General features: G+C 49.8%; 4 protein-coding genes and 4 long non-coding RNA genes across 11 annotated transcripts; 5 read left to right on the top strand and 3 right to left on the bottom strand.

The window, feature by feature from the left end:
- Positions 1 to 1,095: 1,095 nt before the first annotated feature.
- Positions 1,096 to 2,956, bottom strand: LOC130529206 (uncharacterized). The gene is made up of 2 exons (XR_008951506.1): positions 2,820 to 2,956; positions 1,096 to 1,487 (listed from the first exon to the last, which is right to left on the bottom strand). It is a non-coding gene; the product is annotated as an uncharacterized LOC130529206 (long non-coding RNA).
- An 18,162-nt stretch (positions 2,957 to 21,118) lies between these two features.
- Positions 21,119 to 24,097, top strand: LOC130529208 (uncharacterized). Its single transcript, XR_008951508.1, has 2 exons — positions 21,119 to 23,154; positions 23,323 to 24,097. It is a non-coding gene; the product is annotated as an uncharacterized LOC130529208 (long non-coding RNA).
- Positions 24,098 to 25,854: 1,757 nt separating this feature from the next.
- On the top strand, positions 25,855 to 38,974 carry LOC130529207 (uncharacterized). Its single transcript, XR_008951507.1, has 3 exons — positions 25,855 to 26,208; positions 30,814 to 30,958; positions 37,030 to 38,974. It is a non-coding gene; the product is annotated as an uncharacterized LOC130529207 (long non-coding RNA).
- A 7,359-nt stretch (positions 38,975 to 46,333) lies between these two features.
- Positions 46,334 to 51,602, top strand: LOC130528779 (uncharacterized). Its single transcript, XR_008951403.1, has 3 exons — positions 46,334 to 46,768; positions 47,969 to 48,109; positions 51,257 to 51,602. It is a non-coding gene; the product is annotated as an uncharacterized LOC130528779 (long non-coding RNA).
- A 10,894-nt stretch (positions 51,603 to 62,496) lies between these two features.
- On the bottom strand, positions 62,497 to 86,313 carry midn (midnolin). The gene is made up of 8 exons (XM_057037960.1): positions 85,822 to 86,313; positions 84,059 to 84,287; positions 82,635 to 82,722; positions 82,429 to 82,491; positions 74,187 to 74,732; positions 73,192 to 73,315; positions 71,754 to 72,077; positions 62,497 to 65,979 (listed from the first exon to the last, which is right to left on the bottom strand). The coding sequence occupies exons 1-8, from the start codon at positions 85,895 to 85,897 to the stop codon at positions 65,717 to 65,719; spliced, it is 1,713 nt and encodes a 570-aa protein (XP_056893940.1). The 5' UTR covers positions 85,898 to 86,313; the 3' UTR covers positions 62,497 to 65,716.
- Positions 86,314 to 100,887: 14,574 nt separating this feature from the next.
- atp5f1d (ATP synthase F1 subunit delta) lies at positions 100,888 to 105,741 on the bottom strand. Of its 2 annotated transcripts, none has more exons than XM_057038038.1 (6): positions 105,725 to 105,741; positions 104,885 to 105,111; positions 104,106 to 104,259; positions 103,651 to 103,739; positions 101,526 to 101,655; positions 100,888 to 100,998 (listed from the first exon to the last, which is right to left on the bottom strand). In XM_057038038.1, exons 2-5 carry the CDS (start codon positions 104,999 to 105,001, stop codon positions 101,533 to 101,535), a joined length of 483 nt encoding a protein of 160 aa, XP_056894018.1. In that variant the 5' UTR covers positions 105,002 to 105,111; positions 105,725 to 105,741; the 3' UTR covers positions 100,888 to 100,998; positions 101,526 to 101,532. The 2 variants fall into 2 exon arrangements, with proteins under 2 accessions (XP_056894018.1, XP_056894017.1); XM_057038037.1 differs by having other exon boundaries at positions 100,888 to 101,020.
- On the top strand, positions 105,664 to 116,975 carry cbarpb (CACN subunit beta associated regulatory protein b). Of its 3 annotated transcripts, none has more exons than XM_057038034.1 (11): positions 105,664 to 105,884; positions 106,582 to 106,848; positions 107,687 to 107,759; positions 108,249 to 108,382; positions 109,895 to 109,956; positions 110,035 to 110,197; positions 110,286 to 110,457; positions 110,838 to 110,984; positions 111,171 to 111,396; positions 111,853 to 112,042; positions 112,807 to 116,975. In XM_057038034.1, exons 3-11 carry the CDS (start codon positions 107,712 to 107,714, stop codon positions 114,281 to 114,283), a joined length of 2,619 nt encoding a protein of 872 aa, XP_056894014.1. In that variant the 5' UTR covers positions 105,664 to 105,884; positions 106,582 to 106,848; positions 107,687 to 107,711; the 3' UTR covers positions 114,284 to 116,975. The 3 variants fall into 3 exon arrangements, with proteins under 3 accessions (XP_056894014.1, XP_056894015.1, XP_056894016.1); XM_057038035.1 differs by having other exon boundaries at positions 105,878 to 106,186; XM_057038036.1 differs by lacking the exons at positions 105,664 to 105,884; positions 106,582 to 106,848 and adding an exon at positions 107,038 to 107,104.
- Positions 116,976 to 128,458: 11,483 nt separating this feature from the next.
- Positions 128,459 to 132,182, top strand: fstl3 (follistatin-like 3 (secreted glycoprotein)). Its single transcript, XM_057038882.1, has 5 exons — positions 128,459 to 128,693; positions 128,992 to 129,174; positions 130,485 to 130,700; positions 130,768 to 130,995; positions 131,073 to 132,182. The coding sequence occupies exons 1-5, from the start codon at positions 128,624 to 128,626 to the stop codon at positions 131,123 to 131,125; spliced, it is 750 nt and encodes a 249-aa protein (XP_056894862.1). The 5' UTR covers positions 128,459 to 128,623; the 3' UTR covers positions 131,126 to 132,182.
- Positions 132,183 to 140,263: the final 8,081 nt, after the last annotated feature.

Consider the following 140,263-nt stretch of genomic DNA (forward strand, 5'->3'; position numbering starts at 1 on the left):
GAGGGTTTAACATCCTGCAAGAGGTCCCACTGACCGATCCAAAGACCCTCATTTGCACACATCCAGTGTTGTGGTTGGTACGAGGCAAAGCCCCCTCTGCCATTCTGGGATCCCGAATCCCTATTGAACTTCCCACCCACTCACCCCAGGAATGTGGAGAGTGGGAGGGAACAGGGGCTGTAAGAGTCAAAAATGTAGGGGGGGGGCACAGAGAGGAGGGGGGCCAAAAGAGAAAAGAACCCGGAAAAACAAGCTGAGGAAAGACTGACTAGAACAGATGTTTGAAGCGCAGCAGCAGTAATTGTCCCTCGTGATGAGACTGTTTGTGTAGTAATCAGATAAGGCAGGGATGGGGACTGGAATGCCCGGACAAGGCCAGCGTTGACGCATCGTGCGGGTCCACAGTGCGGAGGAGGCCATTTAAGGCGGGGGGAGTGTGGTTTTCCACCGTGTCTCTCACTGAACAGGTGAGGGTTGACATTTATAAGAGGAGCCCAAAGATGACGGATGGAAAAGGATCCGGGGCCTGATTGCTTTCTCCGCTATCTCTCCGATTACTCGTACGTGTGCACGTGGCGCTTTGTTCTCAACCCCACATCTCCACGTCCCGGGGCCCTCAGGCGCTCGCTTGATTCTTGTCAACAACTTGCCTCGCTCCGACTCCTTTCTCTCCTCCTGCAGGCTTTCGCGGCGGGCCCGATGAAAGCAGGTGCCTCGCTACGCCTCTCATTGAATTAGGAATTCCAGAGCGCAAAGTGGCGGCATTGTTGATGAAAGGTTAGCGCTGTTTCTGAATCTCCCCCGGATGAAAAGGCTCTCTCTCCGGTGGTTGAGCAGGGGAAAAAAGTCATGACATTTTGGTTGCATCAGCTGTATATCTAAAGTGTCTGCAGCGAAATGCCAAAACGATCAAAGCCGAACAGGGATAATACGCGCAGAGAGCACCTAGTCCCGCTTTGTTATGGTGTTTATCTGCCCACAGACCTCATAGTCACACTCTCATATCTGGTTATTACGCCCCCCTGGCGATAATTCTGTCAATATCCTTCATTTAACGATAAACACTTAAACGGTGAAAGGAATTTCCATTCGGGATTAGATTTGGTGGTTTAATTAGTGTCTGTTCAAGGGCAGAAATGGAGACTTGGAAGCTCAGTGGGTGGAACATGAAAAGATTTCACAAGAGGAGGCAGGTGGTGCTGACACACAGCATTAAAGCTCTAGCTCTACCCCAGCATCAGCCTCTGCCTCTCGCTTTTCTTGGTTTGGTTTTGGTTTTTTTTATCCCGCTGCCTTTCACGCTGAGCCTCGTGACACATGACAGATGTGAAGGGACGTCTTCACCTTTAAGCCCAGGCTGGAGAAGGCTGATGGACAAAGACGCTCTTTCAAATGCGCCGCAGAGCCGCCGCGTCTGCGTCCGACCTTCGCCGCCGCTGCTCCGTGTTCGGGTCGGCTGCGTGCACGTCCCAACCTCGCGGGGTGGACTGTAATAAAGAGCAGATGTGCTATCAGGAGACTTTGTTTATCGCCGTCCTGCTGCTGTTCTGGCAAGACTGACGGGAGCTCTTCGTGCTTACGCCATGACAGACACAATGGCGAGGTTGTTATAAAGACCTTCAAAGGACAAAGGTGTCAAAAGTGCCATTTTGACTGTGTCTATTCAGAGTGTGTGTGTGTGTGGGGGGGGGGGGGGTAACACAACCAGAACGTATGTATTTGCTTTCATGTGAAATCAATGGGCCCAGACAGATGGCGAGCTGTTTCCTCACTATTTACTCCTTGACTCTGACAAATGTCCTCGCCGCCCCTCCAAGGCTGATGCTGCAGGTAAGCAAAAAGCCCATCTCTCTGTTCCAGCACCAAACAGATGGCAGATCTTCACAGTGCCGCCCTTTTCCCTTTCCCCCTCCACTCCTTGCTGTTCTCCACCAAAGCACAAAACATGCAAAGGGAGGCGACACATCGCAGCTTGACTGAACCATCTTTTGTACGTCTTCGCTCTTGTTCGCATTGGAATTTTTATCCAGACTGAACAGTTAAGGCCAAGCAACGAACAAGGAAGTGGAACTGGAGAATTCCCAAACCACCTCCATGAGAACAAAATGACATCATTCTTTGCCCTGAGAGCAAGAACAAATTTCTCCAAATGAAGCTCTATCACCCCCCTTGTGGCAGACTCCAGTATTTGGGTGCACCCCTCCTCTCCCTGTTGCCCTCTCACAGCTCCTTAAAGCTTTCATACTGTCCTCATGTCTTCCATTTCCCGTGTCTCCTGTCACGTGTTTCCTGTCAGTTCGGTGTCAATTGGTTCTTTGACAAAAACGACAGTTGCGCGGAGGCTCGGAAACCATTGACGACGTCACCGGGCTTTATCGACCTCCGTCTCATGCAATAAGCGGCGCGTCACGCATCAATATTTAACTCGATGGTTTTAATAAACTACTCATCAGATGACACCTCCATGGTCTCAGTTGTCAGAGACGGTCTCGGGAGCCAATTAAATTCGTTGTGCTCTCAAGAAACGCCAGACTTTTACTCATACGGTACGATGTGGTGAGTCATCCTAACAGACAGACAGACAGACAGACAGACAGACAGACAGACAGACAGACAGACAGACAGACAGACAGACAGACAGACAGACAGACAGACAGACGCATCGTGACAAACGCTTGATGGCAGTTGTGCCTGAATGAGCGTCTGGGAGGGTGAACCTGACTTGGCTGGAGATGAAATCAGCGGATGAATTCATTATTAATCCCCTCTAAAGAGCGCTGAGCACGGCTCCTCTGTGGCTCGCGGAAAGTCAAACAAACCACTTCAAGACGTCTCGCCGCTCTTCTGAGGCCCGCCCACTCCGACGCCCTTCTCCCCGGACTCTCATTAACGGGGATCGCTTTTGCTGGATTGGGTCTCGGCTGGCGCGTCGCTGTTTGTCGTAGTCCTGCTCTGGAGGCCGGGACGAGCCGCGCTGGAATCACCTCCAGGTCCGCGGAGCCTTGCACGTGTGCTGGGGGAGGTCTTTTATGGAGGCTGGGGCACCTCTGCAGGCTCCGGTGTACGAGGTGCCTCGCACTTGCTCAGGAGCAGCGTTCATGTCAAGATTCACATTTGTTTCCGGAGGAGGGATGGCGGGTGAAAGCCGGAGTGGAGCAGAGGTCGTGGGTGTAGTGGTGGTAGCAGTGCAGGGGCGTAGCAGAGCGCAGAGTTCCTGATTCCACAGCCCTGAGCTCACCGCTGTGGCGTCTCTGCCGCCAGCCACTCCTTTTTCTTCTTCACACCATTTCACCCCCTCCACTCCCCCCCCCCCTCCCCGCTACCGCCGCCATCGCCGCGTCTCTCCATCTGAGGTGTTAACTCCTTGTTGGGCAGTTCCACAGCCGCTGGCATCCGCGATGACTTTCACAGAAGCCTTGGAAGAGGAGGGTGCGCTGCCGTGAGTCCTTACTGGAAGTGAAGGCGTGTGTGCTGGTAAGGTCGACGTGATTCACCGCACAAACGTTTTCTTTTCTGTCTTTCTCTTTTTTTTTAAAAATCCATTTGCAACACCGTACCATCTGCATGGCAATTTACTGTGACCTGGCAGGATGGAGAAGTCCTCACCCACACACAGAGCAGGATCAATCAGCGAGGGGAGGAGCGGCACACAATGAAACAGAGCAGACAGAAGGAGTCCATAATTGGTGGACAAACTAAGCCATGGATGACTGTATGAGCAAATAAAGCAAGAGCACTTTAGAGATAAATCACACCACACACCCTCATGGTGAAGAGCAACGACGCACAACTGCAAATAATAAACGTTGAATTGAATCCAAGTTGCCCTTTACACCTTCATCTGGCTACTTCCCCAACATGTAGGATGAATCAATATAATGTTTTTATATAGATATTTTTGGGTTAAATCAAACTAATTTTCCATTAAGAAATGTTATAAAATTATTATCCGACCCCCAGGATCTGACCTTATGACGGATGTTTGTGCAAAAATGCCCACAACGACTGAATATACATCAAGTCTGACACAAAATGAATGAATGTGTATCAATAAATCAGACTGGTTTGGTACAGTTGAACAAACTGAGCTGCAGAACGACACACTAAGGGTCTTTTTCTTCACCTCGATTGTGGTTTGTTGCAATTTTCCTAAAAAATGTTCAACTTTGCTAACATTCTTTAGCCCCCCGGCGCACTTCCTGCTGGATGGACTGAAAAAGTAAAAGATCTACAGCCCAATTCTCAGACTGTAGGAGTTGTTCTTGAACCCAGATTGCGTTCAAAAATGTTTGTTTGTTTGTTTGAGCCACATGTCCGTGATCCAACTCATTCAAAAGAGTGCTGTTGGATGACCAAGGTTCCACATCTCTACCATAATAAGGTCCCAAATAACTCAAAACATTTTGAAAACATGATAGCATGTACTCTCCACTGTAATCCACAGGATCTGGACAATGAGCTAGATAGCATTGCGGCTAGCGCAGGAATCCAGCGATGATCGTGCTGGAAGTCAAGGAGAAGGTAGGAAGTCATCCCAAAATGAGATCACGCAGTCTTACTTCAGCTGGCGTCACAGACGGGAGTGGCTGGAATTACATTCTATTGTCACACTGTCAGGTGCACTTGTAATAAAGATTGTAATAACATTCAGATATGGACAGTGATAGACGGGGAGGAGGAGCAGGGGTTGAGCAATACTGCACCTGGAACATACTGGGTAGGGCACAGGAGGCGCATGTGATCATTCAGCACTTCTGTTTTCACGCCACAAACAAGTACGTGCGCGTGTGCGTGTGCGTGTGTGTGTGTGTGTGTGTGTGTGTGTGTGTGAGTGTGTGAGACATGACATTTTAGGGTGTTTATTGTCTCACAGTAGACCACGCACAGGTGACGTGTCCACGCCCGATGACCTTCTGATGGATCAACTGTTAACATTGCCTCTCCCTTCACATGTCTCCCTCCCCCCCAGCCCCACCGCTGCCCTTTCTTTTGCCCCCCCCCCACCCACACACACACACACACACACACACATCACCACCACCAGTGCAACCTCATTCCCTCCATCCTCTCTCGCTCTCATTCTCTCTGTACTGTTTGATATAATAAACGTGGCTCACGTGGCTGCGTATTGTCCTCGGGCTATAAATAGCTGCACTTGGCTGCCTTTAGTTTTCAATAAATCTGGGCCGGGCCTTCCCCGCGCTGGCTCCTCCAGATCAGGTGGTGCGATGAAGGACGCTCTCACAGATAGACGGCTCTTGACTTTCCTCCGTAACCTCTGCTGGCATAATGTGCTCTAATGTGTTTGAGTTGCATTTGAACTTTAAACTCTCTGCGTGTCCCGGACGCCACGATGAAAATAAATAAATAAAGGCCAACCTTTGGAGAGCACGCGGGCTGCACAAGTGTAATTAGCTGGGGCAAAGTCAAGGGGTCCTACAATGTACAGCTATCCGTGCGGGGGGATGTAACCGAGTAAATGTACTCGAGTACTGTACTTGTCTTTAATAGTGACCTTAGAAGAGTCCAGTCAAACTTTTGCCTGATCTTTTCCCCTCAGGATTACAGTTTTAGAGTGTACAGAAACTGAATCCAAATAGCCTTTTAGCAGGTTACACACAGAGAAATGATTCATTCTATCGTTCATTATGAGAACTTGTTTCCATGTGTTCCTATTTTCATGTGTGGGACACTCATCGGTGAACTCTGGTGCATGCTGTCGTCTCCACGCCGAAGATGTCAGCGTAAACACGGTTAGTCAGCTCCAAAGAATGCACGAGGCACGCAGAAAAGCCCTGGGGACAGGGTCTAAAGGAAGAGGGCTGGGGTGAAGAAAGGAAGTGAGGGGGCGGAGGGGGTGTAACACGCAGCAAGAAGGTGGGTGAAGAGAAAAGGGGTGAAAAAGGAGCACTGGTTGTTGCTGCATGGGGACTGACATCAGTGTTTGCATTCTAGGTTCTGCAGAAAGGAGCCGGGTCGACAGATGAAGCTAAATCTTATTTAATTTGTTTTATGTAAACATAGCTGGTGAGAAGAGCGGGTTGGAGAGTCTGAGGGCAGACGTGGAGGGTGAGAAAATGCCAAAAGGGAAGAAGAAGATGAAAATGCAAGGAGACAACATCAGAACAGGCATTAGAGGCAGCAAAAAACAAGAGGAAAACAGGGCTGAAGACCAAGGAACAGGCCAGGGAGGATGTCAAGGGAGGAAGGAGAAGAGGGGGAGGAGTGGGAGCGAGAGCCGTGGTAAGATAGAAAAAGAAAGGGAGGGTCCGCGGAGGGCAGAGGAGGGCATAGATCACTCATTCAGCCTTTGGGTGGCGTGAGGAAGGAAAAGCCGTGAGCAACTTCAAAGGCCCGCAGAGGCCTCCAGAGAAAGAGGAGTCAGAGTTCCGTAATCCAGAGAGAGGTTAGAGGCCCGCTGCTCCGGTTCCTGGTGCTGCTGAAACCAATTTAACAAGCGGGCCCCCAGAGACCCCAGAGAGGGGCCAGGTCGTAACCAGAGGAGCTGCCAGTGACAAAGTGCAGCAGATCGAAGGCAGAGGAAGAGCGAACACAGTCGACGGGGCATTTCTAAGTGTTCCCTGACTTCCTGATTTGTTCTATATGAATGTTTTAACTAAGGGCTGAAAGCCTGCGAGTTCATAAATATTCATCCAAACACAGATTGTCTCCCTCCAGGAATGGAGGCAGGTTATTAATAATGCAATCTGTGTGTCGGCTTCTTCCTCCGCAACAAATATGTCAAACATGAAAAAGTTACTCCAGTTGAGCCTCCACAGACAGGAGCGTTTGCATGCGGCTAACAGTTAGCTCCTGTACAAACATGATCACAACACACCCGACACAGAAGGGAGGAAATAAACATGTCTGCAGTCCCAATGCTCCCAATACTGTGTCTGCAAAAGGGAAAAATGGTGTTTTACAGTATTTCAATATGAAATCCATTAGTTATTAAAGTAACATTCAGGGAATAAACCTAGTGGAACAACCTGAAATTCAGTCACCTTCACATAAATTTGGTCCTTTTCCCATTCAGAGGGGGAAAGAAGCAGGGAATGTGCTCTTTAAAGGCACTCTTGAGCAGCCAGTAACGATCAGCTCTGTGCTTGCTGATGTTTCACATTGACGTGAAACACGTTTTACGACGGCCTGTTCTGAATTCCTCCTCTGCCGACACATATGGAACTACTGAACCCGCTCCCAACCACCCAAACGACAGAAATCCATAAAGCGGGAGCGGACGCTTTGAAAGCAGACACTCCTGCCACGGTGCCGCCGGAGGCCTCCGAGGCACGGCGAGGACGTCGGCGGAGCGCCGAGATTGCGTGGGCGTCGAGGGAGGACGCATATGTTCCGTACATTTAATGACACGCTTGGCTCCTGCGTCTGCGTGACGGGAAGCCGCGGAGAATGACTCATCAGGAATGATCGGAGCTCACGGCGCCGCACCGCTACCTGAGACCGATAGAACATGATGTAAGCAGACTAGAGATTGGCCACACCATTCTGGGACAATATAACAGGACAAAAGTGGATAAATGAGCTGACTCACGTGGTTACAGGAAAATCTGCTGCATGGAGCCTTCAAGGAGATGTGGCGGGGGGGGAAACAGAGATTATTGCCCAGGTAGGCAGCAGCGAGTCTGTGGGTGTCTGAGTTTGTGGAACAGGAACAGAGGAAGGACAATTAAAAGCTGCAGGGAACTGCTCGGAGCCAAGTGAGAATGTAGGTGTGCCTGTAAGTGTGAAGCAGTGTTTACTGTACACCAGCGTCAGCGTGAAGATGTGTGCGGTGGCGGGTGTGTGCGCGTGGGCTCTCTGGCCCCGCCGTGCCGCGTAGGCTTCAGGTGTTGGTTTGATTACGAGAGTGCGAAGAACTTCTGTCAGATGTGCACGCGCCGATGTCACGTGATCACACGCAGGCGGACGCGCAGACGCTGGGCTCCAGCTGTTCCTGCAAATGAGGTTTCACAGAAGACGAAAAGCGTCCTGTTGTTCTCGGATTAACAGAGATAAATCCAAACCCAGCTCTTTGTTTCTACGCTCCTATTATATTGACACGGTAACGGCCATCGCTGCTCCACCCTAAGAATGACCAGATAACCAGTGAAGCAACCAAGTTGTTGTTTTTTTAGATTTGACTTACTGTACTAGGCAGTAACATCTGTCGTCTCAACAAAGATGGAGTTTCAGTGTGTATCTGAGTCATTATTTTATTTGCATTATATTGTGTAATGACAGGAATGAGTCATCTGCATATACTGGCATTAACTTCCATATGGAGCCTACGTGCTTATTAGTATGATTTTCCAAATGTTGCATGTTCTTCTTGGATCTGAACCGCTTTGTGTCGGTTCAAAACTATGTAATTACAGTACCAGATAATATTTGTTTGAGATAAATGCTAGAGCCCTAACTTTTCCTTGAAAGACGGTCCTTCAAAAAATTCCAAGTTTGCCGGGTTCTTCGTAAAGTGGATTTTGACCGGCAGAGATGACCTCAGCGCTGCCAGAGAACCAATCAGCTGAGTCTCACAGCGAGTTCCTCCCGCGGACGGAATCAATAGGGATCCAATGACCTCATTTCAGCGATGCACACGCGGCACAAAAGCCGGGCTGGAGGTGAAAATAAAGTGTTTACCCTGGGAAAAAGAAATACTTAAAAAAATGATCACGCTGATAGATGGAGCATAATGAGCATTCCCCTGGTGGAGATTAAGGTGGACATAATAGATCCCACACTCACCCATTCTACCTTAACACAGGGAAGTCGGCTCCTCTTTGAAACACCCAGACACCCAAAGGTCTTGGGTGACCTAGTTAGTGAGTCCCAGTGGTGGTTTTATACTTCTTTTGACAGCCTCGGCTCACATGTGCGCTCTGTTTTTAGCTGCTTCACATCCTATCTGAGTCACAGCGCCGCTCACTTTGCTCGCTATCTCTGGCCTCCACCTCCCACTCCCGCATTATCCGTCCAGTTTCACTTGTGCAGGTGACAGGGAGGGGGGGGGGGGGGGGGGGTGTCTGCGCTTCTCAGTCACGGCCTTCGCATTTGGGTGTGGGCACATGTGCATGTGATACTAAGAAACGTCCTTCCAGGTAGATCCCCAATATCTCAAGGCTTCAGGTGGGTGGGTGTGTGTGTGTGTGTGTGAACTGCTGCGGTGGTCTTAAATGTCACTGCTGAGGGAGCGTGCACATAGAGAGAACACCAGATCACACATTAAAGTGTGATCACTCCTCCATGCTAAGTGCTGCCACCACGTGATTGACTTCTTAAATAAATCAGAGACGCACATTCCGTCTTTGCGAGGACTTCTTACATAATAGATTAGTCAGCTCGCTAACCCTAATCATGCCCACAAACCCTCACTTTTACTCTACCCAATTCAACTTCAACCTTAAAACCAAGTCTTGACTCCCCTCAAACAGTTCTTTGAAGTTAGGGGGCCAACCAGTGTGGGCTCACTTTGCTAGCCGAATGTAGCAAGTACAAGGATACACACGCTGCTCACTCACACACTCACACCACCGACGGCATCTTCGTTGGGGAAAACACGTGCTCACCGTGCAAAGGAAACGCAGAACATGACAGATTAAACTCCCCCAAACATACAATAATATGCATATGCATCTATTGTCTATATAAAGTTAGTTAGCCAACAAAGTACTCTTGGTATTAGCCTTTTTTTAGAGTTGCTTTTATTTGTAATTATTAGCATGTTGCTAGGCAATGACCAGTCGTGATGGGGCTTTTGTATCCCTTATGTTTACTTGGTTTCCAAGGATACGGTTACCTGTTCTCACTGCAGACACACAGATATTTCCCTGGCATGGTTTATTTTAATGAACGGATTCAGGTTAATGGGGAAGAGATCAAATGTGCGCTGCCCAAACGCCGTCAGGAGTCGTCGCAATGGTCTTTAAGGAACGTGGTGCTGGTGGACCGGCAGGAATACAGGTGAAAGTGTGAGTGGGCTGAGACGGCTGTCATTCGTGGGCTGTGATGAATGATGGGTAGCGGCGGCGGGGGCTGCGGCGGTGATGGCGGTGGCGATGGCGCGTGGGGGGGGGGGCATCATCCCAGAGCTTGTCGTGACTCCCGTCCTGACCTGAGCTCAGGTCAGGATGAGTGGGAGGAAAAGAGGAAGAAGGGAGGACAGATAAACAAAGAGCAATGGCCCCGTGCGGAGGAAAGGAGCAGGGAATGGATGGAAATGACGGGGGGGGGGGGGGGCACAGGCCGGCCTGTTTGGATTGTTCTCAGCGGTGACACCGAGGACACGGCAGGAAGGGTGGGTGGGTGTCAGAGTGGAAAGGGAGCATCATCTTTGTCATCGCTCTTTCACGCTCTCGCTCCTCTTTTTTCCCTCCTTCCACCTCCCTCCTTCCACGCCTCTGTCCTGCTGTTTCTGGCTCCTCGTGGGAGTGCGGCGAAGGCAAATAAACAGGCGAGATTGTTTATCCCTGCCGGTGGGGAATAGCGGCGCGTTATTAACCTTGCATTACCTTGCCCTGGGTTACCTCAACCCACTAATTTATTACAGAGAACATAGCGTAATGATTCCTTCTGCTCAGGTTGTGTCAAAAGAGCAGAACCTCCTCCGTCGCAAACACACATACACGCGCGCTCATCTTTCTATCGTTGCGGGGACGTCGTTCACCGCTGCCTGACAGTAACTGTCCCAACTAACCTGTTCACTCAACCAACTCAACCTTAAAACCATGTCTTCTGAAGTTGTGGTAGTCGGTGTGTACTGTAGCTAGGACAAGAACACACCCATGCACGCGTACACTCAAACATGTCTGTGCTCGCATGGCGAGATGTACGTGCTGCTTGGTCCATAAGGGAACACAAAAGGCAGAAACACGCTGCCAGATGTGCCACCCACACGTGGAGACACGAGGCCGCGCGGTTTGTTCCGAACAATCACAGGAACCGAGCGCGTGCTGCTTCTTGATCTGCCGGCAGAGAAGAGAAAGTGGGGATGCTCGGCAGCTTACCTTTGTCTGTCACCATGAAAACGTCTCCTCTTTGACTCCTCATCTAAAGACGGAGGAGGAGCCGACGGCCTTGCTCAGGTTTTCCCCTGCAGCTCCGTTTCCCAAAGTTAAAGCGCTGGTATTTAACCGAAAATGACACAGATTATGACTCAATATCAGGGTAAACTGAACCAGTCAGGCGCCGCCGTGTTAACTTTTCATTATTGAAGTTATTTAATGAATATCGTCTTAATGAGACGTCGTTATTATTAAACACCTTATTAATGCCTGGGCGTTTCCATGGCGCTCGCGGCACAGGTTGAGATTTCCCACATGTCGCTCGACTCTACCTGAAGTTTCGCTGCGTCCTCGTGGACAGAGGAAAAAACACACACACACACACACACACTGTCAAAATGGTGGGACTAAACTGATGGTACAAGTTTTTCGCATCTCCTCCTCCTCTTCCTCCTCCTCTTCCTCCTCCTGCTCCTCTGTCCCAACCAATTAACCCTGCGGATCAAGTCTTTCTAAAAACACCCCCCCCCCCCCCAGCCCACACAGCCGTGCTGCAAACTCCTGGATTTCTAATTGGAGTGGGGACAAATCTGACGAGCCAACCGTGCAACCGTGGCGTTGCTAAAGCGGAGGGAGCTGTCAGAGTTTAGCATCCGTTTTCACAGTCGCCCTCAGCGGGTTAACTGGGAGCGGCGGCGTAGAACCAAGGGCTGGCGTTCTGAAGACACACTGAAAGATGTGGCAGCGAGCGGGGATACTGCGGTGTGTCTGACATTCTGAACACACACACACACACATGCACACACACACCTTGGGTGGGTACCTGGCCCTCTCCAGATAGCTTCATACGGAGGTGATAATTAGCTCATGCTGGATGCTGCTTGAACCGCCTCGTGTTCAAAAGCATGAGCAGCCTGTTTGTCTCATAATGGCACAATGTGCTCGGAAGTGTGTATGTGTGGGTGTGTACGTGTGTGTACGTGTGTGTGTATACGTGTGCATTTTTTTCTTAAATCCCCACTGAGATTTACACCTCCCTCCACATGGTGTCTCTTCTCTGACCTAGTGTGGATGTGTGGAGGCTGCAGCAGTGCCCCAGTCTCAGGGTGGTGTGTTGTGTGTGTGTGTGTGTGTGTGTGTGTGTGTGTGGTGTGTGTGTGTGTGTGTTCGGGGGGTGGGGTGGGGGGGGGTGATGTCCACCCTGCTAAAATGCTCACAGAAGCGCAGCAGATATGGGGAGCAAAACAAAGAGGCACACTGCCACAGAAGATGCACCTTACCTTTCCTTTCCTTTCCGTTCCTTTCTGTTCCTTTCCTTTCCTTTCCTTTCCTTTCCTTTCCTTTCCTTTCCTTTCCTTCCTTTCCTTTCTTTCCTTTCCTTTCTTTCCTTTCCTTTCTTTCCTTTCCTTTTCTGTTTCCTTTTCCTTTCCTTTCCGTTCCTTTCCTTTCCTTCCTTTCCTTTCTTTCCTTTCCTTTCCTTTCTTTCCTTTCCTTCCTTTCCTTTCCTTTCCTTCCTTTCCTTTCCTTCCTTTCCTTTCCTTTCCTTTCCGTTCCTTTCCTTTCCTTTCCGTTCCTTTCCTTTCCTTTCCTTCCTTTCCTTTTTCCTTTTTTTCCTTTCCTTTCCTTTCCTTTCCTTTCCTTTCCTTTCCTTTTTTCCTTTCCTTTCCGTTCCTTTCCTTTCCTTTCTTTCCTTTCCTTTCCTTTCCTTTTCCTTTCCTTTCCTTTCCTTTCCTTTCCTTTCCTTTCCTTTCCTTTCCTTTCCTTTCCTACCTTGTGATGATGTGAAGAGCCATTGATTTTTGCTTGATATTGTCTCAGAAAGCCTGTTTTCTCTGAGAAATATGTTGCTGAAATATTAATGTCATCATTCAATTTTGATGCCTTCCTCTCGTTCCTGATGGAGTGAGTGAGGCCCTGCATAGCTCCACCTCCCCCTCCCACCCACACCACACCCACACACACACACCACACACACACACACACACACACACCACACACACACACACACAGACACAGACTGTCTGTCTTTCACCTTGTGGCACTCCCTCTGTCCTCTTTGGCCTGTGTGGGAGTGTGTGTGTGCATGTGTGTGTGTGTTTTTTGCTGGTAAAATAGGAGGGGATAGAGAGATAGAGAGGGAGAATTAGATCATGTAATGAGAGCTGCTGGCTGTGTGACTAAATTGGCTAATTATAGCTAACACCATTACACACTGTCCATCTGGGGCCTGGCCTGTCCTCCCTCCGCTCTCTTGACAACGGCTGAGTTCGGCCATGTAAAGGCCTCCCCGTCTCCTGACGGAGCGCTCCCTCTTGGGAATAAAAGCACCGCACACCAGAGATGACACAGGGAGACGAACTGGGATGATAAATGTGTTTTACAGGTTCAAGCATCCCACCAACATCTGGCTAGTCAAGCTTGCATTTTGATGTCAGCTGAATGAATCCTGACATTCCAGTTGTTGAAACAGACGCATATGCAATTCAACTCCATTTTTATATTCTTTAATAGCCTCCCAAGCCTCTCCACAGCTGTATCTGGGTCCACAGCTGCTTTGGTTGCAGGCCAGTACCAGGCAGCCTGTGCTCCAGCACCTCTCCTGACCTGGCACCTGCTGGAAACCATGTGTGTCCAAGAATGTTGGGACTGGGCAGATGCTCTGAAGGGGGTGAGGACGGGCGGTTGTTGGAGAAATAGAAGAGCTCAAGTACAAGGGCAAAAGTTACTTTGTGTCTTTGTTTGCCCTCTAGCTTTGTTCATATAAATGAATCCAAGGACCATTGTCATTAGCATGGATTTATTTTATCTGCTGCTTGTCTGGTGCGTTAGCTTAGATTGCTACGGGTTGACATAGGCTTGCTTTGTCATTGTTGGGTGCACAGGAGGGACGTGGCTGTGCGACGGTAACATGCAGCATATAGTGGTCCAGAACATGTCTACAGGAGAACATAACAGGAAACTCTAACACATGATGAAATGTCTTAATAAATGTGTTGCTATGAGAGACAGACAGACAGAGACAGACATTGTTGCTTGCCCAAGACCAGTCAATGGACGCCATTGTAGCCATGCTAACGCCGCGACACTGTCTGGTCACCCCCCCCCCGCCCCCCCTCCAACAGAAGTGAACGACATGCATTTTAATTCCCACTTAAAATGGCAAAAACGTGTAGAAAAGCATCCGGAACCCAGCTGAAACCACGGCGACAACACCTCCACGGCCGAGACACGAAGACTTCCGGTCAAACATGGGCTGAGTCAAACAGAAGCGGGGCCCCACCATCATACAGGGGACCATTATCCTCATGCGGCTGCAGCTGCTGCGGGTTATCGTGCACGGACGTGCCAGTCACGCACATCAAAAGGCTGGATGTTAAAAAATGGTCTGTTCTCTCCGACCGGTTCTAGATTTGTCTCGGGAGTAATTGAACCCAACATATTTGATGAGTGTATCAGACTGGTAAAAATTTTCCATCTGTCTTGTTGATTCGGAGGATCTCACAAACAAAAACAAAAAAAAATCACAAGAAATTACACCTTAAAATACACCACACGGAGACGCCGATGATGAAAATTTGATTTTCCGAGTGAGTTTCTAAACATTGACTGAGACACAGATGCCGCAGTTAAAGGTTGATATTATTCTAGATTTCACGCGGAGCTTGTTTTGATGATTGTAGCGCCTGTTCCTCTGGTAGATGGGAGCACTGGTTTAGCGTTAGCATTGGGCGGATGGCGGAGAGAGTAGACGAGAGTGGAGAAGCAAAGGGAAACTGAGAGAAAAGACAAAATAAAAGAGAGAGGATAATGGCCAAGGAGTAACAGTGCAAGGCTTCCAGGCAGAGATGAAATATTTGCAATTCCACCGGGGCCCTGGGCTGCAGGCTCTCACTCCATTTGTATGGAAATGAGTTTGTCTTTCTTTTCCAAGCACAGAGGAGACCTAAGAAAGGGCGAGAGGAGCAGAAATAGAGGGAAGGCGAGGAAACCTGACTGACTGCTGATGATTCTGTGATTCCCTCTAGTGCCGTTGCTCGTCTGGAGCTGCTTGGTTATAAATCTCCCTTTTTATGACAGTTATAGTGTGTCTCTCACTGAGGCAGGAGGCTTGTTGTGAAGCCATTTGTCTGTTATTGATGACCCCCAACCCCCCCCCCCTCACTCTCAGTGCTCAGTGCCATCCTCCAGTCCAGGCCCACAGCTGGGACCCTTCTGATCCTGGTCCTGGACCTGCTCTCTGCCAGGTAATTGGCAGATGTTGTGGAGGACCTCTGTTTGGTTGGTTCCAGCCGCTCCAGCATGTGTACACACCACGCCGTGCATGTATGCATGGCCAGCTGCTCGTGTCGCATCCTTTCTTTCTCCCCTATCTTCCCCCTCTTTCTCCCCCCTCTCTTTCCCTCTCTTTCCCTCTCTTTCCCCCTCTTTCTCCCTCTCCTTTCCCTCTCTTTCCCCCTCTCTTTCCCCCTCTCTTCCCGCCTCGTCTTCCCCCTCTCTCTCCCCCCTTTCCCTCTCTTTCTCCCTCTCCTTCCCCCTCTCTTCCTCTCTTTCCCCCTCTTTCTCCCCCTCTTTCCCCCTCTCTTTCCCCCTCCTTCACCTCTCTTTCCCTCTCTTCTTTTCCCCCTCTCGTTCCCTCTCTGTTCCTCTCTTTCCCCCTCTCTTCCCCTCTCTTCTCACCTCCGCTTTCCCTCTCTTTCCCCTCTCTTTCCCCGCTCTCCCCTCGCTTCCCCTCTCTTTCCCCCTCTTTCGCCCTCTCCCTTCCCCCTCTCTTTCCCCCTCTCTTCCCCTCGCTCTCCCTCTCTTTGCGTTCCCCCTCTCCTTCCCCCTCTCTTCCCCTCTCTTCCCTCGCTTTCCTCTCTTCTTCCCCCTCCTTCCCCCGCCTTTCCCCCTTCCCCCTCTCTTCCCCCTCTCCTTTCCCCCTCTCTCTTTCCCTCTCTTTCCCCCTCTCTTTCCCTCGTCTTCCCCCTCTCTTTCCCCCTCTCTTCCCCTCTCTTTCCCTCTCTTCCCCTCTCTTTTCCTCCCCCTCTCCCCTCCCCTGAGCCACAGCCTCCAGCCACCCGTCTGCAGGAGTCTGAGTCATGCCTCGGCTCTCGTGAGATGGGCCCTGCTGCCGGCGAAACCACAGACATGAGATATGAGGAATGGGAAATGAGAGCGCAAACAGACACACACGCTCACGTGTGCAAACACTCACGCACACACGCCCACACGGATAACACACACAGGGTTTTATTCACTGATCAGGACTATTCTGGGATGAATGGGACACAATGACGGCAAAGCAGCAGCGACGTTTCAGACGACTGGACCTCACTTTGACTGATAAACCATATGGCCTTTTTTATAGCTACAAAGTCAGAAACATATGTGCTAATATAGTGTAAAAGGCTGTGCTTGTAAGGGCTGTGAAAATAATCCCGTTCCCACAAAACGTGCAATGAAGCGCGCACGAAAGCGCTAAAATTGCACAGAAATAAAAACAAAAGGCGGCCACAGCTGCAGCGCCAATGCTTATGATAATCACCAGCCAAAGAAAACTGTCCTGATTTGCATATATTTCTTCCAGATATGCTGAATAATTATGGAGGAATTTACATGACATTAATTAGGCATTTAAAACGTGCATGTTTAGCAGTGGGATGAGGTCAGGTGACCCCCCCCTCTGTCGCCTTTTTGGACTTTTCTTTTTTAATAATTCCACACATGCTTATGTATGTGGAAACAGGCGTTCTCTTTGTGACCCAGCCTCATCCCACACGTGTTCAAAATCCAGAGGTTCAGGCGTCGGAATAAAGCTGGGAATCGTCAAGGGAAACGCGGATTGAAGTGGCCGCTTTTTGTTTGTTTCTTAAGCAGGCTAATATCAGAAGAGGCGGCGAGCGGGGAGGATTTCGGCCCATAAATCCGCCACCACACCCAGCATCAACTCGTTGGAGAGCGAGGAAGCTTTTCCAGCTGGAGATCAAAGAGTTTCACCTTCCTGATTAGAATGCGGGTCGGCTCAACTTTAGATGCCGCGGCGCTGCTCCGGGCTGGCGTAAGAGGATTACACATCTGACTTGTTCAACTGTACACACGAGGAAACGCACAACACGTGAGGACAAACTCTAGAGACACCCGGAGCTTCCAAAGCTTCAGGGTTTTGTTTGGTAGGCCGCACGTTTCCCCATCACCTTTGTTTCCATCCGTCTCATTTCCTGTTAACTGACACCGGAGGTGCTGGTGTGTCCCTAACACACACACACGGACACACACACACACACACACCATTCACTCCAACACTCACACCGAAGAGCACGTTAGAGTCTCCAAAACAGCCTTTATGGAATGTTTGGGGAATGTGGGAAACCAGAGTACCTGAAGAGACGCTGGGGCAAATTCAAACTCCAAAACCTGAGGGGGAAACAAACTCCCAACTTCTTGCTTATTTTGAGTTCATCTCTGATAAACTTTCATCTCCTCAGATCAGTAGTTCACTTCAATTTTCCAACCTTGTCATTGGTTGTGGGTCAGACATTCCTAGCAGCCCTGCACCCCGTGCCCTGCTCCTCCCACCCTCCCCCTGCCTAAAGGCCCGAGGCGATGGTCAAGAGCTATTGATCCCAGGAGGTGGCAGTTCACACGGGGGCAGTGCTGCCGCAGTTCAAAGGTCAAAGCAGAGTGGGTCAAGTGAGATTGAATGTGGCCGATCCGTTGCCAGGAGCTATGAGGGTCAGCACCACCCAGTTCATTCCGTGACCCCCGGCGGTCAATAGAGCGTCACCCACGTCTGCAGAAGTCTGATTCATCATCATGTTTTTTAATTCCCGGCCTGCACATATTATTCCCTAGAAGATGAGGAGCGGCTGGATATGTTACTCCCCGGGATTGATTTAGGTCGGCGATCATCTTGACCCTCCGGCAGGGGGTGAGCCGGGACCAGGCGCTGGTCAATAGTGACCAATGGCTGCTGCTTTGCTGTTGTTTTCAGCTGCAGCTTCATAGATCTGCATGAATAGTCAGTTTCCCTCACGCGTGTGGCCTTCCTACCCGCAGCAGAACAGCCAGAAGACCACAACGCTTTTATTTCCTGCTGCTCGGTGGTTCAGTCGCGGTCCGACAGTCCGAGACGCTACAACGGGGGAGTCTCGGGTAACAGCTGATGTTCTCAGAAGACAAAAGGTCTGTTGGCTCGAGGTGTTGGCTGTGCTCAGTCCCAACATTTGGGATATTTGGTAAATTTAAGTGAGTCTTGAGACGTGTTTTGACTTTACTGAGCTGAGGCCCACTTGTGCCCCTCCAGCCTCTCGTGTTGTTGGACGTGGACCGTGACGTCCGTCCACTTCTCCTTCCTTTGAGCTGTACTGGAAACAAAGCTAGTTGGAATTAAACAAAGGCTGCGAGCGTCCACACGGCCACGCCCCTCAAACATTCTGGGGAATCTGTAAAGTTTTAGCCTCCCTACAAAAGTACCCCCCCCCCCCACCCCCCAATAATTCTAGTGGAAATGAGCCAAGGTTTTCCTGAATTCCCGGTAAGCCATAAAAGTTCCGACCTCGTCCCAGCCCTTTCGGCGTTGTCGTTCACTACTGCAGGTCACCCATTGTTGGAATTAGACGCCCTCGTTTTTTTTTTGGAATACTCCGATTGTCCTGCGGGCGCGCTAGCACACCCAAACACACACCTACAGACTCTACACACACACATGCGGAACAGTTAGGGATGCTCAAGGCTGTTAGCTTTGGCACCACAGAGCAGAGAAAGGAAAAGAGAGTGGAAGCACGAGGAGGGAATGTGGGAGGGTGTATTTGTGAACCGAGGAAAAACAAAGACATATCTACAGAAACGAGGTTACAACAGTTTGTATACACAGATATTGAAAAACAACAAACTGGATAAAGGAAATGCTGGGCCGCTGGTTTTCTTTGGGTGGGGGGGGTTATTTTATTGTTATCTCTACTCTCAGACGCAGCAGAATGAAAACAAGCTTTCCTCCTTAATATTAATCAACATGCAAACCGGTGCGGACGCCTTTTCCCCCTCCACCATTCTTATTTTTAAATCGTCCTTCATTTACAGTTCTGCCCCCCCACCCCCATCCCCACCCCCCTTTCTCTTTCCGCTTCTCCAGCTCTGCCTGTCACTGTGCGCCGTGTGTAGGCAGCATTGTGATAGGAATAGATGTTCCCCCCTAAGCGAGACCTGCAAGTGCCATTTGAAAAAAGAAAAAAAAAGAATCTGCTTAATGGAGAACAGTAGGTAAGGAGTGGGCAGCTCCTACTTTTTCGCTCTTCTCTTCTCTCTCTCCTCTGCTCCCACTGTCTGTCATTCGCTCCACATCTCTGTCTTCTGCTCTCTGCCTCCCTCTTTCCTCATTTTGCTCCCCTCGACGTGCCCTCGCTTTACACCCCCCCCCCCCCCCCCGTCTCTGACTTCAGCTTCCTCCTCTTCAGCTCGTCTTCCTCCTCTCCAAATGTTTCTCTCTGTGGTGGCACCCCCCTCCATTCCTTATCTTCCCACCACCTCTTCTTCACCTGCCACACTCTCTCTCTCTCTCTCTCTCTCTCTGGCCTCTCTCTCCCTCCGTGTATCTGTGTGTGCCTATCTCGCACTCTCCACCCCCTCTCTTTGCTATATTTTTCTTTCACTTTTCTTTCTTTTATCTGGGCGCACATTCCTCTCCTCCCACACTTGAAATTCTCACTAAATGATTCCAAGTGTCTGGCCCCGTGCCTCCCTGAGCAGGCAGCACAGCCACCACAAGCACACACACACAAACACACACACACATGCACGCAGCTACACCCACGGTGAGATGATGCACACAATCGGGCAGAAATATTCCAAGTAATAAGGAAGAAGGGGGACAGCGAGGAAGATGAAAGACGCACCGAGAGGAGGAGGAGTGCTCTTCATCCCGCTCGTTTATTTTTATAAATCCGCTCATTCTCCATTCATCTCGATAGCAACGATAGGCAGCATCTCCTGATGCTGCGTCCCAGATAAGTGAGCCGGTCCTCTGAAAGCGTTACGTCATGCACAGAGAATGACGCTGGTGGAGAACATGTGCTAAATCGTATTTGCTGTGAGAGGGCCGCCTCTATGCAGTCAGCATAATAAAAAAATAGCCAAACAAGACGGAGAAACATTTTAAACAGAAGCTGTAGGAGTGTGTCCACCTGTTAGGTGCTGGAAACAGACAAAGAACCAGTACCAGGCAGCCAAAGCAAACAGCTGTGACTTGGGCCCAGTGTTTGTTGTCAGTCCTTCTGTATCTGCCTAATGTCTCTTGTGAATATAAACTTAAACGTAATCTTTATTGGTGTATATTACTGCTGTCAAAGATGTAAAGGTTTAATCAGATTAATCACAGGGCTGCTGTGGATTCATTTAGACTCGTCGAGATTAATACCTACTCATTATTATGTTTCAGTTTGTTGAGGCATAAGACTCGTTAAAGAAGGCGCTTATCACGTGTTTTATTTAAATAAACAGGGCTCGGGCTATTTCATCCAGAGGCCAATGTGTTGCTCAGAGTTGTCCAGTAGATTCAATTTGGTCCTCAGACAAACTGTATTGGAGAACCCGCCCTTGCAGTGAATCGTGCACGGGCTGCACACACATAAATTGCATTAAAACGGCCTTTTGACAGCCTTTTTATGAGTCGCATCACCGCGGGCTCCTACTGCATTTTCAACTCTACCCTGAAGTACAGGATCAGTCCTCTAAAATGTGTTGCTAAAAGCTCCGCTTGCTCCTCTGCTCCAGCCATGCAAATGCTAAGGTATGACTAATAAATAGAAAAAGTACTGTGCAGAAAAATGGGGCTTTACTCTATGTTGCAGCTGTTATTTGCTTTTAATCTAGAGGAAACTGCATTAGCATTGAGGTCAACAGCTAGTTTCGGTGGGCCTAGGCTGTGTTAGCTAACGACAACCAGGTGAACAACTGAATTAGTCACTTCATGCAGGCAGATCCTGCTAGCCATCGCTAACATGTCACTGCGACACCAGCAAAGACGCCATTTAGAAGCAGGAAACCGTAAGGGGGGAGGTGGGGGGGTGGGGGGGTGATGGTGTGTTTCCAACTTCATGGTCTAAAATTGTACCTAGTGTATCATTAAACCTGTAACTGCTCCATCTACAGAGAGCAGCAGGAAGGACGAGTTGTTCTGTTGTAACATGGCAACAGCTTCCTCCGAGTCGAGCAAAAGCTGCTAGAGTGTGATACACTTTCGTGGCCATTTATAAGAGTCAGCTAATGGCAAATAAAACGGAACCAGGTGGGTGGGTTGGAAAGGTGGATGTGTTTGCGAACGATGGTGAATTTGAACTTATTTTGCTATCAATTCTTTTCCCCGGCTTGCATCACACCGATTCCCTCCAGAACGCCGCTTTTGTTGCATGTTTCTGTATTCTTTGAGGCATCAATAATTCAGGCATGAAGTCGGGGATGAATTATTCACACGCTGATGTAAGTTATAAACACGCTGTGCCCCCGTTCTGGGCCCCTACCCTACTTTTGAATGCACTTAAAGCTAAGAGAGGCCCACAAAGTCAGCTCATATTTAAGCCGTCCTCCCACCCTCGTCCTTCTCCCGACTCGATTCCAACCTCTCCGTGTTTGCCTCCCTGTCAGCCGTCCTGTTTCCACTCTTCACACACGTTCGGCTCCCCTTTCAGTCTTTCTTGTCACCTAGATTACATGCATGTAGAGCGAGGCGCTTCTGTTTGAAAGAGACAACACAGGGACAAGGATAAGTAGTGGTGGCTGAAAAGGGGATTTTGCCGCCGATCCTCTCAGCTCACAATGCAAGCCAACAATCCTACAAACTAATCCCATCGCCGCGGAAAACTCGAGGTGTAAAAACATTGGGGGGAGCCAGGCAGGAAGGCACGCAGGCAGCAGCAGCAACACAAAACAAATCTGTCAACTCACTTCATCTCTCTCCTTTTCCCCCGAGTTTATTGCTCACGCCGTTCCTTCGCTCTTTTCCTTTCTCTGCTCCTCATTGAGACAGTTGCCAGTCTGAGTCAGGCTCGTACTGTATTATTTAGCCTCTGGCTCTATTTAGACACACACTGCCTCCTTAACAACTGTTCACATTAATCATTTGATTCAGCATGACGCTAATTAGGATTCGTCAATACAGTTAATCTGCTCGTCCTGCCCTCCTGCGGATTGGAATATCTGGGATTTTGTTGACATGGCAGGACCTGCAGCGTCCCGAGGATCAGGGCCAGCTGATGTGGAGCGGCGAGGACAGATCCAGGGTCCGATCACATAACGGGACAGGCGACGCGGGCTCGACATCAGATTTGACGGCTTTAGAATATGAACGTTCTGAGCATGAACGGGCCCGTTTTTCCAGGTTCTTCTGCCCACGACGTTGCTCTACTAGAAGAGTCGCAGACACTGTTCAAGTATTTTCTGTTTTTTTTTTGTTTTTTTAAGGAAAACCCATTGTAAATGATCCATTCTTAGAGGAACCAGTCCGGTGAGATGTCATTTGTTCCAAATCAATCTTACATTCTGGTGAAGGCTACAGACATTTCTTCATTTACCAGCCAAATGAGAAAAACATCTGTCCCGACATTGGAGCAGATAAAGCTGCGCGTAAACTCGGACGTCTGTCCAACAGGCTCTTCGTACGCTACCTTAATAACTCAGCGGGCCTACTTTTCTGTTTAGGCTAGAATTTCAATGTCTGCCATTAATTTGCGTTCTATTTACGTTCTAATTTATGTTCTTTTCTCACGTGATCTCAGGGAATCAGGCAAATTTATTTGCACAAGAACATGTGTGTCGTCCTCTTTATTGCTCCACACAAAGCAAATACTGCGTAAGATAAATGGCTTTAGAGCGCTGCGGCAATAAACAGAAGGGCAGCGTTTACATTTCCAGTCCATGCTGGGACCAGCTGAAGGTAAATAACAAAACGGTGTTATGTTGTGCTGATGATGAGGTGGTTTATGTTTGATATTAGGGCCGACATTTCAAAGAGGACTGTTTCCTGAGCGTGTCCTGGAGCTCTATGCTGGTTGGCATGGAAGTGGACCCAGAGTTCCTCTAGTCACCATCTGGAGCGTTACCTCCTTCGTCAGGGTCCAGCAGTATGAAAGCAGCCTGCAGCAGAAAGGTCCTGATCTCCCAGATCAACAGCTGCTTCAACAAGGTGCCTTCCTGCGGGTCCATGAATCAGGGCTCAGTTTCACTTTAACTTGAAAGTGTGGCGCCGGAGCACGGATGAACAAATGAGTTGATAACTGTATAAACGAGTTCACGCGGAGCTGCTGAAATGTGAGAGCTTCTGTCCGCGTGTCTTTGTGTCTTTGTCCTTCAGAGGAGCGGTTTGGAGCTGGCTCCATCCGCAGACGCACACATCTCCAGGGAGTGGGCCGAGGTGTGACGGAGCCAGACATTAAACAGAAGCTGGGCCAGGTTAGAGGGGCCAGGCGTGGGAGACGGGAGAGAGCGTGTGGGATAGAGCCCTGTGTAGGCACCAACTTAACCCCCTCCCCCTCATCTCCGGTCCTATCTGCTCACCCACGCGCTCCTCTCCATCCCCACTCCCCCTCGCGCCTCTATTTTCTCTTCCATTGTATTCTGCAGCCCTCTGCCCACACTGCAAGCTCCACGCCCAGACGGAGCACAAGAGCCTGCGTGTTTTGCTCAGAAGTGACAGACAAGAATTTCGCCGCGGTTCTCCCGCCGACTGGCGGCGTTTCCATTCCTCGCTCGGGACGACTCGGGGCGCTCCGTGCAGCTCCAAACAAACATGGGCCAACATATACAGAGGGCGGGGAGCTAATCAGTCCCATACCGGCGTTTCAGTCAACACACGGTCAGACGTGAGCAGACGAAGGCCTGTCCACGTCACGCTAGCATGACAGGAGGACGGAACTGGAGAGACCGGTTTAAAAACACCTAAAGGACTCAATACTTACAAAAGATAGGGGAAACATGGAGGATGGTAGAGCTAAAGTGACATTTATACATGTTTTAGAGGTCTGGGTTGTATTAAAGTACTAATAAACTGTACTTGTGGAAGCAGGAGTGGTTGTATTGACGCTAAGCTGATTAACAGAATAGAAGCTGCAATAAAACGTGTCCACTGACGACCCGTTTGAAGTGTATTTGCGAGGCGAGATCGCGTTTCTGTCCTGCAGCGGAACCCCGGCGCGTCCATCAGCGAGGACAGAGGAAATTAAAAAGGGCAAAGTCTTTACACGTGGGTAATTGTCTATCGTTCCAGGCGGTGGAAAAGAGGAAAACAAGTGCCTGTGTGAAAAGCACAGCAGGACGAGGTTAAAAACAGATGAAACCGAATGAAACTTTAATACCCTCCTGCTCCGCTGACGGACTCTTTCCCCCCAGAAGGCTTTAAATCTGGTCTTCTTTCCTCCCTCTCTGTGAGCTGCGGATCCGTTTAAAGCCGCTCTGAAGTGAAGGTCATGCAGAAAGTGCTTGCGCCATGAGTTAAAGGCCTGTGGTTGGTGTGGTCAGCAGTTACGCCTCCTCATCCAAACCAAACACAAAGGCCAGCGAGCGCTCTTCACAGACGGGGACAGTACCTCTCTTCTTTTGCTGCGCCGCCGCTTTTTCAACGCAACCTTCACCTCAAAAGCGCTTTGTTCAGGTCTGCTCTCCGCTTTCACTCCTCCCGTCACACGGTCTTCTCAAGTCCTTCATGTGAGCGCCCAGGAACACAGTTTAATTTGAACCCTATGAGACTTCAGATCAGCGTGTGAGCGGGACGTGATCTTGTTTGTGGTACCGCTTATTCTTATCAGGGTCACTGGGTTTGCTTCATTTTCACACTGCACGACTGACAGTGAACCATATTGATAACCGCCTGCACCTCCAAACCTGCCCACAAGACACCGTCCAACTGTTGTTGTGCTGTCATACTTCCTCTCTTTGTCTCACGTCCTGCGTTTGACCCACTTCCTCTATTTTGGCTCGCTGAGGAGTCGGTTTGTATCCGCACTGCTAGCGAACCGCGCTAGGATTCACTTGAGTGAAGCGAGACAAACACTCAAAGGGAGACCTGAGCTCACGTGTTCGGTCCGTATAGACTGTCTGCACTCGGGAAACAAACTGGGGTCTGGTTCAAGTGGACCAAACAGCAATCAGCTGGTTATTGGACGGCGGGAGGAAACTGGAGGGTAGAAAATGAGGTCGAAAATGAGGTTGTTGCTTACGAACTCCAGTGGGTATTTAAGTTAAATAATCTTTTGTGAGTAATTACACTGTGAATCGTGTTTTCCACAGTGATCCAATCATGCGATGTCCAGAACAAACTGAGACGTGAGCAGTTAAAGGACCCGGAGCCGCAGTTTGGTCGCGCTTACTGTCGAAGCAGGAGAGCAAATGTTTGTCTCTATCGCTCCAGATGATGTGGGCACGTGTTCCCAGCGTCCCATGCAGGTCTGCCGCTCACGTGTGGCCACGCCGAGGTCCCCCCTCCCCCACCCCCAGGCTGGGCCGATAGCTGTTCAGGTTGTCTGGTTGGAACACATGCGTGAAAGGGTTTGTGCCTCCCATACAGCCAGCGGCGCTACATATCGCTACGAAGTGGCCACAGTATTCCAGGAGGACCCTCAATCTGATGTGTGTGTGTGTGTTTGAGGCGCTGTGACACTCTGATCCCAGTGAGGACCTCCAGGAGAGCCTGCAGCAGGTCCGGCAGCTAAATTCGAAAAAAACCCTTGAATCTTTCCAAGTTGACAGACAGGAAGAGAGCTCCGGCAGCGCCCCTGCTCGCCCTGGCTTATCTTTGTCTCCACAGTTGGGAGACAGCAGGTGAGCTGTCAGTGTGCACTACCCCCCCCCACCCCCCCCCCCACACACACACACACACACTGCCACCGCCACGTTCCTGAGAACACGCACCTTCGAAGATAAAACACGGCCTGTGCGGCACGCAACTGCGTCAGTGTGTCACTGACGTCACGGTGGAGCTCGCACCTCCCCTGAAGCGTGCACGTCCCCACCCAAACACAGAGGAGAATAGGGCCTTGTCCCATTTTTCCCCCCTTCCGTCTGTCTGAGAGACGAATGATGGAGTGGAAACATAAACAGCAAAATCAAGCGTAAGGAGAGGGGATGAGAAAACTGTCGGAGGAGGGAGCATAACTCACTTTGTTATGACACAAAACAACAGGCCGGGAGAAGAGAAAACATACAAAACTCAGGAATGAGAGACAGGAACATGTTCAAATGAAAGGTAAACAACGCCTGACAGCTACAATAACATCCACAGCAGTTCTTGACCGTACGTACACTCCTCCAGCAAGAGCCTGCAATATCAATTTATGTTAGCAAAACGCGATGTTCCGAGGTGGAGAAGGAAACGGTGTTTCCTCGGAAAAGAGAATGATAGAAAGTTTGACAGCCGAGGAGACATATTTGCTCAGCAACTTGTGAAAGTTATATAAAAGACTATCATGTTTCTATCGCGAATGCATTTAGGATTATTTTTTAGCTCCCCCCCCAACTTCTTCTGCGTTTCTGGGTTAGCAGCTTGCTAAATTTAGCTAGCTACAGGCGCATATACCTTATATGTAGCGTTTGCTGGCGCAAATGCCGTGTTTGATTTTTAGCCAGGAGGAGAATGTAAATAACCTGTTTTCTTTTAAAAATATTGCTTTAACACTGACACACATGCCGAGTGGGGGACAAGTTCTGTTGATGTTTTGCTCTGAGTTATGACTGTAAGCAGGCCACGCAGTAATGGAGAGGGCCGGTTTCGCTGGACAGGGATCAAATTTGTCCACTCAGACTTGAGCTATGGGTGACAGCTGGGCCTCCCACAATGCTCCAGTGAACAGACAGCACCCTGATGTTTCCCACCAGCGCAGGGCCGACCCTCCGTTTGGCCCGTTCAGTCTGCCCAGCAACAATTAGTGCTTCAAATATATGCCGCCCCGCGTCCTTTACCATGCGTCGCAACATCTCCGTATCGATCGGGACGGGAAATCAATGTTGTTCGGGGAGTGACGGCCAGAGTTTATAGAGTTGTCAGTGCGTCAGTACTGCAGGGGCGGCGAGGTGGCGCACAATGGGTCTGTGGATGGTTTGTTTAAGACTCGAGGCCTGTGGGTGTTGACACAGCTGCCTGGGGAGCAGAAGCGGGACGGTCGAGAATTTTGGCTAAAACAGCTCGAAGAGTCAGGGTCAGGGGTAATGACAGCAGCCTGGAATGACAATGGGCGGCAAAAGGGGCGAGCGGACGTGTTCGGTACGCCCTGAATACGGCTTTGGTTCCTAAAAATACAGCACCCCTGTTTGTGTTTACTGTCCTGATGAGGGCCTGCTTTAATCGTTACCACCAGCTATTCTAAGGTGACCCCTGACCCTCTCATCAGCAAACTGAGTTGGTGTGTGTGTGTGTGTGTGTGTGTGTGTGTGTGTGTTGTTTGTCCTTATTTGGATTCAAAAGAGAGAAAGACTTAACTCTACTTATCCCGTGTTGCCTTAACCCCGCAGCCAACGACCTTTGTGTGTTCTCTCATCTCTGCACTTCCTGTCTCACACAAAATAAATCTTCCCAGAAGACGTTTCAGACATTTCATGTGACCATAAGTATGAAAGACTCTGGGGGCCGTTTCTTTACTTTTAAATAGAAAACCCTGCGTGTCTTACGTAAACGCTAGCACGCAGCAGTCCGCCGGCGTCTTGTTTTGAAGGGGACACTGTGTCTTTTGTTACACAGCGGCTCTTTGTTGCGGCCGGTCCCACTTCCACGTGTGCTCAGGGTGGACCGGCCCGCGATAACTCTCCCGCCACGCACCCGACGATGAAAACGCAGCCTTGTGCTCGCAGGCGTGTGTTCCCCTCCAGCAGGAGGAAGCCCGGTCGGACCTAAAGTCTCTGCAAGATGGAGAACGCGCCCGCTAACGCGTAAAGGTCGGAGCGTGTTTGTGCTGTGGTATTCCTGTAATTGCCCTGTCATTAAACAGACATAAATGCTCTGACTGAGTCATAAATTGTGTTAGCGTAGGTCTGTTGGTAGCAGGTTTAGCTGGGTAAACACCAACTATTAAAGACTTAATATGCCGTTAAACAGGCATGAATGCTGCTTAAGCCCCCATAAGTCACAATATTTTGCAGACGCATTAGGCTGAAGGAATCCACAGTACAGACAGATAATAATAGCTTTTCCTCTTAGTACCTCTAGTGTGTATTTACCTTATATCCTGATACGTCTGTGCACGGATTTATGCCATGTTTATGAGGCGGTTTTGACTTTGCTGTGCGAGGCACCCTCGCAGTGATCCGCTCATTGACTTTATCAGCCTATTTTCTTCTGATGCAGGAACTATTTTCTCCTGTTTACATGCTGATATGACAGTGGAGGCATTTTCGACAGTTTGCTAATCACTCGTCGATACCGTTGCCAATGCCGCAATACCAAGACACCTGGGTAATTAGCTTTAGCTTCAGCAAATGACAGCCGGTGCACAAAACCCCACGGTGCAGTCTGGGGCTTTGATTATCACCCGGCAGCACGCACCCTCGAGGGGTGATGGAGTGTTACTGAGCAGTGGTTCATTTTCATCAACCGGTATCGACATTAAATATATGAAAATAGCTACGCTCGTATAGGACTGGAATTATAGCTCTCAGTCAAATTAGTCTCTGGAAAATAATGCAATTATTTAGCACTTCGGCGGGCCACGGAGCGGGATGGGGTGGGGGGGGGGGGGGGGGGGGGCGGCACGCTCCAGCTGACATGATTTCATGCAGAAAATGTATTCAACTGTCAATATTATTTAGATCTGAGCGGGTGAGCACTGAATCTTAACAGAAGGGGGAGCAGGGGGTCACGGAGTCACGCTCATAATTTTCCATCTTCACTTCTCGGAGTATTCTTTGACCACAATCTGTTAAGCAGGTCACTACGAGCGCCTGTTTTCACTGGCGTAATGTTACGAAGATCAGGCGTATTCCGAGCCTGAATGATTCCAGTCCAGCACTTCTAGGTTGGGCTATTATTAAAAAGCCCCCATTCAGATATCCAAAACTAGCACGGCTGCCTGCAAATTCCAGTAGGGACTAAAACACTTCTGCTGAGGTCTGGAGGTCTCCCTCCATCCCATCGGGAGAAGCTGATAGCGCCATATCATCCCGATAGGCCACTGCACTCTCAGAGTGCTGGGTAATCTTTAAAAGTAGAATGGGTGGCTGAGCATTTAGCTGTCAGGCTCTCCCACCGCGGAACCAGCTGTCCAGATACAGGAGGTTGACCTGCTCGCTGCTTTCAAGAGGAAGCTGAATATCTTCCTTTTTGAGAAAGCTCACAGTCAGTAATTCTACACCTGCAGTCATAATTGGAGCTAAGCTAATGCTAACTGTCCTCTCTTCCACTGTTTGATGCTGTTAACCACATTTTCTTGTGTAGTTTCTATCTACAGCTATTTCTGACTCCTTCCTCTCCTCTTTCTGTCCATCCTCCTGCCCTATCTTCCCTTCTCCTCCTGTCCTACCTGGCTGGAGGGTCCCCTTCCCTGTCTTAAAAGATTCCTCCCCTTCCACTATTGAGATTCTGGGGTTCTGTAAAGCACCGAAACACAATCTAGATGGTAAGAGACGCCGTGTAAATAACATTAACGCTGCAGTTCAACATTTTTCCACTGTCTAACGGAGGCAGAAGTGCTGCTGTGTGATTTTTTAACGCGCCTCTTCATTGTGATTCTCATGACAACTCGGGGATGGTCCCAAGAATCAAGCCTCTCCCATCCCAGCATTTCATCTGGCTGTGCCACTCCTGTCATCCCACCCGAGATAAGACCTCTGCCGACTCTCCCCGCTCCCCCCGACTGCGTTTGAACCCACGCCCGTGCCGATATGAGAAAGGGGAAGAAAAAAAGCTCTTTCCACCAGGGCGAGACCACAAGTCCTGGAAGGTTTTCAAGTTCAATAAAAGACGCTGTCGGATCGCAGTTCACAGAGAAACACCCGACAAAACAATGGATTCCATCTTTCATTTGCATGTTTGAGCTCGGAGCGTTAAAACCCACAAAGGCAGATTTGCATCCTCTCTACAGTCATTTGCAAGTGATCCAGGAACGACCAGGGCGCCCGCTGTGAGCATGTCAGCCTGCTGTCAACAGCGCGGCTCCTCTCACAGAACATGTGCAGACGTATTTATGAGACACTTTTACGGCTGACGTCAGAGAAAAATCGAACGTGTTAGCCGACCACAATAGAGCCGCTGGTGGGGGGGGGGGCACTGACCATTTGAGCTGCTCTCTGCACGTTCACAGGCTTTGAGGTGAAGCAGGAAGAATGTGATGGAACGACACAATAGAAATATGGCTGCTGCTGCTGCTGCTGCTGAGAGCCAGGACTGAGCTGTGTTCGCTCACCTTCGCTAAGAGGCGCGCTAACATTAACATCGATTAACACAGAAAATATGCTGAAATGGGAGTTTTGCTGCTGGCAACTCAGATGCGTCTTCCCTCCCGTGCTGGTGCGCTGCTGTGAGGACAATAGAGGCATATTTGAGCACTAGCGAGGATTACCTGTGCTGTTTGTTTTAACCTGGAGAGGCCCCAGATGGGGGGCAGAATTTATTAAATCTGACCTTATCTTTGAAAATATTGTCTCGAAGCATTTATACGACTGTTTATTTTCATCCTGGAGTCGCCCTCACTTACTTCTGCGATATTCACTATGAAACAGAGAGCAGAGCGCGTGTCACCTACCTCAATGGAAGAGAATTTCAGTACAATTCTTTAAAATCTCAACATTCTTTGAAAATAGTTCCCTGTGCTTGAAGAAGCCAAATAATCCCAGAGCACTAAACTCCAAATCATCTCCCAAACAGCTGGATTTGACTGTCTCGACGCTGAAGGAGAGGCTTCCAAACTTTAACCACATGTTTCCGATGATAAAGGCTGAACTCCAGTCTGGCTTTGATGGATGGCGACCTTCACCGGCCCAGCGTGATGAAGGGCCCCCACATCGGTCAGGTTTGATATATTGAGTCCTGAACAAGCCGGTTCAGCCACATCGTGACGGACGCTCATGTCTTCTCTGACTATTTTACCCTTCCAAAATGTTTTAAAAATGAAGTGTACCATGTGGACCGGTGAAAACGACCCTCCGAAGATGATCTGCTGTCCGCATTTTGAGTTCCAGACTGACGTCTTCCCATTTAAAAGAGATTTCTCCTAAACTCCAGGTTTAGGAGAAATCTCTTTTAATCAGGTGTTCAAATGCTACAAGCGACGTTCATCTCCATCCTTTCACAAGTGTAGCGATGCTTGATTGCTCAGGTCTGCCTCCAAATAAAGTCCTCAAGGCATGAGGGTTGGATTGCTCCTTCATAAATGCAAGTACGTGTTTTTGGCGTATCTATAAATTCATTTGACGTCGACGACAGTGAAACTGATCTTGTAACATGTTCCAGGCTTAATAATTGTCAACAGTTGTTGAGTACAGCCAAAGCGGGGCGACAATAGAGACGCAAACAAAGTAAACAGTGTTTACCTGTTATTATTGTGTAATTTCTGAATATGATAGACGATGATGGAGTTGTCTGTTTTGGTACCTACGTGTGTGTGTGCATGCACGCACACGCACGTGCGCGTGCCCTCGGGCTCTGACGGTGTTCTCACAATTATATTTGATTAGCGGTGTGTCGTCCTGTGTTGCACTGGGAGGGGTGCAGCGTAAAGAGGAAGCGTCTGCAGATGAGACGCTGCTGAAAGAATAAACAGGTCGAGCCCTCAGGCTGATGTGATATGAGCGGGAGCACACACACACACACACACACACACAACCTGTTAGACACATAAAGCACATACCTGACGGGGGCAGATGATGACGGCTTCTCTGTTGACACTTCAAACCTAGAGTCTGCGTTTAAAATAAGTGATATAACTAATTAAAGACTGCAATTCTTTCATAAATTATTAGGAAAAGGGATAATATAATAATATAAAGTGATAATCAGCAGCGTTGGTCAGGGTTGTTGTTGAAGGACCTTTGGATTGGATTTTGATTGTTCAGATTGGATTTCTTTTTCTTTCGTGCTTCTGAACATGTCAGATACATCACAGTCCATCACCTTCTGGTTAAAATGATCATCAGAAGATTAAACTCAGCATTTTGAAGCAGCTGTAGTCTGAGCTACAGGCTACGGTCACCCGATGGTGGCGCTGTCACAGTTGCTGTAATTACTTTCACCGCCACAAGGGGGCTTTTGGCGCTGCAGGTAAATGCACGTCTGAAGGTGACCTGATTTGGAGTTGCAGAGTTTATTGATCATGTTGGAGCCAGTTGATAAGGAAGCTGACTCTGATTGGCCGGTCAGGTTTAGGAAGTCAGACCAGAGAAACAGAACCATGTCAGGCAGCAGGAAACGCACATGTGACACTCACACAGGATGTTTACGGTAACTAAACCTGGGGACGCCATGTGAGTGGTCTCTGTAGATTTCTGGATTAACGGCTCACCAACTGCGCCCGATGGGGGACGACAGCCGACACGAATTGTCGTACGACCTGAACACCTCAAAAGTCGCGCGGGCGGCGGTTTGAAGGGTAAACAACCATACCAGCCGGCGGTGGTAACGCATCCATTTGTTGTTTGCCAGCCTCCAATAAAACTCACCCTTTGTCTTCATAACCGATTTCATGTGTCCCGCCCCCTCTTTTTGATCGGCTGTTGGCCACACCTGTTTGCCGTTGGGTTGGTAATCGGCCCACAGCGCCCAACCGGGTCGAGAGTACGACTGAGCTCGGGTCAGGTCTGCTCCCACCACAGGTCCCCACCTACTACAGACCGGTGCAGACTGTTGCCCAACCGGGAATTGTGGGTAAAACCTGGCGTGTCTTTCAGCGTGGCCTTCATCATTTAGGAAGGCAGCCTACAGATGGTGTAAACATTTGTTTGACGTTGCTGGTGTCTCTACTGCATTACAACAAACGGGCCGGGTGACTTTTGGTTTTTAAAATTTCCCGCACTTCTTTACATCGAGTCCCCACATCTTCTCTCCCTCTCCAGCTTTTTTCTGCTGTAGTTTCTTTTACCGCTTTCCTTCGCACTGTTTCCCTCTCTCATTCTTCCACCCACACTAATCCTTTTTTATTCAAGACATACTGTATAATAGAACACAATATGCAGGACCTTGGCTCTCAGAGTGCTTCTGAGGGCCTCCTCATTGGCTCGGTCTCAGGGGAGTCCATTGGCTGCACCAGCCACCGTCTCTTATCCACCTCAGGCCATTGTGGGTGCTGACAGAGGCTGCGGCCGGGCTCCATTGGCCCGGGGGCTGGAAAAACAGCGTGAATGTCAGAAGAATTAGTTGCTTTGCCGTCGCCCACGGATACCAGGGATGACAATGGGTGGGAGAGGAGTGAGGACAGTGGTTACGGTAGCTGTAGCGCATAAGCCCGACGAATCCACTCCGGTCTCGGCTCTCCTCTCCCTCTCCGTCTGCATTTCTTTTCTCTTGCCAACTCATTTCTTACTTACTTGTCCTCACCTCCCCCTCCCCTCGCTCCCTCCATCCCTTGCTCTCTTTCTGTATCACTGTCTCGCCCACCTCGCCTCTGCCCGCAAGCAGTTTGGAGCAGATTATAGCCCTGCCACCCCCACTTGTCCATATACACAAACATTCACTCCGGCACTGACGCACTCACACACACACACACACACACACACACACACACACACACACAAATAAATAAATAAATTCACTCAAACGCACTTGGAGACTTTGTGTATCTCTGCCACCTACGGTGCCACTACATCATCATCCCGCTCAGCCGCGTTCAGGCATGAACTTGTTTAGAACATCCTCTGCAGTCCAAATGTGGTCAGACGTGTGACAAAATGCCCCCGTGAGCCAAATAACACGCACCCATTATCACTGCAACCCAAACAGACACCTCCACTGACAGTTAAGGTTAAGGAAAGTGATATCAGGGTGAACCGCAATGTGCCCGGTGATTAGATGTCCAACAGAATCAAGCTGTTCCCGTAATCACATGTTTTCCGTGTGTAGTGGCGAGGCAAAAACCGTAATTACAGTGCGACCCGTGGACTGTTGTGTAATTGCGGCTGGACAGCCCATCAGAGAGAAATGTCGGGGGGTTTTTTAATATATATTTTTTTTCGACACATCTTCTGCAAACATCAGATCAAATCTTTTCCATCGACATGCTCACCTGATGGAAATCATGCTTTTGACCTCCAGGGGGCATTTCTTTAAGAACACCGTGGCAGGGAAAAGTCGATATCAGGGCCGAGGATTTCTGTCCTGTCTCCGCAGCCCAATAACGGCGCTCTCTTAATATACGAGGTCAGTGGAGCCCATCGCAGCAGTTTAAGGACATGAGGATTAACTCTGGGCAATCTGGAAAGGAAGAAAAAAATAGACTTTGTGTGCGTTTCATTATGTTTTAACGTTAGCTTTCAGATCTGTGTCTTTGTGAAGGCATCCGTGTGTTCCTCTTTGTTCTGCCTGCCATTCCGGGCCCTGTGATGCCAGCGTTCCTGCTGCCCGCTGCACAGCTGAATGGGGACTGCGTGGGCCTGACCTGCGATCTCAATACCCGCCACACACGAAAACTCACAACCCCGGCAACTGTTTTAGCCTGCCAGTAAATGTGTGTGTGTGTGTGTGTGTGTGTGTGTGTGTGTGTGTGTGTGTGTGTGTGTATCTGCAGGATAAATACAAGTCCTCGCTGCTTCTTTTCCCGTTCTTTTCCTCTGCCTTATCATTAGTGTTTCGACATCCTCCTCAGGGGACACTGAAGGCTGCGCCTGTCCCTATGACAACCTCACCGCTGCTGTCAATCACCAAGGCGACCTCATACTCTTTTGCATTGTACATGGTTCCTGTTTCCGGTGCAGTGACTCACAGCAGCACACACACACACACACAGGCACACACACACAGGCACACGCTTTGTTAGAGCCGCCTGAGTGTGAGGAGCTGTAATGGTCAGCACGGCTGCAGAAGTTTTCATGTTCTCCCAGTATCTGTGTGGGTTTTCTCCAGTTTCCTCCCACAGTGCAAGAACATGAACATTAGGTCGGAGACACTAAATTGCTCCTCGGTGTGAGTGTGTGCGTCTGTGTGTGAGTTAGAGAATGGTGTGTGGACTGGTGATGTGTCCAGAGTGTGTTCCTGCCTCTTACCTGCGTGACCGGCGTCACTGCTGGATGGATTCTGCATTAATAACATAACAATAACTGGTGTATTAACGCGTGAATGAATGGAAATTTTAAGGCAAAAGGAAAGAAAAAACAACTTTATAAGCATGCTTGTTGTTGCAGTTAATGCAGTGAAGATGCGCAGCCTCCCAAACTCCACAGCGTCGGTAATGAGTGCCCTGAGTGCTCTCTACTACACCTAACTGATTCAGTAATTGCTTTTCCTCCTCTGCATTTATCATCATCTGCCCAGCCTGTCATGTCAGCCGGGCAGAACCCGGCGGTGGCGAGCAGACTGAGGTGTCGGACAGTGACGCCAAGGTGGTTCAGCATCTGCCTGGAGGTATCGGTCGGCTGCCCCGGGCGCTCTGACGTGGGCTGAGAGAGATGCGGTAGTTGTTATGAGCTCTGCCCAGTCATCGTCATACAGTGTTAAAATAACACTATCATTAAACATCACAACATGTTTTTTACCCTTATCCTTATAAAGGCAGTACAATATGTTTAACTGTTGCTGCTGGTTGAACGCATGAAATCCAATAATAATCTCTGGTTACTGAGGAAGATCACATTGAATCGACTCGCCAAACATGAGCTAATTGGTGTGTGAGCATATAGGTGTATATGTGCTAGCTGGATGGTTATAAAAGGTATTAATAGGACGGGGAGGGCGGCTGGGTACACTGGAGCAACACTGCTGTTAGACAAGCATCATGAACTCTAAAAGAAAATGCAAACACCTTTTATGACCATTTTTATTCCAGGATTTGTAATTGAAAATGGGTAAGAATAAATAAAAGACAACATTCTGGAGCTTCTCTGCACGGTGGTGCTGATCTGAATTGACTAGTGCTTATTTGGAATAACAATATTCCCACATGTATGTAAAAAGTCGGCCCAAAAGCTTGAAACCAATAGCCTGCTTGTATGTGTGTGTTGCATACTGTATGTGGGGGAGGGCATGCTGCTGCTGCTAGTGTGGATTTGATGCTGATGAGGTCTGTAATGGGAGAGAACAGGGAGCGTGAGGGGAATAGATTGGGACTTCATTGGCGAGCTGACTCTCCCTGTGCGCTGCAGTGTGCTCGCCTATTTATTCCCCATTTCAATGAGGCTTTGCTTTGACCTTTCTGCATCCAGCAGCAGTAAAATCACATTGCCACCAGAGAGCTACACATCAGCGTCTGAGCAGCCCCTGTATGATTTCCTCATTTATTTTCTTCCTCCCATCATTCCCAGTAGAAAAACAGGCCCGAGCTGCAGCACTTCATCCAGGAGGAGGAGGAGGAGGAGGTGGAGGAGGAGGAGGGAGACTGAAATGAATTGTACCTTTGCTATTATGTAAATGATCACATGCTCCAAGTATGCAAATCCGGGGAATGCAGAAAAATGGGATGCAGTGAGAAGAGGAGGATGATTAAGAGAAGTCATCAATTCACATTCAGTCTCGGGGATCATCCCTGCACACACAGATGCTTTATACACCGCAGAGACATGTGACAATAAATAATTCAAGCAAACACATATATTCTCTGTGTCACATGAAAAGCTTACATAAAACACACATTCCCATTCATTTTTGCGCTTTCAGAAGATGAATTTACATGATCCTCGGTTTATAATTGGGATTGGGTTGTGACATGAAAAGAAATTTAGCGTTGCATTTTTTTGTTGTTGTTAATAACTGACAGTTTGTTTTCATTCAGCATATAGATTGGTTGCTTTTATATGCTTTATAAACCAGTTATTTTAAATCTAATCTTTTTGTTACGTCTAAAACTGCATGTCCCCTGAGACAACGTTATTAGCTGTTAGCATATGAGCCCCCATAGAACTGTGCACCTTTGCCTGATCGTTGTCACTGCTGTGTTTACAGGGTCGCAGGCGAGCAGACCAAATGAAAAATGATGGAAACCTGCGCTGGTTTTGATTCGGATCAGCCGATACTTTGCAGCATCGCCGACGATCTGAAGCAAAGGAAAGCCAATGTTCCCCCAGATGGCGACACAACAAGGATAACCCACATTACCCAGTATGGCAACCAAAGAGATGAAACATTTCAGCCAAACAGCAGATGGAAAACGCTCCCTCTGTCTCCCTCATCCTCTTTCCTCCCACCTCTCCTCCCCTTTTTCCTAAGCCCTCACACACGCCGGCACACACAAACACACACTCCCCAGTGCCACTGTCGTGGTCCTGCCGACCCCCTCCCTACAAATCCATCCTCCCAAGTGGTTCTGAGGAACAGGCAGAAATAGAAAGGGGTCAAGCAAATAAGGCACGATAAAAAGATGCCGAAAATAAAAGTATCCTTGTATGAAGAAGACGTACACTTAAAGGTCTTAAAATAGCTGGCCAAACAAAGGCATGAATAAACAAGAATGAGTGTGCGAGCGGGTTTATTATTTATTTTCCTCAAGAGGAAGCCCCTCTTCTCTCGCAGAGACTCCCTGGTTGCTAGGTTACAACACTTGTGGCTGCCATCTACGGGTCTGAAGGTGCTTTTTACATCTGCAGCGTGCGTGCAGCCCCCTTCTTTTTATCCATCATTTGAAATTTAAAAGAGAGCAGAGAAGGAAGCACATGCATCAGTCATCAGCATGTGTATGTGTGTGTTTGTCGGGGGGGGGGGGGGCATCATAAAGATGTGCTGCCTGGGCAGAGACGGGCTCGTGCATCACACAATGACTCCTAATTATCTCAATGAACAGCCACAGCAGATGGCGCAGAATGGGAATGAAAATTTTCAAATTGCGCTTGTTTGTTCGTGTGCACCTATTATTTAATGTGGATATCAATGCCAATTAGAGCTGTTATCTGTGTCTGAGGCACCGAACAAGCACGCCATATCATCCATATAAACACACACACACACACACACACACACACACACACACACACACACACACTGCTGGTCTGACTTTCTGGAGCAAAATAGCCCTTCCCTCCTCACTTAATGTCACAGTTCAGCCTCTGATATGGCTGTTTCCGACAGCATCAGTCCTCAAGTACAGTGAGAAGTGTCTCATCAGTGTGGTTAAAGGTCAGCGTGCTGCACTGATGGATTGTCTGCCAAGTACCATATTGAATATGAATGAACACGGTAACCGCTATTACGCACAGGTCATCTCCAAGCACGTTTATCAAAGCGTCGCCCTGTGCAAATATTTCCCATCTCACGCGTTCCTTCTGTAAAAATGTCTTTATGGTGGAGGGGGGGAAATAAAGAAGTCAGATCAGAGTGCTGCAGCAGAGTTTGATGTGTTCGGTTTTTAAATCAAGGAAGTCACTCAAGGCAACGTTTCAAATCTGTCTTCCCACATCAAAAAGCCAGCGTGTCAGATTTTCCGACGTTGCGCAGTCATGTGACCACGTGTTATTAGTCATGAGGAGTAGCGAAACCCCGCACCAGTCCCATACGACGTTTATAGCTGAGCTAAACGTCTCAAACAACCGCTATCCTGTCCTGCATGAGGCGTGACAGTCAGTGCTGCGCTGCACAAAACCATGTGCAGATAACTAACAGTAAGAAGATGCAGGGTTGGTAAAGAATACCGGTGCACAAACCCAAAAACACACACCCTCGCCAATTAGAGACTCAAGTTCAAACAGATGTACACCACAGGGCAGAGCCCATATTTCAGCAGGGAGGGAGGGTCAAAGTTGAAGCCCCAAGGACATGCTCTTTCCTCTCCCTCCCTGAGTTAGAGAGGGCGGACCCCGTTTACTGGACACCAAGTCTGCCTGGGCTCCCTCTGGACTGAAGGGAGTTGGCTGGCGTTTGGAACGCGAGCAGTCAAGTTGATTTAAAGCACCTAAAGCTCGGGCAGAGCGGGCCCGGCTCCACGTTTCTGCAGTTCCTGTCTTTCATTCGTCCTGCAGTAAAAAGATCACAGTCCTTGTTTCAGTGTTTTCGGGAGGCTGTTATTGTGTCCTCGAGGTGATTTATAGGCTAACCTTCTGTGCCCGGGGCTCCATTCATGGGTTTGTTCTTCCCTTTTTAATTGCGGGCTTCTTAACAGCAACCTTTTGGGAAAAAAAAGTAAAATCTTAAAACGGAGAGAAAAGGCATGATGAGACATCTACTCCTTGCACGTTTCCTAAGAACCTCTAAGATTGGGTAATGACTCTAATGACTCCTCATTATAAATTCAGGTTTACACAAAACATTTCCAGGAGTTTTATTAACAGGAATGTTTGCTCAGTTAAATAAATTCATGGTAATTTACGTGGTTTGCCTTTGCACCGCACCTCAAAGTTCTGGAGAAATCTGGGAGTGGTGCAACGGTTGGGCCCACTGTTCCAACAGCTTCTTAGAATCTTCTTAGCTCCACCACCCAGGTGAGGGAGATTCAGAACGCTGCAAATGTGTTCCACCAATCAGCCTTCCTCAGCACATAGCCCTGCCCCCAAGAATTCCAGGGAATCTGAAAAGTCCTACCCTACCTACAGGGTAATATCGGTTGATCGGGCAGTTAGGGGAAGGTGCTACGGCCTCGATTGTAGACACGGAGAGGGTTTGGCAGCGACCACACAAGCCGTGAACCACCAGACTGATGAATAAATCTCAGCGAGAGAGAGAAAAATTCTCGTAACGCCTGTTTTTAATTGAGGAATGCTGGCGTGCCTCCCAAAGGCGCACTACAGGGCGGCGTTGGTGTCATCCCGTGTGAATAAGCAAAGCCGTTCTAGTGAGGTCTCTGGTGGCGTCGCTGCCTCTCACACAGGAGGCCTGAAATGAGCGGTGGTTAATGCACAATCAATCAATATCGCCTATCTTTGTACGTGATATCAGCACCTTTTCGGCATATTTTGGTGAGACTTGATGGTTCTCGAGGCCACCGTAGTCTGAGACCCGCTGCGGAGAAGATGAAATGTGTTATAGGGAAGTGAAAGGGAATCAGGTGGGCTTGAGCTGCGCCAGGTCCTCTATTAACCTGCCCTTCCAGAGGACAGGCTCATAAACAAGAGCATGGTGGAAGGAGGGCCCCGGGGGGCCAAGACAGGGGGACGTGAGTGGAGGCCTTCACGAGGGGTGTAGAGTGTCGGTACAAAGAGGAGGGGGCATATTGAGGACAACACTTGTCCCTTCAAAGGGAAAAGGAGAGCGGATTGATCCGGGTGATCCCTCTGATGTCGAGGATGTGAACACAAAAAGGGAGTAACGCACAAAGACGGTCCAGATGACAAGCTGTCATATTCTTTTAAGTCGCCACGGCGGCAGAATGGGTGGATCTATCATCTCAGCCCCTGGCCAGGACTTTTTAGGGCCTACAAGAATCAGTCAAGCAAATCTGTGATTGATTTCAGCGGAGTGGAAATGGCAGCACGGTCGTTCGGAACCTTCAGTTGTTAATGGAACGCGTCCATTTCTGCCCCTCTAATATGTCAGCGCGCGCGTGCGCTCATACATACACACACGCCTTTTCTTGAGCACGCGGCGTAGCCTCGAGGGAGCGGGTTAATATGGGGCACGGACAAAGAAACTAGACGTTTCAGACGACATGGTTTCGACTTGACTGACAACGGCGAAAACACGGGGAATAAACAGAGGCGTAAACGCAGCCGAGGCTGCCGAATACTAACCCGGCCTTTTGTTTCTGCTGTAGCACTTCTGCAGATAAATTGAACAAACACAGACGAGGCCAAAAAAACAAAACAAGAGGGAAAAAAAAAATAATGGAATGAGCGGTTCCAGCGAGCCAGCCAGGAGGGAAATGGAGCCACTGATGGAGATGAGGATCAAAATGGAAAACAAAGGTCCTCTCCTCTCCTCTCGCCCCCACAGCCTCCTGAGCGCAGCTGTCTGCGAGGCTGGGCTGTTTTCACTGACAGGCTGTGAGAGCCATGAAACAGGCGGGCACCAGGGACCCGGGCCACCTCGACAACACGCGCCCCCACAATCTGCTGCTCGCAGCACACCCCAGCCCTCTCCCTGCCTCCACACTAACAATCTCCTTCACCATTTCAAATATTTCATCCCTCCGGCTCCTCTCTCTCTTCCCCTCCTGCACATTTTTATAAGTCTCGCCTCTATCGTGTTTTTTTCTCTTTCTAATACTCCCCCCCACTTCTCTCTGCCCTCCAGTGGCCCTCTCATCCTGTCACATCTGCATGTTTTTTGCCGCTTGGTTGTCATGTTATTTTTGTTTTTTGGCCCCCATTCACACATCATTTCTCCCAAACCAAATTGAGGAGGAGGGTAAGAAAGAAGGGAAAAAAAAGTCAGGGGGTGCACCAGAGGAGAGGAAAGCAGGCGAGTATGGGAAAAAAATAAGTGAGGAGGGGGCGAGGCGAGGCGAGTAAAGCGACAACAAACAACTTCTTATTTTGACGGCGCGACTGCACGACTGTCTGGGATTTAATAAGCACGTATTTGGCGGGAGGAGCCCACTTGTTTTCTTTTAGATGCCGCTCGGCTTCTCCAGGTTTTCAGCTCCAGACAGGCTGAGGCCAAGAGGAAGAGCCCCCCCCCGCTCTCTCTGATTATTGGTGCCACCTCTGCTGCTTGCTCAGTGTTGAACTTGGAGGGGCTGGGTCAGGAAAAAGGCCCGGAGGCTGAGGCAGTGATGGTTCCACGCACCCCCGAGAAGCCCCGAAGGGGATCGGCCTCTCCGCAGTGAATAAACAGCCCTCTGCATGGAGCATCATCTTCATGTGTCACAGACCCTCAAGGGCATCAGCATGCCCCCCTCCCCACCACATGTACAGCTCTCTGTCCCTTTCTCTTAGGTTAAAACCTCCCCACCCCCACAAATGCACTGGATCAAAGTGGATGAAAATGTGATCTTTGTAATCCCAACTTTTCTTTTTGTTCCCAGAGAGAAACAACAGGGGACACTGGGATCTGTCCCCAACAGGGGACACTGGGATCTGTCAGTCCTCCCAGGAGAGCAACTCACAGCAGCATCTACTACGGTGTGGGGGGGCAGGAGATGGAAAGAAAAGAGGAACACCCCCACTGTGCAAATACCCGAGTCGTGAGTAAACCAGAGTGGCTAAGTAGTAAAGTCGTCCTCTTGTAATGAGTCCTGATGTGCACTTTCATACCTCTGTGTTTCTCAGGGGTTCGTTCTCCCTCAGCGACTTTGTCAAAACTCAGAATCCACCAGCCGTAGCGGTGTGAAAATGAGTTCCAAGGTCGTGGTTTTCTCACGGAGTCCACGAGCGGCGTGACTTTCACCCGACGTAGCTAGCGCATCTGATTAGCTCGCTGCTCTGTCCACCCACACAGGTGGTGCACGAGCCACGCACATGCCGCACGTTTCGAGCCCATGCTTTCAACGCTGCCGCCCCTCGTTCCCAGAGGCCGCAGCACCTCCTCCCTCTTTCCTCTCCTCCTTCTCGCAGGCCTGTCATCGCCTGGCTCTCGCCGCTCGGCGCTGTGGGACTGACCCACTTCTTACATCGGTGGGCCCGGCTTGAAGACCCCACCCCCCAAGAGAGCTGGCGTGTGCACACAAACATCGGATCAGGGCGTACATGAGTGCACACTCGGATGCTGCTATCAATGGCCGTGTTGGTAGCACCGCTCGTCCGCGATCACCGCGGATACGGGGAACAGGCAGACATTTTTATTCAAAGCCTGTCACATCAACCTCCCAACCAACCTACTCACGCCGACAGTTTCACTGAAAAGATATCCGTCCCTCCATGACAAGCTTTGTGTCTGTGTTCCACTGAAACTTCACAACACAACCCTCACTTTGTAATCTACCACTACCAAATCTATCTGCAGTCACATGACCTGAACATGTGACTGATTCATGTGACAGACGACATCATTGTTAGTCTTTCACAGCAGTCCCCATGTGAGGTTAAACACATAAAGTCTTGCCTTGTTTTCGGCTGGCAGGACTACAAGTTTGACACCAACAATCCTAATTGTCACAATGGAAAACAATCCGGTGGGATTTTAGAGGTTGTCGGGGAGATGTGGCTAAAAACGGTCGATCACGGCTGCTGAACCAGCGTGATGATGCTAGCACTATGTTATGGAGGAAAGAACGGTCTGTGTGTAAAATCATCAGCTAATTTTGTCTAAACAGAGAGTAACAACAGTCACTGTGTGAACAATTATCCGATTGGTCGAGTCAGGGCTCACGTTGTTGGGGGGTGTCAAACTGTGCCGGGAAATTGAAAAATGACTCAGGTTGTCTCATGTTTGTCTACCTCTGAACGATACGTTCATCGTTCCCGAGGTTCACAACCAGACCCAATGCTGTAACTTTGTCGGCCTGACAAATTTGTGGGAAAACGTGTGTAGTCTGATCCCAGGATTAGATACGAGTCCCCCCCCCCCCCGCGTGCTTTTGGTCGCGAGCGTTTCGCATCTGCGACGGTTGTGTCGGAGGACGGTCCTGCGAAATCTGCTGACCATCGTTAGCGTGTGGATCCAATTAGCCAGCATCTGTCTATCATTTTGATTTTAAAGAATGGTCATTAAGACGAGCCCTTTTAACACCCCCTGCCATCACCACGACTACACAGGAGGACAACGCACTCGTGCCCAATGACCGTTTTCAACCCCTCAGAGGAGCAGTGTGACCATCAGGACGTCAATCAAGACAACAGTGAGTATTTCCTGTTTACAGCCAGACCGCCGCGCCGACGTTGTCCTCCACGGCCAGAAATGCTGCTTCTACAGCTTCTAAACGTGCGGACTGAAGGAAGAGGCAGCACATCATGCAAGCACGAGCTCAGAGGAACACAAAGGTAACGATCCAGGGTCAGAGCATCACAAGGCGACACCTGGGGCTGTTGATCTCAATCATCACAAAGAATAAACAGGGATGCAGGCGCACGGAACCCAAACCATCCCAGCTGACCCCGCTAACACTGACCTGAACTCAACATTAAGGCCACGTCCTCCCCCTCAAACAGTCCTTTAAGATGGAGGAAACCCTGTCCTCACTTCCCAAAGATGTCCTCACTTTTCTAGGGAGTCTCAAAACACACACACACACGCACCCCTGATGTCTGAGGGGGTCTCAGTGAAAACGCTACCTGACGCTTTACGGAATAAAAACCTCCACTTTTTTCCCAGCAGGACATAATTAGAAAGGGAATCGAGATGTTCCTGCTCAAACGCGTGTTGTGGACAAATAGATTGACACTTCTGGGGAGACGGAGAACCACGAGGTTAGCTAAAACAATAAATGCCTTCTGCTAATTATGTGTGTATTATTTTCAGTGGCCACTGTGTGAGTGTGATGACATTTCAGCTCTGTGTTTTACGGTCAAAGGATGAGCTAATTAATATGGTAATTTAGCTTCAGTGCCTCCAGAGACAGCCACACCCCCTCATTAGCAGCCACAAGGACATGGTTGTGTGTGTGTGTGTGTTGTGTGTGTGTGTGTGTGTGTGTGGTGTGTGTGTGTGTGTGTGTGTGTGTGTGTGTGTCTTGCAGCCTTGGAGACTCAGAACAAGTGATTTATGTCAGAAACAAGGAAAATCTGTAATGCCTTTTCTTTTTTGTCTCTCATAAACAAGCCCATCATTAAACTTTAATGCTAAGTGTGTGTCATGCTACACACACACACACACACACTGTTATGATGCAATTCCAAGTTTTGCTTGAGAACATAATGGTATTGGATACAGCAGTTTTCAGCCACTGGTCCGCGTGGGCTCGACGAGCTTCTCGGCGCCTCCCTGACGCCTTTCTCCATTAAAGCAGCTCAGACTGAAATTCACTGCAGCTTGAACAATTTTAGAAACATTTCACAACACGCTGGACGTGTAAAAGGAAGCCCGCACCTGCCGTTAGGCGTCATTAGACGGCAGAACGAGCAGACTAAACATTTTACTTCCTTTAAAATGTCAAACACCTGTACGTTTTTCCCTCTGCGAGTCATTTCACACATGGCATCAGCCAAACAGGCGGAGCCTCTGAGGGGCTTCCTGCCTCGGCCTCGCACGGATGGTCGGGATGGTGCCAGCTTGGACTCTGTGGCTCACTAATGCAAAGGGATGGGGGGGCATTAGTGATCTAATGAGGCATGGGAATGTTTGCAGGTATGTGCTGAAGCCACAGTTAAATGCCGACGGTCCGCTCTGATCTCGAGGATCACGAGGGCCCCCTCTCCTGGTCTCCAGGCAGCATTCAGTCACTTCGCCACAGCGACAGCCTCAGAAGAAGAAGCGTGTCTTCTTGTCGGTGTAGGAAGAGCGTGACAGCGGGGAGAGTCTCCCTGGGATGTTGCCGTTATTTGTAAAATAGAAGCACCGACGGCCTTTGAACCCCCGAAGGCCCCCCAGTTGTAATCCACCGAATCATTCTTGGTGCCCTTCCTGTTCCTGTTATTTATGAGCCGTCCGTTCCAAAGCCGACCCCCCCTTCTTGTTTATCATCATTGATTCAGCATCATAGGAGGGAGCACCTTAACCTGCGCCTCACTGGCCATTTTAATGAGTCTGTGCGAGGGTGCTCTTCCACCACCCTCCCCATTACTCCTCCTCACCCCCCCTCAGCTCCCACCTACCACCCAAACACCGGCCGCGCTCATTAATTAAACGCACAAACAATTTATGGAAGCCCGCTCCTCCATCTTCCCGATGTGGGCCGGGCCGCCGCCCCCCTCCATTTGCGGAGGAATGTTTGGGCGAGCCGAGTCTTCTTGTTAATGTAAATAATTTACCTTCGCCTTTATCCTGATGGAATCTTAATTGGGCCTCTCCAGGCTGCCTCGCTGCAATTCATCAACGTCTGGCTTGTCTGGGGAAAGATGCGGTGCCGGTACGAGAGGAACGAGACAAAAACGAACACACACACACACACACACACACTGACACACACACCAGTGCAGATTAATAGCAGCTCTCCACATATTGTGTTTGTTCCCCCCATCTGATGCTGCTGCTCATCTATTGTCCGGATATTGATCTTTATTTCAATTGTGCAGGTTCGACAGAGAACAATAAAAGCATTATGGGATGGGGCCGCGTTAGCCCGACAACATGCACGGCATTATTGGCGAATCCATTCAGAGGGAGATATTCATTAAACCGGGAGACTGATGAATGTAAAAATGCACATTTGGAGCTGGGAGCCGTCCAGGAGAGGGATGCAGCCTGTGTGCGCATGCTTGTGTGTGTCTGCAGGGAGGGTCAGAGTAGTAGTGCGGGGGGGGGTGCACTCTCTATTTTTCATTCTTGGCATATCAGCCTTGGAGGCTCGGCGGTGCGATAAAAAAAGTCGTGCATCTGGGCGCATGTGACGCGCAGTGCGTAATTGTTAGCCCCGTGGCTTAAAACGAAAGCAGCATTCGGCCATTTCTCAAATGGCGAGACCGCAATAACCCACCACTTCCCCTCGCGAGAAATGTCCCCGCACTCCCACAGTCTGTTTACCAGAAGCAGCGGCAGCTGACGAGGCAGCGGTGGATGTTTGTGTGCGCGGGGGGCGGGGCCTGCGCGCTCTCTGCTGATTTAACTATGCTTCATTTACTGCTGCACGGTGGAGTCACATGTCAATTACTGCATTTGCCCTTTCGGAGAAGCCTTTCACACAGATGTTTGCCGGGGCCGCGTGAGAACGCGGGTGGATGTGTGATTGCTGAAGTACAACGGGGCGCTCAGCTCGGGGACATGCAAAAGAGGCAAAACTGCCAAAGTACGGACGCATCTTCATTAATCCGACTGACTGTGCAAGCACAGAGGGTATAGCGTGTGCTGCACGGATGAGAACGCTCGTGCGTGTTGCTAGAGGAAATGCCACAGTGACACACATTAGACACGCCGTAGCGCCATTGTCTCCATAGCGCAGATATTAGCCGTGATGGACACCTCATCTGTTAGCTTTTAGCATCTCTAATAAACATCAGTAATGCTTGCCAGCGTTTGTGCAGCGGCTATTTTCTATTTTGTGCTATCGGCTGGCAGGACTGGAGATAGTTTGTTCCGTGTGTGGGATTTTCTTTAGCTTGGGCTGATTTGCATGTTTTCCTATGTGGCAGCAGAAGCGCGTATCGATCCCCGCGTGATAGATGGCCGACGCACGCGGCTGCAGCTCAGCCGCGGGAATAAAAATGAAAGAATGCAGCAAAGTGTTTTTGGATGAGGCGGCAAACCCGCGAGGTGAGAGGTCAATTGTGTGTGCGCGGTGGTGGGAGGTCAGCGGCGGGTCGCAGTGATCCAGTTGCACTCACCTTTGCTCATTGATCTCTGTGATTTCTGTGACGCGCTGCTGTTTCTGTATCGATGTTTAACCACACAGACGGATGCCGGGAGGCATTCTGTCCTCTGCACTCTGAGCTCCGTATCGAACCATGCGGTGACCGGGGCAGCTTCCTGCGGGCCTGCGCGCCGCTACCCCCCCACCCCCCACCTATTTTGACCTCCGTCACCCTGTCGCTGGTGGCTGTGACATCATCAGAACCTTGTGTATGCCTTTCACTCTTTTTTTGCTCTTTTTTCTGCATTTTGTCTTTCCTTCCCTCTCCTACACCATCTGTACCCCTCCTTATTGGATTTCCGGGTTCTCTCCCCGCCCCTCACACCTGTTTGGAAACACCGCCCGGCGCCCCAGTCTCACCCCTCCGCCTTGGTAGGGCGGAGAACAGACGGCCCCTGTGTTTGGGGATAATCATCACATAGCTTACATGCCTGCTCCTCTCCCTCTCCTTTTCTTTTTCCTCTCCTGCGTGACCCTTCTGCCAACTTACCTCCGCCAAGCATGCAACACCTCCCCCACACTGGCCCCCAACCCAGCTCACCCCCGCCTACATCTGCCCTGTTATACATCAGCCTCCTGACAGGCTCACTCAGCGCCCACAATGCTCCGCTCTCATTCTTTTCACCTTTTCGTCTTCAGCTTTCGTCAAATGCAGCTGTCAACTGTGACGCCATCGTCTGGGACGAGGGCTCTTTCCAGGAAGTGAGAATTAGCAGGACAAGCTTGACATTTCAGGAGACGTGCTCATTTGCTCCTGGAGACAGTCGACTTTTTCAAGAGGTAAATAAAGGGAATATAATCATGAAGAGCATTTTTACTGGCAGCAGTAAACCAATACAACATGGAGAAAGGTGAAGGCTGTGGTGGAGCATTAGAAGATGAGATCAGTCCTCTGTAAGATGCAGCACATGCAGACTCTAATTGTGTTTTAGCCTAGCTTAGCTTAGCTCATAAGGAATACACAGCCACAAATGACGCTGATATCGGGGCTGGGTTGATGTAGACGAGGGAGTGCTCGCTGGGTTGGATACAGGAGCTCTCAGACGAAACTATATTTGTTTTAAAATGTTTGACTTCATTTGTGACGTTGGTTCTGGGTTCGGGTTATGACGCACCATCAAAAGTCCTGAGCCGGTTTAGCCTTGAGAGACAGCAACAGCAGCAACCGTCGATCCTCGAAGGGGAAACCAGAGTGTTCCTCCTGCACCACTTCTGTCAGGTGTCTCCATTGTGATGATTAATGGGGTTTTCTGATGTCAGGAAACAGAGATTTTACTGGTTCATCTTTCTCCGTAGGTGGGGACTGTGCATTCCTCCTCTGGTGCCTGCCTGATCCCACCTTTTCACTGCTGCCCCCCTCCCCCTCCCCACCGCACCCTCCACCCTGCCCTTGTCTTAGTGCAGGTGTTCCCATTGCTGGAGGGGCTTTAGACAAGAAGGAAGGGGGGGGGCAGGGCCTTGCTTCATTCAGCTGTTGAGCTAATGGCTCCTCATTCACCACCCACACTGCTTATTAGGCCCGCTCCCAACAGAACCAGTAGAACAGAGAGAGGTAGTCAGTTCCCTCCCAAATGCCATTCAAGAATCCCACATTACTCTGACGGCTACGTGAGCGAGGACGCCGGCCCCCCCGGCGCCATTATTTGATCAAGTGGTTCTCAGCCATGCACTGGTTTGTGCAGTCCGTACTTGAGGGACAGAACACCCCCGTGGGCCCCTCTCAGCCTCTATTGTGTACGTAAAGAAACCCCTATAGAACAGGAGGCCCCATTGTCAGAGAAATTGTTCATTTATTCATTTATGCTATCAGGTTTCTGGGTTTGCTGTTCTACAAAATGCACATTAGTTAACAACACCAGCTGTTCAGGCCCGGCTACGCTGCCCCCATCGCCACGGCAACTCCGCCCATACTATTCCTGATGTGCCATCCTATCTTATCTCTTTATCTTGGAATTTCTATCCTTTCCCACCCTCCTGCACGTGTCCAGATCGGGCAGATGGAGAGGGCCCCGGATCAATCGGAGTAATCAATACGTCCAGTCTGGCCGAGGAGATCGGCGCAGACCGGACGGACATGTGACAGCCGGACACGTCTGGGTCGGTGTCCCGCTCGTCGTGGATTGGCTTAGCTTAAGTCCTGTCTGCTCGGGGTCAGCGCTGACATCTTTGGATTCCAGCTCAAATCTCCGTGATGGGTGTAATTAATCAATCGCCGTGTATCCCCTTTTAATAAATATCTGTCTGACCCGAGCCCTCGCCAGTGACGAAGCCAGAAAGGACTCTGCTAAATGTCAGAGATCTGCAGGGGAAACCTGCTTTCATTGTTACGCTCTTTGATGATACGCAGGTCAAGTGGAAAGTCTTTCTTCATCCTCTGAAAATAACCTTTTCCCTGAGGAAGGAAAAAAAGAGCGCTAGGTATAATTGCCGAGAGAAAAGACGGCAGACGAACAAGTCGCCACTTGACATCGACCCCTGATATTCTAATTTTTCCATCTCGGCTGAACACCGAGTTCAGACGCCGCTTCCCACCTGCCTGATTCCAGGTCAGGGTTTCTGTGTGTTGTGATGAGAGACAGAACAGCTCAGAGCTTCTGGTCCTGGGCGTCTTCCTGTGGCTGTTTGCTGAAGGCTTGATGGAGAGCAGGCAGGGAGGGAAGAGCTAGGAAGGAAGGGAGGGAGGGAGGGAGGAAGGGAGGGAGGGAGGAAGGAAGGCAGGGAGGGAGGAAGGGAGGGAGGGAGAGAGGCAGGAAGGGAGGGAGGAAGGGAGGGGGGAGGGAAGGAAGGAAGAGAGGGGGGAGGGAGGAAGGGAGGGGGGAGGGAAGGAAGAGAGGGAGGGAGGAGGGAGGGAGGAAGGAAGGGAGGGAGGGGGGAGGGAGGAGGAAGGGAGGCAGGAAGGCAGGTGAGAGAGGAGCTAGGAAGGAAGGAAGGAAGGAAGGAAGGAAGGAAGGAAGGAAGGAAGGAAGGAGGAAGGAAGGAGGAAGGGAGGGGGGAAGGAAGGGAGGGAGGAAGGGAGGGGGGAAGGAAGGGAGGGAGGAGGGAGGAAGGAAGGAAGGGAGGAAGGAAGGAAGGGAGAGAAGGAGGAAGGAAGGGAGGGAGGAGGGGGGGAGGGAGGGAGGGAGGAGGAAGGAAGGAGGAAGGAGGAAGGAGGAAGAGAGGGAGGGAGGGAGAGAGGGAGGAAGGAGGAAGGAAGGAGGGGGGGAGGGAGGAAGGAAGGAAGGAAGGAAGGAAGGAAGGAGGGAGGGAGGGGGGAAGGAAAGAAGGGAGGGAGGCAGGAAGGAAGGAAGGGAGGGAGGGAGAGAGAGGCAGGAAGGGAGGGAGGCAGAAAGGAAGGGAGGAAGGAAGGGAGGGAGGAAGGAAGGCAGGGAGGAAGGGGGGAAGGGAGGGAGGCAGGAAGGAAGAAGGAAGGAAGGAAGGGAGGAGAGAGGCAGGAAGGAAGGGAGGGAGGAAGGAAGGAAGTATTTTATTTATATTTATATTATCCAGATACAGTTCAAGGCTTTAGTTACCACCAAGGAAGTTAAACATCACCAGGCATCTGCCCGTCTGTCTTCCTGCCTGTCTGTCTTCCTGCCTGCCTGTCTTCCTGCCTGTCTGTCTGTCTGTCATCCTGTCTGTCTGTCATCCTGCCTGCCTGTCTTCCTGCCTGTCTGTCTTCCTGTCTGTCTGTCTTCCTGCCTGTCTGTCTGTCTGTCTTCCTGTCTGTCTGTCGTCCTGCCTGTCTGTCTTCCTGTCTGTCTGTCGTCCTGCCTGCCTGTCTTCCTGCCTGTCTTCCTGCCTGTCTGTCTTCCTGCCTGTCTGTCTTCTGCCTGTCTGTCTTCCTGCCTGTCTGTCTAGAGATTACTAGAGATGTGTCCTCTTATACTCTAAATCTCTTCCTTCACCAGCTGAACAGTCGTGACCAAAGCGGCTTTTCTTCTCTTGCAGAGGTTCCCAGCACCTTCAGATGACTGGAGCTTCAGGAGCAGCTGGTTCTGATGGTCTAGACTCCAGACACATAGGTAATTCTCTACCAGTACTACCTCCTAGGTACTACCTGAGCGACCGGTAGATCGCGATCGCCGTAATGAGCCCCCCTGGTCTAGAGAGGTTTAAGGCAGCAGGAAGACACCCAGGCAATATGAAGTGAGCTGAAATAATGTGGCCACAAACAATTTCCTTTTAAAGAAATGAATCAAAAAAGACCAAATGGTGTTTTTCGAGGCTTGGGAACACATATTCCAGCACTCTGATGTTCTGATGAAGCGATTAAAAAGATCTATAAAGAGCTGCTCTGGCCGGTCCTCATTCATCATTTTCCAATAAACTTCAAATTCCTGGAATTATTTTTCAAGCTGATGCTCTCAGCTAATTTTAGATTTAGTTTGTTTTTCTCTGGACCAGCCATCTGGGACTAGAACATGGATATACAGCATAAAAGCAGAAGCTATCCTGAGTGGGTCCAACCACAACATCCATCCCATCCAGGCTCCTCACCCAGCGGGTCGTCATTCTTAGAGCCAGAAAATATTGACATTTATCTGTGGCTAAATGGCATGAAAGCAAGTCCTTAAATTATCTCGCAAAGGGTGAAATCAGCTTGACTCGGACACGTCAGGCTCGCAGAGAAGTTCATCTTTCCAACGAAATGACAAAGATAGAAATCACACACGCGTGGAAACTCTGTGTCGACCTTCTGAAACCTCGTGCCTTCGTACACACACTTCCTGCTGATCTTAAGCCCAGACCCATGTGTGACCTTTAGGGACAAAAGGGGCGCAATGCGCCGAGAGACACTCTCCATGTGAACATTTATAGCGCGTCCACGTCCCCCCATCCCGGGGCCAGATCTAACCCCCCCGGGTCACCAGGGTTTGGCCGGAGTCACGAGGCAACGGCGGCTCTCCTGTTTCCTGCCAGGGGAGTCAGAGTGTGTTTGGGGCTTCCTGACGGGGACAGGAAGTGGCCGAAGCAGGGAATCCCACATGTGGATGAGAATGTCTCTGTCCCACACAAGCTCATGCGTTATTACACACACACACACACACACACACGCACGGAACATTACCACCATGCGCAGTCGTATACCTTGCCGACAGTTTAGCAAATTAAAATTAGTCCCGCAAACGCCGCCGATTTGTTCCGTTCGCCAACTTTAACGGCTTTTCTCCGCGCCCCAAACGTTGCCTCCTCGTGCGCAGCGCGCTAATTTCTTGTTGTGGCGGCTAAACGTCTCTTTCACGCGAGGAAACAAACGCCGCCATGTTGAAATGAAATAAGAGCCGGCGGGGAGGAGAGGCGGGGAGGAGAGGCCGCGAGGAACCCCGGAACCCTCCGAACGCCGGCCCCGTCGTGATGCAATGATGTGTAATGTGGCCTTTTTAGAATTTCAGGGGAATTAGCCTGGTTTGTGAAATGTCATAGCCATAGCTCACCTTGGCTTCACGCTCGCTCTCCCCTGTTGGCGGGTGACCTTATTTCTCTTATCTGTGGCGGCCATGCAGGACCTTCTCCGTTTATGTGTCACTCATTTGCGGCTCACCATAATATGTTAGGTCTGAGGCCACGCTCACACATGTCTGTCTGTGTGTGTGTGTGTGTGGTGTGTGTGTGTGTGTGTGTGTGTGTGTGTGTGTGCTTTGGCTTGCGGTTGTCGTTTTCTTTTCAGGCGCCACAATCTGATTAACACAACGCTGATCTGGAGCCTGAGTACAGCGGCTGATTTAACCGTTTATGCAACGGCCACCCCGACGTTGTGGCTCTTCTGTCCGTAAATGATGCGTTCAAAGCCCCGACGGGGTCACGCGAGTGTTTTACATTCCTGACTATCTCGTTTGAATTATTTACCGGTGGGCTCGATGGAGAGACCAGAGAGTAGCTATTGATTAGGGCGATTTAGCGCCAGATGGAAGCATGCGATGCTAGCGGCGGCGGAGCTGCTTTGGCTAATCCTTCGTCCAAAAATAAAAGGAGATAATTCATAGAGGGGTTCAAAAAAGTGATTCGCAAAGACGTTTCACGCTGACAGGTGTTCGTGAAAGCGGCCTCTTGAGCATTGACAGGGCTGTCACGAACAATTTTGGTTGGTGTTCTTTTTTGGGGGGGGTTCATCAGCACGTGTGCGGTGTTTAGAGGTTGTGTCAAACATCTAGTAACGGCTACGTATGTGACCCAAAGCTGGTAACCCTGGTGATGCCACGGTGCTGATACAAGGACTCTACTGACGTGTGTGTGTGTGTGTGCGTGTGTGTGTGTGTGTGTGTGTGTGAGAGAGAGCACAGAGGGGTGCAGCGCAGTGGGATCAATATATAATATCTTACAAATTGAATTCGACCTGGATCGACCCAGGGGGCGTGTGTGACCGGCTGAGACGTGTGGACGAGTGCACAGTAAATCCTCCTGATCAGGGTGGAGGCTACGAGACGGGTTGGTGGAGGGTGGGTGGGCAAGGTGGGGGCGCCTTGCTCCAGAGGAGGAGGTGTGAGGGGCAGGCCTTCCAGGGCCGGTGGAGAGCGATGAATATGCAGCGGGGGGGTGATGGGATGAGACAGAGGTGCCGCTGTGTCACCTCCAGGAGTCGAGGGCCGCTGTCTCCTCAGCATCATTATCTTCAAGAGGCTTCAACCTCAATCTGTCTCTCTAATGGTGGGCTCGTTTAGACACGGACAATTTTAAAGTCTCATTTGGGCTCCTGAGATGATGCGTGTGTGTGTGTGTGTGTGTGTGTGCTTGTTTAGGCTACAAAGTGAGGCCAAATTTCCCCTGCAATGTGAAGACATTTTGACTCATCTTCGAAGTGGCTAAAAGTAGGTGAGGGGTTAGGACTGAGCATTCACTTGTGGTGTTCGGGGTTTAGGTTGTGTTGTATCTATAAAAGTCCCCACAAAGCTAGAAGTACAAACATGTGTGCTTAAACTGCTAGCTGCAAAACTACAGCTTAGCTTAGCATCCAGAAAATGACAGTTAACTCAGCAAACATGTGTGTGCGTTGGGGCCTGTGTTTTTATGTAGTTCACGCATGGACACGGGGGGTCATCGCTGTTAACAGCAGCTTGACTGTTACACCAGAAACTGTTGAAACCTTGAAATCCACAGTTAAACTGCAGGTTGTGGCTGTTTATCTTTCAGAGTGAACAAACACAATGAGGCAGAAAGCCTTAATAAATCAGCTACAGAGGTGTGGCTCATGTGCTTAGCTACTTTACCAACAGTATTAAGCTGATCTAACTATGCCAATATTGCGAGGGGAACTTTTTTCAACGCTCAAGTCTTGGCTGCAATTGAGTTTAGTTTACGAGAGGCTAAAAGGGATCAAACAGGACTACTGAGAACTCTTCGGTGCAGACAGCTTTGGTTTCACGTTATTCCGGGACAAAGAGGGCCAAGCTTTCATTTGGTCTTTAGTGAAATCAAAAGGAGTGTCAGAGGCAGAGGTGACCCACGATGGCGGCGCTGTCGTCGTGAAAAACTATCTGCGTAACGGAAAAGCTCTCGGCCGACTCCGACCCAGAGGGAACTCCTTTATCTGCCCTTCTCCGGTGACGTGGGTGTAGCTTACATGGAGACGGCCGCCCCGCAACGGACCGGGGGCGCATTTATTGGGATCCGTCTAATTGACATGTTGGGATCGATGGGGGGGACAGAAAGCCTCTATACAGAGTTCGCCAATACACAGCTGCTCCCTTGGGTCCACACACGTTGGGGCCCCTCTACCCTATCGGTCACAAGCACATCCCCCCTCACAGACGGGAAAACAGACACCAAACATCCACACACAATCAAACCCACAGATCTATATTGATCACACACACACACACACACACACACAGTTGGGGGAGATGTTAAATATAGCATAAATGTTGTCTGACCTATGTCAGTCTTCCCGATATCGGCATGAGACATTTACAAGTCATATTTCCTAAATGCGGACAAGAGCCAGTTAGGGCAAACTAACTAAATTTCCCCTGAAAGAAATTTCAGAAGGAAATGAGGCGCTTAATCATATTGGTGGTAGATGCTGCCGCTGATACGGCTGACCGCTGAAAAGCGACGTCACTTGTGTTTGTGGCGTTCGGCTCTTCTGAGGTTGTTGGAGACTATCAGCTACCAGGAAATCTGGCTATTTCTATACCTGCTTAGTCATTGATGTGTTTTGACCTTTCGTGACCTGCTCAGGCAGAAGATCTCCGATAAATGAGAACAACTGTGTTTGTGTGTGCACGTGCGTGCATGCACATGTATGTCTGTGTGTGTGCGTTGAAGACTAAAATGAGCATTTTTCTTGCAAACTGAGGACATTTTTGGAAAGTCCTCACAACTTCAAGGCTTTGTTAAGGTTATAGACTTGGATTTAGGGTTTAGGTTAGAACTAAGTTCAGGTGAGGGTGAACTGTGATGTTTGGGGGGGTTAGAGGGAATGGGGGGTGCTCTATGCCACTGAGAGTCCTTACTAAGATAGCAGTACGTGTGTGTGTGTGTGTGTGAATGAGAGAGAGACCCCTGTGTGTGCTTGTTTGGGTTTATCCCCACCCTCTCCCATTTGCATGCATACACACCACCTCATAAGCCTTTTCCCCTCCTGCACGTGCCTTGTTCATTAGAGGCACCCCCATCTCAGCACACACACACACACACACTCGCAGATGTATGCACTTGTGCCAACCCCAGCCACCCCCACCCCCAACCCTGTCACCTACCCCCAACCCCTATCTGAGGAGGTTGTCCTATGGCTTTGAACCACAACCTGACTAGCCTAAAAAACACTGTTTTTGTTAGCTTCTGTTAGCTCAGGCTACCAGCATTTATGCTAAACGCTTAAGCCCCGAAGAAATCCTGCACACTGACATACTTTAGTTGAGCCATGACCTAAAAATCTGACAGCATGACATACGGTACATGCTTGGCACTGTGCACACGCACGTTCCCTCCCTCATGCGTGCCTGCGGTCCTCCAGACCCAGCTTGTGCTGTCTTCAACACCCTTCCAGCTGCTGGTGATAATTGCTTTGTTCTGTCGTCATCCGAAGCCACGAAATGTCATTTCACGAAATCCTCTCTACCATTTGGGCCAAGTTCTTCCCCGGCCGAAGGCAGAATAAACCTGTTTCACACCGATAAGTTAGCAAAACAAACACGCGAGGGTTTAAAAAGCGCTACGCCTTAATGCTGCGTCTCTTGCACATTACCGTAAATGCTAATACTGCTTTGAATATTAATCTGCGATCGTATGGGAATTTACAGGGAAACAAACTTTGCAGGGTGCATCGACTTTTAAGCGCTCAAAAGTTCCCACTGTCCGCTTCTCTGTCAGCGGCGCGCATGTGTGTCTTTGCTCTGCAGCTGCTCCCTCTCGGCGTGCTCGAAATGACGTCAAGACAATGAGTAAAGCCGAGTCTCTCCCTCGCCGCTTCGGGTTTCGGTTTGTTACCATGGCAGCAGCTACCACTTCCTGCCAGTACGGGTCTTCCTGTGTTCATTCATTTCTGCGCTCAGGCTCCGGAGGAGTGACAGAGCCTTGTGTTTACATTGCCATATATGGGCTCCTGTGAACAACAGGTACAGGGCTTCCCCCAGGGTTAAAAAAACGGCATGAAATGGTGGACACACACACACACACACACACACAGACACACACTCATGCACGACCTTTGACGTGGTTCTTGGAAGCGTTCAAACAGAAACACAATTATCTCTAATTACAGTAAGTGGACTGAGCAACGTGGATTCTGTGATTCGCTATATGTTTCTGTTCCTCTTGGTCTTGAAGTTACTGAGGGAAGTCTGAGATCCAGCTGGATGGAAACTTTGGTAAACCCACGCACGCCGCTGGTGTTTCCTCACAACGTGCAGCGAGGGGGAGGGGGGGGGCACGGGGAGGGGGGCTGTGCGGTGTTTAAGCAAAGCCCGTCTTTTCCTTTTTAATCCGAACCCTGGTTGCACTCCGGGCTCGTCGGGAGCATTTCCAGGGGCCCGCGTGCGTTCCGCTCCTCTCCGTGACCTCAGCTGTTCCAGCCATCCCATAACTCACTGCGCCACATTCACTCACCGGGGCCAAGGGTGGATGAAAGGGTTGCTGAATAAGTGGGGCGAGAGGGAGGGCGAGGATGGCGGGGGGGGGGGGGGCATGCAGAACTGCACATTTATCACCGTGGACTCATTCTTTCATCCCGTCTCTGCCTCCATCTCGCCCACCGCCGCTGCTACGGCGACCCGGGGGAGGAGCGGCGGAAACGGGGCCAGAGGCCACGGCGCTGCCTGCCGACGCACGCCCGTCCCGCTCGCCGACAGCGCAACAGCCGCGCACGTTACAGATGTCGCCGTTGTTGTTCCCACGCCGCTTCGGTCTTCAGGTTCTATGAAAAGCTCCAAGCTCTTAAAACCCAGCTGGCACCAGTTTCTGCGTGCATGCGTGTGTGTGCGTGTGTGTGCGTGTGTGTGCGTGTGTGCGCGTAGGTGTGTGTGTGTGTGTGTGGGGGGGGGGGGGTGCATTCACACATGACAGAGGCGGAGTGAGAGAACTGGGATGATGAGGTAAAGGAAGCTCAGGCAATTTCACCCCCACAGCTGCTAAAGGTCACTGGAGCAACTGCTGAAAGGTAGCTGATCCTCGTCTGGGTGGAGGCGGCAGCACAACCGGGAACTGTGACGGTACGGACGGGCAGTCCGGGGCGCCGCCGCCTTCGCCACATGCAAGGCGGCGGCAACGCAACACTCAAAAGTCTCCCTTCGAACCCGCTTAGATTTAGGAGCTGACGGGCCCAAAGGAGGAAGTAATCAGGGTGTGTAAGAACACGCACAAACAGCTAAAACTGACTTTAAGTTTAATGAGCAGCTTTGATCTGCTTTGATCTGCTCCTCCAACACAGCGGCGGCTCTAGAGGTGATCTTTTCGCCCTAGCTCGGGTCATTTGATGAGCGAGCGCCATGTGTCTGGGCGAGCGTGCGCATCCTGCACACCCAGTTTGGGGGTTTATTTTAACCATGACCTCTCCACCATCTCCCCCGCGGGTCACGGCGCCCGAGCCTCCAGGTCGAGCCTGGGCTGATGAGGACGGACAGCTGAACACTTTGGGTCGCAGCGCGTGCACGCTCGCCTTGCTCGTGGTTTCACAGGGGAACGCGTCTGTTAATGATATCAAAGGTTCCCCTCGCTGGCCCACAGCTGCGTAAATATCCATCAGGTAGCGTTCCAAACAAGAAAAGACTTCTTTGCTTTCAAGCGTGCGGGGGGACAACAACGACCCCGCCGACCGTGCACACGTCCACGGCTCCCAGAGAGGAGGAAGCCGAGGTTGCAACGAACGACCGACGTGTACGAAAGCACGAGAGCGCGGAGAGGACCACATGCGATGAGTGAGAAGAGCTGGACTGGACGGAGCCTGGAGACGCAGGCTCCGTCTCTAGAGGAGCTGCGCTGTTGCACGCGTTGGTGTTGTGGCCCAAATCTGTCTGGAGCCGAGAAGACAAGTGAAGAAGTGCACGTGAATAATCAAACACTCTTAATTCCAGAGAAACGCGACGGCTGGAAACAGCTAGCATAGCAAATTGTTGCTCTTTATTAATCCACAGATAATCTGGGATATTCTAGGTCGTTTGGCTCACCCATCCACCCACACACACACACACACACACACACACACCACACACACACACACCTCCTTTTGTGACATATTTACAGCAAGGTGGTGGGTTCAGGTACTCAGGTAGCCTCTTTTTGCTCCTGTTCGCAGCTGCAACCACATTGAAAAACCCATTTGTCCCCTTTAAATAAGGACATAAGCGGTTAGTGTTTTAGCTTTAAAGTTGGTGTTTTGCATTACCAGTAAGGTCAGAGGGTTTGCTCATGATTTGAGGAAACATCCGTGCTAAATTTAGCCTGTTTTGGGGTGTGCGGGGTTGTGATATCACAGACGTACGTGACAGTTTCCTGTAAAAGATTGTATCTGTATCATCTGCAGCGGGATTGTGGGGAAACACATGACTAAAGTGTAAATAATACCTTTCTTAGCTCCACTTCTTTGTAAAAGCATCATACCCAAGTAGTGTGTGTGTGTGTGTGTGTGTGTGTGTGTGTAGCAGCTACACAAATGCACACTTTAGATGAACTTTCATTCTAGCGGATCTACTTTTGGTTTTAGTGCCGCTCAACATCCTGGAATATATTTTTCTGTTGTAGTTGCATTTCTGCATGTTTGTGTGTGTGTGTGTGTGGTGTGTGTGTGTGTGTGTGTGTGTGTGTGTGTGTGTGTGTGTGTGTGTGAGTGAGGGGAGAATTCAGCTGAGTGCCGTTTTATCTAAGATCACACAACTGTATGTGAAACCCCAACCCTGCGGAACTCCTTGCGATCCCAGGAGCCACAGGGTTTCAGTTTGTGGTTGCAGCTGAGTCTCACTCACACACACACACACACACACACACACACACAACACACCACACACACACACACACACACACACATGCACACCTTCTGTTCTCTGCTGCCTCTGAAGACAGTCTCATCCACGCAGGCAGCTTGCAGAAAGCAAGTGTGGAGGCTGAAGCTGACAGATGTGCTCAGGAACAGGCAGCCACTTCTCAGAAGAGGCAGTTGCAGAATGACTGGAAGTTCTGACGAGTTTCAGCAGAGGGCTGCTGCTCTGCTGCTGCTCTGCTGCTCCTGCTGCTGCTTCTGCTGCTGCTCTGCTGCTCTGCTGCTGCTTGCTGCTCTGCTGCGGCTGCTGCGCTCTGCTGCTGCTGTTGCTGCTGCTGCTCTGCTGCTGATGCTCTGCTGCTGCTCTGCTGCTGCTGCTCTGCTGCTGCTGCTGCTCTGCTGCTGCTGCTCTGCTGACTGCTCTGCTGCTGCTATGCTGCTGCTGCTGCTGCTCTGCCTGCTCTGCTGCTGCTACTCTGCTGCTGCTGCTCTGCTGCTGCTGCTCTGCTGCTGCTGCTCTACTGCTCTACTGCTGCTGCTTGCTGCTGTGCTCTGCTGCTCCTGCTCTGCTGCTGCTCCTGCTCTACTGCTGCTCTGCTGCTATGCTGCTGCTCTGCTGCTGCTCTGCTGTTGCTTGCTGCTGCTCTGCTGCTTCTACTGCTGCTCTGCTGCTGCTGCTGTCTGCTGCTGACTTGCTGCTGCTCTGCTGCTCTGCTCTGCTGCTGCTCCTGCCTCTCTACTGCTCTGCTGCTCTTGCTGCTGCTGTGCTCCTGCTCTGCTGCTCTACTGACTGCTCTCTACTGCTCTGCTGCTCTGCTGCTGCTCTTCTGCTTGCTGCTGCCTCTGCTGCTCTGTGCTGCTGCTCTGCTGCTGCTGCTCTGCATCATGGGAGTCGTGGCTGCAGTTGGTACTCTTTTGTTGATATTACTGATGTTTTTATCTTTAAATGTCAGAAATCAAAACAGCAACTTTGAGCATCTTTGAGATCTACTGAAACTGAACACTGAGGTGACTCGGCACATTTTAAGCAGAGATGAGTCCTTTCATGATTAAGCATGTTGGTGAATGAAAAGGCTAATAACAGCAGCACACACACGTCCTTGTATTTCTATCTCTGAGAGGACTTCCATAAACATGATACGTTCCCCAGCTCCTCACCCAAACTATCACAACTAACCCCCTGACTCTAACCTAAACCCAGCTCTAACCCAAACTTAAAACCACATCTTAACCCTCATACGGTCCTTTAAAGTGGCCTCACATTGGTAGTAAAATGAGTATTTTGGTACTCAATATATAGCAAGTAAAAGAACACAGACACTACCAAAATAAAACCTTTATTCCAGCCCTCCACGTGCTCACTGGAATTATGGAAATCTGTCTGTGAATGATGAAAATGTTGCAAAATATATGGAATAAGCCCAACAAATCTATACATATTTTCAAAAACATCTGTTTGTCTCCGACAGACCCAATGCTAACAGACCCAATGCTAACAGACCCCATGCTAAAAGACCCCATGCTAACAGACCCAATGCTAACAGACCCAATGCTAACATGCGCCCTGTGACTCTCCCAAGAACTCATTTTTCCTGGTTCCATTTTTCCCAGCAGAGTACAACCTGCTGCTAAATTCATCTAAGAGAGTCTATTTCATTCTCATAAAGCAGCTGATCAAAAGGTGAGCTCCTCGAAGTCCTCATCAATCTGGGCCGACCCTGCGTCCAGACCACGCGTGCATGTGTGCGTGCGCGTGTGCGTACGAGCGTGTGTGGGAGGCACAGTCGTCTCTGAGCAAGCAAAGGCGGGCGTGTGAAACAGCTGCGGGACACACTTCTCATTCTGGCCCCCGTCACAATAAAAGTCTGGAGAACACGCAGAACCGCTCCAGACTCATGGACGACTGATTAAACCGCTGCCGCTCTATTTGGGGAACTGTCAGTTTAGATCTGCTACTTTATTTCCTTTTGGATGAAAGGATCCCACGTGCTGATCGGATCAGATCATACTGGACCGGTTGTACTGGCACGGCTGGGGTTCACCTGGAGCCCAACTCCAGTGCAGAGTATTTGTTGCTGAATATTTTCCCAATAGAACAAAGGTGAGACCGTCTTGTGTAGTGTAGTTGTAGCAGGTCATCAGGCTTTGATCCGCAGGTCCGCCCTTTCATCTTCAACCCTCTTTGAACCCTGCCTGGATCCCTGAGCTGAGCTCTGTTCTCAGACCCAGTACCGCATCAAAACACGTTTCTTCTTCTACGAGTGCGTGCGTCGGGGTCGGGGCGCCACGTTCCTCCCTCTGCGATCTGTCACCGCGCTTCCATATTCTGTCTCATGTTGGCTCCCCGCTCAGATGTGGAGAACATTCCTGTTGGCTCCTTCGCCGGAACGCCTCCGCCCCCATTCCTTCCACCCACCCACACGCGCGCAACTTCCGATATCAAGATCACTTCTTGCAGCGTTACAGTTAAGTTGCCAAACATTTCTGAAGAAAATGGAAAGTTTTGAATCAAAGAGGGCAGATTTAAGTAAAATCTGAGAAGAATGCAGCTACTTCTGGGCCCAGCGTGGTGTCTTCAACCATAATACCCCCAACGATCAATCAGGTTAGCTATAATCCAGAGTAAGGCAATATTTTATCAATGGTGTTGCAGCCGTCTCTGGTTCTACACGAGTCCCGTATCAGGTAACCTCATGAAATAGATGCGTTCGTGAAATCCAAGACAGAAAAGACAACTTCCGCTCAATGCTATCGAGTAACGGAGACCGACCCATCAAACTCATTTTCATTCGTTGTTTTTTTTATTTATTACCTAAAAAAAAAAAAGAAAATGTTCTATCACAAGTCACACTGAAATGTATTGCTTAAGAAAAAAATATATTTATATTTTTCACATTTTTCTACTTTTTTTTCCCCATTTTTTTCCCCTCCTTTTTCGGAAACGTTTTGTTAAACTCCACCAAAACCAAAACTTTTTTTTCCTTTTTTTTTTTTCCAAATCCGGCACGAGCGTCGGCCGCCGCCGCCGTGTTCCGAAAAAGTCTCCCACTTTAAAACAAACAAACAAACAAAAAAATGCACAAAGAAATACGTAATTCACAGTTACCATTTTGGTTTCATAAATTAATACAGTCACACATGTGCTACACCGGTCTAGAGCTAGAACATTGTAAATTGTTTTCTTGAGTCCTGTTATTTTCAATAGTTGGCTACAAGAAAGAACAGGCAACTTAAACGACGGGATCAGAATTTCACCAACGTAATGTTTTTTGTCCTCTGTAATGCTTTTCTCATCTTTTTTGTTTCGTATTTTTGAGTTTCACACAGAAGTGAGGCACACACAGAGTATAGTCCATACATATACGAAAAAAATTAAACAAAATAACACGTGGGAGGGGCGGGGGTGAACTGTCCATTTATATATATATATATATAAATATATATATATATATATATATTCTTTAATCCAAGGAAACAGGAAGTGCATCTGATGTCCTCAGAGGATCTTTGTTTTTCCCAATGGGGGCCGTTCTGAGCCGTGAATTAGCACAGGTTTGTAGTCTTTTGCAGCTTTTTGGGAACATTTGTAGAGAGATGCGAAACACACAGAGAAGGATTGAGACAAAGACAAAACTGTCGATTCACCCCTAAAAAAAAACAAGCACTGCCAGTCCTGTAGTACTGCGGCGGTGGTCCTGGTGGACCGGCGACACGGACACAGCAAGGGCAACGTGTTTAAGGCACCGAAGCCTTGACATAATAGAGACTCCACCAGCTAAAAAACACTAAACCACAGATGCCCAGTGTCCCCGTAGACCGTGTTCAGGACAAATCCGATGACGCTGCACATTGAGGGACAGAAAATAATCACATTTCCGCTCCCATTGTCCCCAATGTCTGTTTTTTCTTTTCTTTTTTTTTTAGTGAAAGGTAAGGCCACTTAAAAAAAAGTTTGAGGTTCACCGAAACGGTAATCTCTCACTGCAATCTCTCGGGAGTGCAATTAGTGGAAAGGTGGTTTTCAATCGGACAGACGAGGACGCAGAGCGGACAGCACCGGCGGTCCGCCCGTCTGGGACCGGTTCCCTGTCAGAGTATGTCCACATCAGCCTCAGGTTGGCGTTCGGGCCCGAGGGTGGGCTAAAACAGGCTTTCTGGGTCCTCGAGAGTTGGGGGAGAGGCTTTCAAAAGAAAAACAAAGAACCAGCGGTTTGCTCATCATCTTCATCATCGTCACACAACAGGAATGTTCAGCGCTGAGCAAGACGCGAGTCCACAGTTAGCTTCATCCGTTCTGTGTTTGGATTTCTGGGGGGGGGGGGGGGGGGGTTGTTTGTTTGTTTGTTTTTCAAGCATTGGAAACACTTTGTTGCTCTGACGCAGAAAAGTAAAGATCACAACAATGAAACCCTAACCAACAGAAGCAGCATTGTTTATTTTCTTCACAAATTCATGCACGTTGTCAACCTTCATTCCCACAGCACCTATTTTTCCAGCGTTTTGCATGCAAAGAAAAGCCACGCCCCCTTCGCCATTTCTTTCTTTTTTTAAATTTCTTTTTTCTGAAGTCCCCGTTTGTAGCAGCGGAGCTAAGAAAGACCTAACCTGATATGTCCGTAGATGCACTAGTGTAGGCACTAGGTAATGATGCAGGATGCACATCCTACCTTATCTCCGATAAAAAATAAACAGTTTCGTTTTTTTTCCGTTTCCCTAATCGGACACGTGTGTGTGACGCACAAAAGGGCTCGTGACACGTTACGATGGGGCCCCGTCTCGTCCCAGCTGTGCTTTCCGAGCAGCCGATGTTCAGGGTGTCGAGGGCCGATTTTATTTTTTGGTAGTAGAGACGCCTTTTGACGGAAACACGGGACATTCTAACGCAATTTACACTAACAAACACCCTCGCGGACCTTTTGCCAATTGTCATATATATTATACACAAAACCCTCTGGATCAAGCCAATCTCTTCGGACCATCTTTTGTGGCTTGACGACAAATGAAAAACGTTTGCTGACAAATGATTGAACGGATGCGCGGGCTTGGCGCCGGTCGACGACCCGGCCGGAGACGCGGAGGGCTGCCGCTTTTTGAAAACGGCAAACAGGAAGCGAAATAAAAATAGATTTTTCTTTTCTCCATATACATTTTAAAGATTTTTAAATCCTCTAAAGCACTTTTCTGTTAATATTAATTCTTTTTGTTCATTCATTAACCATATCTATCCCCTACGCCACCGAGGTTGATATTAACACTTCAGTATTTTAGTCTATCCCAGGCCCCGCCCCGAGTCACGCCCACGGATGACGCCCACGGGCCACGCCCCTTTGCCGCCGTCGTCTTGCACAATTTGACCAGCTGTTGTGAAAATGTGCAAAATTGACACCTACTTTGAACCGTTACATGAAAACCTGAATGTTTTGTGAACAATGCTACATATTATTTTCAATTATAAAATATAATATGTTTCAAGATGGAAAAAAAAGCATAACCACCCCGTAACAGGTAAAAATTTAACTCTGGTTGGTGAGTTTATTTTTGATTTTTTTTTTTAAAGAATGCCCGTTGGAATAATCCATATTTTGGCAGTCCTGCCATCCTTTGAGATTAAGAAACACTGTCCAGAGTGTGATTTAGAAAAAAAAAACGTTAAAAAACAAAAATACCACCACCCACCGAATTCTGCTAAGCTCGAGTTCACGTCCAGTCTGTTATCATACTGTAAAAAGTCTTGTACGCTGCTGAGTCCGAAAACAAGCATCAGAACAAAGTTGTGTTCCGTGCTGCTTCACAAGGTCAACTGTGAGTGACAGATTGGGATTGAAGTCTGCAGGGAGCCTTTTTAATGTGACACACTGTCAGTCACAAGGAGAACTTTGATTTCCTCTTGGCAAAAGACGCCTCTGACACAGTTCTGTGTCACCTCCTGCCAATCCGCTCCCTCCTCTCTTTCCGTAAATCCCACGCTCCCGAACGCATCGCACAGGGGTCAGCCCTGCTCAGGCCATGACAAACTCGGACTTCAGGTCGGCCTTGACGTCTGGCTTCCACACTGAATCGTCAAAGTCCAGGTCCAGGGAGCCCTCGCTGGACATGCTGCTGTTGCTGTTGCTGCGTCCGGCTTTCCGGTTGGGCAGCCATTGGTACGGAGCGCGCTGGTCCCGCCGGGCCTTCCTGCGCAGGCGCTTCTGCTGCATCAGCAGCTGCAGGCGCTCCACTTTGCAGCGCGTGGCGCGGTTCTCGTTCTGGCGCATGTGGTCACCTGGAGACAGAAAAGGACAGACGCGGTGGTCAGATTGGCTTTTCCGGACGCGGTGACCCTCATCCAGGCAGGAGAAAATTAATTAAGCGAAAGAGAAAGCTGGAGTTGTGAGGATGTCGATACATGTTTGTGTTGTGTGTCAAACAGGAAGTAAATAAAGAAACACAAGCCTGACAATAACGTCAGGACAGCAAGAATCAATTCATTGGCTCTCTCTCACTCAGACTTTGCACGTTAGAACCCCCCACTGAGCATCATTAGCCCTTCGGAGCCATTTCATCGTGTAACGGACCCCAATCTCCTTGAAAGATGAATGGCAAAACCAGTCGCATGCAAAGACGAGCGGGATGGAACCGTAACTACAGACGACACGCCTGAGCGACTGGGCGTGTTGCTAAGTGCATTTCTGGCTGTTGATGTGCCTATAGCAGAATCCAGTCCCGAGGGAGAGGGAGCGCATCACGCCGCCCATGCTTTCCTACACAGGACCAGTCAAACCTAATTTAATTTATGCGTATATTCGGGGGGCCTGGAAGGAAAGGAAAGCAACCGCAATCCATTCGCCGGCTCCATTAGTATCTGTCTGGGAATTAAATAATTAAATAATGGCCAAGAATGTCAATAAACCCAAGTAGAGCGGCCATCTCTGCTGCACACCAGAACACACACACACACGCACTGCCCACAAATCTACGGCCGGGTACATATGCGCATAGACGCGCACTCGCGGCCCAATGCCGTGCACGCTCGCGGACACACGTGCGCACACAGCGACGGCGAGAGGCAGCCGCAGTAGCTTTTAACGTGGATCGATGGCAAATTAAAAAGACCTATTGATTAAACCTTAGCTCTAGTGCAGCCATCCATCTCGGGCCTGGGACCACACTATTGGCTTTCAATAGAAAATGCAAGCAAATGGAAATTGTAAGGAGAGGAAGGAGGAGGAGAGAGGAAGGAGGAGGAGAGAGAGGAGAGAGGAGGAGAGAGGAGAGAGAGAGAGGAGGAGGAGAGAGAGGAGAGAGGAAGGAGGAGAGAGAGAGAGGAGGAGAGAGAGAGGAGGAGAGAGAGGAGGGAGGAAGGGAGGAGAGAGAGAGGAGAGAGGAAGGAGGAGAGAGAGAGGAGAGAGGAAGGAGGAGGAGAGAGAGAGAGAGGAGAGAGGAAGGAGGAGAGAGAGAGGGAGAGAGATATTTGTTTTTTCCTGTTATTCCTTTATCAAGGCTACAGCTTCCCACTCTCGGCTCGTTGACCCCCCAACCATCAGCTCTGCTACCCCCTCCCCATTGTCACCCCTTTCACCTTCTCTCTCCGTCTCACAGAGACGTGCAAAGACAGAAGACCCCCCTCCTCCTCCTCCTCCTCCCTCTTCCCCCATGACTCTCTGGAGACAGCTAGGTGGGGAAGTGGGAAGAAGGGGAAGCAAGAGGAGAGTGTAGGTGGGGGTGTTGGCGTTGGTTAAAGAATTTGTCCCTCAGGGGCAAGCGGATTTTGAAAAAAAAAAAAAAGAAAGAAAAAGACAGATAGGAGGTGGAGGGTAGAGGATCAACCGTAGGTGGCAGTTTTTCCCTAATCGATTGCACCCTCCTCTGCTTGACTTAACTCCCCCCAACACACACACTATTGGAATGAAAGCCTGACTTTGTGTGGGCTTAATTTTACTCCTTCCCTCATTTACTTATCGAATCAAGCAGCGCTCCCCCCCCAGTTAAATATTCACCAAGGACCACTGGTGCATAGTGAAGCACTAAACCGCCATCCAGCAACATCCCCCAAAAACAGACAGACAGACTGCGCTCTGTGTTCTGCCCTGACAAGAGTGTGTATCCAGATGCTGCATGCATGTGTGTGAGGGTCACCACCAGAGAATGGGGGGGGCAGCAAAGGGAGCGTTGCCCCTACATTAGACCCATTGTTCCGTTGTCTCAGCTCCATGTGACACCCATATACGCAACCACGAGGCTTTGTTCTCTTACTGGTCCTCCTTCTGGCTGACAGCGAGTCTGCCCTCGACTGTGTGGAAATATGGCCACACACACACACCACACACACACACAACGGAAAACACGCCTACTGACACAATCTGTGTGCCTCTGTGTTATTTAGTTTATAAGTAATTAGTTCGATAACGATTCGGAGACACGTAAGAAACAACTGTGTATTCATAGCTTAAAAAGCTACCACAGGGCCTGGTTTTAAAAGAGTTCCGGAATGTGGAGCACGGAACACGAAATTAACTTGAGTGACAGTGTGTGTGTGTGTGTGTGTGTGTGTGTGTGTGTATGGCCACTCAGCAGCGTCACTACCGGAGCCCTGGGCCGCTGGGCCGGACACAGCTGGCCGCAAGGATCTCCAGACTATGTTTATGACAGTAGGGCTATTATTAGGGCTGGCCTCACGCACACACACACACACAGACACACACAGACACACACAGACACACACAGACACACACAGACACACACAGACTATGGGTTGATGTTAGCACAATAACACTGGAGGACCAATCAGAAGGTGTGAGCGCCGCGGAGGAGACAGAGTGCGCTCGTGCACGCGTACTCGCATACACTCCTGCATGAGACAGCGCCGATGGAGCCATAATAGATCTTTTCTTAGAATGTGGAGGGAACAGAAGGCAGGTCAAGGGCACCGGGAGCAGCCCTCTCTTCCTCCTCTCGCTGCCGATCCCGCTAAAGCTCAATCCCAGGACTCTCCTCCTGGAAGGTTCGGACACAGGCCGAGTAAGAGCGCCCGGCACTGCGGAGGAGAATCCGGGGAGAAAAAGCAAGACGGGAGGAGCGAAAGAAGGGCTGATCTATGAATAATCGATGCGTCAGTCGGTTTCCCTTGCCTCTGAGCCCAGCCCAGCAACACGGCGAGGGTTGAGCTAGGGAGCAGGGGGAGGGAGGAGTGGGTGGGTGGGTGGGTGGAGGTGAAAGAGGGAGGAGTGCTGCGGCAGCGTGCAGGACACACAGGAAGATTAAAGGAGCTTCTCCTTTCATCGATCGGGTAAAGATCGGCCTTCATTTGCGGTTGTCTTAGCGCTGTTGTTTGTTTGTTTGCATTGATAAGTCTTGTGATCTCGCGGAGAGAACATTGTGTTTGCTCAGCATCCAGAGAAGAGGTGGAAGGAGGGAGGGGTGGACGAGAGGAAGGGGAGGGGCCATCACGCTCTGCAGCAAAGTCAAGCGCTCCCTCATTGTCAGGAATATGGGCATACGTTCTACGCTCGTTAGAAACGGGATTAAAAAGCAGTGGTCAGCTACAAACTCTGGCAAACCGGACAATTCAGGGGGAAATTGTCAACCGATCCACCACAAACCGAAGTGACCAATCAAATCGAAGCTAATTTAAGCGTTCTGACAGCCAGGGAAAGGGCACTGCCAGTCCTGCAGGGACACAAGCTCTTCAATGACTTTTAAACTTCATTTGCATTCCCTCGCTCTCCTTGTCGACTATGAAAGGGCACCCGATGTGCTTGGCTGGCTTCGTTAGATAGCTCTGCGCCTCGCTGCGTGGCTGGGGTCCACCCCGAGATACCGCTGACACGTGTGTCTCGGTATCCGAGGATCTAACGCGGCCTGACAAAACGCACGGATGGAAAAGAAGCGAAGGGATGTGAAAAACACACAAGAGGGGAAGCTGGGGAGGCTTTCTGAACTCCCCTCAGTCCGGCTCAGCCCCCTCTGTGTGTCCTTGTTGAACTAAGGCAGCTGTAGGGGAGTGGGACTAAAAGGCAGTACTATAATCCCACAGCCCTCCCCTCCCCTGCCCCACAATGGCTCAGCCTGGTGCCCTGAATACAGCCCCTGTCTCTGGCCTCAGCACAATAGGTTTATCAGGGCAGGGGGTTGAAGAGCTGGAAGAGGGGGTGCCGGGGAGGGCCACCCTCCTTAGTAGAGGAATTTAGCTAACAATCGGCCTGCCAAGCCACCCTAAAGCCCGCACTGTTCAAATTCAGACGAAAATCCTCGCGCTCAGCAAAACTGCACAGACCGAACTAGTCATCCAACCCTTAAACCAGGCGCTCGAGGTCGAGAGCGAGCACGGGTGAGCGCAGCCGAGCTTCTCATTTGTGCCCGTCTTCTCACCCTTGTGCATGAATTTACAGTGGAAAGGGTAAAGGCTCTCTGGAGACATCCAAGCTATGTGACATTTTCAAGAGGCTGTTTCAGCTAGAGTAGAACTGCAGAGCACAATCTCTGCCTCTGACACACACACACACACACACACACACACACACACACACACACACACACACACGCACTGCTATCTTAGTAAGGACTCTCAGTGGCAGGTTATTCCTGTAGCTGAATGAAGCCAGACTGCCGTGAAGCAGCGTTAAGCCCTGGTGTTAACTCCACTAAGTCTTCCACCAGGTGTCAGTTGATAAGGCCGCCTGCATGGGAGCGCTTAGTCATTGCTTCCTTAGGACACCGTATGGAACAGGACATAAATGAACGCACGCCCCCCCCGTCCAGGCAAACACAGTGGCGCGTTCATTGTCTTGGCGCCGCAGCCAGACACAGCGTTTAGCTGGCACAGGTTGCTGAGTCACGCCACTCGATGGAAGAGGACAATGCGTGGAGGACATCAGACGCAGGCAGGACAAAAGACATCAGACAGGCTAGTCTTGTTTGTTTCTCTGCCCCCGGTTAATCAGCGGGTAGTTGGTAGTCGGATGGGCAGGACATCAACATCCTTTGAATTAACAGAAGCCTTTATTCCCCTCAGACTTCAAAAAACAGAAAAGCTCCTGTTTAAAAGGTTAAACGAACAAACGTATCGGCCACAAAACGGGCGTGCGAAGGCAGGAAGAAAGTCAGAAAGATGGATTCTACAGACAAGGCTGTTTTTGGAAAGCTAATGGGGGGAACGGCAATGTGGGCTGTTGAGTGCAGAAGAGAAATGGCAGTGGAAAAAGAGGGGAAATGGGTGGTGGTGGGGGGGGAGACTGTTTATGCGGGGGCTGTGAAGGAAAAGGTCTTCCCTGAGTTAGGAAAATAAGCCGGTGTTATTCCAACTGTTCACTCAACACTTGCGAGCCTTGGAATGAACGGGCGCTGCCACTGGATCTGGGTTCGGATGCTCTCTGGTGCTTTATTCACACAGAATGGAATCTGCTGCAGCCAAGCTCAGAGCAGATGACAAACTTAAGCACAAGCGCACCAATTTCCTCCACAGACGATGAGGAGCTAGCGGATCCTCTCGGCACCGCCGGCCTAACCTTACAGCAACCGCCCAATCTTATCTCCCCTGGACATCTGTCCCACACTCCACATCCGCTGTCTCGAAACGCCCAGCCCGCATCATCGTCCGGGATCCAGCCCAGCCCTCGGGCACGGTTATGGGAGGGTTTGTCCAGCTCTGGTCTATACACGTCGCTGCCAAGGGCTTCTTTAAACCACCTGGAGCCTAATCTAATCTAAACACGGCCCGGCCCTCGCTGGAAGGGGTAAACCTATCTCCTTGGTGAAAAACAAAGCTGTCGCTGGTGCCTGACAAGTGACGCCTGACTGAACAGGTCTGGAGACGTTTGTATTGCATTACTAAGGAGACCCCCCGCCGCCACCCTCTCCTTCCGCTCATTATTTTTCCTCAAAACCCAGGAGGGATTTGCACACTACTGTTTTTTAGTTCCTCTTCCCTCTGTCTCCAAAACATCGGCAGCAATAGAAACATCTGCTGGGGTATCCACTACCTTCAGAAAAACGCAGGTTTCTGCGTCCTCCCGGCATCTGTTTACCCGAGTAGAGGTCGTAAAGAGTGGAGTCACTCACCGGGGGATTTGCACATGCGGATCTGACTCTGGCACTGCACCAGCGGATGGAGCGCCGGCAGAGGGCTGCTAGGGCTGCCAGCAGGCACAGAGGTAGCTTCAGCAGAGAGGCCCGTCACGCTGGCGACCGGGGGCGAGGGCGACGGCGAGGGCGATGGAGAGGTGGGCGAGCCGCACTGCGTTTGGCAGCGAAGCTGGGTCAGGGAGGGGGGCATGCCTTGGTAGTGGCGTGTGGCGCTCAGGAGGTCGTTGAGGATCTGCAGGATGGTACTGATATCTCGCCTGGGACGCCCATTACTGTCCTGGCAGTTTGGGTGCAAAGTGCCTGAGAGAGGAAGTAGAAACACGGGAAATCAATAAGAGGAATCGTCTCGTGAGACTCAGGTTTTTACACACACACACACACACACACACACACACGCACACACAGGAAACCTGCGTTTCATTTTCTAAACACGCAGCTTCTCATAAACGGAGGCTTTCCGCTGGAGCCGACCGTGTTTGAAGATTTCGCTTAGAGCAGCAATAAATGTCATCTTACCTGAAAAAGTCCCTGAGAAGACTCCGGGAGCGTGGTTCACAAAGCTCTCAATGATGGCGCCGGGTTTACGGGAGCGTGTCGAGGGACCGCTGCCGCCGCTGGCACTGGCACTGCTGGTGCTGCAGTTAGCCTGCAAGGAAATCCAGCAGCGGTTAGCGACGTGCGGTGGTGCAGCGAGAGCCCTGATCTTTCTGCCGCGCTGCAGCTTCGGACACTTCAAACTCTACAATGTCCCGAGAGGCGCCCGCAATCGAAACCAAAACCCGAGTGCGGGTCTCCGTGTGGCGTTGCCGTTTGCAGGTTACGCTGCTGAAAGCCTGCGGGGGAATAGCCGTTTCCGTTTTCTCAGCACTAAACTGACCCGTCGCTGTGCTGGTGCTGTGAACCGTCTCCCACATAGTCGACGGACATCTGGTTCTTATTCGCTTTCCACAGCCCGGAGTTCAGGGAAGTGCAAAGAGTTTAAAAAGCGCAGTTGTTGTAGACGGGGAGGAATGTTTACGCATGTGTGCGCAGCTGTTTTTAGAGCGATCCAAAGTTAAATCAATAGTTAAGGATGAGTAATGGGTTTGTATCAAAAACACCCTTGATTGCTTAAATCTGCCTCTCTGATTTTCTTTTTTTAAAGTCTTTTCCCCTTTTCACAGCAAGTCTCAATGGGCAGGATGAGGTCATACGGACGTCGTGCCCATCTGGTTTGTGTGTACTGGTTAAGCCGGCTGCACTCTAGTTCTGACTAAGTGCACTGTTGTTTGGAAGCGTGCACACACACACACACGCACACACAGGAACCTGCGTTTCATTTTCTAAACACGCAGCTTCTCATAAACGGAGGCTTTCCGCTGGAGCCGACCGTGTTTGAAGATTTCGCTTAGAGCAGCAATAAATGTCATCTTACCTGAAAAAGTCCCTGAGAAGACTCCGGGAGCGTGGTTCACAAAGCTCTCAATGATGGCGCCGGGTTTACGGGAGCGTGTCGAGGGACCGCTGCCGCCGCTGGCACTGCTGGTGCTGCAGTTAGCCTGCAAGGAAATCCAGCAGCGGTTAGCGACGTGCGGTGGTGCAGCGAGAGCCCTGATCTTTCTGCCGCGCTGCAGCTTCGGACACTTCAAACTCTACAATGTCCCGAGAGGCGCCCGCAATCGAAACCAAAACCCGAGTGCGGGTCTCCGTGTGGCGTTGCCGTTTGCAGGTTACGCTGCTGAAAGCCTGCGGGGGAATAGCCGTTTCCGTTTTCTCAGCACTAAACTGACCCGTCGCTGTGCTGGTGCTGTGAACCGTCTCCCACATAGTCGACGGACATCTGGTTCTTATTCGCTTTCCACAGCCCGGAGTTCAGGGAAGTGCAAAGAGTTTAAAAAGCGCAGTTGTTGTAGACGGGGAGGAATGTTTACGCATGTGTGCGCAGCTGTTTTTAGAGCGATCCAAAGTTAAATCAATAGTTAAGGATGAGTAATGGGTTTGTATCAAAAACACCCTTGATTGCTTAAATCTGCCTCTCTGATTTTCTTTTTTTAAAGTCTTTTCCCCTTTTCACAGCAAGTCTCAATGGGCAGGATGAGGTCATACGGACGTCGTGCCCATCTGGTTTGTGTGTACTGGTTAAGCCGGCTGCACTCTCGTTCTGACTAAGTGCACTGTTGTTTGGAAGCGTGCACACACACACACACATTACTTCAGGCCTTGGTCAACCACGCTGCTGGGACATCCCACCAATCTAATCCATCTAATTGTGGTTAATTTAGTTGTGCACGCCACTTGGGTCACACTGCCTTAACCCCTCCCTGCCGTAGTTCAATCGTGAACAGGCTTAAGTGCCTATGATGTCATCGGTCATGGAAAAACCATTAGACCACTCTCTACCTTCTTTGAGCTAATATTTAATAAACATACCTCAGGGCAGATGACCGGGGCGATAGGGCCGGCCTGTCCGACATCATGGCTGGTTTGGCTTGTCGAAGGCTGGTGGAGGTGGTGTTGATGATGAGCCGGGGATCGGAAAAGACTGCCGGGGACGTGGGAGGGCCGAAGGGAGTGGGGCGGCACAGGTGGAGGAGTGGGGGGGCTACAATGAGTAGAGGACTGGTGATACATGGGTGGGAGCGGCTGATGGTGCGCAGATGGCAAGGGGAAGGAGCGGGAGCCTGGCGAGGTGGGCGAGGCGGGCAGCAGGTGAGGCTGGGGCAGGTGGGAGCCGTGGTGGCTGTGGGGGTTGTGGGGCTGGTGGGGGTGCGAGTGCGGGTGGTGGTGGAGGACGCGGGGGTGCCCCGCGGGCTGCCCCGCCGTGGCCTCTGCATTGCCGCGGGTGATGAGGTGTCTGTGTTGGAGCTGGGGACCGCCCGACTGCTGCGCCGCCAACTGGAGCTGGACAAACATCATGTGGTCACCGACGCGCAGCGCCAGGGTGAGGGGGGAGCGGCCAGACAGGAAGTCATTGACCTGCAGACAAAGAAGAGAGATTTTGAGCAATCGCATTCAGAAAACTGCTAAAACCCTGCAGGAGAGATCCACCCCTGTCCCCATAAACGTTACACAAGACTTTCTCTAAATGAGGCGTTTGCACCTCAGAAGAGGGTTAAAACGCACACAACTGCCCTTTCACCCCCCCCTCCCAAACAGACATACCACATTAGCCCATCACACAATCAATCACTCCTCTGTAACACTGGCCTGTTTACAGCTGTGGGGCAGTGGCTGAGAGGACCTATTGGAAACAAGCACACACTAATAGAGCTCACTCCGGCTCACCTCCCACTGCCCCCACCCAGGTTCATTCTTATTCAGACGTGTCATTCAGCTCGGGGACAGAGGCCACCCTTCTGTCTGGCCCGGGGCCTGAAAAATCAGTCCCACGTCCAGGAAATACACCCCACCCGCCTCTCAGACACAGAATGGACGATTGTCTGCAGCGGATCTGGAAGGGCTGCCCATTTTTGGAGCGCTGGCAACGCTAATGCGGGGGTCTCCGCCATCCCATCCGTAGCCCGGATGCACTCGCAGACGCAGGCTGGATGTTCCAGTTGTGACGATTTGGCGCAAGGATTCACACTGTACAACAAAAATTCTCGTCTCTTTTCCCGCATGCTTGAGGCTCCCACTGCTGCGCAATAGCACTTGTTGCACCGTGTGTGTGTGTGTGTGTGAGGCTGTGAGTCATCCGTGGGTCAGCTGGCCTCTTTGGTTTTTGACGAGTCAGCGGTAAGGACATCTCGGGTTCTCCCCAAATAGAAGCAAGCAAACACGAACCGGCGCAAACACATAGTGACGTCTCTGTCCAAAGAGGACTCAGCAACCTCAGTGACTCATGTGCTGGCAGAGACGGACCAGAGCAGATGAACCAAACCAAAATGGAGATGCGCTAATAAGCTACATTAACAGGAAATAGAAGATGAAATGGAGAGGGAAAAATAGACAGCAGAGGTCTGACTCCCATCAGACCAGGAGCCGTTGGAGTGTGCTCCTGAGATGTTGGCCTGCATTTAACCCTGTGAATCATCGGGTTCTGCCCTCCATTACTTTCCTCCCTTTTCTTCCGCTTATTTATTTCTCTATCGACCGCTGCCTCTCTGTTGCCACGGTGACCTTTGCACATTGGTATTGACACGGCGTGGATGGGTAGGATAGAGACAGAGGAGTGGCAGGTGAAAGGATGGGGGGGGGGTCTGCAGGCTGCATCGCAACATGTAAATAATCAACAGGGGGAGGGATAAAAAAGCTGCACAACTCAGCAGGATCGGCGACTGGTTAAACAGAAACTGGTCCCGTTTTCCCTCTTCTGGGTGTAATTTCAGTTGATAAAGCCTGCTGATAGGTGAGGCTCCGTGATAACAATGTTGGCGTAAGACAAACTCAGCAGGGTGTGGCGTGAAGTGGGGGTGGGGGGGGTGGGGCAGGGCGCCACCTGAGAGGCTCTGTCAACCACGTAAGCAAAAGGTTGTCTGATAAACCCGATCTCTGTGTGCGTATGTTTGGGCCTGGGGGGGGGAGAGAGACAGGCGGGGGAGGGACAGAGACAAAGGAGCAAAGGTGAAAGGGGGGAGGAGACGCCGACTGCGCCAATGACTGACGGCTGTCGGGGAAGAAGAGTCGGCAGTTTTCCGAGCCAACAAACACGCTAACCTCCAAAGCCTCAGACCCCCGGGGGGGGGAAGAAAAACAGTAAAATCAACCCAGTGTTTAATTAAAGGGAGGGGGACACTTTCTGAACATTTACTTGTGGATTAATCTGAAAACCAAACCGTCGCTGAAGTCCACTTTTTCAGCTTTGCTCAATGGTTCTTCTGCAGTCTGCTGGAGCTGTTTGCAGAAGGCAAATCAACCTGGGGGGGGGGGGGGCAGCTAAATATGGTAAAAGGAAACAGCGTGTGTTTCAGTCCAGTTTGAAAGCAGCCAAAAGGCCACGCTCTTTGACTTTGGGGAAGTCACATGACCTCTGTGCGAAAGGGGTTGGCTTTCTGGAGCACATGTGAGAGAATGTAGTGGGGGAGAAAACGGGAGATGTGAGGGGGCAGCGGGAGAGAGATGGAAAGGACCCATTACAAAAAAAACCCTGCGTCCTCCTACCGAGCTCCTGGTGCCACAGGGCGGAGGCTTCGACCTCGGCCTGTGGGAGAGGGGAGCGAGCGGTCCGCGGCGGCTTGTTATGAGCGACGCGAGATTACAGGAGCAGAGGGCCCCACTTCTGTTGTGTCCAAACAGACGGGGAGAAAGCAGCTCCTCATTGTCCTTGTCCTGATGAGGCAACAATGGCGTGCGGGGGAGAAAAAAGCAGCGCTGATAGCTGCAAACAAAGTGACCGTTACAATAACACGGAGGGGATTAGCGAACACGGACGAAGAGTCTCTCCTTTGTGGCGCACAGGTGTGTTGATAAAGAGCAGCTCCGTTTAATATGCCGACGCCGCCTCCTAAACAAACTGACCCCGGATCCATCAATCATGCCGGTTTTGTCCAAGAGGAGGTGTTTAGCTCCACGGGAGGCTTTAATCACTGCTGACGGATGACGGGCGAATATGATAAGGGAGAAAAGAAAAGCGGGAGTGGAGGAAGAAAAGGGGGAGTGTGGTTGGTATGAGTTATAAAAAAGAAGCAGAGATGTGGGAGGGGGTGGATGTGGGTGATGGGGGTAGGGTGTCAGAGCGCTGGTGGTGCTGGGTGATGAAATATTCAGTGAGAGTGTGCCTCTGGCTCCTTCCTTCTCTTTTTTTTCCCTTCTTCTGACATCACTGCCTGACAGTTTTATTTATTGGGGTCCCTGTGGTTCAAGGAACTCATTTGCAGTCGCTCTTCCTTTGCACACTAAGCGAACTACGGGAGGGAGATAAGGAGTGAGGGAGGGACGGGGGAGAGGGAGGGAAAGATAGAGAGAGCTGGCAGCACTGAGCTGACATTCATGAACAACTGAGCGGCTTTGTGCCAGAGAGAAAAGAGGATCGAGGATTGGAGGGCGGGAGCCAGGGAGAAGCGCGAGAGGAGGAAGCGTCCTCCTCCAACGGGGACTTAACGTGTCAGGGGCAAGGTAGAGGGCACAAAGCCCCGCACCTTAAAGTTCTCCGCACGCCTGGGTGCTATCGATTAGCGTCTGTAGATACATATCAAGTTGAGATGCAATAACAAGCTCTCAAAAAGAAAGAAAAAAAAGGGGGGGGGGATCGATGGCTCGCATTATGCCTCGAAGGCTCTTCAAAGGTCCCATTAGGGGGAAAAAAAGAAAACAGATAGGCGTCTGTAACACTGCCTGATCACAAACAGAGCAGGAAGGAGAGGACCAGCTGGCAGGTCAGATCAGAAAGGCAAGGTTCAAGTGGATCCTGTTCCATGTCACACTTCAACTCTGCCAAAACAGGTCACCAGAATTATTTTATCCCGGTGATTAATGCCTGCTACTTAAAATACCGAGTTGGTGGTGAAACTATTCCTGGTTTCTGGACCCACTGGGAGAAGTCTGCAGGCAGACACATCAAAACAGGGTCTGCGTTGTTTGAGACGACCTCAGCAGGTACGAGCAAACAGACAGACGGCCAAATGTTTCTTCATTGGGGGGCATCAACCCGGATCTTTTGACCCATGCCCCCGTTTCTCTAGTAGTCGGCTTAATTGACTTGATTAGTCTCGGCGGTGGCTACGAGACGTGACATTCCTGGCCGCTGTCCGCCCACGCAGTGGTGCCGGTACTCACGACGTCTGCTCCTTGAATCACAAAGGCTCGATGTCAGCGGAGAACGCAAACAATGAGGGTCACGACTCAAACGCGGAGAGATAACCCTCCCTAGTCACCAGGAAGCGCACGCAAGGATGTGTAAAATCACACGCACGCACAATGCAGCCAGTGGGCGCATACGCACAATGCTACAATGAATCCTCCCGAATCCGTCCCAACCTTGACCGCCTCACGATGCACCTTCCCTGCACCCCCCCCCCCCCCCGCTGTGTGTTTAAGCACCACAAAGGAGCTTATGCAGGTGCTAAAACACTACACGCGGCACTTTATTAATACAGTTTTTCAAGGCCAGGGTTAAAGCAGGCATTGAAAGAACAATGTGATTTACATCCTGTAGCAAATTAATTTCTGGAGCTTTGATTTAGGAAACAAAGAGAAATTACCATCAGAACCATCCGGGTTTATGCCGCATGCATACAAAAAGCCCTGATTGTAATGCCAGTAAGAAATACAGAGGGCCGTTAAAAGGGGAGGGGCTTCTCATATCGACCGGACTCGTTTTTCAACTCTTTGCACTCCCAAATCCTCAATACCATTACTCTGCAATGATTTCCAGTAGTGTCAATCCTGCAGATTAATTGACATCTGGATGGGGTGGATGCGAGACAGGGGAGAAGCATCGACCCTCTGTATTGACAGCTACGCCACCCGGACGGTCCAAATGGTACCTGTGCTTTCTGGTTCCTCTCCTCTAGCCCGTCCTTCCACACGTGTGACTTACACTGGCCACTCGCCTAGCTCAAACATGTACTCAATCTAGTTTGACGTGTTACACACCCGACTCCCGGCAAAGCCCCCTCTTTCATTTGCCCTCCACCCTTCTGATCAGCCCCTCTGGACTCCCCCACCCCAGGCAAAGAAAACTGACCCACAGCTAACCCCCAACAGATCATTAGACCCTGCTAGTTTGCATGAGTCCTCTTTCCAGACACAATGAGAGAGCCGCGCCACACCGCTCCTAGAGGCAGGGGCAGAGCTGGGGGGTGGGTGGGGGGTGGGCTAGGACAGGAGGGCCAAGAAAAGGGGAGCACATATGCAATGGCGTATTCCGCTGGGACGCACGGGAAGGCGACGCACGGCCTCCGCCCAAGAGCGATCTGTGTCGGTGTTCAAGGCGAAATTTGTCGATGCGTGGCCCCCGCTGAGCGCCGCTCCAGCGGGGGCCACGCATTGATTTTGAAACCGGTACGCGCCACAGCAGCCGAGACTGGATGTAACCGACGCCTGTGGATGTTTGGGGGAAGAAATGGGATCGGGAAGGGGGGGGGGGCAACTTTAAGAGTAACTCCACGATCATTATTGTATCTGAGGGTCTGTCAGCTGGGCAGGTCTGTCTCAGGCTTTAAGACAGGAACAAAGAGGATGCTGTGTGGGGGAAGGGCGGGAGGGGGATGGTGGGGGTGATGCCTGCCTGCCTGGTTGGCTTTTATTCCAACATCAATGTGCATCAATGGGCAAATAGTCCCTGTGTGCTAGGAGCAACATATAATCCCTCTCTTTTTGTCAAATACCACGATCGATAGATGGAGGGCTGATGTACACTCCCTTTATTTCTCCTTCCCTGCTCAGCTTGCATGTATACAATTATTTCACGCCAGCCATCAGATGTTGTTTTTTTATTCTCCGAGCGGGTTCAGAAATCCTCTTAAATATATCCTTTTAATTCTAGCGTGTGTGACCACATGTGGAAAAGCTTCACACACAGCCTGGGTACTGCAGACGAAATGAGTGGCGCAGCCCTGTACGATGACAGGCTGTCAGGAGGCAGTGGCTTAATGCAGCTAAGATGCCCTGCAGAACCTCCAGAGAGATGCCAGAGGAGGAATTAATGCAACCAGGACTGTCTTTTCCGAAGAAGCGCGGTCAGAAATTGAGGCGGCTAACTGGACTTGCAAACCACAGCACATTTAAATTATAGGGTCCAGGGAGAGCTATTAAGCAGAGGGAGAGTGAGAGAATGAGGGAAGGGAAAGAAAGGGAGGCAAAGGGAAAAGAAAACCCATTTCGATAATTGCCGAGGTCCCATTTCCATAAAACATTTGCTATCAAACTTGGTCCACCAATGTGAATCAGCCCTGGAAGCTGTCACGTTCTGCTCGGTTGGCTAGCCGGCTAGCTACAATCCCCCGCCCAAATTCCAATAAAGGAGTTGGGTACAGGCTCTTCCTGGAAAAAAACACTCCTGGGTAGAAGTGACACCCGAGTTTAAAAGTCCAGATGGGCGGATGGGGTTAGAGGAGGTCTGGGTGCGTGTTGTTCCGCAGCCATCACAGCGAGCATCCACCCCCAGGCTATTTTGGGGCGCATAGGCATATCAGTTATCGTGTCAGACACTTTTAAGAGCTAAGTGCATTGATTGATTTTTGATAGCCCCAGAGTCCGGGGGGAGGAGGAGGGGGTGAGAGGAAACAAGGAAAAGCTTTTGTGTTCCAATTTTCTAATCTTACCCAGATCCTTAATCTCCCTGCAATCTATATCATTCCATTCTGGCTCATGAATTATAAAAAGGACCAATTTTGCTGGATTAAAAACACACTAAAGCCGCTTTGTGCCTCCCCCACTTTTTTTTTTTTAACCTTGTGCTCCACTACTGTTCTTGCCATTTCCTTTGCCCCCAATTCCACAACAATAATTGTCATTCCAAGGTGGATTTTTGGCTCCTGACTCATAATCCTGCAACAAACCAAACAGCCGAGTGAGCGTTTGTGATTATTCATCATTCCTGGCTGCGCTGGAAAGGTGGACGTGGCTTCCTTCCACTCCGCATCACACACAGACGCGCGCACGCTCACACACCAGCCGTATGACGTCAGCGCTCCGGCGCCCGATGCCCTTGTTTCCCGAGCGCCCAGGACCGCCCGGCGCGGAACGTGAAACAAACCCCGCACGCAACTCCGGCACGGACATACTTGAACTCCCAACATCCGCATTCAGTTTCACCATCTTGTTCTGTTTTGACATCAGTCAGCGGCGCATCACTGATTCAGTTACGCATGTCGGCGCTGGCCAGCGCTGCAAGAGGAAGTGGATGTGAGTCACTCAGTCAGCTGCAGAGGATCTCATACGTCACACGGTTGTCTGTGTACATTCAGCCTTATCTCTCTTCCTGCTCACGCTCTCTTTGCGGCCAGAAAAGACAACTTTGCTGTTGTTGGGCTTTTTTTCTCTGTTCTACTCTCACTATCGATCATTTCGGTGAGTCACGCGAGGACGTCTCAAACTTATGGCGTGCTCCGGCACTGTTGCACCGTAACTACAGGGGTGTAAACCCTGTTCTGCGTGTGGCTGCACGCTTGGCTTCCAAGAACCCAATGCTAATAATGAGTAAAGAGGCCACCATCTGATGATACACTCTATTTATGAGTGAGCAAGACTACGCTGACTTTGTGCAGCCAAGGCACATTTCCTGGAAACTCGACCAGCCTGTGGGTTTGGGTTTGGGTGTGTATGCGTGTGTGTGCGTGCATTAATTACTAAAGGAGAGCAGAGAGATCACAAATAAAGATAGAAACAGAGAGGCTCAAGAGAGTGTTGTACACCAGTCTGAGAAGCTTACAAATAAACCCCTTATGTGGTCTTCACGCTGGCTTCCTGCAGCAATGTGCAACACACGCACGCACTCGCGCGCTATCACAGATGTTACTAGGATACAGAAGAGTGTTGCTGCTTATTATATCCTCACCCCTCACTCTGGATAGCTAGCTCGGCTCGGCTTGTTTAAGAGGCCGAGATTAGGCGAGCAAAGAGGCTTTTGCGTGTGCAGCCCGCTCGTCTCGTTACTTTCTCTCTCTGCATCTGCTGGATCTCGGCGCCGCACCTCCGCCAGAGCCACGGCCGCCCATAACCCACGCATGCACGCTCAGCCCGCAGCCACGGTAACACAGCATAATCGGCATGTTATGAAATGATGCCTTACCTGAGTTTCCGTTAGACTCTCCAAGGCTTGCATTACTGACTGTTCTGGCCTTGATGCTTGAGACTGCACAAAAAGAGTTCACAGGGATGTTTAATGTCAGATTAAACGGCTCAACGGATGCAGACATCAAATTGTGCTTAATGCTAACAAACGATATTTGTGAGGTTATTCAGAGGGAAAATAAATCACCCCTGGGTGAGCCTTACCATTAATCCTGCTTCAACTGTCGGTACAAGTGTTAACTTGCTCCCATCGGAGATACCAAGATCCTGGAGTTTGCCTGAACTTAGTCGCCTGCAGGTTTAAGAGAGAGTGGGGGGGGGGGGGGGGGGGGGGGATAATTAGAGTGCTCTGACAATATCTTCTTTATACAGACAATTCAGCTGGGGGGCAGACAGACTTCAAAAGTACTTTGGAAAAGAGCTGTGGGGGGAAAGGGCTCCATGAAAGTGGAGTATTGATCGCACCGCCATATTTCAATCTGGAATACAGTGGAGCTTGACAACTGCTGGCTAACTGGCACGGCTGCCACTCGCCCGAGAGCAGGTGCGCAAGTGTCTGTCTTACAAATGAGAAGATCAACTCCCGGACCCAACAGTTGGAGCAGGAGCGCCGGCTCCGAGGAGCCAGATTTCTGTGTGTGCGCGGTGCCAGACGCTCCTCCTGCCTCCTGCACGTCAGCGCAGATAGTAACAGAAACCGTGACTCAAACCTAAGCCCATGCAGATAAAACCCTCCACCAGCGCGCGGAGAAAACAGACCTGTTGTTGGCCTGTGGCTTAAACTTCGTGGGGCGTTCTGCTTTTAAAGAATGATGTGATTTGTTGGGTGATTACAGTGGGTGGGGGGGCGAAACAATGCTGCCTCTTTGCGTGCGCTTAAAAGCCTCTCCTCGTTTTTGCATAACAGCGCCCGTGCTGTTGTTAGCCCATATAAACCTGGGTGTGAACTGGGGAGGGGGGGGGCTGCTTTGGTTAAATCGGAATAACAAATGCTCCCATTTCTGCTCTCGCCTCTCGCGCTGCCGTAACCTGCTAATGCGAAACTGGCCCAGAAACCGGGACACAAAGATCCACCGTTAATGTATCTGTCGGGATAATTCCATGCTGAACAGCTCAAGATGAAGAGTAAAGGAGCAGAGCTACTACTGAGCAGAGTCTGCTCATCATTTTTTAACTAGTTTGATTCCTGCAGCATTAATAATTCACTCGGGTTTCGGTGTTTATAGTGAAGGACGCATAAATCAATGCGCGCCCGCGCATCGCCTCGTCGATACTGGTCCAGTGACCGGTGCGTCCCCTGTGCGTAATGCCAATACCGTGCGTCCTGACGCCCGGTAGTTTCCTTGAGTTTATCGATGCCTTTAGCGGCCAAGGTTGCCTCTGAATCTCCTGAGAGCTCAGTCGCGCATAAAAATCCAAAGTATGGATTCAAGCCTACCACGGAGGGCCCCGGGGATAAACGCATCTAAAGCCGTTTTATTATAATTTGCAGGATCAAAATCGACGTTCATTGTCCCTAGCATGGCGCAGATGCTGGACTTTCAGGACAAAAGCTATTGAATTGCTTTAAATACCAGGCTGCAGCGCTGTTATAACAAGCAATCGATTGTTACACCGCGTTTACTCACGTTTCTTTGTGCAGCAGAGCGAGTCTTTCTTTCGGTACTTTGAGTTTCTGAGACAGCCTCCTCTTCAGTCCTTCTACAGTCTCCTCCTGGGGCAGGGAGAGCTCGAACCGTGTTCCGGTGGTGGAGTGGATGTAAAGATTCATGGAGGGCTCAGTCGGGACGGCCTCGCAGGACGAAGCCCCGCGGCTGGTGCAGCTCCGAGCGCTGGGGTGCTGGTCCATCCGATAACCTGTGGTCAGAGAAGGGGTTAGAGGAGGCGAGCGCAGCCGGGGACGAAGACGGGCGAGAGCGGGCGGCGAGGAGGATCCGACGGCTACCGTCCCGAGATCTGCTCACGAATCAAAGGCAGCATTCAGAGAGGTTCTCTCGACCTCAGTCACAATAAAGCCAAGTCCGTCTCCTCTCCCGTCAAAAGCATGAGAGTATTCCCCCAGCAAAGTCAACTGCATGAATCTGGTTATTATCTTTGTGGGGGTTATTTTCTTTTCCCCCAGCGTGCAAAACAAAGTGTTCCCAAATGCTACATGCACGGATGCCTGGCAGGAACGCAAGTATGTCAGCGGAAAAATGCCATGAGCGCTCGTTAAAGCAGACGGTACCTTTAAAACTAAGAAAAACGACTGCTGAAATGATGATAGAAAATATTCCACTCGGTGTTTCGGAAGGGTTAGAAAAGAAAACGCGAGTTCCGTGAGCTGCAAAGCCTCACACAGCCGGTAGGAAGAGGCTCCCTGCAGCGTAGGCTTCTCGGACCCACGGCGGCGGCTCCGGTAAAGTATCGACCAGGAACCGAGTCACCAAATATCCCACTTCCACCATCGATAAGACCCGCCCACAGACCGGAGGCCGCCCAGCCAATCGCGTCGCCGATAACAACCAGCCAATGAGAAGGCGAGATCCGCACCCACGTGGAGGGCAGGCGCGTTGAGGCCATTCATAATAAATTACGGCAGCGAGCAAAATATGTTGTTCAGTAGAACAAAACAACGCGGTTTAAACGGCCCCTGCGTGGGAACTGCGCAACAGCACCGCGAACCTGATGGAAGGGCAAGATGTTTGAGGCCGGATCAATGCCAAGGCCAACGTGTTTCGATCAGTGGATTTTAAAGATGACGAATCTTTACATTTCGGATGTCAAACCCGTTCCTGGAATGCATCGTTACAAAAACTGGGCAAGACATAACAATTCCCGTTAAAATGGTAGAGATTCAGTTCAATCAACTACGAATAAACGCTCACTTACAGGAAAAACTGGAACGATGCAATTTATTGTAAACCACGCAGGCATCTTCTCACGACTAAAAAAACCGGTCACAAAGACTCTGTCGCCACCTAGTGGCACCTAGAGTCAACTGCGGCGAGCAAAAGTTGATTCATAGTTTACCAGCAGTGTTGCGTGTTTCAGTTTCTGGGCGTCAAACGTCAAATATCAATCATTAATCACTCCGGATCACAGAGATACACAATATCTGCAGATGTATCTGTGTCCAGTATGTTGTCATTCAGTATTTCTCCAGAATTCCAAACACGAAACATCGGTGACGATTTAATGTCAACTACTAATTATCACTGACACTAATAGTGGAGCTGAGGTCGATAACTCATAACGCACTGAGGATTCACATGGAAGCAGGCAGATCCTCTCATAACACAGCGTGTTTTTATTGACCCTCCGCACATCGACCGCCTGTCTTCGGTCAATTTGTTGCACAACAACGGAACTTATCAGAAATGAGTCCACCGCAGCCGAAAGCGCTACTCACCGATCACTGTGGCGAAAACCGTGAAGCTCCGCGCTGAACTCTGCCGTGCCGCAGTCTGTTTCCCCAGCTTTGGCATGTAACTCAAACCACCACAGCAGAAAAGAATCACAGATAGGGATCCAGACGGTCCAATATCCACACGCGTCTCCCCGGTGAGGTCTCTGGGTGCCCCCGGTGCGTCGCGTAATTACGCGCCGGACTTGGAGCTTCTTTAGAGAGGAGCCGAGTCGTCCAGCCGCTTCTGGCGCTTCTACCGGCGTCTTTCTCAGCACTGATAGCTCAGACGGGAAGGTGAGCCTCCTCTTTAGGGGCACCGCCGTGAGATGAGTGGGGAGTGGCGAGCTTGGAGTGTCACCGTGTGATTTAAGGAGGCCCCGCGTCGCCGAGTCCGCCTCTTTGACTTCACGCGGGGTGGAACCCTTCACGCGGGGTGAAACAACAGCACACGCACAACAACAGCAGATAAACTTGCCCGACTGTGGGGAGAAACTACGCGGGGTGTCTTCAACGAGGGTCTGCGCGGAGATGGCAGCGCGCCGCAATCACCACCTTAAGGCAGCAGTCGGGAGAAGGCTTGGGCCATAGCAGGGGTGTGGCCAGGTTAGAGAGGAAACGTCACCAGGCAACAGGACAGGTAAACAGGCTGCCTGGATACAAGAGCACGCAGCTGTAAACAAGTGTTTCCCGTAAGCGTTCACGCCGGGCGGCCGCGTTTTTTGGCTTTGGGACAGTAACTTAAGCATACATGAGAATAATTCTGCAAGACTGCACCATAGCTTATGAAATCTTGAGCAGTTATGATAACCCAGACACTGTTTTAAGGCCTATGAGAGTATAGTCTAATCTCTGTTTAGACATTTGATATGTAAAACTATGAAAGTGGTCATTGCAAACATGTTCCTAACAAAGCATGTTTCTAATAAATATAGTAATTAATCAAACAGCCCATAATACAAACCACCTTGGAACTAACTTTAGTGACATTATCCCAAACTCTTCAATCCCAGCTGAGATGGGCGATAAAGATGGCGGCGTGGTTCACCTGAGGGTCACCTGAGGGTGAACCACGTGACAGCGGGGAAGCACCTGACGCTGCCTCCGAGAGCGTTTGAACGCACATACCCGAGCCTCCGCCTGGCCTCGGGACAAACACAGATTGTCTGATTACAGAGATTCCCAACCTAGCACACACACACACACACACACACACACACACACACACACACACACACACTCACACACGCACACACACACACCGCTGTGCCCCATCAGTATGTTATCACAGCGAGTGAGACTGAATCATCCGTGTGTCTGACTCCGAGCCGGAGTGTGTTCAGAAATATCTCCTTCCACAGGCAGACAAATAGGCCTGTCTTTGCCTCCCCCCTCCCTCTGTCTCTCTCTTCTTCTTCCTCTTCTCCTCTCGGGGAGGTGCTGACTCGCCGAAACGAAGCAAAGGCAGCGGTGTAGAATCCCAGAATCCCCCTCTTCTCTCGAAACACGAGCCTTTGTTGCAGCCAAACCCGGCGCTCCCTTATTAGCGCGGCTCCTAGCTTGTGTTTGATGCTCGGAACGCCTCGTTACACCATCCACGAAGCGTTTCCAGGCCGCAAAGCTCGGATCAGGATGGAAGCGCTGACCTCATTTGTGTATCGATCCGGCCGTTGTCTGTGTCTTCAGGCCGGAGAAGGTTCCTCCCAGTACTTCATCTGTTTTAATCCACACCCGCTGTTCGACCCCGTGTCTTTGCCTCTGCGCTAATGTGACCAATCACCCTCCGACCAGCTGAAACAATCAGGTTAATGTTCAGATTTATCACGGCACAGTGTGAAAGCCTGCAGCCTCCCTGCAGGGCCGAGCCGGATGTACACGGGTGGGCCTGTGATGGAGGACGCCGGCGCAGCCCCTCCAGCCCAGCTTCAGGCTAACGCACCAAACACCTCTGAGGACGCTTTATTGACGGGGGGTGGGCGGCGGCGTGGGCAGGTCGTAAACATTTCACCGGACGTCGGATGAGCTGGGACAGAGCAGCCAGTGCGTGATGGTGACCCCCCCCTCTACGCCCGTCCACGGGGGCCGTGCGCCTGCGACCATGTGAAGGCAATAACGCGCGCGTTGTGTGTGGGAGGAGTAGGAGTGTGTGCGTGGGCGAGCAACATTCCTATCCATCAAAGTCACAAGTGGGCCACCCTCTGTCTGGGGAGACAAATGTACCGTGCCCTGCGCACCATCGTTCCCTCTGGCGTCACCCCGAGGGAGTGCGCGTGGCACCCCACCATACATGCACGCCCCTCCACGTGCAATTATTACCAGAGTGCAACAGTGTAGACAGTATAAAGCTACAGCCCCAAGACCAGGAAAAGCCTGGAATAGTTCTGGAATCGGTTCAGATAAACTACGGATCCAGCGAAGATCCCTGAAAACGCCAGTGTGGGACCCGCCCGTCGAGGCCGCGCCACACTGCTCTCCCCAGGGTGCTGCAGGAAGTGGGTGCATGACGACGCCCGCGTACTGGCGTGCTGGTGCAGAGACGAGACTTCCCGCCACATCATAAAATGGTGAATCCCGACGCCCCACCGTGGCGGCGACAGCAGAGTCAGACGCCTCCGCCGCCATCTTCATCAGCCTGGTATCGACTTTTCAACCCAGGAGCACTTTTTATTTTTCCAACTGAAGAATGTTTCTGTGTGTGAGAAACCGTTCTGTCAGAAACTGTGATTTAAACTTTCTAAATTATCACTCGGGGATCAGGGAGTTTCCAGCCCCCCCGCCCTTTAATGGCCCCTGGTGTCCTGTGATGAACTGGTGACCCACCCATGTTTGCACTAGTTCTAACGGATTTAAGCCAACACGAGGTGATACGGTCAGGAAGACGACTGCCTACACGGGTTATTTTTGTCACTTAATGGAAGATTAAATAACAGAATTCTCATAACCAGCCCTTATATGGATCACAGACTCATCTATTTCCAGCCTGGTTGGCATCCATTGGTGAGCTGTTGCATTATGCTAAGCTAAGCAATTCAAATAAGAGAAAAAAAACAGCGTTAAAAGGAGCCCTGAGCTCGGAATAGCTGATCACAGCAGCAAATGTGCAGTAGGAGCGGTGTTAAATCCTCGGAATTTAGTTCAAAGCGACCTGAGATACAGGAAAACTGAGGAGCAGGGAGTCAGGAGATAAGTGGGGGAGGGAGAGATCCCAGGAGAGGGAGCGGGCCTCTGATCCCAGACCCGCGGAGGGCCGTTGGAAGCGGCGCTCGCAGCACAGACGACCGAGGAGACGTTTGCAGCTGAGGGTGGCGAGTGGGAAGGGGGGGGGGGGGGGGGTGGCAAACGTGCAACGACAGAAGCCCAGAAAAGAAAGTGTCACAGCAGACTTTGATTTAGTCACAGTCGCAGCTTACTGTAACTGTAACGGACTTCACGACCACAGCCGGATTTCCAGGACTGTGAGTCACGACATTCCCGGAACTTTTATCCTGAAAACTTTTTTTTTTTTTTTAAATACATTTTTGTTTTAGGAGAGCAGCTCTACCACTGGGCAGGAACTCGGGAGTTTACATTCCCCAGTTGCTGAATGAGCGGTGACTAAACGCCGGGCCCCCGGGGGCCACTCCAGACCTTTCACAATAAAGCGCCGCCGGTCGATCCCTGCGGATGACACACTCATCGGCCGCGTGCGCGTCCGGGCGCGCGCGCGTGCTGTTTCTGTACATTTAGAACACGTTAGTCACCGCGGCTTTTCTCAACAACACAATCACCTCCGAGGCACACGAGTGTTTTGTAATATTTTGGCTATGGCAAAGTTGAGCGAGTTCATTGACCTACTTGTTTGGTTAAAGGCGCAGGCAGTAAAACCAGCCTGTTGTTTACTGGCTGTTTGCTTTGTAACCTTGTGAATGAGAGTTTACTGTTGTTATTTCCGGTTAGGACCAGTTTGCAGGCCTGGTACGGTTGGTCTACGAGCTAACCAATGCTAAGCTAAATGGACCGTGGGACAGTAGCTGTGCGTCCTGAAACAGACGTCGGTGTCTAGAATAGAGAATCAAGTCGGCAGTTAAATGTCTCAATCCCATCCAATATCCTCCCAGTTATTAGCAGTAAAGATAATTACAGAACGGAGACATTTGCTTATGTAAACGGTCTGTTGCGCGCGGCTGTGTGGAGACGCCAACCAGACGAGTGACCTGGGCTCTGTGGAGGCCTTTAGATGAAATACGTTAGCATGCTCAGCTCAGTCGAGCTATATTTCTAGCACAACTTAGCTAAGAAATGACGCCGCAGTTAGCGCGTTAGCATCTGAGAGGATATATAAAGTGTAAAAAGTTGTGTATTGGTGCAGGAATAGATCCACGGGCCGGTTGTGTTAGCTTTCCGTGGAGCTTCAGCTATGAAATGATTATTTATAACTACAGCCAGCGACAGTGACTGTAGTAACAGTTACATGAGTCAAGGCGTCGCAGTGACTTTAGCCTCACACGGACCCTGTGAGAATGTAGAACGTTCCGATGCGACGGAGCCTATCGCATTCGTCACGGGACGCTTGACGCCGCGTTCTGCACCCTGTCTGCCCAACATTTGTCTCCTTCTTGTGTCTATTGTGTCGTGACGGGACACTCGCTCGGCAGCGCCGAAGCCCGGGATAGGTGCTGTCCAACACTTCCTGCACAGTCTGAACCAAATGGTGTCAATTCAACACCCCCCACAAAATGGACCTGATAATTTCTGGCTGCTGGTTTGCTCACACCAAAAAGGCCCACAATAGGACTCAGCCTGGAACTGGGCTGAATGTGCTAAATAAGCTAATGAAATCCACCCACAGGACACAAGGCGGACACGATAAGAACCTTTATAGCTGTGAAACTCAGCCAAGCCGAGAGAGCACTAGCTCCACGCGTTTGTTTATTTGTCTGTTTGACAGCCCACGGCGCAGCGCCAGAGGAGCTGGTGGTCCAACAAAGGTTAGGTGTCAGCGCGGGGAGCGTAAAATAGAACGGCGCGGAATGAGTTACGGCGAGAGACGGGAGATCGCAGCGAGAGAGTGGAGGAGCGGGAGACTCAGGGCAGGAAGTGTGGGAGGTTGGGTAGGTGGTTTTGGCAAAACAGAACGGACTTCTTTTCTATTACTTCTGGTGAAACAAAGATAGGAGTTCTGCAACGGCGCTGCCCATTCACCGAGCGGCGGCGGTTGTAAAAATCCCGCCCTCTGAGGTCAGCGTTTGTGGAGGGGACACCAAATAAGTTTAGGAGCAGCCTGTTATGCACCCAGCAGAGAAGAGATATTTGAAAAACCAGTGTGTGTGTGTGTGTGTGTGTGTGTGTGTGTGTGTGTGTGTACAGTAGGCTACGTAGTGATGAATACCAGATGCAGGCATTTCCTTTGTTGGTGCAAGCGAGTTCAGAACTTGCCAAATCGCCATGCTCTCCTCCCACACGGTTGAATGCGTCCACACACACACACACCCACACACACTCCAGAATCCCTGCCCACAAATCCTCCTCCGTCCCAGGCTTAGGGGTGGCCAGAGCTGCAGGCAAACTCAAATTTTGGCTGCTGCTTCTCTGTTTTATACCTTCTCCAGCTTCTCCTCTCCACCCTGGGGCTCTTAACTCATTTTGCTGCATAATTATTTTTCTGTAGCTCTTAACACCCCACCCCCAACACACACACACACACACACACACACACACACACACACACACACACACACACACACACACACACACACACAAACGAGGGAACGTTGTATCTTAGAATTTTAAAAAATAAATTCCCTCAGTTTTTTCTCTCCCTGCTTCCTTTGTCTCCCGATATTCTCGTTGTTTCGGTGCATCTGCAGCTCGCTGCCTTGGTTGCCACGTGAACGGGCGCTAACCTAATCATTTGATAGCGCTGGTCGTCACAGGTGGTCACGCTGGGCCAGGAGATCGCACACAGAGTTGACCTCATCCGTGACGTCCACTCAGAGGCGCGCGCCGCGGCCCTCTCCCCGTCGCAGCCTTTAAATAGCTCGCCATCCCCGTTGACGACATCACCCCGCGGCTCTGCTGCCCCCTCCGTCTCCCTCCGCCTTTGCTCTACTTTTCCATCTCCTCCTGCTCTAAATTTTCAAGGCTTTGCCCCCCCGACCCGCGTGTTTGTGCCTCTTGGTTCTGGCAGTGAAACAGAGGTTGTTGTACTTTATGCTGATTACAGCGTCGCAAACAGTCGCACCAGCTCCGGAATCTAAAACACGCTCCATTACCTCCCGCTAAAGGCTCCTTGTTTTTCTCAGAAATGTTAACAATCTCACGCAAGTAAATGTGGCCTTCCGGACCAGACGTTTTCGTGGCATTTTGTCTAAAATTTCAGGGGTTTAAATACCAGACACAGGGTTTCCTTGAATGTCACCAATTAGGCCGAGTTAAATATTCAGATCCAAGGTGGACCGACCGAGGCCCTGCAACCTCGCGCCCACGTTGGGTCCGTTTGTGTTGAAAGTAACGTTTCCCACACCCTCCTGCGGCCCAACATCGAGACAACCTGCAGAAGAAAAGTGGCGACGCACTGTGAAAGCAGCTGCGACTTCTCGCCTAATAACAGTTAGCATGGACGCTACTAAAACATTTGGCGCTCCGACACTTATTTCTAACAAACAACCTTTTTTTTAACTGCTGTGTTCACAGCTCATATCGCTCTTTAAAATATGTCGTCTTATTGTTAACACCGTGTCGTAACTTGCGAAGGCATCTGCGCGGACGGCCGTGTTCCTGGGAGGACCCACCAGGGTCGTCCGGGGCTGCAGTTGGACTGGGAGATTTTGCGCCTCCGTTTGGTTCTGGCGGTCGTCATCCAGCCCTTTTGACTATGTGTTAAACCCCTTTTTGACATCAGCTTTTTCTTAGCTTGCCTGTTTTCTTGGCTCGGCTCTGTTGTTGCACCACCAGACCTCGTCTCTGTGGTTCACTTCCTCTCTCTGGTTTGGCAGACGGGCCTTGAAAAAATGAACTCTGGTCCATTTCAACGGAACCAAACAGCTTTGGTGTGAAAGCACCCGCCTTTTAGCGTATTCTGGAGCTGTTTCAGCATCTTGTAAAAGGGTTTGAATCAAGCTTGCGCGGCTATCACGTTCCCCATAACAGGTATCCTAATTGGGTTGTGCCCCCCCGAGTTCTCCACTAAAGCTTCCCAGTTATTGCCGCAAAACGTCTCAACAGCTATCAAATGAATTGCTGTTAAATTTAGGAAACCAGCTCAATGCCTCTCCACAGACGGGCTGTAATTACCTCCTGCTGGCTGATGCTATGAGCCATATTTAATGGAAGATTCCGTCGTCTCAGAACGGGATCACATGGCGCAGGTCAAACAGGGACTATCATTGGACCCTTTGATTCGTAACACCATCCGTTTGTCCCCAGCGAGGGTTCCCGACACACCCGGGGACACGTCAGGTCAGCCTCGTCAGGTCCCTCCTAGCTTTGGTCAGGTCTATTCCCTCCGCCAGATGTGAGCCGATCCAGCCCGAGCTCCCAGTTGTGTCTATTTACGCTTCACCAGCGAATGCGGCTGGTGTTGACAGACCGCTAAGGACGTGTTTATCCAGAGATGGCCAGAGTCTGTGACACGGAGGTCACGTCGACATTACAAACATTATCGACAAAACGTGTCCCAACTCGGCGGCTCTGCGGACGGGACGGCTCTCGGATGTGTTGAAGTTGATCGGCTTTGACATGATCACACTTTGACATGTTAGATTAAGTTGCAATCCACATAAACCGGGTTATCGGCGCCGTTCTTGTCTGAGATGGCGTTCCGCTTACATTCCTCTCTTTATTGCCCCGTTTCACTCGAACTCTCCTGCACCTTTATTGATAATCTTCAGAGCGGCGATAGCAACTGTTAAATATTGTCCTTTACTGAAGAATCAGTCAGCGGACTCAACATGGTTAATTATTTAGGCTTATAGAAACTGTTCCGCTTGTTCAGTTTGCAGAAACCGGCACCTGAATATTGTCCAAATGCCGGCGTTTGGCCACAGAGCTAAGCTAAATGCCATGAAACGTGATAACATTCTTGCTCTTAAAGGGACAGTTTGACATTTTACACGCACGCCACACTCGGCCTTGGACAGAGAGACGAGAAATATGCCTGGTATTTATTCTAAGCTGAGCTAAGCAGCACGAGAAGAGCGTGTAATGCTCCATGTGTTCGTAGATCGAATGAGTCCCGCTAATCTGATCGCACTATCGAGTGGTTACAACATGGATCAGACGTAAAGATTATAAATAATCTGTTTAGGTGCTACGATCCATCTATTTGACCTTCTCAGAGGTGTGTAGTGGCGTTCCGTTTGGAGTCGTGGTCTTCCCCCACCTCCTCTGCCTCTGTGTGGGGGTCACCACCTGCGTATAGAGCCAAAGGACCTGAGATGAACTTCATGCCGACAAAAAGTGCACAATAAATGTTCCTTAACAACCGCCGGAGCCTTTGGATGCTTCTACAAAGGTTACACTTGATAAAGCGTAGAGTTTTGGAATAAATCACTCCTTTAGTATAGAAATACAATACACCCTGACACTATGGTAACAGTCAGCCAGTCTTTAATATACAACATTGCATCGTCAGCATCTACAGGACAATCCCGCAGATGCGACAGATCCATATTTCTAAAGGTCAGCGTTTTTTTTTTGGTTTTTTTTTAAGTTTATGCAGAGAACAAGCATGTGCTGAACCACAGAGAATCATTTATCACCGATCTGACCAAAAACAAACACGGAACTCGAAGACTTAAAGGTCAGGAAAGATGAGGAAGTATCCGGGCGGCAGGAGAAACCGAGTTTTCTCTCAGAATTGAGCCAAGATGCAGGAATTTAGAGGCAGTTTGGGGCCGTGCCCCGGCTGCAGGTAGCACCTGAGTGTAATAACACTCTTTATAAGACGCTAATAAACAGGCAAATCTTAAGGGGCAGGCGCAGAGGGGAATGCTTCGCCCAGAAAGAGGATCCAGCAGCCGAATCTAAACGTTTCCTCATTTTAAAACTGGTATACAGCATCTATTATTAACCACAGCCATCAGTCTATACCAGGATCAGACATATGATTCGTTAGCGTTAAGTCGCCGTGTACAGTAAACGCATCGTTTACTGCGCCGTGTTTCAGGGATACAGAAGACAGCTTCAGATTATTCCAGGGGATAAACTCTTCCATAAATAATCCCTCGCTGTTCCTGTTAGCGAGCACTGTCGAGGTTAACCAGGGCCGCTAAACTCTAACGCCCATTATTTCCTCCCATGACTCCTATTGGGGGTCGTGTGCGTCAGTCACGACTGGTCCGTGCATGTGAGGGGAAGTTATTTTTGCCTGCTTTAGGTGTCAAAGGTGCACGCTGGGACATTTTCCTAGTGTGCAAGCAAAGACGCGTGTGACTAAAAGCAACAATGAGCTGCTGGTAAGGACACAAGTGTCGCCGGCACCCAGGGACCAGCCGGAGCAAAGCTTGTTCTTTATGGGTTTTCCTGCAACATTGGTTTCATGTTACTCATTTTTTTTAAATAATGCACTATTTTTAATATCTGCGAGTACCCCAAAAAAACCGAGCACTGGGAATCACATCATTTTCACAGTTGCCTCTGGAGATTTTGGAGGAAGTTATTTTTCATCCCCGCGCATGAATAACTCTGATTTTAGAGCACCGCCCTGTTTGTGCAACGCCATGGGCTGAGGCAGGCCGTCACAAGGGCGCCGTGCGTGAAATTCTACGTGTTGCCAAAGAGCATTAATGGGTGAGGAAACGTGAGACTGCTCAGAGATAAAAAAAAAATCTACGTCAGCCAGAAAGTTAGCTAACGACAGAGCGCCGCAGCGGTTGCATGACATGAGCATTTCGCCACTAAAGGAAGGAAAACGTAAGTCGTAAGGGCCTCTTTTGTGTTATCTACGCATGTCTCACTTCCTCTTTTGGTATGCTGCAGTCAAACACACACACACACACACACACGAATGCAGGCACGCGTGCATACACACTCCACCTTACAACATCATCTGTTGTTAGCGTTGAATTAAAAGGACAACAAATAACTGGTTGCACTTTCAAGATGGCCGTTCGTGTGCCGTCAAGTGTGAATGCGTCCACACGTGCCCAGACAGAGATGATTCAAGAACCAAGACGGTTGAAGGGAAAATGTGTGTCCAAGTCTCCCAAGGTAGGAAAACACTCCCCGGAGCATGTGGCCACATCACATGGGAGTGAGTGTCCTGAAGTGCAGGAGAGGAGAGGAAAGAGTAAAACGATCCATGGAGGAACATTTCAAACACCCCAGAGATGATGACTGAGCCCCCTAAACAGGGAGCAGAGCGGACAGACGTCACCCGCCCTCAGGGGCCGCTTCTTGGCCCCTTGTTTGGGAAGAGTCAAGTGTCCATTTCAGGATCGCTGCGTTCAGCTGATGCTAGCTTTAGCGCTCGGATCCATCAAACTTGAGCTGTTTTACAGGTGGTGTCTGTGTGATCAGGGACATGATCAGGTCCCTGAGACAATATTTTGTCTTAATGAGCTTGTCACAGTGGCGCGGCTAGCGTGGCTAGCATGGTTCTTTTGGCGTGGAGCTTGCGCGCTCTCCCAGTGTCGACTGGCGTTTTCCAGTTTGCTTCCACGGTTCAACAGCGTCGCTCCTGGGTTCTGCGATGAACTGGTGTCCAGTCCCGGGTATGTTCCCACCTCTCACCCAGCAACCTCCTGTGACACTGTCAGGAATGAGGGCGGGCCCACGAACGCACAGATGAAATCACGCTCAGTCAAACTGGTCCGGGCCCAGTTTGCGTTTTCAAGCTGGTCGTGTACAAATAACCATCGAATAAACGATCGTTGCAGCTGTTCCCTGAAAGAATGCCTCCATGTAAACGGGTTACACCTCTGCCGCCCTCCACACACTCACACTTCAACACTATTTCCTGCTCTGCTGTTCTGGTTGAGACGCCCCCTCCACCCCCACCCCTACCCCCACCCCCACCCCCACCCCCACCCCCACCCCGCTCATTCCCTCCTATTCTGAGAAACATGACAAATGTTACACCTTGTTCCTAAAATGATCCCCTTCGTTGGTTCCTGGCTAAAGATAGATCCCCGCATGTGGTCAGCAGGGGCACAAAAGGCCACACTGCTCCCATCACACTGAAAAACACAAGTGTGTGTGTGTGTGTGTGTGTGTGTGAAAGAGAGAGAGAGAGAGAGCGAGCTGGCCGTATCTTCTTTTGATGACAAATGCCTTTAATTGGAGCCCTTTCTGTCACACGGGCCGACCTGGTCCGACCCTGCACCAGGACGGCCTCCACCCCAACATTCACAGGTTCCGCCTCCATTTGGTCTTAAAGCCGCCGCCTCCTTCGGCGTCGCCGCTCGATCTTGATGCAAAGCTGAAACCTCTTGAAATGACAATAATAAATGTGGAGCAGCTGCCTGGTTTCCTCCTGCAGCGGAGCAGAGCTGAAGAACTCTTAGCTGCCCCCCCCCGCTTATGTTAATCTATGCGAGGTGGGAGAGCAGCCGTGAACAGAACGCGCTCGGGCCCGTTTGGCGTTCCTCTGCTCCGCGTTTGCGTTAATGTATGTTTGTTTGGGGGTGTTTTCAGCGTGGGGGAGGATATTTATGCGCGCTTTTAAATGGACGCTTGCTAAACACTCCGATTACCTGCTTTGCCGCTCACCGGCCATTTGTTGTTGCCACGGCGCCGATTATGTCACCCCGCCGAGGGCGGCGGTGCGGCTTTCGTCCCAGGTGCCCGCGCCGCTATTTATGGAACCGCTACCTCCATGAACCAAAATATGTTTGTGCGGATTTTTGCATCCGAGCGAGCGTTTGCCCTGCGATGGGCGCGTGCACGTGTGCGTGGGCGTTTGCGCGGAATGGAAGCATTGGTGGGATGCGTGGCACAAACAGGGCAGAGCCGTGGGAGGGTGGTGTCAGGGCCTCACTCCCACCGCCAGGCTGGATACATTATCTGACAGCTGGGAGTCTGCAGGCAACAGCCCAACCGGAAAGGTCAGCGCTTCAATCGGCCCGCTCCCTGGATGCTCTTATCTTCCAACGCCCTCCGCTTGCCCCCCCTTGACGCGCACACGTGCGCACTCCTCTCTAGGTGGAGCCCTGAAAGGCATTGTCGCCCCTTCATGCGGTGACGGATGAGCAGCAGGCAGTGGGTGCATGTGTGTGTGTGTGGTGTGTAATTTCTGGGCCTGTTGAAAACTGCCATCCTCAGTCAGAGTTGATTCACAGCTCGGCGTGTTTAAGTTTCCCAGACCTTTAATTTCCTCTCCTCGGGTCTCTAATTTGCCGATACCGGCTCTCTCTGCACCCTGATGCCGGCCGCAGGCCCGCGTCCGTCAGAATCGGCGGTGACGCAGCAGGAGCAGGCAGGTGACGGCGCAGCGCCGGCTTCCGTGACCGATAGCATCACTTCCTGTAAGTCGGCCAGCACGCTCGGGGTTTATCTGCTGTCATGCTTTAGATGCAGCCTATCTCAGAGCGAAGTAAAGATCTGTGACTTCAAATGCGTCATCCGTCACTCGCCCGTGTCACCGCACGGCGCCCTCGTCACCGCACGGCGCCCTCGTCACTGCACGGCGCCCTCGTCACCCGCCATTTTTCTCTTCCTTCTTTATTGGGAGCGGGTGGATGCACAGTTCTCCCCGTCAGGCTTCCAGACGCTTTAATTATCACCGGCGTGACGAACGTGATGTTGGCAGGGGCGCTGGTGGATGATGCGTTTAAGGCCCAGGACTCACTCGTACTCGCCACTGAACCTGAGCTACACCTGTACCGCTGCAGGGGTGTTGATTCACCTGTTATTCACGTCACCACAACCGCTTCTTCTACGAGCTTGATTCTATATCAAAGGCGTCCAAGGTCAGGCAGAGGGATTCAGAGTCTCCAGTATTCCCCTGGTGGTGGATCACTCTGGTCTCCAGTATTCCCCTGGTGGTGGATCACTCTGGTCTCCAGTATCCCCTGGTGGTGGATCACTCTGGTCTCCAGTATTCCAGTGGTGGTGGATCACTCTGGTCTCCAGTATTCCCCTGGTGGTGGATCACTTGGTCTCCAGTATTCCAGTGGTGGTGGATCACTCTGGTCTCCAGTATTCCCCTGGTGGTGGATCACTCTGGTCTCCAGTATTCCCGTGGTGGTGGATCACTCTGGTCTCCAGTATTCCCCTGGTGGTGGATCACTCTGGTCTCCAGTATTCCCCTGGTGGTGGATCACTCTGGTCTCCAGTATTCCGTGGTGGTGGATCACTCTGGTCTCCAGTATTCCCCTGGTGGTGGATCACTCTGGTCTCCAGTATTCCCGTGGTGGTGGATCACTCTGGTCTCCAGTATTCCCCTGGTGGTGGATCACTCTGGTCTCCAGTATTCCCCTGGTGGTGGATCACTCTGGTCTCCAGTATTCCCGTGGTGGTGGATCACTCTGGTCTCCAGTATTCCCCTGGTGGTGGATCACTCTGGTCTCCAGTATTCCCCTGGTGGTGGATCACTCTGGTCTCCAGTATTCCCCTGGTGGTGGATCACTCAGGGGGTGAGAAGGTGTCGGGGCTGATTATCATGAAAGAAAGGCACGTCACCGAAGAGAAAGGGTGAATTCTTCAGATTGTGTTTCAGCTTGTCAGCAATGTACACACACTTTGACCTTTGGGAGGACTCCCATCAACAGGGTGTATCCACCAGCCACAGCCCTGACCTTTAAGCTAACCCTAACCAAATGTCCTCACTTTGTTCATGAAACTTTGGTCCTCACTGTGTAGCATGTACAAAAACACACCTCTGCATCCCTTGAACTTCTATGTTTGGGAGGACGTTTATAGCCATCATACATTCTCCAGTTCATCCCAACCTTAAAAATGTCAACTTTGCTTTTAGAATACGTATTTTGATACATAGCATAACACACACACACACACACACACTTCCCCTTCAGTAATCCTAACAGTAATACAGAGAAATAGACAAACTCGCACCTTCGGTGGGTTAAGAGTCACCGTTGGACTGTGGGAGGAAGCTGGAGAACCCGGAGAGAACCCGGGCAAACACAGGGAGAACATTCAAACTCCACACAGAAAGGCCCCTGGCTCCAAAATAGAATTTCACTGATAACAAAAGTGAATCCTTATTAGAACACAAGTTAGCACAATCTGGGTTTTCCCCTGATCTCTGGGCCCAACGGAACAGATTAGCATGTAACACCCTTTCTCCGGTTCTACTGGTTTACAGGGGGATGTGTTGTGGTTCTTTATGAGGGATCAAGTGCAACTGGAAATAAATGCAAGTTATGTTGAGTAATGGCCAAGAAGAGTTTTAGCAGAACATTTTCTGGCAACTCGCCAGTTCAATTTACAGGAATCTGTGGGAATCTCCGGATTCCACAATGACTTATGCATCCCAAAGCGGCTTGAGCAATGGAATTCTCTCCAAATATTCCACAACATGATTGAGAGCGCCGGACGGGACTCAGCGGCGGCACGTTTTCAGGATTGATCTCGCTGCTGCCATGACAGCAAAGATCTGGCCGCAGGCCTCGGCAGCACGTGAGCGAGGACTCAAGAGGAGTCCCAGTTTTTCCACAGGGCTCCTCACTGGAGGACTTTTCCTGGCTTTGTCAGAAGCCTGAGGTCATCCCTCAACAGGCACTGCCAACATTTCTGAACAGCAGCATCAGCGGGGAGGGAGGGGTCCGGGTCAGCCCGAAACGAGTGAACCTCCAGCAGATACAGAAGCTGAGTTACTGCGTAACAGCACTTTCAAACTCTGATTAAGAGGAGCCTTCTCTTTAGGAGAAATCAGCAAAAATGGGACCGCTTTGGTTTGGTTCTGAGCATCAGCGCTGGTATCTACCGCCACCAGGCGGCAGAGGCCGTCACTGCACCACAAATAACCAGGGAGTTCATTTCCACACCACTCAGCAAGTCTGCTTAATGAGAAAAACATCCCTTCAAAACACTGAATGAAGCCTCCTGTTCATGATTATCCACTCTTTCTTTATACAGGAACAGTGCAGCATGTGATCGACACTGACGGAAAAAGAAAAAAGACTTTTGACGTGTAATTCCAAATAAATTTATTCTTGTCATTTTATCCACTGTACAAAGCAAAGCATGGAATCTTCTGGACACCGACGTGAGCTGGAAAAACAGACGGACTGCCGCTTTCCACTGAAGAAGCAGAAAAGATTACCTAAAGAGGAGGAAAACACAGCCGCTCAGATGATACAGTCACCGCTCGTGTCCTGCAAGTAATCTCGGTACTAATGAAGCCGCAGTCTGTCATTTCTGGGAAACAGGCTCACTATTTTTCTGACAGGATCCATTTACTCCAATGTTTGTTGCCGGGGAATTGCTATTTGGGCAGAAAAGCCTGATTAAACTACCAAGTGTCCCTGGATCACAGGTCACGAGCTCCATCCATCAATCAGAGCCTTTGTCCTGTGTAATCCTGTCACTTCAGCTCACAATTTTGATTAGATTTCCTTCAGCTTAACTTAATTTACTCCCCGCAAGCTGAGAAACAGCCTTGTCTCCCCCCTTATTGAGTGGGAAAGAATAAAACCTCTCACCTGGCACTGCTCGTTAAGAGGACTCTGAGACAGCAAAATAACGGACTGCAGCCTCACGCCGACAGCTAAAGGTCATTAAAAACAATCTAACGATCAGATCGGGACGCGGCAGCCGAGGCGTCGTACCACAGCTCTACTCCAGAGCCTTGATGATGGCCTCGTTGGCCTCTATGCTGATCTGAACCTCTGCCCTCGCCGCCTCGTCGGATGCGCCCGCCAGGGCAGACTGGGCCTTCTCCAGGTTGGCCTTGGCTGCCTGTAAACACAAACAGAGGAGCAGATTTTACCCACACAAAGCAAATTCAGGACGGAAGGATTCTTGACTCTAGTGCGAGCTCCATGTCTGAGGATTGAGGGATTATTAGAGGAGAGGACGGCGGGCTCTCTGCTCTGCCTCTGGGCTGTGAAAGCTTCATTTGTCACAGAAGTGATTAGAAAGAAGAAATGCCAAACATAGCTGGAAGTTAAAGGTCTCCCAGTGGGGATTTGACACATCTGCTATAACTCAACAGTGACTGACCTTTTCCTGCTTATTAACAGTGTGAGTCCGTGTGTCTTTTCATTGCAGGCTGGGGAAAAACGTCCAACCCCCCCCCTCCCCTCATTTACGACTATAAAAGCAACTTGACTGTGACCCGGCGCAGCCCAAGGTCAAAGACGGGCGCCTTACGCAGCGAGCGGGTAATAATGCAGCCCGGCGTTAACGAGAGTGACATTTCAACGAGCGCCGGGCGTGCACGTGTGACTGAAACGCTGATCAGAGGGATCATCCGCAGCTGGGAGGTGCTCATCAGCACCGAGCGCCAAACAAGAAGAGAACAAGTTCAAAGATGTCGGAGCTGGAGTCTCCGGGGTACACGGAGCAGCAGAAACAGACACGAGCACTAAACCTCATTACCAACATCCTCAATCAATCAAAACGATGGACCCACCCACAAAAATACAGCTAACTTCAAAAAAAAAAAGGGGGGGGGGGCACATTGGGAACACGTGAGTACAGAACCCCTACAGCTGATAAATGATGTACTTTAGATGAGACGCAGATCTCCGCAAGATATCCCATAATAGCTGATATTTGATCTCATGGCTTCAGGAACGCGAAACAATTATATGAATGTCAACCGGAACTTAGCTGCAGCTGGACTGAGAGTAGAGAAGGTTTTATTGAGAAGTGCCTTCAAGTTCCATGTGAGCGCTTTGAGATCACCATAGCAACGAGTTACAGGACTAATATAGTTAAAAGGGAAATATAGAAGTAGACACAGCTTCCTAAATGTGCTTCCAACACTCATTTTAGCAGGAATGGGCGAGTACGGTCCCAGGCTGTTAAAGCCAGCCACTGATACTCAGGGGAACAATCAACTTTAGAACCGTAGAATGAAAACTCTGCAAAATGAAAGATTTGAAACAAATTCCCAGGTGCTCCCGTTCCAGAGTTCTGACGCTTGTGTTTTCACTGACTCTGGAAAAGTGCCACTTGCACCGAGGCGTTTGCTTGCTAGCGACAGTGCTGCTAGCTAATGGTTCAGGTTTCAAAAGACTTTATGGTCCGTCACATAGCTGAAAACATAAAGGCTCCAAAAACGCTGAGTCTAAGGCTGTGAGTGTCTTTGCTTTAAACAAGTAAAAATAGACACCTGTCACTGGTATAAATGTGGGCTTTTTAAATGTCTTTATGGTGTTTATGTTGTGAGCTCTGTGATGGACAATAAAGTTTTTTGAGTCGTGAACACATCAGATCCAAACATGTCAGCGATGTGGCACGGGGAGTCTACCTGCTACAGAAAAGTGATTTCATTTGGTTAAAGCAATTTTACTGCAGTAACTTCAGTTCCTGTGCCCATGAGTTCTGTCTCCAGTTCTTTTGGGTTTGTCCTGACTGAACTGGACTCTGGCCAGTCTTGATGCCCTCTTGAGGTCATTTATGTTTAACCCTTTCATTTCAGTCAGTTTGGCAAACAAAATCGTTAAGAATATGCTTAGATATTCAGTAAACAGTACACATGCGAATAAAGATGGTGATCAGTTTATTTAAACTCACTAATTGCTACTTAGCCCCCAAAAATCCTGCTCGTGTAAAGCCGAGTGGCATCAATACTGATGAGTACTCAAGAGTGAGTACCCGTACCTGGTCTGAAAGCAAAGAGGTATTGGACCTCCCTATATTTCCGCTTCAGTCTGAAAACTTCAGTGATGCTTTGACTTTATAACTCTGCCTAACGAAATGGTGCAGGTCACCCTCAGCACTCACAGCAACATCCAGCTGGTCCAAAGAAACCGCCTCCTCAGCCAGCAGCTGCACTGAAGAATCCGCGTTGACGGTTACCGACCCGCTGCTCACTGCACACAAGAGTACGCACACAGGACACAAGTCAGCTAACCAGCAAGGATGCTCCCACTTCTACAAAACTGCACATCAGGAGAGTCCATGGTTTTGCAGACATTATTACAGGGGGGTAAATGGGCAGAAAGAAAGCTCAAATTTACCTTAGCAATATCAGCATTTGCATTAAGATAATTTTACTTTTCAGATTTTTGGGATAAACAAGCACAGATGTTTTATGGAGAAATAAAACTCAATTTCAAGTTTGTATGAACAAAAATGACGGTACAGGTGTTAAGCTTCTGTAAAACTGTTTTATGGTCCTTTGCGTAGGTCATAATTAAGTCTGAAGGGTTTTCCACATTTTATTTTCAAAGTCTCACCGAAGTACTTGACGGCGGAGCCGTCATCGCTGAAAACTGTGACGACACCGGGCCTGAGGACCTGCAGGGTGGGGACGTGGGCAGGAAGGATGCCGAAAGTACCCGTGAGCGTGGGCACGTCCACCTGTTTAACACTGGCCTCTTGGAAGAACACCTGAGGAGAAGAGACAGTCTCATTTTCAGTAAAAAGTGCAGTCAGTCTCCAACATATGATTGCAAACAGGCAATTTGATGAATTTGCAGTAGAATTGCGTACTGATGGCAGCACAGCGCAGTAAATATTCACTTTGTCTGAAACTTTAGGCTCTACAACGGACTGGAAGGTAAAACTGGATGTGAGACCACTGAAATCTGCCTCAAGGTTAGAGAGCGCTGCACTTCACTCGCACTTTATGTACATTTATGCTGAAACCGTGACTATACATTACAAACCACAGAGCCTATTTTCAGTTGCTACCTAAAATAGATCGACGTGATAACAAAGAATGATCTTTATGTAAAGGTCTGTGAATTATACCCAGTAAGCCATCAAATGCTAGCTTAGCTAAATTGTTAGCTCACAGTGCACAAACGCTCAATGGAAAAGGTGCGTTTCTAAATGCAACACACTGCATGGTGGCAAGATAAACCACGATAAACCACGCACTAGCACCAAACGACTGAATATAAAAATCACAATAACGACTAAATCTGTGATTGTGTATTTCAATGACGGGCAAATGTAGCCGGTAGCTGGGCCTGAGCTATATCGCGAGCAGTCTTTAGCTAGCAAAAGGTACCTGTGTCGGGGAGGCAAAAGTGAAGGACATCTGCGGGGCACCGGTGGCAGCCTCGGCGTAGGACCGAGTTTGTCTCAACACGGGGAGGGCGCGGCGGAGAAACCTGGCTGCCATCATGTTTGCAGAATCCGGTTTTGTTCAAGCACAAGTGAATGACAGAGATCCTCAAGCCCTTTCGTCAGTGTGCGCTCGGCAGGACAAGGACGTTGGAACCCTACCCACAAGGCCTTACGGCAAGACAAAGGATGATGGGAAATGTAGTTTTAGCGAGCAAACGGCGCGGGCTTTACATACTGAATATGCAGTAATAACATCCGCCACAGAGGCTAAATGACATCCGGCGTCTTCCTGTTTGGGAACAAAACCGACATTTATTTGTGTGTGAACAAAATAATTAGAAGCGAGACCTGGGCTCTCCGAGTACTTTCCTCCTTAATTTATGAAATTGATAATAAATTACCTAGTGACCAAATACTGCTGCTTTGCTGCTATTGCCATTACAACCAACAACGATGTCATAATATAAATTACCAGGAGGGGGCGCCAACGTATTAAAATATGGCGCTCCTGTCGACGATCGGTTTAACTTCTTTTGCGCTGGCACGCAAAGGCACGCACCTACATGCACGCACACGCGCATTATAATTTTCTAAGCCCCTTTGTACATATATTGTCGACGTCCCCCCCCCCAACAGATAGGTGAAATAAGCAATAAAGACCCCTTGCAGGCGTTATTGCTGCATTATGAGGGTCGAAGCCTTCCCTCTGGCCGGGACAGCCTGGTGGTCTCTGCCTCCCATCAATAATTCGGAGAAAACCCCCTCAGTCATTCGCCTTTACCTCACTCCTGACGTCACGTGGTGCGCTGCTGACCGAGGTGGGCGTGTCCTCATCGGCAGGGCTTCATTCATAAATACTTACGCCTTCCAAAACCCCCCAACATTAAAGAGTTGACCGATGGTTCCGGTGGTGTCGGTGTTGGACCGGGACAGCTGAGTAGGTGAGTGCTGCCTCCGCTCCGCATCCGCTCGGCTGATCGAGCAGCAGGTTCGGATCGTGAGCTGCCTCCTCCGTCGGATAGAGATCAGAGAATAGCATATTTATTGTCTGCGCTGCTTTGTTGGGGTTTTTGAAAAAAGAAAACTCGGCTGTCTTTAATCACGTCTTGCGACGCGACTTCCCAACCTCCTCGAGCAGAGCTCCGCCAGAGACCACCGAGCTCTGGGTTATTTGGTTCCGGGAACGTGTTTTTGCGCCCCAGCTCGGACACATTCTTTCATGCAGCCGCGCTGTTTCAAACAGGTTATTGCGAGATCAGTCTTTACAATTAAGTGAACGCCAAGTCAAAAGAGTGGGAGGGAATATTTCAGCAGGGAACGAGTCCATGGCGGAGGGAGAAAAATGGAGTTATACGGCAATGCAGCTGCAGGACGGACATTTAGTTCAGCCTGTCTGCATGTCATGGTCAGGACTGTCTTTATGCACTTATTAGAGAAACAGGTTGCGATTGCAGTTAAAAAGTTATTAATTATTATTATTATTATTATTATTATTATTATTATTATTATTATTACTACTACTGCTATTATTATTACTGTAGTGAACAGTCCTGCAAGCTGTGTGTACTCCGTAATGTCCACATGCTTTGATGCAATCCTGAATGATGAGCCTGTCCTTTCTTTGTCTCCGTCTCTCAGCCATGCAGCACTGCTGTCCTGTTGCTTCAGTCAGGCCGGCGGGCCATCCCTGAGGGGGCACCCCGCTTCACTGCTTCACTCATCTGGAAAGGCTGAGGCGGCTGAAGATGCAGCAAGACAGCTGAGGAGACCCCCGAGCCTCACGCACTCTCTCTCTCCCTCCCTCTCTCTCCATCACACACACACACACACACACACACACACATTTCCCTTCGACGCGCACATCACCAGAGCCGCTGCTGCTGCTACGAACTGCCCTCCATCAGGGTAAGGCACCGGGCTGGCAGAAAACAGGATGTGGTGTGGCGCTGCAAATGAAAGCTCACTGGTCACAGCCTGACGTGCACTTCCCGTATCAGTTTTTGTTGGATGGAAGGGGTGGGGGTGTGGGGGGGGGTGCAACAGTGGTGGTGGTGGTGGTAGAGGAGAGATCGGCACTAGCTCGCAGGTTATGGTGCTGAAGTTGCTGCAGCGACTAGCAGGCAAAGCGAGGGGAGCTGCTGGCTTGTTTTTACCCTGCGGGGTGAGTAGGGGTAGCTCTCCAGGGATGGGGGGAGGGAGGGATCGGGGGGAGGGGAGGGCGGCGTGTGTACATGTGTGGGCGTTTGGTGCAGCAGCAGTAGTATTAATGGCTGTGATCTATAACAACAGATGCATAGCAGCAGTAGTGTAGCTCTGCTGGAGTCATTGTTGAGTAAGAGGTGCTGTTTCACTCGCTCTGCGCGTGTGTGTGTGTGTGCGTGTGTGTGTGTGGGAGGGAGGCTCGTCATTTCCAGACTTATATGGAATTATGGCCAATGAATTACAACTGGGATGCTGGCGTTGGCATCTTCCGAGACGCTCCGCGCAGGCGCAGGCACAACGTGCACGGCTCCTGCTCGGTCCTGCAGCATTTTAGGTGCCGGCGGTTTTCACCCTGCCGCGTGCGTCTCCCGCACAGGCGACTTGACGTGCACGTGTCACGTCGTGGAACCTCAGACATCAACGCCCCGGGCTGTGCCGAGAGATGCTGCTCTGTCTGGAAATGCTAACAGCGGCGGCCGTTGCGGTATCCGAACACCCCCAGTAACAGTCATTTCCCTTCTCTCTCTCTCTGACCTCTCAGGGGGACCTTCTAGCTGGCCTGGACCATGAGCAATGTGTCTACCGTTTGGAACGTCCTACCAGAAAACTCCACGGTATGTCTCAGGCCGCTGGCTGACCTCTCCGACTCCCCCAGACGCGGCTCGCCTCACGGTCTCTCCCGTCCACTCCACTGACTAATAGAGCACATCCTGACCTGGACCTCGAATAATTAAATCTCTGATCCAATCTCAGCTTTCATTTCCCCTCGCAGAGACATTAAAGCGTGACGTCAGCTCATGGCGCTTATTAACACTTGCCGTGCCGCCTCTTTGCCCCAGATCCATAAGAACGTACGGTCTGTGACGCGTGTTGCGTGCTCAACATGCCTTTACTCCAGTTTGGCAGAAACAAATGGACTTTTTGAGGAAAACAAACCGTGAAAACAGTTGATTTTTATGTGGAACGGATACTGCTTTGCTAGTGCTTTCTCTTTTTAAAGTAGCACAGGCGAGATTGACAGTCACCAGCGCCCCCTCTTCCTGCCATGCACTCGCTGCACCCCACAGATCTGATCCTCTGCTCTTCCCCACGTGTCCTCCCAGATCCTGTTCGAGGCGGAGGAGCAGCAAGATGGCTACATGCTTCTCCTGGTGGTCCTCTCCATTTTACTGGTGGCAACGCTGATCTTCGTCTCCGTCTTCATCGCCTGCCGCCGAGGAGCGAAAGTCTGTGCTGGGTAGGCTGAAGCAGCTATGCAACAGCATTTAGCCGTTTCAGCACTTTTGAGGCATCCTGGTCCCACGCGACTTATTAAGAGCCTGAAAAAGACAATGCTGCAGCACAGCCCGAGATCTGTCCGTCTGTCTGTCTGTCTGTCTGTCTGTCTGTCTGTCTGTCTATCTGTCTGTCTATCTGTCTGTCTATCTGCCTGTCTGTCTGTCTATCTGTCTGCCTGTCTGTCTGTCCGTCCGTCTGTCTGTCTGTCTGTCTGTCTGTCTATCTATCTATCTATCATCTATCTATCTATCTATCTATCTATCTATCTATCTATATCTATCTATCTATCTATCTATCTATCTATCTATCTATCTGCCTGTCTGTCTGTCTGTCTGTCTGTCTATCTATCTATCTGCCTGTCTGTCTGTCTAGCTGTCTGTCTATCTATCTGTCTGTCCGTCCGTCTGTCTGTCTATCTATCTATCTATCTATCTGCCTGTCTGTCTGTCCGTCCGTCTGTCTATCTATCTATCTATCTATCTATCTATCTATCTATCTATCTATCTATCTATCTATCTGCCTGTCTGTCTGTCTGTCTATCTGTCTGTCTATCTGTCTATCTATCTATCTGCCTGTCTGTCTGTCTATCTATCTGTCCATACACACACACACACACACACACACACACACACATACATACATACATACATACATCCACGGGGTTGAGCTGCTCTGAAGGAGACACTTGCTGGGCAGAGCCAGAGAGAATGAGGCAGACTGGCACAAATGATGAGTGTAATGAGATTTCATAGCAGCCATCGGTTGTGATTAATCTCGCATCTCAACCCAGCCTCATGAGCACACAAAGGCTACTCACACACACACACACACTCACACACACACACACACATGCGTGCACAGACTGTGGGAAAGCGTGAGCCACAGAGGAAATGAAAGAGAAGAAGAAGTGCAGATCTGAGTGGACACAGCTTCCTCAAGCCTTTTATGCTCACACACGCATAAGAAGACTGCACAGAAAGATCGGCTGGGGGGGTTGGAATGACCAGAAAATGCTCTCAGTTGCTGCCATCCACCTCTTAAGAGTCCATTTCGGTGGAGGGATTAAAGGAAGAGATCGGCAAGGGCGTTAGCAGTGTTAAAAATGTGACCTTTACCGCGCCTTAGCTCCGTGCCCTTAAAGAGAAGTGGGGTTGTGCTATCCAGTGAAGTGCCCTGCTGTAGCTGTTCAAGAGGTCCCCCGGCCCTGAAGGTTATCAGGTTACCGCCAATAATTGAAGCTCTCATTGATTATACAAGCATCCTTCTAGCAGACGGAACAATCGTTCTCGTCCTGTCCTAATATACTGCTGACACGAAGGACGGGAAGGACAGGTCATTCCTTTAACGCTGTTTCTTTGCATAAGTACATCAGCCTCGAAAGGTTGAATTACATATTTGTTTTGAAACTTCTGTGTCGCAGTTTCTAGAATAGTGGTCAAATAGGTAATCGAGTCTTTCCTGTGTGCCGCAGGGCCAGTGATGACCCGGAGAAAACCAACACCACCTACCTGGAGGAGTCTCAGCCCAGCCATGGTAGGAAGAACTAAGGGAAAAGAAACGTGGTGGTAAAATCCGGCCCATTCTTCCCACCGTCTCTTTTGCCTTTGTTAGAAATCACTATCAGGGTGGACGAGACCGAGTGCCTGTCGATGGCTAGCTCGCACGACCAAGAGACCGAGCGCTTCCTCTGCACCGGCACGACAGGCCGCCGCGTCTCCTTCAATGAGGCCGCGCTCTTAGATCATGGCAAGAAGACCCAGGAGAAGGGCCGCAGGTCCGACACCCAGCCCGAACCGCTAACTTCAAGGATTAGCGCCTCCTTTCTCTAGCACTGCATGTCATTCGATCTTGTCCACACCCAGGTACACTTTGACGGAGGGCGACTTTCACCACCTGAAAAATGCCCGGCTCACGCACCTGCACATCCCGCCCCCGGCCCTCAACATCGTGACCATCCACGAGTGCGAGTCGGTGGAGAACAGCATCACCATGACGCCGCGTCCAGTTGCGAAATCGGCGCTCTCCATCTTCCAGGTGACAGCCTTTAGCCAGCTATTACTTCTGGCGCGTCACTCGGCCCGACCGGGGCCAATGGCAGCATCAATCATGCGGGTCAATCATGCGGGTCAATCATGCGGAGAAAACGAGCCGCACCAAATAATAGCTAATGAATTAACGAACGCGGCAATCAGGAGATTGGGTCCTGCTGATTTCAACAGGCCGGCCACATTGATTTCCCATTTAGCTTAGGCTGCTCAATCACGCGCTGCGGATAGCTGAAAAAGAAATCTGGAGGTCATTCGTATTTATTTTAGGCCCAAAATTTTCTAAGTTCTAGCTGTCTATACGACTGAATTCATAGGATTGTTCAACCATTAAAAAGAGTGTACTTGTTTGGGTATGCTCTCCTTCAGCCAATGCTGTGTCCCCTGCCACAAACAGCACTGACCAGCACCAGTGTCAGCCCCAGCTCCGCCCTGCCCGGAGACGCTCTCAACTCTGTTGTGGACCCCAGCTTCAGCGGAAACCCTCCGGCTCTCGCCACCGCCGAGCCGAGCTCCGTAAGTTTCTCGCATTCACCGCAAAAACTGGGTTTTTATGTGTCAGCAGCTGGACTGGTTGTGGAGTTCAGCCCTGACTGAGTCAGTCCGAGGCTCCCGCTGCAGGACGGAGCAGAAAGGGGAACATTCCCGTCCGACCCGTCATGGCGGGATTCTTATTCTGACCACTTATCGGTTTCTGTTCAGATCGAGATGACGCTAACTGGTCCCAGGGGCCACGTTGGCGGAGAAACGTCCACCTTGGGCGCCATCGCCCCTCCTGCCGGGAGAAGCGGATCTAGCCAGGGGCCCATGCTGCAGTTCTTCACCAAGCTGCGCCGCCACGCTAGCCTGGAAGGGGCCAGTCCGTACTTCAAGATCAAGAAATGGAAGCTGGACAGCAGCCAGAGGGCCTCGAGTCTGGACACCAGAGGTAATGATCCTCGATGACCCAGAGTGGATTAAACTGGACCCTCAATCAGCACAAGCAGTCAAGTATGGAAATTCATAATTGTTCTGCAGAGAGAAAATCAAGTCATACTTTTAGCAATTTCGGTCCATTTTTTTCGCACCTTGCCAGAAGTATGTAACAGACTGTTGCGCAGGGGTCTCCAGCAACCAACTGTGAATTGGATAAACACGTAGACTCACCAGCACGAGACAGATGGCTCGATGACGTAAAGTTTGTTCTTTCCAAGTCAGTTTGAGCTCCTGGCCATACCCCGTCCTAAACAAACTGGAAGACAAACTAAATAAAGTCAAACCCCAGACAAACATCGGCCAACGGTTGATGCGAGCCCTTGCGTGAATCACGTGACAGCCCTTCCCACTTTGGGTGAGTAACGGCTAATGCAACTCGCCCCTCTTGCCTCCCCCGTGTGCGAGCCAGGCTCTCCGAAGAGGCGCCACTTCCAGAGGCAGCGGGCAGCCAGCGAGAGCATGGACCAGGAGGACAGCGACGTGCACCACGTGGACCTCATCCAGTACATAGCCCGCACCCAGGACGTCAGTTTCCCCTCCAGACAAGCAAACGTGCGCCACATCGCCGCTCCGTCCACACCGCCTCCCTCCCTTGGCAGGTATCTTTAATTCTCTTGCCATTCATCGTGTCCACGGCTTCCTCACCCTGCGCCCATTTCCCAGTGTAGAAAACGACTGTACAGTGATGTTGTGCAGCAGGAGAGAGCTCTAAGTCCCAATTTGTAACCCTTTGTCAATTTAAAAGAGTAAATCAATGTGCCCATAAATATGCATCATTTTATTATTTTCTTAATCAGTTTATTAGGTCGTTTGAAAGCAATAGGAACATGTGAGGTTAGGAATTGGGACATAGGGTTTATCTTTCAAACAGGAAACATTTCACCGCCGACATGATCACATGTCATGAGTGCTAAACAAGAACAGGTCACATGGTTTTTCTTTGAGATCGCCCCGAATTAGCCTTAAGAACAGTTTGTTATCCCTTGCCGGATATGGGATGGTACAGTTTTCCAGTTTTTCAGTTTTTTTCGAAGCAAGGGGGTTACGATATTACGCAATTCCCGTGTTTACAAATGCACGTTGCCTCTGAAAAATTGCCCTTTGTCGAAGAGGAATTGTTCACGCTTGTTTAAAAGTGAACAAGGGAATTGGTCCGATGAGTGACGCCCCGACTCGGTTAGTTTCGGTCTGAGAACATGCAGCCGCCATTGCAAGTCATGAACGCCATTGAAAGCTCATTTCGAGTGTCGCTGTAGGTAAGTGATGCTCTTGATGTCTGCCTCCCTCCCTCCCTCCCGCCCTCCCACCCTCCCTCTTTCTTTTGATACCATCTCATCTTTGAACTCCTATGTGCACGCTGCAGGTTAGAGGTGGAGGTCATGGTGGAGCCGAGCGTCAGGCGTGGAGGACCGGCGGTTATCGGCTTATCCCCAGATCCTCCAGACGAAGCAGTGTCACCTCACAGAACGGGAAGTGAGAGCCCTTTGGATCCCCCCGACTCACAGTCACTTTACAAAGACATCTGGAGCCTCCGCGCAACACTCGAACAGTACGCAGCGTCCGACCACAGCAGCAATAACGACAGGAACTCCGTCTGTAGTGACGCCGACAGCGTGTGTTCGCTTGGCGGGCACCCGGAAGCGGAGAGAGGGGGGCTGCCGAGCTACCTGTCCCAGGATGTAGGGGATGACCCGGGAGGAGGAGAAGATGACAGAGATGTTTTCATGAGTACGCACCAGGAGGACGCCACGAAGGGAAGGAAGAGGAAACAGGAAGACGCAGAATCAGAGCGAGGGGGCGGTAATGGGGAAAGCGGGACTCGTAAATTGCTGCAAATGGACAGCGGCTACGCATCAATCGAGGGCCCGTCTCGCTGTGCAGAAGACCTGCGGCTCTTTGGGAGCGGTAGCGGTAGCCCGAAGGACAGAACGGCCCACGAAAAGAGGCACCGCTTCACGAGCACGGGACGCAGCGGCACGATCGGTGAGAGTTTCGAGTCTCACTTCTTCCAGGAGGAGTTGGATGAGGAGTTGCTACTGGGTGCCAGTGGAGGGGTTTCCATAGAAACAGGCGAGGATTCGCTCAGCTGGTTCCCATATGGTCAGATGCTTATGCCTCGAGATGCTGCACAGTTTTCATCACAGCCGCCGAGGCTCCACCAGCGAGACTACAGCATTGATGAGAAGACAGATGCTCTCTTCCACGAGTTCCTTCGCCACGACCCCCAGTTTGACCAGCAGGAGTCTCCCAGGAAGCACCGGTCTAGAATCCACATCCGGAAGCAGTGGCAGCGCCACAAGCAGTGGAGCGACCCCGGAGTCAGACACTTCCACTCCTCGTTTGAGAGACAGCGGACCCCTCTGCGGAGGGGGGAAAGCGTGAACTACCCACTGGACACAAGTTACCACAGCACGCTGCCGCGCATCGTCAGCGCCCCCGACGAGGAGACCAGTGAAGGGACCGGCAGCGGTCCTGAAACCCCAAAGACAGAACCGTGTGAAAGGTGTGGCAAAGAGGGGATGGAGGGGGAGGCCGCCAAAAATCACCCCCTTCATCAGTACATCTCAGACAAGGACGGAAGGCTCGGGGAGCCCCATGACCCCCACGATGACGGCAGAACATCTGGACTCCCTCTGGAGCCCCAAGAAGAACACTCGCCCTCTCAGATGCCGGACTCCTCAGGCTTCGGCCCCCAGACTATCAGCGCAGAGCTCACGGACAAACTAACTGCTAACCTGGACGAGAGGCTCTATAGGAGCCTGCGCAGAACCAATGACGCGGCCACCGAGTGTGTGACGGTGACGACCGCGCACGCGTCTCCAGACCACAGTCCAGTGTAGCAGGGCTCCAGATGGCCTCCTCACCTCCCACCGACTCCTTTTCTTTCAGTGCGATGGGTCTCGCCTCAGAATTCATGTCCCATCATTTAGAGTTACGGCATGACCAAGACCCATTAGCCTACAACCAGAGTTCTCCTACATATTAATCCCGAGTTATATATTTATTCTCAGACCATCTGGGATGCCGGTTCCCTAAAGGCACATGTAATCTTCTGTATCTTGTGTTATCATTACAACGTCCACTGGTTTCCAGTGGTACAGTTTGGTTGATGGAAGGCTGGTAGACACGATTTTAGATGTAATTTCCAGTTTGTATTCCTGCAAGTATACAGTTGGTGTTGGTGTTACTGCATATTTTTCAAAAGGCGTTTACTTCAGGATGCACCGAAAATGCCAGGTGGACATACGTCCGGATCATGTCAGAGCTAACACATAAACAGTCATCTGGCTTCAGTATAGTCTGTCTTGTGTATATTCTTTTATGTCACATGTGTTCTACAGTATATTTCAATGCAGTTGGGGCTCAGTTTGGTATCTGTATTCTAAAACCACTGTGAAACCAGGTGCTAACTTTGGATCTGTTCACTGGACCCGTATCCAAACCCGCCACAATATAAGATCACAGCTTTCTTTGGGGTGGCACTGCGGTGCTGCTCGATAGGTTGATTCCCAACGTCGGGGTTCTGTTTTTCATTTGTAGAATTCTCAATTCCTCATAGTCCAAAGACACTAAATTGCCCCGGGTGTGTATGTACACAGTGTGTGTGCCTTGCAGTAGGCTGGTGTAATTATGCCAACTGGGACAGGCCCCTGCAAATGAAGTCCTGGCTAACACAAGCTAAATTAATATTTTCTATCAATCGATGCTAGATGCAAACTTTATGTCAAGATGGATTGTTCAGAAGATTCCATTATTCACCACTATATTTGACCTGTGATCATAGCCAGATGATGAGCAAACAATGGTCGATTAAGCTTCTTAGCTTCCACCCAGCAGAGGCTCACAAACCATTGTCACAAAATATTGACAATTATTTCCTTCTTAACAATAGTTAAGTATAGTAGAGCTTAGCGAACAATAGTGTTGTTTGCTAATAGACACTGAATGGCTTTTGTGAGTTACAAATCAGCTAGAGCTACTCTACAGCTCCTCTTTTAGTGGTGGAAGTTTTTTGTATGGGGAGAATCCTAAAAGTGACAGCAGAGAAAAGTATTTATTTTTAAAACCAATAGCACTGATGGATTCGGCCATGCTAGTTGCCCGTATCAGGCGATGTGAATGTTCTACTTTCCTATTTGCATTTATATGGCTTTTTTCATAGTTATAGCACGACTGTTTGCTGATGTGCGTAGAAAGTGCCAATTTTTGATGCCTCTTCAAACCTCCGTTAGTCACCTAGAGTGAAAAATGACGTCACCATTTATGCTCTATTAGCTTATTTCAATGTCACGAAAAACACGTTCGGTGCAAACTGACAGCAGACAACCACCAACGCTCTGGAACAAAGAGAGTGATCTACAGGATCCCCCTGTCCTCCGGGGAAAACACTGAAAACACATTTAGTCTTGTTTGTAGCTTTGAGGCAGACGGATACAATATAGCTTTAGTTTAGACAAGATGGCTGCCATCCCAGATGTGTGCTGCTTCTTGAATTTAAAAGAAAGGCATGCTTTCTTCTGCATGGAACTGACAGAACAGGGTTTATTTGTCCACGTGGGACGTTCCCGCGCTCCCTCCGCTTCCCCTGAGAAAGTTGACAAGAGCTCAGACGCCTCCCCGAGAGGCCAAGGACTTCCACCCCCCCCACCTCCCCTCCCGGTTCCGAAAACCAATTCAAACAAATACCTCATTTATAATGACACCCGTTCTCTTAGTTGCGAAAATGAGAGCCAGCGCCAAATCAGAGGGAAAGCGTGCTCCTCCTCTGTGGTGTAACGACCATGATAACGCGCCTTCGGGATGTGGCGTTTCTCTGCCGTGAAAGAGTAATCATTCCGTTTGTCGCTGACCAAAGGCTGGGGACATTTCATTAGCAGAGCAATGACTGAGATGAAAGGCAATCAACTCCGATAGGCAGCGGGGACTGATTGCACCTTCGCACACACACACACACACACACACACACAAATATGAGTTCACCATCATAGCCCAATGTGCCGTAGACCCATTTCTTGAGCCAAAATGAGATAATACCATTCTATTAAAGACAGAACCAAACAGAGGAGAGGAAATGAAATCCCGCTTATAATGAAAGTGTGACAATCCCAAATCCTGTTCTGAGAGTAGCTGAGCGAGTCCGACCGGATCACGTTACAGAACCTGCAGCGACTTTAATAAAATGCTGGCGAAAGCTGATGCGACATAACCCGGGAGCGCGTTTGCGTGGATGCTTCGCCGTGTTTGGGGTCTGCATGACACTTCTCCTTTTTGACTTGAGACGGTAAAGTTTATTTGTTTAGGGCTGAAAATAAAAAGCCGGTATGACTCGATTTTTCCTACTTGGTGAAATCCGCTTCTGACTGTAACAAAGAGATTTCGATTTAGAACACGTTAAAGGCGGGAAGGTTAGCTTTCTTATCAACTTTGCGTTCCGTTAAACTTCGAGGGACCAAAACATGAAGAAGTGTTATTTTAGGGTTGTTTACAAATCTGTGAATAAAAGAAACAATTTCAAAAGAAAAAAATCCAAAAGTTTGGGCTGTTTATTAATCACGGTGTAGGAGCAGAGGGTGCATTCCAACAGGAATCCCACACTATTTCCTGTTTTACTCGTGCGTTTATATTGATTTTGTACTCGGAATAAACGGAACAAGAAGCAAATTCAGCCTTTGAGCTAAACAAAGAACATTTCTAGCTTCACACAACAGCCAAGGATCTGCCCTAAATTCTCCTTTCATAAGCTGATTTCGATAGGAAAATAAGTTCATAGAGTTTTACATTGTTACAGCCAGTAAGGGTTGCTGACTACAGATGAGGTTTGGAGATCGGATCAAAATGCAAATTTCAGGGAATGAGTGAAATGATCCTCATCAGTCAGTCAGTCGAACTCACTTCCCTCCTCATGGGGTGGAGAGAGTTAAGTGGAAGCTAGCTGTCCTCAACAGGGGAGAACTGCTGGTTTCAGTCTGCCTCAGCTCTCTCTGACATTCTGTTGCTTCGTATGGCGCCTGTCAGGAAACCACTGCGATGTTCATGTCCGGAGAAATCCCCCGTGAGACATCACATGTCCGAGACGTCCAGCAGTGGGTGGACTGGTTAAAAGGCAAAAGCAGGCGGCTGTCCTGGTCCTCACCAACCCGCCTGATCCCCACTGTGAGGCCCCGTGTGCATCGTAGGTGCAGCCCTACGATCCTCCATCTTCTCTTAACACACTCTGGAGGGGTCAGTCATCACAGGACACACACACACACTCACATGTACAGGCAATTTAGAGTCTCCACTCATCCAGATGTTCATGATTTACTGCATTATAGTATGAGCCTCAGCAGCTCCATATACACCAGAGGACACGCGTCCACGGTGGCTCGTATTCTCCAGCCTCGATGGTGAGTCAGGGAACGTGTGAACTGCTGCGCGTTCACAAGCAAATGGCTGCTCAGCCAGTCAAACAGTGATGCTGAGGTTTGTCTGACTCCCCGTTCCCCCCCTTGCTCTGCCCGACTGTGTCTGTATAGATTAAGGGAAAGCCCCTCCACCCCCTGCCCCCCCCCCCTTCCCCATCTGCCCACGCACTCTTCCTCCTCCTCCTCTGGCCGTCTCCCACCAGATTCCCTCTTAAAGTGAGCAGCGCGGCGAGATGCCGATGACTCACTGGGCCCCTCGCCGGTCACGATTCAGCCGGTGTTTCATGTTTTTTTATGAAGCGGAAATAAATGAGATGCCAAAAGATGAAGAGTGTCAACAGTGTTGCAGGAGCGCCGCCCGACCGGGCTGATCATCTTTCATGAAGTCACACGCGCTTGTTACAACATGGCTGCCGTGCGAATGGCCGCGATAATCGCTGTAATTACTCCTTTATGAAGGTGAGATGTGGGTGCATACAAGACTCTGCTTGTTCTTCAGCCATTCAGCACCTGCGCTGAAATTAGGAGATTGTTATCGTTATTATTATTACGGTTGATGAGAGCGTGGAGATCAACCGGATGGCACAATAAACAGGTGGGGGGGGGGGCAGGATATTGCTGCCTTTATTATGCATCATCTCCTTTCAACGAAGCCTGCCCACACTCCCTCTTCACCTCCTCCACATCCATTCTTTTCTCTCCTTGTTTGGGATTCGGCTATATTCGTAGCCTCCCTCCTCGCCTTTCTCAGCTGCGTCATCCAGCCTTTTGCCGCGCACACACACACGCGCACACACACACACACACACAGCCCCCCCACCCTCGACCCACCTCTCCAGGGAACGGAATAGAGAGCCTGTTGATACGTGAAGACGCGCACGTTTGGAGCAGCGTCTTCACAGAGCCGCGTTTATCCCACATAGAGCGGAGGGGAAATGACTTTGCTCAGGCGCCAAACAACCGGGGAACGAGGTGTTTATTTCCTCTAAAATGGTGGGTACAAACAGCTGAGAAAACTGTTAAACTGATGACTCAAATGATCAGAGGAGCGCTTAGTTTTCTCGCTACTCTGAGAAGTTTTGGGAAACCGCAGGGCGGCCTCACGTGGCCGGGCACACGGGCGCACTCCTCAAGCCCGGTGAGTCAGACATAAAGACAAAATGCAAATGACAACAACGTGCACTCGTCCTCCATCCGACAGAAGAGGTTGTGTGATGTGGGGCCGTGCGCGCCAGGGGACGCCTTCAGGAAATGGCATCGCTGTGTAAAGAGGTTTCCATTTGTCCCGGATGGGCCTGAGTTGTGCCCTCAGCCATCGCGGTTCCTTGTGAGTAACGTGAAATTTCATTATCTCGCCATAAAGAGCTGCCGCGAGACTCTAAACTTGCAAACTCTAAATGACAAAACAGGAACGAACTTTCTGTCAAAGGGTGAAATGAAACCATTCTTTCCGGAAATCTCCGTCGGATGCCCCCCTCCGCTGAGCTCGCACCACCCACCTCCTCCACAGTGGGATTCTCAGCTGTGGGTTTACTGATTAGCGTGATCCATAAATGAATAATGAGACTGAGAGCAATGAGATTCCGCTCGTCTTTATCATCAGTCGGCTTTGTAGTCTGTCTCCGTCTCCCTCTAATACACATTAAACCGATGAGCCCCAAACCAGGAATCCAGGTCAGATCCAAGATGCTTTGGACAAAACCGTGAGCAGAAGCAAGCAGAGGCAGCAAAGGATAAAAACATATCTGCAACATGTGGACGGTCTCTCTGTTAGGCCTCAAAACTCCAATTTTAGACTTGAATAAATTTGCTATCTTATGTTGTGAAGCCATGAAGCTATTGTTGTTCTGCTCTATTTTATGGTGGCCGAAACAGGTCAAACTCTTTAAATGTCACATTTAGAAGCAGTGAATCTCCTGAACAATCCAGGGTGTGTGTGTGTGTGTGTGTGTGTGTGTGTGGGGGGGGGGGTTATGAGAAAGGTAAGAGAAGCAAACATACAGTCGGTGCGAGTGTGACTAAAATGACTGCAGCAGAATGACTCACCCTGTTGCTATAGCAACCAGGAGACACACACATGCACACACACTCACTTTCTCTCTCCACTAATGTACGATTTCAGCTGCAGGCGGCGGCGGCTGGCTAACGGTCGGACAATGTAGCACCTTCTGAAAAAAGGTAGAGGAAACAGAGGGGCGCATATGAGCAGAGGCAGTGGTTGGGGGGAATGGAGAGACAGTAAGGAAAGACAAAATGGCCCCCACCTACCCACCCACCCACAGAGAAGGCCTGCATCAGCGGGTCGACGCTGCAGCATTAAACCCAACAGCTGCTTCTTCTCCTCCTGCGCTGGGCTGCTGTGTGTGGGTGTTCAGCTCGAATGCCCTTGGTAAACAAACACCACGTAGGGAAAAATACCGCCCTGAAACACGTGAGAATTCCCGATTCGGACTGCTGCTCTTTCTTTATGTCCATGAGCTTTGAACAGATAAATGCATTCATCAGAGAGATCATGACAGGTGCTCCGAGTCTCCTCTGGGTTTCCTCAGATTTAGCATGAACTCCCTCCGTGCCGTCCGGCCCCTTTAGTGGTCAGCTGATGATCACCAGACCGTGCACACCTCTGTGCGCATACTCACACTGTCAGAGGAACATTAGAGTGCATTCGTTCATTTATTATTCTCTACTCACTATACAGGAAGCCCGTCCATTTCTCTTCACAATGCATTATGGGACACTGAGTGCACCAAACAGGCTCCTCACCTCTACAACTGTGTGCAAGCCGTGTTGCACGCAGATTATTTATCTTTTGCTTCCTGATGACCTCCATCCTTCCCACTAGATGAAGGTCTAATGTAATCTTCCTCCTCATAAACAGTCGGGTCTGACATATTTAACCTGCCGGTAATTGGCAAAAGAAGATGATTCAGCCTCGTCTCGTCCACACTCTTCCTACACTAAACACAAAAGTGAAGGTAGAGGAGAGTGATGGTCCTAATTCGGGACTTAATTGGGTCCTGCGTGGACCTCATCACACTTCCAGGCAGTTCATTACGAACCACTATAGAAAAATAAGTGTTCCCGGTCAAAGACTGAAAAGAACATGAGATGGGCCGCAGAATAAATAGACATAATTTCCCCGGTGACAACCGAGACAAGTTTGTGGAGTTTGGCGCTGGTACGTGTAATAACAAGGAACAACGGCACTGTTCTCTCTTCCTCTGCAGAGCCGGCGCAGCAACACGCTGGGCCGGGCTGTGATGGAGGAGGCTCGGAGATGAAGGCTGCTGTTAAACTGTGGCCTCTGTCACCCTGGCTGACTCACCGACGAGAGAGAAGGTTGTTTCATAACAATGGCCCAAAGAAATAAACTCGCAATTGATGACACTGCTGGATACTGTGAAGAAAACTAAAAGGAATTATAGTTCCTGCAGCAGTTGTGCATGAAACACTTGTTTGCATTTTTATGACTGATGGAAAATGGTTACAAAACTCTGCGTGTGTCTGTGTGTTTGTGTCCTTGTATTTGCTACGTACTGAGGACCAAAATATGCAAAACGAGACAGTTTTGCAAGATTATTTCAAAGGACTGTTTGAGAATTAGGACTGAAGGTTTGGTTTATGTGAAGAATTTAGGATTAGGGTGAGGGGGTTCGTGGTTAGGGTGGGGGCCTGGTTAATGTTAATGCTTGTGTGTGTGCGTGTGTGCGTGTGTGTGTGTGTTTTCCCAGGTAACAGCCAAACAGACCTTCTGCCGTTCGGCTTCATGCCATATCTGCTGGCGTGTTGTCGTTACGCTCCTGGACGTCACAGAGGCAGATCAGTTTAGAGGGATGAAACATTGGTATTACTGCAGCCCTGAGGCGAGTTCGGCCTCTGAGGGATGACGTGCACATGTGATTCCAGAAGGACAAAGACCTTGTGCTTTAGGGACTCTGATTTCTTCTGTATTTTTCATTCTTCAAGGTTCTTGGCTCAAAAGCTTTACGAGCTGGAAGAGCGTAGAACATTTCTTTAAGTGAAAATATGAATTTGTAAAAGCACAGATGTCAGCCAATCAATGGATCTGAAAGAAAACACTTCATCGCCCTACAAAAGTTAAATAGTCCTTTCTGGCAACTTTCCCAGCAGCGTTTTCTTTCTAACTTTTCCATCCATATTGAACGAGTCGATTACAAAGTGTCAGGTCATTTGTAGCCACAGACTGCAGCGAAATCAGTGCATGCAGGCTACATTTCTGATGAAATGTCTGCATTTCTCCTGCTGGCCATGAAAACCTCCGTCACAATCGTTGTGGTGAATCACTAATTAATGTGGGCGCAAAAACACAGAAGACAACGTTGAAGGATACAGTTTGGCAAGAGGCAGATGGCTCATATAGAAAAAGGGAAGCGGGAGCGACGGAGAACTAACCCCAAATAGACAGGAAGTCTAAGAATTAATGACTGTAGCAAAGCAATGAAACCCTACACAGGTAAAAATGTCCCTCCTGTGGCCCCAAATCCTGGAGAGTCTGCTGCAACACAAACGCTGAGTGTTGTGTTATAACAGCTCCTAGAACAGAAGCGATGCCAGTGCAACCAAAGGGCCACGAGGTAGGTAGCTCTAAGAGTGTGTTTTAATACGCGTGTGTGCGTGTGTGGGAGGTGTGAGTGCAGAGCAACGTGTGGGAGACGCATGTGCGCGCTCGTGTGTGTGTGTTTTACTGCACTGACAAACCAGCGCACGCTGGGAGGTGTCACATGTCTGGCCCGAGTACGTGACCTCCTTTATTTCCTTTTGTCGATGACCTTTTGTGTGTGATTGCCGGTGGACCTTCGCCTGAAATTATTCTTTTATTCCGCCGTATTTCTTCCCACCGCGTCCACGTTGTGATGTTCCACTCGGCTGCCTCTGCCACCTCCAACGCTATGGTTACATAAAAAAAAAAAAAAAGAAGAAGCCATAAAGGGTCAATTACGTGTGACTTGATTGGTTCGATGGGGGAGTGGAAACGTTCGCGCAGGTTAATGTTTGAACGCGCGCCCACAGGCCGGGAGGCTGCGACAGGCAAGAACGATCAATTAAAGGGGAATATTACGTAAGAAAGGCTCTTACATATGGAGTTTGGGACACAAAAAGAGGTTCTTTATGCAGTTTCTAATATAAAACTCCTTCCTGTTGGTCACCAGACAATGAAATAAGGGTTCATTCTTACTTTGTAGGTCACGTCTGAGCTAAAATCCTGCACGTTTTTCTTTTTAGAGCAATCTCCAAACACGAGCCAGTCACAGCTGGCTCTCATGGCCCGGTCGGCCCATTCGGACTCTATGGATTCCCTTTCTATGATCCGATGAACCCCGACGGCACCCCATTAGCCGTATGGCCTCCTGGTCCGCTCACCTGACCATCTACTGCTTCATTCAGTCGGGTTAAAGCAGTAAACTCGTTGGCCAAGCCAAGCTGAGGGGCATTAATACTGCATGGGCTCCAGCTCTGTGCCACTTCTGATTGGCTCCCTAATGCTCATATTTACACTTAGTGGGGTAATTAATTCTAAAGACCTAGTTGCCCTTTTTGCTTCTTTAAATATTTATAGAGCAGCTCGACAGCCGTGAGAAGGCAGCTCCCGTTCACGGCGGAGACATTGATTTCATTCTCTGGAATAATTCATGGCTGTTAATGACCGGGCAGAAGGCTGGCGGAGGAAAACAATGAATCAGCCTGTCAAACATCCGTCCGCGACCCCAGACGAGCGGCAGAGAGCTGACGCGTAGTTGACGGTGTCGGTATCCGAGCCCGTCGTCACGCCGATGCCCCCGTTTTCGCCTCCGCTGGTGGCAAAGGTCACACGGAGGTCAGGCCTGACAGGATCGCCCCTCCCCGTCTTATTTTAGCTGTTTCTGATCCCTCTCATCCCAACGACAGCACCACACACAAGCACACCCGCGGACACGCTTCAGTCATCTGTTGCCACGGTAACAGCTGCCAGCATGAGCAACGGCTCCTTGTGCAGCCGCGAGTGTTTTAGAGGAGCCGCCAGTAAAAGCAGGCCGAAACAACCTTTCGCGTGCTGACATTTTTACACCGAGCGCACAGTTAAATTCAACAGGAAGAAGCGGATTCAGGTATTATTTAGCTTTTGACCCGTTTTGGCCCGTTTTGTACCATAACCAGGGCAGGTTTCTGCTAAAGGACCACTTGATCATGGCAAGAATATGTGGATACACACACACACACACACACACACACACACACACACTTCCCCCACTCCCTTACGGACAGATGGCTATTTTTGGTCAATGTCTCTGCCATGACGGTGCTGGGAAATAGCTGCTAGCTGTGAAGTGACTGGAATTAAGTCGTCCCCGGCCAGAGTTCGCATGGACAGCCGGCACGAGTGCAGTAAAGGAACTTTTTCTGCAGCTATGAAGGGCACTGTCTTCTTTTTGTCCTGTATACTGTTTTTAAAAATGGTCATCTGATCTGTGCTCGTCTCTCAAAACTTAACAATATTGGTCTCATCAAGACCATCCCAGGCTGAAGAGCTGAACTCTCAGGCTGTGCTCATCATATTTCTGAATGTACGTACAGGAGCAGCTCAGTCGAGATGATTTTTGTTTTTTTTTATTTTTGGCAGTTTTGCTGCTCTGAAACCTTCAGATGTTGATGGACACAAGGAGAGAAGACATCAGTAACCATCATTGCTGCCCAGCAGTCGATCTGAAACCAGAACGGCTTCTGTGACCACTTCAGGACCTCTGCGGAGATGCTCCACAGCGCCGCCGCTGGTGAGAATGAAGAACAGCACATCAGTCAAATACTCATACTTGCAGCCACGGGACCAGGGAACCGAGCAGTCCACGAAAGCTGCCTCTATGTCACATTTCTCCATGATCTTTGTCACATCCTGAGAATGTTTTTATGGCCATTTAGCAGTGGTGGTCTGGATTCCGACTGCCTGTAGCAAACATATCATTTGCACACATGACTCATCCCGTCCTCACCTGCTGTCAGACTGACGCTTCTCCCTGATTTCTCTCACGTCCCCGTCGAGCTCCCGTAGATGCATTAACACCTGCAGCCTTTTCACCACCACCTCTGAAAGGGGCTGTAAAACAGGTCTGAGGGGATGCTACGCACTCCTCTCTGTTCTCACGTCAGGTTTGTTCTGATCTCGATCCAACTGAGGAAGTGAGCTGCAGAGGTTAATTGAGCTGCTAGAGGAGAAAACTCACCTCCAAAGGTGACATCATCGCTCTGTTTTTCTCTCAAAGCTTTTGTAGATGTAACAATAGCACCTCTAGACTGTCAATTAAGTTCTTTCTTCCCAAGTGTCACTGCGACTGGTCCCTGGTCACATGACATTGTACGACCGCCGCGACGATGATCAGGAAAGTGATGACAGCCAGCTCACAGCGGCTCGGTCATGTTTGGTACCAAACCAACGGGCAAAGATTTATAAGCTTGAAGACCTCGTATCAAGACAGACTGAGGTTTGAAGGGTTGGCGCGGCAAAGATGGAATGTTATAACAGGCCAGATGACAAATAATTAAGAGATTAGACTGAACAGAAAATGTCAATAATATGGCCCCGAGTTGACGTTTCTGCCGCTGAGACGGTGGAAAGCAGCAGGTGATGTCACTCGGGTTGGGCCCGCTTTAAAAATGGAAACCAAGAATCAAGCTACTGGAAATAAAAGGGACCTGCCACTTGAAGAAGCAGCCGAGTCTCTCCAGGACGCGTGCGCGAAATCGTAAATCTGTCGCACAAGTGGAAGAAAAACACTTGAGAGGTTTTACAAGCGTTAATGAGCAGAGAGGCATTCAGGGTCCGTTCAGAAGATTAACGGCTGCCCACTCGAAGGAAGCAGAGGTGCAAACACTGAGACCGAGGGGGACCCGCAGTCACGACAGCACTGGTGACCTCCTCCGGTTATGAAAGAGCTCAGAGAAGGTGAGGCGGGGGCGTCAGGGCTGAGAGGAAGAGAGCGTCCGTGTGAGGGACGCGTGCGTCCACATTAACTCCCCTAATTAATGATCCACTCAGGACAACGTTGCAAAGCTAAAAACAGGAAGTGAGCCATGGGGGGTGGGGGTCAGGCCTGGAAAGACTTCAGTCAGTACCAAACCAAATGAAGAAGTTCAGGATTGTGCTCCCTCATGTGCGTCCTCAGAAACACACACACGAGTTGACGAATCTGCTGCAAGAACAAATACTAAACTTCTACTCAGTAACTGCGTTGATGAGTCAATAAAGGTTCAGGCTTCATGAAGGAAAGTTGAAGCGCTTTAAGCTGCAGAAAAGACTGAGGCAGAGGAGCAGCGCCCTCATTCGGCCGGTGGGAGACATGGATCCGTTGGTAAAGAAAGTATAAGTATATGTTGTGTCTCACTATTAATGATGAGCAGTAGACGTAATCATATCAGTGGTTATTATTCTGGATAAATCGGCTGTGGCAAAAATAAATAAACAAGTAACCTTGAAATAAACTAATTCCCTACTTTTGCTTGTAATAACTTGATTCTTGGTCTCTGATGTCACTGTCACCCTTTCAAATTTAGTTTTCAGCACTTGTTTTTACTGGTAATTACATATAACCGACAAAAACTAACAAAAAAACTAACAAAAAAGAATTTCACATATATTAAATTTACATTTCAAGGCCAAGAGTTGTGTGTTGCCCCCAATTTCACAAAACAGATTAATATTCTCATAATATATAATATTATTGATCAACTTTGAGCAAAGTGAAGTTTCCAGTCCCTGAAATCGCAGCAAGGACATCCTTCCGGAAGTTGAAGATGACATCTGGAGTCGTTTTTTCACTTCCTCTCCCACATCCTCCAGCACCAGAGCCGCATATGGAAACTCACCATGGGTTACAGGCCCAAATGGTCCTGTCGACTGCTGGTGATCAGTTGGTCCCCCTGGTTCTTCAGGAGCACTTGGCCCATCCTCTGTGCGTCACATGGTCTCTTTAAGATGTTGCTTTGTGACCTACCTGAACATCTTCTAATGTTGCGACCTGGTGTATTTTCAGGGAACCCAACGGGCAATCCGTCATTTCCTGGGTCAGTCGATCAAAGTCAAGTTCTAATTGATTGAAGATGTGTCTTCTTGAAGCTTGGTGTGTTTTGTTGCGTGTATTTCAATAGGACTTTTCTGAACGGTCAGCTGGCGTTCAGCAGCAGTAACACCCATCTGCTGCCACTAGATGGCAGCTGTGTTTCGTGGTCTTTCTCAGCAGCGAAGAAACTGGAGCGCCACACCTGCCTGGACTCTGGACACACTTATGCTCCCCACATTTCAGATTAGACACAGCCTTGCGTGGCCTCCGCCAATTTCACGCTCCCTCACATAGTCGTGCACTTTAAAAAAAAAAGAAAAAGAAAAAGAAGAAACACATTAACATTTCTCAAAGGTGGGAAGCTTCATGCCAATGAAGAGCAAGCATCAGCAAAGCGCTTAAAAGTCCCTGCCATGTTGTACTCATTTTTACGGCTCGGCAGTGATGATCCAAACCATATGAGGGACTGGCTGGATGTGCGGAGACCAAGTGAAGAGGCAGGCCACCCACAGCCATCACCGCTCTATTTCTTTTCCCTTCTGAGGTCAGGCAGCATTCCTCTGTGCCCTGGGGATATCTGGCAAACATCATTCACAAAGACTCAGATAGGACTACCTCCAGTTCCTTCTCCAAAAACCATCAAACGCTCCCATAAAAAGGCCGTGACAGGCACAATAACTCGCGTTATTTTGGGGCTGAAGGCATAAACCTGAGTTTCAGAGGTGAATGGGTGCACGGAGCGCAAAGAGCGTTGCAGATGTTCCGATCAAACACCACGATAGCCCGGTTTGTCCTCATCCCTGAAGCCTGCATGGCCGTGGAACCCGCCACGCCGGGTCCTCTGGCAGACAGATGTGGCACAGGGATCCACGGGACCTCGTTGTTTTCAGTCTCGCCTACTGTGGCTGTCTGGGTTTGAGGCTGAGACTGAGGGGGCAGACATGAGCGTTCTTGATAAGCCCCAGTGTTGCCGTGTTTGTTGAACTGAATGCGTTGCTCAAGGGCAGACCACCTTGCTCCCACGCTCCCCCATATCTTGCAACTGCAGAGTGAAATACAGGCATTCGTTGATAAACCCAGACAGTCAGCAAAAAGAGCTGCGACAGATTGGGTCCTTTCTGAACACCTATTGTTCTGTTAGGTCACAAAGAAAAGTGCTCCACAATAAAACAGCATTAGCAAATATCAGGTGCGGGTGTAAAATTAAAGAGTAATAGGACTCCTACAGAACTTTTAAACACATCACATTTACAGCCAAAGTAACAAATGTGCCCAAATACCCCAAACATTTACTCCAGTAAGCTCATTTAAAGTTGAATAATGAAAGCTAATAGCCATTTATGATTTTTTTCCAGGAGTTAATTAGCCTTTAATAAGCATAATGTGAGGTGAGAATGGTTTGTAAGGTCATATAAGTGCCCAGTGTCTGGCACTCCAGGGCATGGATCACTTCCCGGCTGTGGAAATTGAGTCATACTGTGTCCTGCCCTGGATTATTACTGGCTGAGAGGATCGCCCATCCCATCAGCATAATTCCATCTGGACTAAATATTTATACAGAGGGGGAACAACATCACATATCCACAACACATCCATTCACATACGGAGCAACGTCCACAAGCGGAGTCAGACCCATCAGCTCTGTTCGGAACGCCGCTGCTCGCTGACATTTGCCAAAGACAGGCGACGCTTTGAGAGGGGAGTTTTCAACCGGCTCGCAGGCACAATGAGCTTTTCCGTCTGTGTTTTGGGGATGATAATCACTCTGTATCAGATTGGGAGGAATCCCGCAAATGGTGAGTTTCTCTTTTTAGTTTCCTAACTGGACAAAAATGCAGCATTTGTTAAAAATCATCAAGTAATGTTTTTTTAAACAATTCTTTTTTTAAAAAAAAAATCTTTTTAATACACAGATTTAAAACCTTAAGGGGAGCTTTTCTACTTTATGTTTTTTGAGACCAGAAAAACTTGTAGGATCAACTGCTCACTTAATGGGTTCGAACAGAGTTTAAACAAACCAGTTAACCAGTTAGGTTCGCTCCAGTACACTGGTATTATGTCTGGTGATTTAACTGTGTGTGATGATCCCTCCAGCTGGGATGTGCTGGCTGCAGAGTCAGGACCAAAAGTGCGACATGGTGCTGATGAGAGGGGTGACCAGAGAGGAGTGCTGTGCAGGGGGTCGTCTGGACACGGCGTGGTTCAACACCAGCCTGCCCATGAACGAAGTCAGCCTGCTGGGATTCCTGGGAATCGTCGCCTGTAAACCGTGCAAAGGTAATCCCATGCAGGAGGAGCCAGTCCGGTCTGCCAGTGCCAGATTCCACTTTTTGTTTGTTTTGTGTGTTCTAAAAGGGGAACAAGCGTGAGTCAAATGTTTATTTGGCTCCTCAGTAGAGACATAAGGTTTAAATGTCGGAGCGTCACAACTGAATATTCCATTACCCATGATGACTCTCCTGGAGAGTTTGTGTAAGCTAATTGAAACCATGTTATTTATGAATCAGGATATTTACCAGTGAAGATCTGGAATAGCTCCCCCCTTTATAACAAAATGCAGACGTGGTTGGAGAGGCGTTCCACATAACTCCAGCCAGCTGCCCGGAGACGCTAAAGTGATCTTTGGAAGGTTCAAACAGCTTCACAGATCGATTCTGTTTTTACAGACAACGCGCGACGTGGCCGGCCAAACCTCTGAACCTCTCTGCGACCATAAAGTCCGGTTAAAATCTTTTCTTTAGGTGCGCGCCAGGATTCTTGAGCTTGTCGCGCAGCGAGCCTGGTTCAAAAGAGCAGAGAGCTGCGTCACACGGACCCTGAACGAGGCTGCAGAATAGATCCTCTGTGCTTTTTGTTTCCACTTTCTGAAGTTAATTGAAACGGAGCCCCGCGCGCGCTCCCGTGAGTGACGCACATTCCTCTGGGCTGGAGCGAATGTCTGCCACATGCTGCCGCGTCTGGGAATCATAACGCACAACACTAGCCTAATGGTTTGGAATTGTGTGGCCTCGTCGGAGAGATTTGAGACACCTACGTTTGTTTGAGAGAGGGAATGAAATGAGGGATGAAATGAACCAAAAGAGAGAGGAAGGAACAGAGCAGGATATTAAAGAGCAGGCAGGAAATAGGCAACGTGTTTATATGTGATGAGAGGCTCATCTGGACTCGGTCCTGGGCAGAGGCCTCATGTGCTTTGGCTTGCTTCGACTCGCCATCATGTCATCTTACACCTCCTCCCCTGCGTTGACATCATGCAGCATCGGAGGAGCCCTCATTCCTCTCCACACATGTGAACTCCAGCCCCTCCGGCCCTCGGCAGGAGGGGCTGAGGCCGTGTGCAGCGGTACACATAGATCTGTTATGAAAACACCGCGGACCCACATTCCACGGCGCGAGACGTCCCTCTGTGTAACGGTCAATAAAGAGATGTGATGAATGTAAATATTGTGCCAGGTGAGAAGTGTGTTACGGTCTGGGGAAAACCCCCAGAGCTCCAGCTTGTTTGGTCTGAAAATGAACGTAGGGATCGCCTGACGTCTGCAGACGTGCTGATGCAGCAACTGCTCACGCTCGCTCTGCTTTTCCAGACACATGTGAGGGGGTCAAATGCAGCCCCGGGAAGGTTTGCAAAATGAAGATGGGAAGGCCCCAGTGCGTGTGCTCCCCGGACTGCTCCCACATTTCCCGGAAGCACGCTGTGTGCGGCAGCGACGGGAAGTCGTACAAGGACGAGTGCACCCTGCTGATGGCCCGCTGCATGGGGCACCCGGACCTGGAGGTCATGTACCAGGGCGGCTGCAAAAGTAAGTTCACCCGCCCGGGTCCAATCGTTCCCAAAAGCGGGTTCTTTACCGACGCCTTTCTCCGCAGAGTCCTGCTCCAACGTGGTGTGTCCGGGTACCCACACCTGTGTGACCGACCAGACCAACAGCGCCCACTGCGTCGTGTGCCGCACGGCCCCCTGCCCCGCCCCCATGCCGTCCGAACCAGCCATCTGCGGCAACGACAACGTCACCTACCTCAGCGCCTGCCACTTGCGCCGGGCGACCTGCTTCCTCGGCCACTCCATTGGCGTCCACCACTACGGCCACTGCAACAGTAAGGACAGGAGGAACGGCGCCCCCTACGTTACTGCGCGTAAACAGATAACCAACACGTGTCTCGTCTTTCTGCAGATCCTCCTCGGCGAGCTCATAGTCAGGAAGGCAGCGAGGAAAACGCCGTCTAGACGGACGGCCGCCGGCGAGGCCCGCTTGGGAGAGAAGAATCGTCGAGTTTCACACCATTAGCTTTCCACGATGACCACTTTTGCTATGACAATCGCTCCTCCTTTCCTTTGTACACAATGAGAGCAGGTTTGATGTGGACAGAGGCCAACATGTGAACATGAGCTCTTTGGGAGACGTGTGCATATTGTAAATAGAATACCACTATTTATTGGAGAAGGTATCAAATTCTATTTATATGCTGTTGTTTTTTTAAATCCTAGCAACAAATCACATATCCTTGGGAAAACTGATGCAGCAAGTGTATTTATTTTGTGTTGTTGGTGTATGTACAACAGCGGTCACAGGCAGAGGCCTGTTTCAACCTTTTATCCACCCCCCTCCCCCAGTGTCTGTGTCTTAGTGTCTGTTCCTCACAAACAAACAGTTTTTCTTCCTGAGCTGATGGAAAGGAACTTGATAGCGCTTCATTTCCTGCCAATGTGGTTACAGTTTGGTGCCAACTCTAAACACTACACCTACAGTTTTCTTTGTTTTTCGAGGAGCGGCCTCGGCCTTTAAACAAAACATGTGTACGTCTCCGTCTGCCTCCATCGTGTTTACGTAGACTTTAATCCAAACCACCCGTTGATCCCTAAAGTCTGCGCTCGCGCTGCCTTTGTTGGCGTCTGTCGCTGCAGCCCCCAAACACACCTCCTGAGTTGAGTTTTGCCCTCTTCCAGAACTTCTCAAAGTCATTCTTGCTGATTCTGTTGTTCCCCCCCCTGCCCCACGCCCGTCCTAAAGTGCTGACAGACAAAACCCGATTGAAAAGGAAAATTCAATTTGTCTGGAAAAGGAGCGCCATGTCTCTGCCAGCGGAGCACCCCTGATCAACCTGGAAAACATCATCAGGTGACCCCCGGCAGACGACCGGCGTCCTCTCTGAAGAGTTCATCCACTCTCCTGTATATCCAGTGTCCTCTACTTACCTGTGTACCTACTGTGAAATTTGACGGATACGTTATTTTTGTATTTTTGTACTGACATTTCAGAACAACATAAAGCTCAATAACTGTCGCCTCATCGTCTTCTTTGTCTTTGTCGTAGAGGAACGTGCCTCCCTCCCCTCAGCAGACTGTCTGCGTGCCATCAAACCACATTTAATAACAACACATGCGCTCTTCTGCAACTGTGAGGCTGCGTGTGATATACGCTTGTTTAAACAGCGTTGTAGGCCTAATCATCGCCAGTCTCAACAAAATGAGATCACACTCGTGCCCCCGCGGGGGACTTGGACCACTTCTCCCTCACGCTGTGTTTTTACAGCACCGGGGTCCCGGCTGGAGCAGCCAGCCAGGCTGCGTGCGGCGGTTACAGCCCTCCTCCTGTGCGTGCGGCCTCTGACAGGCCTCGTGCAAGAAGCCACGGACAATCAAACCCAGGCCGGGTGGTTTTCGCCTCCTTGGGGAGCTCCTCCTGCTCCGCATTAGGCGGGAGGCATCGGGGGGCTGCAGGGTGCAGTCTGGTCCTGACTCACTCTTGTGTGTCAGGACCCTCCTTTGTTTTTGTGCATTTCTGCTACCACGCAGCACCATCTGGTTTGACTTTAGGGATATATTTACACCCCCGTCCAAGTACCCTTTTATTACTCAGGCCACAGAATAAAATGGCGTGTTAGCTTGAACAAGTGCCACGAGGGATTGTTTCAGCACCAACGTATAAAACGGGCTAAATGTTACATTTGATGAAGGTTACCTGCGACTGAAGTCGCACTCCTGTCATGAGCACAGAGTTACAACCACCACATCAGATCCCCTCACATTACCTTTGTGGCGACTAATACATCAAAATGAATATTCTTGGATCTCTGAAACCTCTGGAAACTTTAACAGAGTAAATTATTCCTGTTCCCCCATCAGTGCCAGTATCTTGCAGTCCTCCCGGGACACAGTAAACCTAACAAACGGCTCTTTTCGCTCCAGTATTCACCACAGTGTAGGTGTAGATACACCAGAATGGCATTTCTTAATTAAGTTATGAGGTTACGAGAGCACAAACAGGAAGACCGATGGTGGCAAGGAAACATTCTGACTGAAGGCGAGGAGGCTGACAAACACAGATGCATTGCCACGGCAGTATTAAGGATGGGTAAATGGAAAGAAATATGTGGAAGATGGCTTTGGGAAGATGTTAAGATGGACATAGGTCCTCCAGCGGCGCCACCCTACAGCAGCACAACCGTCTGCAGAGTCATCGCCGTCTTAATTACTCCCTGAAACCAGAGTCGAAGGTGCACGTTGGCCAAACAGAGACTAGACAGAAGCTTGAATTGTACGGCTCCTATTTTTAAACCCGATAGCAAATATTTTCCAAATAGCAAGGGGGAGTTTTATTTTTGCTCCGATTTTGACGGGTAACTTGCGCAGCGAGGGAAAATACGGCGCGTTCTACTTGTTCATGTCAGGACACAGTCCAGCAGAACTCTGGATGATTTATGGTTTCATTTGAGCGGCCTGATAATATGGAGATACAATGATCCAGAAAAATGTGGCCTGTTTTTGCTGTTTCTTCCCCAGACAGAAGGTCTGCGCTCTGAATTTTGGTCTTATTAGTTCAGTAACAGAAGATATTCAGATGTGTTTGAATGTGAAATTTCAGGGTCCAGATGTTTTGATTTTGTTGTTGACGTTGTGTCAAGAGACCGTGACTAAAACCAGGAAATTTAGAAACTGGCAAATGTCTAGGTTGTTTTATCTTACATGAGTTATGTCATCTGACTTGATTTTGTTTGGTCAGCAGAGATTTAGTTGATTCTGTCCCGATATTGCCTGGAAGGACACTGTTTGGATGTGCATTGATCCGTTTGGAGCCTTGTTTGACTCCAAGATTAACTCAAGGCGACATTTAAAATGTATCAATAACATGTCCAATGTGAATGAGTAACAGTAAACCATCGCATCTAACAGGACGTGAAGGTCCAAAGTTTCAAACGTGGCACTGACGTCAGGCGGATGACAAGCGCGCCGGACTGGCCGTTGTTTTCCAGTAAAATACACAATAATGAATAATATTTGCCAACAGGCCGAGCTGATGGAAACAAGACAAAACAGATTCCCATTTGGGGAATGTTGTCATTAAGGCGATGTAAACAGTGTGATTCCTCCTTCGGGAACGGCCTGTAAGTCATTAGATTGCGGCCCCTCGGACGGATGTGATGTGGCTTCACACCAGCGGTGGTAATGACATAACAACAGTCGACCAGTGTTTCGCAGCTATGGTAATTACACCTAACACGAGACCTCAGAAACTGTCTGCAGTGTACCTGGTCCTCATTTCTTCATTTTGTGGTCTGTGGTGCAACCAGGAGTAGGAATGTGAGTGTGTGTGTGTGTGTGTGTGTGTGTGTGTGTGTGTGTGTGTGTGTGTCCTTGTAGTTGCTACATATTGAGTCCTGAAATACGTATTCTTGCAGATGACATTTAAGACTTTTAAGAATTGGGTTAAGGTCAGGGTTACTTGGGATGGTTAGAGGTAGTATTATGTCTATGAAATACCCCCCAAAGATAGAAAGAAATACCAGAGAGCGAGTGTGTGTGTGTGTGTGTGTGTGTGTGTGTGTGTGTGTGTGTGTGTGTGTGTGTGTGTGTGTGTGTGTGTGTGTTCACTTGCTCCACTGGGAACAGTCCGGCGTCACACACTAAGGCCTCTTGCCAGGCCAATTATGACGCAGTGTTTGGATATTTTAACATCGTGACCCCTGACCCCATGCAAATATTTCAGCGGCGTGTAATCGCCCTTCGCCAGTGCATCAGCTTCCTTCTCTTCCTGCATGGTATCATTTCCAGAAACGACGGCTGCATCTTCCAGTAAGCGATCCGCCAATTTAGACCTGAAATGCTGTTGTGATGAGACCAGGCGCTGCGCAGTGTTTTGAAGACCACCCACCGTCTGGATCACGCCACTGGATTGTAAACAGCTGAGCTCCACAGCTGAAACTAATAGATCTCAGATCCATCACTACATCATGCTAAAGCCAACGCAGCTATAACTTCCCAGCCTTGTTGTTATCTGACACATTAAGTCTGCCAGGTATGATTGATACCCTGAAGATAAATTAGTTCCACACTGACAGAAGTGCCCGCACCCCAATTTATGTTTCAACGTCTTCTTGGAAGTGTCTTATCTGATCGAGATCATCCATATTTTATTAGAAGCTGAGTCAAGTGGTTGTGGTGGATTAGTACAGAAACAACAATTAGAGATGGTGATGACATCCGATGGAGACGACGAAAGCAGTTCCGGGAATGACCGAAGAAGATCATGTAAAGTCCAAACTACACCGACACCAGCCATCATTTCACGCTATCTAACGCTCGGGATGGAAAGAGCTCTCAGAGCGGTGATGTCATTTGCTATAAATGACCGTATTGAGCAAGAAGTGAAATTCTAGGCAGGTCCAATGCGGCTGTGTGGGAAATGATTTGCAGAACATCAACAACAGATTTGGCAGGAAGTTGTGCAAATGCTAATTGTCCCAATTATTCTTCTGGAGAATTCGTTGACTTCCTCGTGGTGACCTCTGGGATGGCTCCTTTTCTCCCTAAGTGGGTGGTCTGGCCCATATGTACAGTCTGACAGGACACAGCAGCGGGGTTACCAGAGGAAATAAGGTTTCAAAAGCATTAAATATGACAAAAAGAGCACATTGGTCTGCTGGTGAACATTATATGTTTTATGGACATTTATGGACAGTTTTTTTTTGTTCCATCTAAAATGGAACAATTTTGTCAGTGGGAAGAGAAATCAAAAGAGTCCACTTGTGCTTCCATAACTTTGAGATGGACAATCTAAGCAGGAACTTGTATATACTGGAACAAGAGCCGTAACAACCGTGTAAAGCTGCCCAGTTTCCTCCAGAGAAAAAATGCACACAATCGCATGTGTTGCGTCTTTACACTGCACCTGCCATGGAATTATGCGATACATATCTCTGTTTCTTCACTGTTATTCCAGGGTGCTGGAGCCTATCCCAGTCGCTTATGGGTGAAGGCTTGAATGAGTCGCCAGCTCATTGCAGGCTCCCATGTGAGCATTTGAGGGGTTCAGTACCTTGCTCAAGTGTACCTTGGCAGTGCTCTGAAGGTGTCCTGGCACCTCTCTCGAGGCTAGAGGTGTTTAGTCTGTATCAAGTTGTGAACCAAGAATCCAAATCAATCAATCTTTATTTATATAGCGTCTGTTACAACTCCCCTTTAACAGAAAGAAACCTTGAGCAGGACCAGGCTCACATAGGGGGACCCTCCTGCTGTTGGGGGGGCTGGGTAGAGGGAGAGTAGAGTAGAGTAGAGTAGAGTAGAGTAGAGTAGAGTAGAGTAGAGTAGAGTAGAGTAGAGGAGAGGAGAGGAGGAGAGGAGAGGAGAGGAGAGGAGAGGAGAGGAGAGGAGAGGAGGGGAGAGGTGAGGTGAGGTAGAGGAGAGGAGGGGAGAGGTGAGGTGAGGTAGAGGAGAGAATAGGTAGGAGAGGAGAGGAGAGGAGAGGAGAGGAGAGGAGAGGAGAGGAGAGGAGAGGAGAGGAGAGGAGAGGAAATGATATAACAGGACAAATGTATTCATTCATTTAATGGTTTCATTTAATACAAACAATATTATGGGATGAACCTTATGGGGTGAAACACTTTTTTCTCTTTTTTCCATTGAAAGCACTTCCAATCGTCTTTACCATATTGGAAGAGTTCTATTTTACAGAAGCATTTATGGCATTCAGGATATGGATCTGCCAATATTCCTTTTCTTCTTTGTTTTTTAAAGCCATTTTATTTACCTTAGTGATTGTCCTGGAGCTGCTAGCGTTGCTATTCTCCCATCTTTACCAGTTGAACAGCAGGCAAACTCATTTACAATGATTATGATGAATTAAACAGAGTACACAATGTCCATCACGCTGAACCTTTTGGCACAGATTTGTATCGCGTTATGGCCAAGAGACTAACATTTGCATGACAAACTGCCTGGCTCACTGTTTAACACAACTTTTGAAGGCCTTAGCTGTCCTCTTGGTTTGCATTTGTCTTTTTCTGGAGATACACCACAGCCACGGAGTTATATTTTAAACTGGCTATCTAAAGAACTTCCACATCTACAGAGAGTTTAAAGAGCAGACTGCAGGCGGAACCCGAGTCTGACACATGCATCATATGAACCTGCTGCCTTTCCTATCTTGGCATCAGCGAGGCCGGTGGATTAACTCTGGTTTGCATTGCTGCTGAAATATCAAACCACAAATCTGGAACAGAAAAAGAAATACAGAAAGCAAAGTGTTATAATTGAGCTGCCCTTGTTTCCCAAACGTGACACAATTTGGGTCCAATTTTGCAATTTGAGGTTTGAACATTTTCCAGGCCGAGGCCACAGTTCTCTTCAGCTTTGCAGGTGGCTTTCGCAGACGAAATATTTTTTGTTTTGTTTTACGAGCCTTGGCTCAGATTTCCACTCATGCAGAGCGGGTTCATCATTTAATTTGCCACCGCCCATTCAGGGATCCAATGCGGAGACAGAAAAACTGATAGTGGGATCACCGCCCATTTTATTTGACCACACACACCGCCATTGACATCAGCGCGACGAAATCCAGTAAACAGAACCCTGAATTTGAAGGGGAATAAAACGTCCAACCTTTGCCCCAGCGTTGCTTGGATTGGAAGATATTTAACACACAGTTAAAACGTTTTAAAAACTCCACTGAATGTCTTTTCATGCAAACATTTTTCCCAATTTGTATATGTGTAACTAAGTCTGTCATTTAAACCCTTTTTAAACGTAACTTTAGCTACTGCTGGATGACGTTACTTTGAATACAAATTGAAAAAGGCTACTTTTATCTCCATAAAGTAAAACAAAACTGGGTTTATTAGTACCAACACGGGCAATTATCAAGCTAATTGTCTGCATGTGTTCCTTGAGCAACATCTGTATTTTCAGAGTGGAGTTTGTGACGTGATGCCAAATAGTTATGTAGCAACGAGGTACGGAGCGAAACCATTTGGTTACGTGCAATAGTACACGCCGTACATGTTGACGACTTTAGGGTTTGTGTCTTCATGGCAGGGGCTTTGTTGACCATTACACACTTCCTACTGTCCCTGTACGCATCCTGCACAGCAGGCAGGCTCGTGTGTCATGTGACATGTGGCCTCAGACAGAGCGTATCTGGAGGGAGACAGAGTCTTCCACGGGTGGGACGGAAAACAAGTGACGCATGAATAAGAGGCCCAGGAAGTTAAAGCAGGCAGCTGTTATAGTGCTGTGCGTGTGTGTGTGTGTGTGTGAGTGTGTTGCTGTACTTGCTCCATATTGAGTACCCGAATCCTCCATTTAAGAGCAAAGTAGTGCCGTGATTGGGCAAGGGGGGGGCATTTTGCTGGTCGCGACAACATCAATGTTTAGGAGGTTAAGATATGATTTTAAGGTTGAGGTTAGAATTGGGTTTAGATTAGGGATAGGGGCTGGGTAATGTACTATTGCTATAAAAGTCCCCTCGGAGATAGAAATGTGAGGATGTGTGTGTGTGTGTGTGTGTGTGTGTGTGTGTGTGCGTGCGTGCGTGCGTGTGTGTGTGTGTGTGTGTAATTAGTGGACCATCTGGAAGTGCTGTATGGAATGACTGAAGCCATCATGTCTGTCTGCTGCGGAAGACACTGTCTTCATCGCTATCATCCTTTCACACACACAGAACTTTACTTTCCCCACAGCGTTTGGCAGAGCTGTTTTCACTGCTGACATGACCTGTCTCTGACCCGAAGTCACACAGTCCCCAGATCGCATTGCTGCAGTGAGCATTCGACTGCGATGGCGGTGACGCACTGGGGAGCAAAGAGACAATAGCCTACCTCAGCCGGGCAGACATAGCAATCCTCGGCGCTATCAGACGCTCTCTAATCTCAGCCCATGGGACAGCGATGTCTTTCCTGCTCCCACATGGCTGATCTGACACAGCGCTGACCGAGAGACGGGACGCAGGCTCCGGATGTTACACCGCCATGCCAGTTAACTTCGCACTGGAGCAGGTGGTGGAGAATAAAACCCATAATGTTTGTTAAGAGACTTTTATAAGAAACGTTGGTGATGTCTGTGGCGTGGGAGAGATACATTAACCTGTGGTTTCCACGGTTTAAAGACCTGCAGACAATGTACAAAGACACAAATTTGCACAATCCAGCTTGGATATTTTGCTGATCAGAGAGCATCGTCTACTTTGTTTCCACATTCTGTTTGGCAGCTAACAAGACGTTGAAGGCACCGGAGAAAAAGGATCAAACCTTACAAAGTTTGCAACTGAATTCAAAAGTAACGTCACTCTTATTGTAACTTGCAAAAGCTGCGGGCCTCATCCAGGGCCATTCTTCCCAGACCGTAAAAAGCAACATTTGTAAATAAAAGAATCAGGCCAGACGGTTTAAGAGCTGTGATTGGCCGATGGTCAGTCAGAGGAGAACTCCTACGTGCATATGCTGCCAAGCACAGGAGACGCTCCAGACATGTTTGACACATCTATATTCATCAATCTGCATTTAACAAGATACCAGTATTACTGAGTATTATCATATAAGTCTTCAAAATCAAAATCGATATCTGGAAATGAAATCAAACCCATGATTTCACATTTTCTTATATAACTATGTCTTCTCTGAGACCTGCAGTGCTGTCTCAGCACTGCCAGATATCATAAAAACAGACAATGTCTTTTCCCTAAAGCAATATGTTTCATGGTTCCTGTCTTAGATCTGAAAACTTGATTAATGATGTCAAATACCCAAGGACAGCATCTGTTTCTCAAAAGCAGATGCTGCATATTCTTTGAAACGTTTAAAATATGTCTGGTGGACTCGGGAGATTGTGATAAATGCAGTGTCAAAACGAATCCAACTCACTGCCAGATTGCAAAAAAAATAAATAAGTTAAAAAAAAATACATCTCTGGTTTTCATGTGAACGGGGAGAGCAGGGGGCTCTCACCCTGCAGGGGTGAGACTTGAGTTCAGTAGAGACACTGTGTGGCGATACATGATACAGGCCTATGTGTGAGATTGTATTAACAAAATATAGCTCCTTATTTGTTTTACGATTATGGGATAAACCGTATAACTTGACCAAAGATCTCATA

The sequence above is a fragment of the Takifugu flavidus genome, chromosome 7 (assembly GCF_003711565.1).
Source record: "Takifugu flavidus isolate HTHZ2018 chromosome 7, ASM371156v2, whole genome shotgun sequence".
Classification (NCBI taxonomy): domain Eukaryota; kingdom Metazoa; phylum Chordata; class Actinopteri; order Tetraodontiformes; family Tetraodontidae; genus Takifugu; species Takifugu flavidus.

What these genes read in the sequence shown, in the direction of transcription:
- fstl3 (XM_057038882.1), top strand. Translation starts at nt 128,624, where the DNA reads ATGAGCTTTTCCGTCTGTGTTTTGGGGATGATAATCACTCTGTATCAG. An exon ending in CGCCTGTAAACCGTGCAAAG is followed by an intron (nt 129,175 to 130,484) that starts GTAATCCCATGC and finishes CTGCTTTTCCAG; the next exon opens with ACACATGTGAGGGGGTCAAA. An exon ending in CCACTACGGCCACTGCAACA is followed by an intron (nt 130,996 to 131,072) that starts GTAAGGACAGGA and finishes GTCTTTCTGCAG; the next exon opens with ATCCTCCTCGGCGAGCTCAT.
- cbarpb (XM_057038034.1), top strand. Translation starts at nt 107,712, where the DNA reads ATGAGCAATGTGTCTACCGTTTGGAACGTCCTACCAGAAAACTCCACG. An exon ending in CTCGAGTCTGGACACCAGAG is followed by an intron (nt 111,397 to 111,852) that starts GTAATGATCCTC and finishes TGTGCGAGCCAG; the next exon opens with GCTCTCCGAAGAGGCGCCAC. An exon ending in CCGCCTCCCTCCCTTGGCAG is followed by an intron (nt 112,043 to 112,806) that starts GTATCTTTAATT and finishes TGCACGCTGCAG; the next exon opens with GTTAGAGGTGGAGGTCATGG.
- midn (XM_057037960.1), bottom strand. Translation starts at nt 85,897, where the DNA reads ATGCCAAAGCTGGGGAAACAGACTGCGGCACGGCAGAGTTCAGCGCGG. An exon ending in GCTCTGCTGCACAAAGAAAC is followed by an intron (nt 82,723 to 84,058) that starts GTGAGTAAACGC and finishes TTAAACCTGCAG; the next exon opens with GCGACTAAGTTCAGGCAAAC. An exon ending in CAGTTGAAGCAGGATTAATG is followed by an intron (nt 82,492 to 82,634) that starts GTAAGGCTCACC and finishes CTTTTTGTGCAG; the next exon opens with TCTCAAGCATCAAGGCCAGA.
- atp5f1d (XM_057038038.1), bottom strand. Translation starts at nt 105,001, where the DNA reads ATGATGGCAGCCAGGTTTCTCCGCCGCGCCCTCCCCGTGTTGAGACAA. An exon ending in CTTTTGCCTCCCCGACACAG is followed by an intron (nt 104,260 to 104,884) that starts GTACCTTTTGCT and finishes TCTTCTCCTCAG; the next exon opens with GTGTTCTTCCAAGAGGCCAG. An exon ending in CTCCGCCGTCAAGTACTTCG is followed by an intron (nt 103,740 to 104,105) that starts GTGAGACTTTGA and finishes TCTTGTGTGCAG; the next exon opens with TGAGCAGCGGGTCGGTAACC.